Below are 144,179 nucleotides of genomic sequence, written 5' to 3'. Positions count from 1 at the left end.
TTAAGTGTCTTCAGAACATTTGCTTCTTCAAACATGCTTCATAACTCGAAAGTATCAAAAGTTAGTCAAAGTCCACTATAAAAAAATTGAAAATCCTAACTTTTTTATTTCAAAAGATGGAGCTTTACTTTATACTCCATACAAAAAATGGAGAAATTGATTTCCAGGCTACGCAGATTCTACGCAGAACAAAGGCAGAAGGCAGTTGAAAATAATTTTTGTATGAAAACACGCAAAACACATCGAACGTATGCTTGTTGTGTTCAAATATGAGCACGTGGAGACAAATGGCGCCAACACCAATTTGTTGCACTTAGTTCAAGCTTCAATGTGGTTTATTAGTTTTAAAAATCCACTTGCACGTTTTTGCAATAAAAGCTCGTGAAGTTGAGTAAAAATAAAACTTCAAGTTGCAATAAGGAACGCTGCTAGGAAACGTCGTAGAATGTTGAAATCTTGTACAAAACGTGTGATTTGAATGCCCCTACAAATGTTCAGAACATTTAATCAATGTAAATCCTCATTTAACTATACTAGGCTTGCCAGATACTTTCAGGAAAAAGCGGGACATTTCACGAAAAAAAGCGGGACACAGCGGAAAAAAAGCGGGACATTTAGGAAAATTGAAAAAAGGCTTAATTGTGTATCCAAACTTATACGTTTACCATCAGCCAAAGTTGTTCCGAAACCGGTAAAACCGGTAAAACCATCCATTTTTCAATACCGGAAATACCGGCTATTGAGACGGTAAAAACCGGTATTTCCGGTAAATTTTTCATTATTTTTTTGCATTGAAATAAAATTGACACAGCTAAATGTTTTTTTTACCAAACATGTATGATTGAAAATACTCAAATTCCGTTCAATCATCTTCAAAATCTAAGCTCAATAAACCTTACAGCAAAGGTTTATGTGAGATTTGATTATTGTTTAAACTTGTCGATGTATCTTTTTGGATAAAAGCTATAGGTCCGTTCAAAAGAGCATTGAAAAGCTGCCATCTCTCCTTGAAATATATTTTTTCATGAAACTTTACACATTTCAGTTCAGCTATCGAACTAACGCTCCACAACATTTGATAACTGTTCAATTGTACAATGACTGAAGAACAGATACAGCTACAAGAAATTTAGGATTGCTTCACAATAATCACTGTATTTTTCATTGAAAAACTGGAATTTGATCAAAAAATGCAAAAATGATTTATCTATAAACAGGACAAATTTATCAAAATCATTCAAAGCGGTGCCGGGCTTTAACAAACTTAAAATTTAAACCCAAAAATGATGAAAACTGATTAGAAACTTCCTACTTTGTTTGAAAACATTAAATTTTTCAACAGAGTAAGCAGTTAAACACACGTTCAAATGTTTGTAAGAAATTCATCTATCAATATTTTCAAGGTAATTGATGGAATTCTGTTGTTTTTATTTTTAACGCTGTGTAAGCATTTTTTTTCCAGACAAAGCAGTAACAAAGTTTTTATAAATTTGCAACAGTATTATAATAAAACATTTTTGACTGGATTTTGAATAGATTTTTATTCCTATTTGTTCGTTTTAATGTTAGAAAGGCAAACTGAATGCGATCACGACCTAAGCTACGGGGAAAACATTCGTATTTTGGACAACAAAAATCTGAAATTCTGTGAGGCAACTTTGTCAAAGAGCTTTGTGTATATCATTTTCATGAAAGACGTTTTAAAACTTTAAATAAATCTGCAAAATCTGTTCTTAAATCTGAATACTGTTTTACAGAGTACAGGACAAAAATTCGTTGAAAATTTGTGTAACTTCTATAATTTCTGCAACCTCGCAGCGAAATTATAATAACGAAATAAAGATTATAAATGTTATGATTATCATGAGGATGATGATAGATTTATGACAAAGGGATAATTTAAACACAAAAACCATATTTTTCAATCGAAAATATTGCTAAATCTATTGCGTTATAAATTCTGAGCATTTTATATTTAATGTTTATTGTTAGGAGTACAGGAGCCTGTCAGTAATAAACTATAATTCAGGTTAAGGACATAACATAAGGATTTCACTAGTTGATTGTATGCCATTACTACTGAAATTAAACGAAACTTTTTCATGAAATCGATATGTTTTGAAAAATACCGGTTTTACCGGTTTTATCGGTTTTATAAATTACGAATACCGAAATACCGGATTTGAAAAAACCGGTAAATCCGACCACCCTAGTCGGCACACTCGAAGATTCGGAACAAGGAAACACCTTAAATACGCGTTTAACCTTCCTAGGCCCTTCGGGTCAATATGACCCGAAGCGAACTTTAAAATCGTCGTAACTCTTTTGAAAAAAATCGGAAAAATATGAAATTTTTAACATATTACTAAAACCACGAGATACATAACCTGTAGAAAAAGCAACTTCCTATGACCACCGGAAATGCCACAACTGGCAGGCCGAAAAAAAAAGTTACACAAAAGCCGTTCGGGTCAATATGACCCGAGAGTTTGCGCGCGTTCCCCTGATGATATATGTTAACCGATTTTCATGATTTTACATTCATTAGTTAGGAAATTTATTTTAGTTTCTGAATGTATAAAATTTCAGTTGATGTAACTTATCCGAACGTCTGGATTCTGCTCCGAATGGAAAAAACCCCCGAAAATAATGTCTTCTCAGAATTCCCATATCTTCTAATTGCTTTGACGTATTGAAATTATTTAATAAGTTTTGAAATTGTGAAAAATAAATCTTTTTAAACATATAGAAAAATTGATGGTCGTATGGAATTTTTGGTCGCTAGCGTGGAATTTCTGAAAAAAAGCTTCTTTTTATGAACTTTTGCTTTGCAGTGTTGTATCTCATTCTTAACTGAACCGATTTCCAAAATTTGAATTTTAGTTTTATTTTGATAACATGATAATCATTTTCACTGAATACACTTAGTATCTCAAATATTACTGTTATTCGTAATACGAGAATGAAAACAAGAAAAAAATCGTGATTTTCGAACCCGTCTGTTATTGTGCGCACATTTCTCATTTTGTTATCGTGATTTCTTAAAACTTTTCATCAAACTTGCCCATTTTTTATATACCCAATGATAGATTTTAATCTCTACAATCGATTGATATGCTGTTTATGTGGTTTTTCAAATAATTGTAGCAACGTTTTCCGAATTTACTAAAAGATATCGGAATTCGTCCAGATTTTCAAAAGTTTTGTAGCAAGCAAGCACAACCCCCCGGGAGAGCGTAAATCGAACAAAATCCATGGCTCTCCCAGTCGTGCTCTCGAAATCTGCCGTCCTATGGCAGACAGAAGGAATCGCCCGCATGGTTACGTAGGGTGGTTTGTGCTGATACGTATGAATATTTTAACGTACCTAATTCATAGCTTAGTCATTGTCTTCATCATTTTGATTGTTTTTCAGCTTTTCAAAGTTACAGAGACCTAGTTCAGAATTTATTTTATCTTTAATGCATAGAGTGGTTTCAAAACGACACTTTATTTAAATTTTTTCGGAAGCGCGTGGATATTGTTATATAAAAAACAATCACAACCAATATTACAACGATTTAAATCTTTAAGTTTATAATACTATAAATATCGAGTTTTAATTTACATGTGAAATATAAGACAAAATATTCATAAAAGTAATTTAAATCATAATTTGAACTCTTCGTGGTGTTATGAGAATTAAAAGAAGCTTTGAATGAATTAGTGATTGCCATATCAATTTAAAAAAAATCGTGTTTAAAAAGGTTAAGACATTATGTTCCAGAAAATTGTCATCGACATCTTTTGTTTCAGTGATATTATTTGAAATAGACATTCTTCATTTACATAAGTGTGATTTTTATGATTTTACTCATGTTTTCTTCAAAAAGATTCATAATTTTAACTTATTATCAGGATTAAAAAAAAATTTAAAAAAAAAACTCCAAATAAATTATGAATAATTTATGATTAAAACTTCAGAAATAGTTTTATGGATTCATAATGATGTGCTTCGAATTGTGAGATCTAAACTAGTTTTTCGGATTTTATTATTTTAATTTTTGAATTTCTAAATATGAATTTTGCAATTCAAATTAACATTTTTCTAAGAGTTCAGAATTGGAATTTATAATGAACTAGCTGATCCCGTACGAACTTCGTTTCGCTTTAAATCATTGGTACGTCAAAATGAGTTTAGAAAATGAATTCGAAACATTCTTTTGAAAATTTTGGGGAAAAAATTCAACAGTGTTTAAAGTCGCTACTATTACTATTACTATTACTTGAAATTCAAATTACACAGTTGATTGGCTTTTTATTAAAATTTATGTGAGAGTGTTTTCTTCTCGATCGGTTGCAAAATCTAGACATTATGGCAGAAACATGTACTATTTGTTTATGTGTACGACTCTTTTGCTTGACCTTCACACTTAAATTGGTATCAATTAACTGCCTCCAACAAAATTATTGCACAAAACACTGAACATTCAATGAAACCCTTTTTTTATGTCCAATGACCCGAAATTCGATAATTGAAACCAATTTCACGTTCCTTAAAACTCCCTTGTGCCATTTTTTCTTTTCAAAATATATGTAAAATAACGTCAGGAACTTGAAAACAGTGAACAGTGAATATAGACGCCCCTTTCGCCGACCCTTGACACGGAACATGCTACCTGAAGTCAATTGCTCATAGTTTATAACCCTCATCTGAACATTTTCATCTAAATCTGATGCATGATCACGACAATATCGCGAAACCAGTGAGCAACTAACATGGACGGCCTTTTTTTATCACGATTCAAAACTTGACACCTAAATCTATCTTTTCTGTTAAACTCCCATGTGTCAATTTTCATTACAATTCTATGCTCAATCAAGAGAATACCGTCAAACGGGGCAACATGCAAAAGCAGGGTTAGATGCAACATTTGTATGCCACAACACTCATTCAATTTTTATTTGAATATACTGTAATAAAGTTATCATTCAATGATAACAAATTGATGATGACAGAGTTTTTAACATCGTGAAGGAGTTTTTTTCAGGTTTCGATTGTCATAAAAAATTTAAAAAATCGAGCAATAAATGTACAAATTTTTACATTTTTCGGTGTCGTAAAAAACTTTGCCTAGTATGACGGATTGGTTTAATGATATTACCTACAAACTTTATATTGCTTTCATTATCCTATACCAACACTGTTAGTGTATAAATATTTTTCGAATAATCACTAAATTTTTTTAAACAAATATTTTTATAATTCAGTTAGCTGTCTGGGGCAAAATGCAACAAAACGCAAATCAGAACTAAATCTCATAAATCGCGTTCTAGGATGTGATTGTTTTGCATTATGAGTTTGTTAACATTAAAATTTCATCCATCCTAAGAATTATTTTCATGATTTAAGCTAAAAGAATATTTTGTAGATTTTTTTACCCCTAAATGTATGCAGCAGAATAACACTTTTTTCTTTAAAAAAAATTTGACAGAAAAAAATGGAAAATTTAATTTAAACAACACCAAACATTACTGCAAATGGTGCATTATGCGTTATGGCATCACAAATGTATCAAAAACTATAAATTTTTAAACGTTTTCATTCGATTTTTCATTAATTACAGAGTTTGTTGCAACTTACCCCTTTTTCTTAGTAGGGTGAAAATCGCATGTTTTTGTAAATTTAGAAGAAAATGGTAAAAGCAATAATTTTTCTGGCTACGTCAGTTTGGTGTCCCCTCAACCTTAAAACTTTTGATGTACAAGAGGTATGATAATCTGTAAGCATTAAGATTTTAGAAGCCATTGAAGTTGAAAATTGTTGCATGTTGCCCCAGTTGACGGTATCATAAAAACAGTGAACAGATAATAACCCCTTTTGCCTACCCCTGAGTCAAGATTTGAAACCTGAAAGCAAAAGAGCGTCCCTCAAAACTCCTATGCGGCAATTTTCATCTCAATCCAATGTAGAATAACGTCAAAATCGCAAAAACATTAATGTTGGGTATGGACGACTCCTTCAGCCGACTTCTAAACCGCAATTCGAAACTTGAAATCGATTGCTCGTCCCTCAAAACACTCATGTGCTAATTTTCATCACAATACAATCTATAATAACGCCAATATCGCAAAAACATTAATCAGTGAATATGGACGACCCCTTTGGCCGATCCCTGACCCTAAATTTGATAACTGTAATCGATTGTTCGTCTTTCAAAACACTCATGTGCAAATTTTCATCAAAACCCGATGTATAACAACGCCAATATCCCAAAAACATTAATCAGTCGATATGGACGACCCCTTTGGCCGACCCCTGACCCTTAATTTGATAACTGTAATCGTTTGTTCGTCTCTTAAAACACTCATGTGCAAATTTTCAACACAATCCGATGTAAAATAAAGCCAATATCCCAAAAACATTAATCAGTCGATATGGACGACCCCTTTGGCCGACCCCTGACCCTAAATTTGAGAACTGTAATCGATTGCTCGTCTCTCAAAACACTCATGTGCAAATTTTCATCACAATCCGACGGAAAATAACGTCAATAACGCGAAAACAATATTTGTCTTGAATGGACGACCCCCTTCGGAAGGGGTCATCCAAAAATTTATAACATTTTTCATCATTCCTGGTCCTAATGAGCACCCATGCCAAATTTCAGATCTCTAGCTCTTAAGACGGCTGAGTCTATAGAGGACAAACAAACAAACAAACAAACAAACAAACAAACAAACATACAGATAATTGCTTTTTATGTATATAGATAAATTAGTAATTGAAAACTAAGACAAAAGAATTGCTTATTCTCAATTTAAAATTCATAACTCAACAAAAATCAGTACGAGTACGAGTTTTCAATCGTGAGTTTGTTTAAAAAAGAATTGAAAATTGTGGACTTTTAATTCAAAATTCACCATTGGAAGCTTAGTATTGTGAACAATTTTATAATTTCGATTTAAGAGTTTTGAATTCAGAAAAAATAAATTGTGAACATAGAAAAATGAATCATGAATATTGAATTATTTATTCTAAAATTTTATTCTTCATACGGATTTGAAGTTCAGATTTGTAATCTGAAATATAAATAGCAAATCTTATTTTAATACGTATTGTTTTGAAATAATTCAAAAATTAACATCGATATCATTCACACTTGTGTAAAAGTCTTATGTATGTATGTAAATTTTATGTTACAAATAAAAATCAAAGAAGATGCCACCGAAATTATTTTGCCAAATGAGAATTCTAAAACCAGTTCTGAACTAGGTCTCTGTAACTTTGAAAAGCTGAAAAACAATCAAAATGATGAAGACAATGACTAAGCTATGAATTAGGTACGTTAAAATATTCATACGTATCAGCACAAACCACCCTACGTAACCATGCGGGCGATTCCTTCTGTCTGCCATAGGACGGCAGATTTCGAGAGCACGACTGGGAGAGCCATGGATTTTGTTCGATTTACGCTCTCCCGGGGGGTTGTGCTTGCTTGCTACAAAACTTTTGAAAATCTGGACGAATTCCGATATCTTTTAGTAAATTCGGAAAACGTTGCTACAATTATTTGAAAAACCACATAAACAGCATATCAATCGATTGTAGAGATTAAAATCTATCATTGGGTATATAAAAAATGGGCAAGTTTGATGAAAAGTTTTAAGAAATCACGATAACAAAATGAGAAATGTGCGCACAATAACAGACGGGTTCGAAAATCACGATTTTTTTCTTGTTTTCATTCTCGTATTACGAATAACAGTAATATTTGAGATACTAAGTGTATTCAGTGAAAATGATTATCATGTTATCAAAATAAAACTAAAATTTAAATTTTGAAAATCGGTCCAACTATGAATGAGATACAGCGCTGCTAAGAAAAAATGTTACCTCTTTTGAAAAGTGAGAATTTTTTTTCCGGTAATTCCAAGATCGCGACCAAAACTCCCATGGGGCCCTAAAATTTTTATATATGTTTAAAAGGATTTATTTTTCACAATTTCAAAACATATAAAAAAAAATTATTACACCAACCTATACTGCAGATATAAGAATTTTAAAATGATGTCTTTTTTCTGTTCAAAGCGTTCTATAGGTCATCTGCTAAGTCAAATCGATTTATATTTTATATATTTAAAATCTTGAATAAATTACCTAAACAATGAATCTAAATTCATAAATATCGGTCAAGATATGTGACCAGTGGAACGAAATCAATTTAGTAGTCAAAACAAACGAAAAATAATTTGTTCAAAATTTTGCGAACGGCCTAGGAAGGTTAAGAATTCCCACCTTTATTTCCCTGTCTTGGGCTTACAATTATGGCCACTAGCACTTCCCCTAGGAATATTGGGTTGTCCTACCTTTTGATGGCGTCTTACAGGCGGCGAGCGGGAACAGCCGAGGCTTATGGGCCTCGGAATGGCTTGTCCAAGACGACGGGTGCCGGAAGGACTCTTGAATATCGGTCACAGGTAAGGTCAACGGTCTCTGCTGGCACTGCTTGTACGGCTTGTCCACCTATGGTCGTCTAGGCCGACGATCGTTGAGGGCTGCCTGGTTGCACTACTCCAATTCCGAACACCACGAGGGGGGAATTCTGGTGCAGATGGTCGGCTCCCGCCGTTAAGGTACGGGCGGTCGAAGAGCCAGTCCAAGCACAGCACGGATCCAATGACGTGCAGCAATTTTGACAGATGCTGGTAATGCGGTCAAACCGGTTAAAACCCTAGAACGGCCAGCACGGGTAGAAGGCGGCGGGATGGAATCAACCTTAAACGGCCAGCACTGGTTGGCGGACACTGGCACGGCGGCGGGATGGTTTTTAAAGCCAAATATCGGGGTCCTGCAGGAACATGATGGGAGAAAGGATTGCACCAGCGTTATATTCTTGCCTTTTCGGGGTGGAGCTGGATTGCTACCTGTATGTTCGAACGCTCTTCACAGCTGGTTAATGGCGCTCGCAGGATTGTATGGCTTCGTCGAGATCTTCCATCCAAATGAAGCGGATCTTGCATGCGGTCTTTGGCCCCGATCCAGGTCAAAGGCTTTGTGGTGCATCCATGGATTCCTCACATCATGCCCTCTTGCCATTCTTGGTAATGGTGCTACCAAGACGTACAGCACCATCTATCCGCCAAATACGCTCTCGTTGACCTAATCGCGCTGGTTGTGGTGCGCTAGGAAATGTCAGGTGGTCCTCCTTCGTTGCTCACTAAGGCGTGTCCTTGCGTAGTACGCGCTTTTATCAAAGATTCCTACTAAACTAGGCAGCACAGGTTATGCTGGTTACAGATTCTAATTCAGTTGAGTGTTATTGCAGCACGTAATGTATGAAAAAAAATGTGAAAGTTGCCTCCAGATAATTACGAATTATAGAATTATAGAGATAAACTTTTTGCTGGAATCTTAGCTAAATTTACAAATATTTTACACTACCTTTTTCGACTCAATTGTCCTATGTATATAAAGATGGAAATTTTCATGTTTTCATGCTTTAGAACTAATTACCAAACAAACTAATTTTTATAAAAATTACACAATTGTTTTTAACGCGTTATCAAATCCTCCGTTCACATGCATGACTTGAAATATTTTCTCTCAAATCACGTGTGAATTTGCAAGAACCGTGGAAAAAAAAGGTGCGTATGGCAAAAATCACTGTAAATAGAAGTCATGTAAGGAAAACTGAGCAAAATCAATCTGCGTTAAAAACTTTTTATGAACAAGTTTGGTTGATGGCAAACGTATAAGTTTGGCTACACAATTAAGCTTTTCTCAAATGTCCCGCTTTTTTCGCCTGTGTCACGCCTACTCTAAGCGTACAACTCTTGAGGATATGATGGCTAGCATCTTATGTACAAATGCTAAAACCACCAACCCACAGAAGGTGTACTACGTATGCCGTAACCGGGATTCAATCTCATGACCGTTAGTTTAGATGACCTGAAGGCTATCCTCTATGCCATGGGCTGCGGCTTTGTAAATATATTTTTCTTAATTCCTTCAAAATTTGGCTGAATATTGCGTAGATTTTGGGTTGTAAACTTTGAAATCCAATGCCCGGATTTTTCTAGATTTTAAGACAACACGCCTGAATTGCCCCGCCCGTATAAGTGTGAAAAAATATCTGGTAAGCTTAGCTTTGAGTCATATTCTGGTTCCAACTCAAAAAAAAATGTTGTTGTTGTCTTGTATCCAGTTAATTATTCTTGATTTTTAGTTCGTTTTATCATCGGGACAGGGTTTTGTGATTCGAATCTTGAGTTTGTATTTGAAACTAAAATTAGATTGTTTTTTTTCATGCTCGAAACTCATCTTTCCGGAAAATTGGTAGTGAAACTTTGCTTTTTCCCCAGGAACGGGTTCAGCCCAGAAGGGGCTGCTCAGCAACATCCAGTCCCTGGTCTAAAGCCACAGGGACTAACGGGTTTGGGCACTCAAGGCCTCTTTTGTTCCTGGGTCTCAGGGCGTTTGTTAGGCTGGGGGAGTTTTCGGATGGGTGGATTCCTAAAGATGAATACCTTGGTTTCAAATCAGATGTATTCGGCGAATTCTCGATGAAAAGTACACGGGGTCGGGATGATAACGGGACAATCGTCTCACTCGGTCGGGTCGTCTTGGTCGCACGCACTGAGCGAACGCTTGGATGGAACGGGAAGAGCGACGCGGTACCACGCACCACACTCACGGCACGGTTGATGGATTGGATAGGCAAACCACACGCGCCTATGGGACCTCTCGGCTGGACCGTCGTTGCACCGGACAGACGGGGCGGGAGCAGTGTGATACCACGCACCACACTAACGGCTGGTCGATTCGGTCTCTTTCCTCGGCTTGGGTAGACCAACCACGCGCTTTAGGCTAAGCGCGCAACTCGGGTTTCGGCGATGGGATGAAAACTAGTGCGGTACCACGCTTTCTTGGCTGGATGGTTCTGTCTCTCTCCGGTTAGACTCGACGTGCAAACCAAGCACGCGCTACTGGCTAAGCGCGTACCTCGGCTGACCAAGGCCACACACACCACTCTGCTCTCGGCTCGGTCACGCTGGCGGCGGGCACACCAAAGCTGGTCACGCGCTGTGTCTCGTTTCGTTGGACTCGTACACGCGCTTTTTCCTCGGACTAGTTGGTGCTTCGTCTTCTTCTCTCGGCGAGCACTCCACGGTGTCACTGATCGGAACGTTGGGACTTGTTTTCGATATAAGTCTCACCACTTTGCGGAGTACTGGCAAGGCACGTCTGCCTTCGATCGTTGCCGGGAGCCAAGAGAGCTGGTGGACTGTCTTTCCTCACCATGAAACCTCGGCGCTGCTCACTTGCGTTCTTCCCAAAAGCGTGCTGTCATCGGCGTTGCGTTTTAAGCTTACGCAACGCTTTGGGCCATGTGCGTTTCAAGTTTTCGCCTACTTATCCGCAGTTTATCCCGTATTCGAATTTGAATACACCGTTGATCTATTCTAACTATTTACAATAATTTAAAACCTAACTCCGACCCATCAATTTAAATTATAAAAAAAAACAAAAACAATGTTACCGAGTTGGTAACGGTAGAGAACATTTAAAATTATCATCCATTCTTAAAATTTGAAATTCTTACTCTTAATTCTTATGCAGAATTCAAAATTATAAAAAAAGTTTCATAATGGTGAGACAGAATGTCATTCAGGGCATATAGTCTTACAGGCCCTCATCTATTTTCATGTCATCCGAAGGAGACATGATACCAGAAAAAAGAAGAAGAATGTCATTCAGATTTACTAGTTGAATTACAAATAAATAATTGAAGGAAGAACTCATATAGAAAATCAAAGATTCGAATTCAAATTGGAGATTTATGGTTAAGGATTACGTTATAAATTGTTCTTTTCGGTTAATAATTTATGATTTTTGTTTTTAATTTAGATTCTTATTTTCATCAAGGCTCAAAATGCAAAAATTAGAATCAAACTGCTGATCCTGGAGAGTTACCACATTAAAACAACAAAATATGCAATATACCTTAAAAAAAAAGATTCCGAAAATATACATACATCATATGCAAACATTTTCAAATCAACTCAAAACATACGAAAAATTACCCAAAAACATAAAACTACCAACACAAAAACAAAAATCCAACCACACTCAGAAAACAATAGCACAGACTAGTTGTAACAGATCAAAGCAAAACAATAATTGAAAAGTATTGAATCTGAAAAATCGATGCTGTGGAAATTTGATCCAGAAAATAGGAGGAAGTACGGATTTTACACAGTAAGTCAGACAGCACTAGAAAACGCTAGAATCACAAATTAATCACAAAATATTGTAACAGACACAAATGACAGCTTTACTCGATCAGCCGAATCAAACCTGACAAGAAAAATGACACATTTTCGGTAAGAATCAGTTAATTTTGTGAACACTTTTTGAAATTTGGGTAACACACAATAAACATTTTAGTCCCTAATGACGATCCTATATGGATTGAAACGTTGAAACGTTAAATAAATAGTCGATGAACAGACTAAAAGCAGAAAAAATACAATTGAATTCAGAAGCCGAATCCTAATTAAAAATTGCGCAAGAAAAACACAAAACAGATGCCTGAACATTTTGTGTTGCCAAAATCGAATGTTGCCAAAATCGAACGGTTTTGTTTCTGAATTTTTTTTCTCCTATTTTAACAAAATAACTCTTTTTATTATCGTTAACGCTGTCTTAACAATTTCCGACCATTTCTAGAAATTATATAGTTTTTTTTCTCATGTTTTTGATGCATTTTGCACTATTTTTGTTTTGTTTATAATCTTTGTTTTTTTTTGTCATTTTTGCTGCTTTTGTCATTTTTCATCATTTTTAAATTGATTTTGTCATTTTTAGTCTTTTGTTTGTATTTGTTTTTGATTTTTTTTTTAAATTTTCCATCATTTTGTAGTTTTTAAGTACTTTATAATTTTTTTTAAACTTTTGTTTTTGTTGTTGTATTCTATCACCATTTCTGAACGTAAAAACGTATTTTTGGTGTTTGTCCAAATTATATTGGTCCTGTTATAGATGAGAAAACTAAAAGGTAATGTCGCTTTTAAAAACCGTTCGATTTTTACACATGTGCCAAAATCGGATGTTACCAAAAACGAACGGGGTCTGTATTTATTTTCAAGACGTTGATTGAAAAATCTTAATTTCGATAGGAATCACGATATAATTTTTTAATGATAATTAGATTTTGATAAACAAAACTTGCACTTTATTTTCAGGTTTTTGAAAATTCAGCAGAAAATATATTTTATTGGTTTGTTGTTTAACATTATTTATACTGAAGATACTTCAAAACCAAAGATCTAAACTGAAATCTGAATGAATTGAGTTTACAAAAGTTAAAAATAAATCTTAGTTGAATCCTAAACATATTTTTTTTAACTTTTATTCCTTAATATTTGACACATTTTCACCAAAGTTTTCTTTCAAATGAAGCCAGGATCTTGAACATTCATTTGTTTTTTATAGCTTCAAAACAACTGGAAACTTAGCACATAAGGGTTTAAAATAAATAACAATTAGTTTAAATGTGAATAAAAGAATAATGTGATACTCACAGTATAACTTTTTTTTTTAGTATTCTTCATGTATGCATTTTTCAAGCAAAAGTGCTGTAGGGAAAAATTTGTCATGACCTGGAGGCAGTTCTTCCTACGGCTCTGATACGTGGTATTATCTGTGGACATTAAGTTTTTAGAAGCCATTCAATTTAAAAACTGTTGCATGATGACCCAGTTGACGATTCTGAGCACCTCGGAAAAGTATGAATTTGGCTTTCTTGGGTTATTCAACATAGATGTTGGTTTTATGCGCTTTAACAACTTCGACTTTAATGGCATTGTTTATTCCCATCATCTTAAATTAATTGGTATCATTTTGAATGATATTCTAAATGCACAACACAACAATTATCTGCAATATTCGAATCAAATACAAAATAACTGAAAAAACTCAATTAAATAGAGGAGAACGGCAACGCTGACAGTACCATTAGTTGGATTCTTTTTTGCATCTGTCAAATTTATGTTGATTGATTGAATCAGTCATAAAGGCGCTTGAAACCAATAACAACAGCAAATAACAGCAATAACAGCAACAAATCACCGTCTTCCGATAGACAGCTTCTTATAACTTTTGCCCGCTAGTTTGAAGCTGCCAACTCCCTTAGGTGTTGTTCATTTTGCTGCCTGTGCGAGTTGATGATCATGATCTTCAGCCGTCCAAAGGTGCGAGGCGCTTCTCGGGTACATGATGAAGTGGAAAATTTGGTGACCCCTGGACAACTACGCGCCCTCTCGAGTCGTACTGATCAAGAACTTGTGCAGTACATAGTTTCATGTTTTCGATTAAAGCAAACACGAGAGGTGTCATATTGTTTTGCATCGTGTGAGATCCCTTTAGGCGATAATCGGCCAGCAACATGTTGGCGCTATGCGAGCGAAGAGGTGACAAGTTCAGGTGTTTTTTTAAGCTAGAGATGAACCACCTGATTCCCGCGTGCCAAATTGTCGGAGAGCTTTCGGTTGGGTTCAACAGAAACTTGTTCTCTCGGAGATTTTGAAGCTGAAACATGTAGGTAAAACAAAACATCATGTATATCGGTCCAATCGCGAGAGGGTTCGTTGTCTAAAATATACAAAGCGTTGAAGTCTTTTGTTGCACGACACGAAAATGTAACCATACCGGCTTTTTCTAACACGTGCTTGCAACAAACAAACAGAAGAACTCTGTTGATAGATAAACCGGTTGCTCTGAACATTTTAACAGCAAAGAGAATCCTATGCGAGAGCTGTAAGTGAACACACACCTTGCATGAATCTTTTTGTCGAATGAACTTAAGGATCATATTTTTTCAGCAGTTGCCATCCATCTTGCGACGTGAAATACTTTTAAACTGTTTAATAGAACTCCCAAATAATTTTTTTTTTGGATCAGTGTTTTATAGTTGAGAATGTTCTTTTCTCAATTTTGTCCTCAAAAGCTTTCCAAATAAAGAGAATTAGATTTCAACCAAAAATGTTATTCTTATTTAAATTTGTATTGTTCTTTGTTTAAAAAAAAAATAAGGAAAAATACGGATTATTATTTTGATTGAAAAACATACTTACAAATACAATAAATTGAAATGAATATTTGTGTGTCTGATATTGTTTGGCTCGTTAAGTTCTTCATCCAGTAATCGGATTTGATAATGCAATCAATAATTCATTTTATGGGAAAAATAACTAAATCGAAGAGCAAATTAACGATTCAATGGTTGTATTTGCTCAGGCATGGTAATCGAGCAGCGAGGTAGTCAGCAGGATTTCGACACGTCGTAGTAGGAAGCGGCGCTCGTGGCGCGCGAAATATTTCATCGCTATAGAAGTCTTGTTATGAAAGCCGCGAATTGTTTTAGCGGATGAAAAGGACGTTCTATTCAACAGCAGAAAAGAAGATCGGCTTGGGTTTTCCGAAACGCCATTCCAGCGATCACTTCACTTCATCTTGTTCCAGCGCGACGATTAGACGGCCAAGCCGTAAAGTGTCTCACAATAATTGTTCATAGATAAATATATGTTAAGTGTTTAGAATAACTTAGTATAGTCATTAAAAGCCATTTAAAGTCTTAAATAAAGTGTGTAGTAATTGTGCAATAAACTGTTTGAGTAGTGTAGAAAGGTGTGTCATCATTTGACCCCAGTCGAAAAAGTGAACTGAAGAACTTACCCGAAATTTGGGAAATTGTGTCCGCATCATTAATGTCCGGGAATCACCCACTGCTACCCTGAGCCCTCGACAGTATTCAATGCTTCCCGGTTTTGGTTGATATGGAACTCCATCCTTTCCTACCCTCTCCAAATGCAATTCAGAAGGATCTGAAGCAATCCTCCTCTTCCTCACTCATTGAAAGAAGGTTGGTCTCTCAAATTATCATAGAACCATCACTCGTACTCAAATACTCATTTTTCCATATGAAATTTGGATTCATTTGTTAAATAAGTACTCGGGTTTGGCAAAAAAGGGGGGACCCAATTTCCATTTTCTGTATCTTCAATGGAGTGAAACGGTTCACGAAAATCATATTGGCTTGTTTACGAAATAATTCCTCATGGGAGAAGTATACACGAATAAGACTTTCGTTTTAATGGAAACCCCGTCAAAAGGCGATAAAATAACTTATCGGTATTTAGTCAGCCGCTCAGGTTACTGATGGCGGTTTTTTCTAAGGGAAAATCGCAGGGAAGTTGACCTCAGGGGAGGATGCGAAATTAGACCTTCTTAGACATTTTAGCTTTGCTATCGAGAAGTTGGTTATTTGGAAGTATTCGAGTCGTGGCTTTTAAATTCGTGGAATTTCACAATTTTTGGCGGTTAACGGAAAACATTGTTCCGAATAGATCAGCGTGAGCTTTAAGTGGCCCCAGCGATTACGAAAAGCGGAAACGGAACCTGTAAGCGAAAGGAATTCGATTTGCTGGTAAGTCTTACCATCTTTCTGTTTTTAGGTACATTTTACCTTATTGTAAAAATTTAAAATATGTTAAAGCTCAGTAAGTAAATTCTTGTATTAAAATTTTCCAACAGATTGCTGCAAAACCTCTCATAAATTCATGAATCTAAAATTATCTCAAAATTACAAAACATAATAAAATGAAATCAAAACAGATTGACATGACAATGCTCTGGTGCTGAGGACTTTTTTAATTTTTCATTTATTAACGTGTCAATATAGAATTTTCATGACAGTTGAGAAATATTTATCAAATTCGCCAATACTGATCAAAATTTCTTAATTAAAGTATGTAGGCTTTTTTAATGATTATTTATTCTATCAATGCTTGTTTTAACACAAAACAATTAATTTACATTCTAAACGAGAAAAACAAACTTTGTGCTTCATATTTTCTAAATTTTTCAATTTAGCTTTTAGTTTCAATTTTTGATTTTATATCATATTGCTTATCTTCAAAATAATACCATAAAAGTTTTTAACTATTCTTCTAGTTTCAATTCGTTATGATGAATTTTGACCAGACTTGTAAACCATCGACATTTTCTCTGACAGTCGCACAGCCTGCTTTTATCAGTATCATTGTTCGTGCCATCAAACGAATGCGACCGAAAACTTGCCGAAAAGTCAACTACCATCGAACGAAACGACATTCATTCTTCTTTGTGTGATTGTCGAACGAAATTTCGTGTCTTGGTACACGAGAGGGATAATTTGATGGTCAAACGACCATAATTCCCGACAGTTTACGACATCGCCTATCTCTTTCACGCAGCAGAACTTACAGACTCAATAAGCAAATGCAATCTTTTCTATTCAATCCCTCCTGTTGAAAAAAAATTCGCCACTCTGCAGCGCCGGGTGATGTTTGGATGTGTTGGTCGAACAATGTGGAATGATTATCTCGATTATCTACGCAAGAGGGATGAAAGTCAAACGACTAACCACAACAAAGATCAAGATTTAATTTGACATTTTTTTGCTCTCCGATCAAACGATTGCGCTCTCCACGATTGTCACGAACGATTTGTGGTGGTTGTCTCCGGAAAAATTCAAACGATGGTGACCACTTACAAGCCTGATTTTGACCAGCAAAAATGGTTCTATGATTTGCTTTATAATCAGAAGAATATTTGAGAGATCGTAATTTAATTATGTTTTGGGAGTTTTTCCTTATTGAAAAAATAACACAGATTTTGAAATACTGATAGTTCTTCAAAATATTTAAAGGATGTTTAAATTTCCTATCGACTGGTCCGGTAATGTTGAAAAAGTTTCTCGGCGATTTCAGTCTCAAAAAATCATAAAACGATGTTTATTTACTACATCCGACGTTTCGGCATGTTTATTTTGCCTTTATCAAGGAATCTGGCGAGTTGGAAAAAGTTTACAAAAATTTTTAATTAATTATTGTATCAGCTAATCTTATTCCTAACTTCTAACTGTTTTGATGTTATGAGGACAATACAAAATAAATATTATATAATTAAATGTTGAGGACAATACAGATCAAAAGAGTAAAAAATGATATAATATAAAGCTATGTGTATGTTAAAAACTTTTAATTCTACTTACAGTAATTTTTCGTTTTAATTGTCCAGAATGTTTATCGAATCTATGAAACTGTCCTGAAGAAAAAGTCGTCTCGTTGTATGTGGTGTGAAAACACAGAAAATTGAACGAGCTTTAAAGTTGCGTGCAGGCTTCTATGGAATATTTCTACTTACTATTACGCTCAGCGTATGGAAATCTATTGCAAACTAATGATGTTTTCGTTTGGTGATACTTTTTAAAAAAACTTTTCGAAATGTTTTTAAGAAATGAGAACTTTTCGGTTTTCCTGTTCGTTCTTTCGTTAACCACTATCGATTGTTGTTGATTGTTGTGTATGAGATGTGTTTTTTTGTGTATGAGTGTGTTGGTGTTTGTTTTGCATGGAGTTGAAAATACCGGCGTAAATGATACTTAGCCCTTCCGTATCAGTCTTTTTGTTGACAGTGTTACCGTTCCTTGCGATGTGACACATTTCAAGAGTCTGAAGTCCAGAGGTGTATCTATGTCGATCGATGATTTTGGTCCTTTCCAAGTTAAATGAGTGATCTTGTTTGATGCTGTGGTGCAGAAGTGCTGTTTGTCCTTTTAATGTTGTCATTCTCGGGTCGTGTTTGTCCGCTCCTTCGCTCCGTAATTCATCCAACGCCTTCTTGTTCGACCTGTGTCCTCCAATCCGTTCCTTTAGTGCAGGGGTTTTCAGATCGTGCTCCGCGGAGCACTTGGTGCTCCGCGAGGCTTTTGGAAGTGCTCCGCGACACGTACGCCACGAATATCATAAATGAACTTTGAAAACTCTGATTTTTTTTATCGAAGCATGAGAAAAAAATATTCACAGGGCATAAGGTACAAACGAATAAATTTGGTTTACTTTGCTTTTACTGGCGGCCAAATCTCTGTAGGCAAAGAACGGTGGATTGTCGAAATGCACTGCTTTGATCGAACAATGTTGTGTTAAATGACTGAGCGTGCAAAACACTCATTGAAAAGGCTGTTCTTGCGCCGTACTTAGTAAGCTACCGATTGAAAAAGCTGGAGAATTGCATACTATTGCTGAAAACCTTATCAAACTTTGTATTCAAGAAGTAGTCCGTATCATGGTTGTTAATAAAACAGTGGAATTGGTAAATTCCATTTCCCATGATATTTGTTCGCTATCAAGGTTCAGAATGTTTCGAAGAAGATTTGTTCCTTTGCAAACCATTGCCAACTTCCACGACGGTGGCTGAAATTTTCAAGCTAATTGATGATTATGTTACGGAAAACAATATTCCATGGGGAAATTGCATTGATGTATGTAGGGGGAAGTGTTCCTAAATGCGCATGTTAGGTAATATGCGCATACAGCCGATTGACGATATGGCTAGAGATTCATCATATCTAATCAGTGCAGTTTGAGGGTAGTACGCTTTTAACACATGGCATGAAAAAATTAAATTGTTATATAAAGTCGAAAAAATTTAAAAATTCAAACAAGATTTTTGTCAGTTTTGATATAATGTATTGAATTTTGATTATCGTGCGTACAGATTCTGTGAACAAAAATTTTAATGGTTTTTCTTTCTTACTCATCTGGAAATCGGAAATTCAACAAATTGATGCTTTTGGCAAAGTTGTAGATGATAAGATATTGGAATACGAGACAGGTTCTGAATGCCCATATCAAGGCAGGTTAAATGCCTATATCAAGAAAAATAGATTATTCTTATAAATTTTTTACTTCCTATCATTTAAACATTAAATCTACGCTCAAATCACGATCTTACAGCGAAAAAAGAAGAATTTCATACTGATCCGATAAAAATACAATATGAACAAAATATTACCATGAAATATGGCCATATGGCATACTTAACTATGTTTCATGCAAAAGAACTAGTGATGTAAAAAATTTCACCAAAATTTCAGCCTTGACGTATGCCTAACATCCGTTTCTACCATTTACAATTAAATAATTTCAAAATATTGCGAGTGTAAATGAAATATTGCTTAAAACATAAATATGCGCATTTAGCCCGCCGGTTTCGGAAATCTGCTATTTTGACTTCTTTTATTATAAAATTATTTTCACAAAAACTGTAAGAGATTTTAACAGAAAAATTGCTCTTACGTATAGAAAACAGATGTCCGCTCATGTGCATATAGTTTTCAGGCTCCTATCTATCGGAATATGGGAGAAAATGAGTGTTTTCCTTAATATGCGCATATTACCCGCCTCTCCCCTACGGAACGTGCGAAAGCTATAGTTAAAAATACTGTTGCCAAGCTCAAAGAAAACATCAAAATTTACGGCAGTAGTCGATACATTCATCGACATGCACTCGCTATGAAGAAACTATCATCATCTTTTAGAAAGTCTTGGACGAAAGCGTAAAAATAATCAACTTTTATTAATGCTCGACTGAAAAATTCAAGGTTATTTAAGGCGTTTTGTGAAGAGATGGGTAGCCAATATTCCACGCTACTACTTCATACCGAAGATCGCTGGTTATCTCGTAGAAAAAAAGTTGTCTCGCCTGTTTGAATTAGGATCGGAAATCAGAACGTTTTTGAGCTACAATTATTTGGAATTTTGGCTAAGATTGAATGATGGTCAGTGGCTCGTCAGTTTGGCTTATTCGGTTGACATTTTTCTTGAAATGAATGTCTGCAGTCTTTCAATGCAAGGTAAAGGAATAACAAACTTCGATTCAAACGGCAAAATCATGATCGTCAAGCGAAAAATTGAAATTTGGGCAGAAGCGTTAAAAAGCGCAATCTGGACAGCTTTCTGAATATAAGAAGCATTCAATCAGAAATAACCTCGAAGTTATTATCCGAAAATTTCCAAGAATTATGACAATCACAACACTTTTCGTTACTTAATTTATTTTTGTATTTCTTGATGTAAACTTAAACTTACAGGCCCACGTGTCCAATGAAGTCATTTTCAATTACAATTACAATGTTTTGCCACAGGATTTGTTGAACAGCTTCCAGCAAAATTCTCCGAAGTCAACTCCGGTGTCAACTGAAAAATTAATTTCAAATTTTGTCCGATAAAGCAAAACTTTTCCTTCTGCCGTTTTCCACAACTTCTCTATTTGAGTCTTGATTTTAACATATCTCGTAACGAAGACAAAATACCGATTTCGACTACACGCGGAACCAGATGTCAGGCTACAACTGACACAAATTTAACAAAACTTGTTACAGCTTAAAAATCGAAGAAAGCGTTTTTGTTCTATTGAAATCATGATTTTTTATGACACATACTTTGTTAATAAAAACAAGACTATTCAAAGAGTAGCCATTCATTACTGATTTAATTGACTATGATGACAAGACACATCTTTTTTTAACGATAAGTACTATCAAGTTTTCAAAACTCGGGTTTTTCATTCTTTCGAAAATCAAGGTGCTCCGCCAAAATTTTTGGTTTTAAAAAGTGCTCCGCCGAGCAAATGATCTGAAAACCCCTGCTTTAGTGTATTCGTTGTCATACCAATATACTGTGAATCGCAATCATTACACGATATACTATAAACAACGTTCGACGAATCGTCCTTTGACACAACATCTTTAACTTTTGTCATGATTTGTTTTATTTTTGAAATCGATTTGGTCGCTAGTTTAGTTGTAGAGTAGTAAGATTTCAAAAATTTTCCTATCTTATCTGTTAAACCGGGAATATACGAGATCGATTTATATGTGTATTGTTGTTCGCCGGAAACATTTGTTGTTGGACGAGAATTTCTGTTGTTTATTAGGCTGTGACGTAGAGTTGTGGGATAGTTGTTCATTTTTAAATGAGAGTTCATTATTTGGAATTTACATTTCTCATTCATGTTAGGGGAAAGTTTGTCTACTCGATTGATGAAGTTCTTGGCCGGTATTTTCAACTCCATGCAAAACAAACACCAACAAACTCATACACAAAAAAACACATCTCATACACAACAATCAACAACAATCGATAGTGGTTAACGAAAGAACGAACAGGAAAACCGAAAAGTTCTCATTTCTTAAAAACATTTCGAAAAGTTTTTTTAAAAAGTATCACCAAACGAAAACATCATTAGTTTGCAATAGATTTCCATACGCTTAGCCAGTAAATAGAAATATTCCATAGAAGCTTGCACGCAACTTAAAAGCTCGTTCAATTTTCTATGTTTTCACACCACAGACAACGAGACGACTTTTTCTTCAGGACAGTTTCATAGATTCGAAAAACATTCTGGACAATTAAAACGAAAAATTACTGTAGGTAGAATTAAAAGTTTTTAACATACACTTGATTTATATTATATCATTTTTTACTCTTTTGATCTGTATTGTCCTCAACATTTAATTATATAATATTTATTTTGTATTGTCCTCATAACATCAAAACAGTTAGAAGTTAGGAAAAAGATTAGCTGATACAATAATTAATTAAAAAATTTTGTAAACTTTTTCCAACTCGCTAGATTCCTTGATAAAGGCAAAATAAACATGCCGAAACGTCGGATGTAGTAAATAAACATCGTTTTATGATTTTTTGAGACTGAAATCGCCGAGAAACTTTTTCAATATTTGAAGGATGTTTCTGAGAAAACTCAACCGAGAGATCCAATAAAATATCAATTCAGTTCGTGATCCGGGATGTTATTGGCTCAGAAGTCAAATTTGAAGAAAAAAGTTGTTCAGCTCTTTGAAATCTTTCTCCAAAGCTGGCAAAAAAGGCAGGCCAATTTGCTATATTTTGTAGTGTAAATTTAAAATTTCTATTACATAGGGTGTTAAATATGCCCAGCAAAAATATAAAAACAATTGCAAAGCAAAATGTATTCGCGATTTGAAAGTATATTCGTTTTTCAATGGAAGCTAATTTTTTGCGAAATTTTCAAAAAATATTCAAAACTTTCTCAGCTTTTCTTTGAGAACTCCTAAATGGGTAAACTTATGATTATCATTTTCATGGTTTCATGTAGTTTTAAAATGCCGGAACACGATGAAATATTTGGATTGATGATTATGAGTGGTTTGAAAATCGACTTTATGCCAGCTTTTTTAGGTGGTATAAAACCACTGTGCGGCGGTTTAAGAGATCCATTTGTGGATTATTTCATAAACATAGCCAAATCAATTCAAACTTTTTACTATCGCGATATTTCTTCTTTCTGTGTCGATTTGATTTGAATTCCTTGTTTAGTTTTGCACAAAACTTTTATTTAGAATAATTAACCTTTTTTTTTGTTTCGATTATAGTCGATTTACCATATTTATGGCATTCACGACTTTATATCAACGTTGCAGTTGGCGGACAGTTATTGAAAAACTTATTCGGTACAACTGGGTTCGATGTTTACTCTTGGGCTCGAGCTTGCGGACATCGGCTCGGAGACAACGGACTTGCCAACTGAGCTATATCACAAGCCCAGAATAATGAACCAAAAAACGCTAAACTGTTTGTTTACACAAAATTTAAGTACGTACTTAATATGAAAAGTGTGTTTTCGTTTTACATGTTTTGGCTACAGTCTCTTTGTTGAATTGTTTTTTTTTTCGAAAAGTCTAAAGCTATTTTTGTGATTGGTATTCCAGTGGAAGCAGATTTTTTCGATTAATTTTTAAAATGACCTGAAAGTGTTGAAAATAACCAGATAAAAATGGAAAAACAAAGTTATATCAAAATGAGATATTTTGATATTCATTTTTTTTTATATCAGAATGAGATATAATTATTATTCGTAGGATGTTAAAATATCTCAAATTATAACAAGAAGTCTATGCAAGAATAACTCAATTATATGACGCTTTGATAGCATTATATAAAGATTATAACTCAATCAGGTAGGATATTGATCATCAAAACCCGATCAGGAAAGCATATCAAAATAAAAACTCAAGCGTATCTCACCAAGATATATACATCTGATTCATTTATAATTAAGTACTACAAATTTTCGATTTTAAGTTTCTCCAATCTGAATTAAAACTTATTCTGATTGACAGACTTGAATGGGGTTGAGTTCATTTTCAATGATCAAGATTTTTTTTCGGATAGTCCTAAAATAAAATGATTAGGGTAAATGTACCCGACCTTGGCACCTAAGGCATGGTTTACCCTTTTTTCAACATTCCAACCTTCCTGTTGAGTGCACCATAGAACATCCTTTGAAGAAATTACTTGCTAACTTACTTAGAGTTCAACAAAAATATGTTTTCTCTATGGAACTTTCATTAATGTGAGCAAAATGCATGCAAAGTACTCACTGCGGTGCTCCAATTACTTGGCCGCCGTACCAATTGTTTGCCGTTTCGATGATCCGATTCTTGGCCACCAGCAATGTGCAATAGATCTTTACCAACAACGCTCAATTGACAGTTAACAGAATCGTTGGCTATTCTGAATAGTCACTGACAGAATGACGTCAGCTGAGCGTAAAGTTCTATACGACGATGGAGCACCGGCCTTCACTCATACAACGAAAAGGCTTTCGAAAACATTGATGAAATTTGGTTGGAAGGGAAGCACAAAAAAAGCTTTCATTTCAAAAAGTCGGAAGTCCAGAATTTTACGTTTTTCATTATTTTTAAAACTTTAAACTTTTTACTCATTTAAACAAAGTGATGATTATAAACACCTCAGGTTGTTTCAGAATATTTGTGTATGAAATAGAATCATTGGGTCATGAATGACAACCAAACCTTCAGGGGGACCAATTCAGAAACGAATTATGTCCGCGAGTGGTTTGAACTTTCTCTGTTTTATGAAAATTAAATCCCTTTGATGAAATCTAAACTAACATATTTTGTAAGCAAACTTTTTAAACTGAACACTTCAAAAAATTTCTCCAATATATATATCTACAGTAAATTACTTATGAAGGATCTGAATAAAGCCAAACAGTCTAGGAAAAGTATTTCAGATGACATGGGCTTATCTAGACTAGCCCAGGTTTTCAACGTAGAGTTTAAAAAAAGTTGGTGTGGTCCAGCTGCCAGAATATTCAGGTAAAATATTCGTATATGGCCCCGATTGATTCCAATCCTCGAAATTTTTTAAAGAGATTTCACAGTTCATCATTTTTGCAAAGTATTTTGAGACAATTTCATCAAAATAGAAATCAAATACGACTTGAACGGGAGTAATACTGAAAGGTTTGAGCCGTGTCAAATAGTCTCAGTTGGACAAATTTCTAACTTAAATGCTAACTTAACAAATTCAGGAATGTTAAGCCTAACGGCAGATTCATTTACACCATTTCTATGGTTCTGTGCATCATGCTGTGTTGTCATTTATAAATCATTGTTTAATTTAAATGATTCCTTTTGAGTTTTTATAGAACATAACTTGATAGAAAAATACTCTAGGAAAATTGCGATTGCGACACATAGAGATATTTTAACTACCAAACAACTATCTTCGTATTGTGGAGTTTGGCTTCATAAAGTAAGAAATTGAAAAATTCCTTGAATAGTATTTTAAAATTTTGCTCTTTTGAATTTGTTAGCTGAGATTATGAGCTTCTAGCAAGAGCCATATCAAATGCCCGGAGCGTTGCGCAGTGGTTTGACACGCCAAAAAGATGTTTGAATATAAACCTTGCTAAAACATTTTTTTAATTCGACTCACATCTAATATTTTAAGGAATAATTGGAAAGAAAACGATATTTTCCTGAACTTTCAACTTCTGTCTCCAAGAAAAAATTAGAACAAAAATCCAAAAAATTAAATCTAGTTCCTAAGCAATAGAAAACGATTCCAAAACTCAATTAATTATGTATTTTATATACTAAAGTCATAAATTGCCATCGATCTAAGAGTTTTTTGATAAGACAAACGTCTTAAGTCTTGTGAGTTGCTTAATTTCACTTAGTTTTTTTTTATTTCGAACTACTGTGTTCTGTAGAAGACCACGTGCTCGGCAGACTGCAATGCAAATGATGTTCGCACGCACACCAATGTACCTTCGATACATGGTTCCCAAAGCACGATTTTTTGCATTTTCAATGCTAACCCGATCAGGAGAGCATATCAAAATAATAACTCAAACGTATCTCACCAAGATATTTACATCTGATTCAGTTATAATTAAGTACTCCAAATTTCGAATTTCAGTTTCTCTAATCTGAATTATATCTTATTCTGATTGACAAACTTGAATGGGGTTGAGCTCATATTCAATGATCAAGATTTTTTTTCGGATTGTCCTAAAATAAAATGATTATATCTTATTTTGATATACGTAGGGGAGAGGCGGGTTATATGCGCATATTAAGGAAAACACTCATTTTCTCCCATATTCCGATAGATAGGAGCCTGAAAACTATATGCACATGAGCGGACATCTGTTTTCTATACCTAAGAGCAATTTTTCTGTTAAAATCTCTTACAGTTTTTGTGAAAATAATTTTATAATAAAAGAAGTCAAAATAGCCGATTTCCGAAACCGGTGGGCTAAATGCGCATATTTATGTTTTAAGCTATATTTCATTTACACTCGCAATATTTTGAAATTATTTAATTGAAAATGGTAGAAACGGATGTTAGGCATACGCCAAGGCTGAAATTTTGGTGAAATTTTTTACATCACTAGTTCTTTTGCATGAAACATATTTAAGTATGCCATATGGCCATATTTCATGGTAATATTTTGTTCATATTGTATTTTTATCGGATCAGTATGAAGTTCTTCTTTTTTCGCTGTAAGATCGTGATATGAGCGTAGATTTAATGTTTAAATGATAGGAAGTAAAAAATTTATAAGAATAATCTATTTTTCTTGATATAGGCATTTAACCTGCCTTGATATGGGCATTAAGAACCTGTCTCGTATTCCAATATCTTATCATCTACAACTTTGCCAAAAGCTTCAATTTGTTGCATTTCCGATTTCCAGATGAATAAGAAAGAAAAACCATTAAAATTTTTGTTCACAGAATCTGTACGCACGATAATTAAAATTCAATATATTATATCAAAATTGACAAAAATCTTGTTTGAATTTTTAAATTTTTTCGACTTTATATAACAATTTAATTTTTTCATGCCATGTGTTAAAAGCGTACTACCCTCAAACTGCACTGATTAGATATGATGAATCTCTACCCGATCAGGAGGGAAAAACAAAATTATATCAAGATGAGATATTTTGATACTCATTTTTTCCTATCTAAATGAGTTATTATTCAGTACTCGTAGGATGTTAAAATATCTCAAATTATATCAAAAAATCTATGCGGTCATAGCTAAATTATAACAATTTTAGATATGCTCCTTTCAAGATTATATCTCGTTCAGATAGCATAGTTTGATATTGGGCAGAACAAAACCTATCAAAATTATAACTTATCAAGATATGAGTGCTACGGGAAAATTTTCTAGTAGGATGTCAATAACCACATTATTTGCTAAAACCATGCCCCATTTTTGGATTCCATAAAATTGGATTCAATTTTATGGATCTGTTGAGCAAAACTCATTAATGTTCGGTTTGGGCCGTTGACTTCGATGTCCGTGTTTCAGAAAATGACCTCAACCCCTTTCAAGTCTGTCAATCAGAATAAGATATAATTCGGATTGGAGAAACTTATAATCGAAAATTTGGAGTACTTAATTATAACTGAAACAGATGAAAATATCTTGGTGAGATATGTTTGAGTTTTTATTTTGATATGCTCTTCTGATCGGGTAGCCATATCGTCAATCGGCTGTATGCGCATATTACCTAACATGCGCATTTAGGAACACTTCCCCCTACAACTTTTTCTGAAACACGGACATCGAAGTCAACGGCTCAAACCTTTCATTAACGAGTTTCGCTCAACAGATTCATAAAATTGAATCAAATTTTTGGGAAACCAGAAATAGGGCATGGTTTTATCAAATAATGTGGTTTATTGACCTTCCACTAGAAAATTTTCTCGAAGTACTCATATCTTGATAAGTTATAATTTTGATATAATTTGTTCTGTCCAATATCAAACTATGCTATCTGAACGAGATATAATCTTGATAGGAGCATATCTGAAACTGATATAATTCAGCTATGATCGTATGGATTTTTTGATATAATTTGAGATATTTTAACATCCTACGAGTACTGAATTATATCTCATTTAGATAGAAAAAAATAAGTATCAAAATATCTCATTTTGATATAATTTTGTTTTTCCCTCCTGATCGGGAAGATATGACTTTTAGTTAGTCGAATCACTTATGTTCTCTAACTTATTTCGAAGCTTAAGTTGATAGAAACGGTCTTATCATACAACTCAATTAGTATGAAAACATTTGTGCGTAGTTTTAAACGAATTTTTTGGGAAACCATCAGCCCAAAAATACCTCTTTAATGAACATGTATTTTTTTCAACTTCCAACACTGGTGGTGTATTTCGATTGAAGTTGCATGCCAAGAAAAGGAACAAAATTTCTTTTAAATTTTTATTCAAAACCTAAATAAAATATTCACTCTTTTAGCTTTCTAGTATTTTTTAATTTTTTGCCGAGTTTAACTGTAGGCATGAGTATTTATTGCAAATTTTTCAAATGAATGTCCGCGTTTGAAACCGCATGTGAATTTAACAGTTGCACTAGAAAGGTGAGTTCATCTGATTTTCATACGGTGATTTCCAACATAATTGCCTCGGATGCAGATCGAAAAAAATTAACTACATTAATAAAGTACAAACAACCAAAAAATTCGGTATGCACAGATTTGAAACAAATTATACTCTTCGCAATGAAAATATATTCAGAATTTTTTAGCTCAATTTTGATCTGAAAAACATGAAAAGATATGTTGGCATGCCAAGAATAGGACCATGCCAAAATAGGGCTCACTTACTCTATACCTTATTTTGATATACGTACAACTTTTTCTAAAACACGGACATCGAAGTCAACGGCCCAAACCGTACGTTTATGAGTTTCGCTCAACAGATTCATAAAATTGAATCCAAGTTTTAGGAAACCCAAAATGGAGCACAGTTATAGAAAAAAATGTGGTTTATTGACATCCCGATCAGGAGAGCATATCAAAATAATAACTCAAACGTATCTCACCAAGATATTTACATCTGATTCAGTTATAATTAAGTACTCCAAATTTCGAATTTCAGTTTCTCTAATCTGAATTATATCTTATTCTGATTGACAAACTTGAATGGGGTTGAGCTCATATTCAATGATCAAGATTTTTTTTCGGATTGTCCTAAAATAAAATGATTATATCTTATTTTGATATACGTACAACTTTTTCTGAAACACGGACATCGAAGTCAACGGCTCAAACCTTTCATTAACGAGTTTCGCTCAACAGATTCATAAAATTGAATCAAATTTTTGGGAAACCAGAAATAGGGCATGGTTTTATCAAATAATGTGGTTTATTGACCTTCCACTAGAAAATTTTCTCGAAGTACTCATATCTTGATAAGTTATAATTTTGATATAATTTGTTCTGTCCAATATCAAACTATGCTATCTGAACGAGATATAATCTTGATAGGAGCATATCTGAAACTGATATAATTCAGCTATGATCGTATGGATTTTTTGATATAATTTGAGATATTTTAACATCCTACGAGTACTGAATTATATCTCATTTAGATAGAAAAAAATAAGTATCAAAATATCTCATTTTGATATAATTTTGTTTTTCCCTCCTGATCGGGATTCCACTAGAAAATTTTCTCGAAGCCATCATATCTTGATAAGTTATAATTGTGATAGATTTTGTTCTGCCGAATATCAAACTATGCTATCTGAACAAGATATAATCTTGTAAGGAGCATATCTAAAATTGATATAATTTGGCTATGATATCATAGATTTTTAATATAATTTGAGATATTTTAACATCCTACGAGTACTGAATTATAACTCATTTAGATAGGAAAAATATTAGTATCAAAATATCTCATCTTAATATAATTTAGTTTTTCCCTCCTGATCGGGATGCTTCAATAACTTATAGAAATATATGCGACGACGATAACAGTTGGATTTAGATTTTTATTTCAATACAAAGCTGAGATATATAGAGTGGTCCACGGTTCCCCATGGCCCACGTTACCCACTCTCCCCTACACTTAAGTCTTAAGTAGAATTTAGATCTCTTCAAAGAAACATGCAGTTTCTCTGAGATCCTGTATGTATGTGTTCTTTTTTTTAAGCATTACGCATCAAATTAAGAATATTTTATTGGTTACTAAAATTTTTTTAGGCCAAATTGAAGCTAGAATCTAAAGTTAAAATTTGTTTTGAGATTAATATCGCAAGTGCCAAAAATAGAAAGTCACTATTGAGCTAGGAAACTGTTGTCTGAAAAAATATTCTATCCGTCTCGAAGTCTTGCAACTCCAGCATCCCTCGTCACCATGCGGCGATATGTTGACGAAGCTATTTGAACGAATCTCAACCGCCAACAAGCATATGTTGTTGTTGATTCTGGTCGCGACGCGCGGCGGCAAACTTCAGATGAATTCTCCGCGAGACGCGCGCTCGAATCTTTATCTTGTCCAACGTAGAACTCTGGGCTAGAGCACTACCGACTAGACTAAAGTTGTAGTTGATGGCAGATGAATCCGCGCGACTTGTTGACAAAATCTGGTCTGAAACCTAAGGGTATAAATATGCCTTCCGAATGAATGTCGCGTTTTAGTTTGGTGCTAAATTTTCCGCGACTTGGTTCGATTCCACGGGGCCACGCGCGCGTTCTTTCGTCTTTTGGTTGGTTGGGTTTTTGGTTTTCTGATTCGGGTTTTTATATTTTGAAGAGGATTCATGGGGAATCCTTAAGACATAGTTGGTTGATCTACGACTTGAGCGAGCGGAAGTGATCTGCCTTGAGGGTTTTTTTTAAAGTTATCATCAACTCTAAGTGGAAGACCTTGTCTTGTCAAAACTGCAAATACTCGATTTGCATTCGAAAAAAGTGCATAAATTTATTCTGTGTTCGAAAATATTGAAAGTGACAACTTCGGGAGATTCTTCTTCGAGTGAATGTGGAATTTTGAGGCGAGATTCCAAAACCAGTGCCTGAAAATGGTGAGTGATGGATGTGATTTATCTACATTATGCTAAGTAGAAATTTGAATGTTTGAAAAATTATGCTGATTAAAATGCCAAGCACGTTATCGGCAGGAACAGAAGAATTGTGGCCCACCAGTGTTCTAGAATGTTAATCATCAGAAGAAAATACTAGAGCTTAACCCAAAGTGCTGGGAACCGGATCTAGATTTGTGAACAGGAGCTCTAGGCCCAAGTGACAGTTTCAAGTGTGATCGGTCGATTAAATCTTAGCAGTGGGAGTTCCATCACAACTGGAGGATGCTGTGAGACTTCCTCGGTTGATTCAGAACTAGGAAAACAATCTACCAACTCTACCAACTAAATCGGATAGGGAGACAAAAATGGAGATAAACTATTGTGATTTACTGTGATGGGTCGTATATGCAAATATGGAACGGCAAACGGATTGAATTCATCATGAGTAAGTTGGCAAGAATGCCGATAATCATGACAGTGATTAGCATTGTGTCAAAACCGAGGAACGTGTGATATAATTATGTGCTTGGAACACTCCTTAGAAGGAAATATTTAGAATCATGAAATTTACAATAAAATATTTAAATTACTTTCAACAGCAGGTAAGTTTTTGAAACATTTTCCATCAATAACAGACCTTTTTATCCTATTTCTATTTGATATGAAAAAAAATCATCCGCAAATAAATCGTGTTTAAATATTTTGATTCATAATTCCGATTATTTAAAGAAAAACAATTAAAAAAAAGTTTATGTGTAAATTTTATAAAATATGACTATCAATGCAATAAAAAAAATAATGGATCGATATTTTCAATCCAATAATATCATACTCATTTCGATATTTTTCACCGCACCTACAACCATCATTTGACGAATGTTAAAGTACTTCAATAAATCAATTTTAATACAGTTTAAATCTCATGTGGATCACATTTCCAAAATTATTTTTAAATGCACTGCTCTTAAAAATTTCAACTTAACCCTTCGTTTCATGATTTTTTATTTTCTCTTAAAAATCTTTTTATCCTACACAGGTTTTTTTTCAAAAAATTTTTCGGCAATATCGGTGAAATTGTATATTCTTTGAGAAAAAAGTGTTGAGAATGAGCAATAAGCGATCAAATATATTCTTTTAAAAATTTCACCGATATAGCCAATAAAATAATTTCATTTAATAAATTAACGATTATTAACTCTTCATGCCAGATTTTTAAATTATTTGAAAAATTTAATTTAAGATGCGATTTTTACAGCAGATTTAAAATTAATGTTGAATATCTCTGTATTTATTTACATGTATTTTCTGTATTTTTTTTTATTTAAATTTCAAATCAGATTTTACTTTATTACATGTTAACTTGAGTGTTCAACAGTAAATCAGCACAAGCTCCAACATAATAAATAAAAAATTTCACTCAAACAACATTACTATGAGTCAAAATAGATCAAATTCTTTGAATTAAATCAAAAGTAAAGTCAGATAAGAATTTCTAGTTAAGAAAATTGTATGCCAATTGGCAACTTATATTTCGTTTCCATCCTTTTTTGTATTTCCTAGTATCAAAATATTGAGATTTCCGTGTTTGACATTTTGGGTTTCTGAACTTAGTATATTTGTTAAATAAGGCCCTCAGAGCCAACGGTTTAAGGTAAGTTTAAAATTTATGGATTTTGAGTTTATAATGCCAATGGATTTATTGTTTTTAAAACTATATTTGATGATTTTTTTTTCTGATTTTTAGAATTTTTTTCATACATTTACCCTCGAAACAATAAAAAAAAAACAAAAATCAACTAGGAAGGGGAGGGGGAGGGGGGGGGGAGTTGGTTTGGTGACAATTTTTCTATAAATATATTTGCTTGAACAATGCATTGGGGAGAGTGGGGTAGCGTGAGCCTCTCTCAACATCTCAGATGTGTGTTGAGACAAAAAATCTCAATCCAACTGTCATCGCCGTCGCTTTGCATAATCATATTTTTCTAAATGTTGTTGACTTAGATACGTATTATATTTACTACTTTTATTTATCATGTTCGAAAAAAATCAAAACATTAGTTACATTATTAAACAAGCACCCGCTAATTGCAGGGAACCTAAAGTTCATAAGAAAAATAAGATCATATGCTTATGAACATAGCTTTGTCATGTTCTTTCACGTGGAAAAGGAATTGTTGATAAAACATCAAGAAGTCACACGAACGCAACCAATTTGTTGATCATAGCTTGTGGGGAATCGTGGGCTATATTTTGTGGGATATCATAGGTCACCTATATTTTTATGTTTTTATACACATTCAGAGCGTAAAATACGTTTTTCCTATCTGAAATTTTTTCTTATGCCAAATAAAGAGTTATGGATTATATTTTAACCTATATTAACAACTAGCTGACCCGGTAAACTTCGTTTTACCCGCTACTTAAAAAATCGTTGGAAAATGTTTACAGTTCTTTAACTCCTTCGTGCTCGTGAATCAGTTTTCATGAAAATCGTCTTCAAGTTGTTCGAGTTTTGTTCCGTTTCTAGTTGATTTTGTATAGGAGCCTCCCTTCCATAAAAAGTAATAATCTCGAAACTATTATACAAACCACCTCTGGCCCGAAAACCTTCGGATCCCAAATTTCATTTTATTCCGACCGACCATACGTGATGGTGTTACAAAGAAAACGCCTCCATTTTTATATATTAGATTTTAATTAAACGTTCGAGAGTCAGGTTTAAGGAACTATTCGACCATACACAACTCTCTTTTTTATTTCCTAATTTGAAATTGCTGTAAAATTAATCAATGAACTATAAAATTTCAGATTTGGGTAAACTCATAAACTTCGTACGTTATCTAGTCAATTTGAATTTGGTGGCCTAAGATTCCCCACAATTTATTAAAATCCAATAAAAACTCCATTTTTTTAAAAACAGACAGAACTCGGGGAAATAAATATATTAAAAAAATAAAAAAAAATGGGTATAGATTTTTTTTTTAAATGTAGAAAACCTTTATATTTTTTTTCTTTTCATCTTTTATAATAAAGAAGTTATGAAGTTAAGAAAAAGGGACCCATGATACCCCACACTACCCTACATAACTAAAAGTAATAATTTAAAGGTTCTATATTATTATTCAGGTTTGAGTTATTTTTCATTCAAAGTTGTTATTTTTGTGTTTTGAATCCTCACTTTCGAAAATAATTTGTTAACGAAGCAACGAAATAAGCAATTTTGAAACTTTTATTTTGCGCAAACCTTTTGTATTAACCTAAACTAGCAAGTAATAAGCTTATTATTTTTATCTTCAAACATAACCGTCCTGCGGATCAATTCAGAATTAATTATTACTCTTGAAAACTCGATTAAAATCATTAATTTGAGTATGAAACTTTGATATTTCCATGAAACTAATAAAATATATTTCCAGCTTCATCAACAAAAAAATATATATATTTTAATAATTATAATTTATTTCATAATTAGAATCTTGTGAACGTTTTTATTAAAATTGGAATTGAGAGGTTCAACAAACTAAATTATCAAAATGAATCCATTTTTTTTATATTTCGGATTTTCTTTTGGGTGGGGTTTTAAACCCCACTGACTCTGATTGAATATAAAATTTGAATTTTGAATCAAACTTATGAAACTACAAACGGTGTTTCGGGATTTCTCCTTCTCACACATTAGTGTTGCTATTGGGGCACTGGCGTTGCTCGGCACTTGGCTTAGGCTGTACTCGGAAACGAGTGTAGAGCATTCCGGAAGGAAGTGTGGTGCTCTACAAATCGTAGAAGATAAAGGTGCGATTTACACAGCGCACAGTCGGATTTGAGAAGTGCGGACCAACCATGCCCTCTCATATTTGGCTTTATTGGATGATAAGTTCTTATGCTATACATCAGAATTATAAAGAACCCCTTCCTTCCTTCTCCTTTTTGCAAGGCTACAGGTTCTATAACAATCAAATTTGTTTCACTCAAATAACCATATATCTCTTTCTCGTATCACACGCTTCCATATTAAATTTGGATCCATTTGCAAGATAAGTTTTCAAGTTATGCCACAAATTCTAAAGGAGACTCTGTCCCTTTCCTATCTCCCCACTGGAAGGATGGAGTGGTACCACTGATCACACTGACATGACACTTAGAACAAAAATCTGATCATTTTCTGTTTAATTTTGCCACCAATCTCAGTATTGCGAACCTCACAAAATTTGACAAAGAAATCTCTGTAGGAAAAATGTACCTGTTTGATACGATTGTATCGTTGATTTGCCTTTTTTTCCTTGAAAATTGGATGAAACTTTCTAACTGGAGTAGCATTTCATCAAAACCGATCGATGCGCACTCTGGAATATTATCCAACATACGAAACCGAGTGTCCAGTCAGTATAGTCAGTGGTGGTACCAAATATCAAAAGAGACCGGTTTTTGTTTTCAGATACCTTTCATAAAAAATTTGGTTCCATTTGCTCTATTTGTTCTCGGGATAGGCAATAAAAATCGTATAGGAGCCTCACTTCTCCCTTTCTATCTTTCCAATTGAAGAAGGGAGGGGTCGTAAATAATCATAGAAATATTTCTCGTACTCAAAAACCATCCCATGCCAAATATTGTTCCATTTACTTAAACACTTTTCGAGTAATGTAAAAAATTATACAGGAACCCCCTCCCACATATCTCCCCACTGGAAAGAAAGAGGGGTACTTAAAATTAAGAGAAACATTTATCGTACCCTAATTCCATCCCATGCCAAGTTTGGTTCCATTTGCTCGATTTGCTCTTCAGTTAAACAATAAATTGTATAGAACTATCCCCCTCCCTCCCTTGTTTTTCCTCATTGGGATGAAGAAGGGTTCAAATAATCATAAGAACATTTCTCGTACCCAAATACCGTCCCATTTGATTCCATTTGCTTAGTTGGTTTTTGAGCTATGTAAAAAATTATAAAATAGGCCCCCTTCCTTATTTACATTTCCTTACAGGAAAGAGGGAGGGGTCCAAAATAATAAAAGATGTATTTTTCGTATCCAAATACCCTCCCATGCCGAGTTTGTTAACATTTACTTGATCGGTTCTCGAATTATGCAAAAATTTGTCTTTTGTTAGGGAAACCCCCTCCCCCTTCCAGTTAAAAAGAATGGATCTCAAAATATAATAGGAATCTTTCCTGGCCTCCAATACCCCCACCTGCCAAGTTTCGTGTAAATCAGTTCAGTAGTTTTTGAGTTTGTAGGGAACAGACAGACAGACAGAAATACACTTTTATATATATAGATGAAAGTTCCCATTAATTGAAATGGGAAGAGTCCTTCAATACAACGAATCATTTAATTTCAGCAAAACTTGTTTGCCAAATAAACAAATCAACTCATGAAAACTAAACGCTTATATGTTTATCATTTTTTATTATATTTTTCCAAAATTGTTCGAATTTATCATATTTCTAAGATAATACTTTAAATCAGTGGTTTTCAAACTTTTTTCACCCACCGCCCCCTTTTTCAAAATTTTCAAGCTCAACGCTCTCCTGGGCAAATTTTTAGAAAATCTTAAAAAAAAATATAATCTGGATTGTTGTTAACACGTTAGTCGCCATGGGACCCATAAACGAAATTTACGCAAGACAGCCGCTCAGTTTAGCCACGCGTTGTAAATCTGGAGCTCTCTTGCTTTACTTTAACGCTCCGAGATTTATTTTGGGCGTCAAACGTGCTAAACCATTCCGGTCTGGTGACCCGGATTGCATTAAAATATGCCCGGATTTTGTCCGGATTTATTCACATTTTTTTTTGGCAAATCTAACAAAAAAAATTGTGTTGAAATTGTTTTTATTTCAATTATGCCTCCAAAACGAAATAAAATTTTATAAAATAATTATGAAAGGTTTTTCGGAAACCTTGAAAACATTTTTAAAATCTGTCTTTAAATTTTGATGCGAAATTTTTTTTCCATTTTTTTTCTTGATTTTTGTTGAGTGATGACTGGGTTTTGATAAAATTTGCCCGGATATTTCCCGGATTTTGGTCTTAAATTTTAAAATCAAATACCCGGATTTTATCATGTTTTATTTAAAATTGCCCGGATTTTTTGGCCCGTATACGTGTCAAAAAATGTCTGGCAACCTTACTCCAAGGGCCTCATTTTGCTTCAAATCTCCAGTAAACACTTAACTCTATGTTAAGTTTCCTGGAAAAATACTTAAACTGATTGATTAGTTTGTTTTGATATCAAATCATATTTTTCATATCTATCTAATCAAATTTTGAATTTTGGTTAAAAAAAAATCTATATTCACCACTAATTTACATTATTGAATACAAATGAATTACTGTCATTCCGGTGAAATAACGTAAAAAATAGTAGGTATTATTTCTTGTTATCTGAATTTGAGTCCTGTTCAAAGTTTGGCAGCTAAGGCGGGTCTTAAATAAGATACTAATAACTGAATTCCGCCAATGTTAGTGATAACCGAAGAGGTTTAAAGTCTCTCCATGGCAAATGGCACAATAGATTTTTGAATCAATTGCAATAAAAATGAACAAATAACAACTTAAAATGAAAAAAAGCTCTTACCTCAAAAAATTCTTCAATATTTTTTTTCCAACAAGTCACCAGATAACAGATTACGCCTTTTTACACAGATTTTTCGAAGGATTTTTCTTTTTAGCAGATTTTTTGAGACAATTTATTTTTAAGATTATCAAGCATTGCCATCAAAAACTTATCTTTTTCAGTATAATCCAAAATCAACTTACAAAAGACCGAAACGCAAAAATATAAAATCTTTGAAAATTAAAAAAAATCTTTAGATACAATTTTAAGGGAAAAAAACTATTCAGATTCTGGGAGAAAATTTGCTTGCAGCTCTCTGAAATTATTTCATTCTTGAACCTGATGTTTAGTTCTGTAACGTAATTTCATTGTTTCGCATCGAACCTACTCGTTGTTATTTCAAATCTACGTTGTTCAGTGATTTATGAAATTGTGAATTACGACCCCATCGCCCCCTGAGCCCTTCCAACGCCACCCAAATTTTAAAATTGAGCTCACCACCCCCTGGAAGATCTCAACGCCCCAAAGGGGGCAGTAGGGACCACTTTGAAAACCACTGCTTTAAATCATTTCATGACACCAAAAACTAGATTTTGTGCAAAACTTGATCATAATCGTTCGAAAATCGTTCGATTTCTGAAACATTTTGCAATGAATTTGTACATCCCGACCCCCCTTTAACAAAGGGATTCATTAATACGAAAACTCATACAAATATAACAAAACCTGCCAAGCAACATAATGAATCATTTAATTGTATTCAAATATGTTCGTGAAGAACTTTTTATGAAAATCACTTGTAAATAAATCAAATTGTGTCATGTATTATGTTATTTTCCCATTATGTCTCCCATAAGTCGGAGCGGTTTGTAACTATTATAGAAACCATCTCCGGTCCCAAAAACCCTCAGATGCCAACTTTCACGATGATCGGTTCAGTAGTTTCCGAGTCTATAGGGAACAGACAGACAGACAAACATTCATGTTTATATATGTACATAGATATGGATAAATTCCCTGGCTATGCAAAGCAGTTTTTTGAGATTTTTCATTCCCATCCTATGGTTACACAGCTTTCAAATAAGCAGTCAATAACGCAAAAATTAAAAAAAAAATAAAATAAAAATGTCCTTTGTTCACATGAATTGAACTGAAAGAGTCAAGAAATATTTTTCATCCAAAGTTATATATATTTTTTTTGTCTTTATTAAAGAGACTTTCAGCCTTTGGCTGGTTCGTCTCTGGAAGTTATATATTCTTTTTACCTTTTAGTACAAAAAAATATATATTTAGTACAAAAAAACATTATCTACATATAATATCTCTGGCGATTTTTGAATAAAAAATTTTGTTGCTATACAAAATTAAAACTCGTTGAGCTAGTTCAGGACTAGATGGATCGCTACTAACTTTTTTTTGCTATTTCTGGCTTCAACTGTATACTTACGTTGCAATTTTAATGGCTGTCTTACAATCTCCAATCTTGCAAACAAAGAATATTAGTGCTTCGCAAACTAAAAATAAAATTATTAAAAAATAAACATTATTAAAAAATAATCATTTTTAAAAATAAACATTAACGTCACCTTTTTATTTGTTCCATAAAAAATCACAGAAACTGTTGCAAGAACTATGTATTAAAAGAAACGAAATTCAACTAAATTCTCATCATGATGATAATATTCTCGCGTTTAAGTTCTATCTTTTGTTGCCAGACGTGCTGAGATCAGAAGGCTCTGTTTTCAAGGGGGCTCAATTGAGCCTTTAAGGGTGGGGAAGTGTGGTGAGCCGCTTCAAAAAAAAAAAAAAAAAAAAATACTTCTATGTAGTAGAAATTCTTAAGTTGCTGTCAACCACCAAATGAATTTACCTGTAAACCTTCTACAATAATTTCAATAATCATGTCGACCACTCCCAGTGACGAAGCCCCTCTCGAGGACTGTTGGGATACCATCAAAACAGCCATCAACAGTGCGGCGGAGAACGTCATCGGTTATGTGGAGCGATCTCGACGGAACGACTGGTTCGACGAGGAGTGTAGGAGGGTGATGGACGAAGAAAATGCCGCGCGGGCGGCAGTAGTGCAAAGAGGCACCCGTCGAAATGTGGAAAATCACCGACAGCGGAAGAGGCAGCGAGTCCGGCTTTTCCAGGAGAAAAAGCGCCGCCTGGAGGAGGAGGAGCTCCAGGAGCTGGAGCAGCTGCATCGTTCCCAAGAAACACGAAAGTTCTATCAGAAACTCAACGCATCCCGCAAAGGCTTCGTGCCGCAAGCCGAAATGTGCCGGGATAAAGACGGGGGTATCCTGACGGACAATCGTGAGGTGATCAAAAGGTGGAAGCAGCACTTCGATAAACACCTGAACGGCGCACATGCAGGAGATCAAGACGGTGGGGGAAGGTACATCGCCGGCGTAGCCAACGACGAAGACGAGCCACTCCCAACGATGAGTGAAGTTAAGGAAGCCATTCGCCAGCTGAATAGAAACAAGTCGGCTGGGAAGGATGGCATCGCAGCTGAACTCATCAAAATGGGCCCGGACAGGTTGGCCGATTGCCTACACCGGTTGATAGTCCGGATCTGGGACATAGAACAGCTACCGGAGGAGTGGAAGGAGGGGGTAATATGCCCCATCTACAAGAAGGGCGACAAATTGGACTGTGAGAACTACCGAGCGATCACTGTCCTCAATGCCGCCTACAAAGTGTTGTCCCGAATCCTACTCCGCCGCCTAACGCCACAAGCAAACAGATTCGTGGGAAGTCATCAGGCCGGCTTCATGGAGGGACGGTCTACGACGGACCAGATATTCACATTGCGGCAAATCCTCCAAAAATGCCGTGAACACCAAGTCCCTACGCATCATCTATTCATCGACTTCAAAGCCGCATACGACACGATCGACCGTAACGAGCTATGGAAAATTATGGACGAGAACGGCTTTTCCGGGAAGCTGATCAGACTGATCAAGGCGACGATGGATGGAACGCAGTGCTGTGTGCGGATTTCGGGTGAATTGTCGAGTTCATTCGAATCGCGCAGGGGGCTTCGACAAGGTGATGGTCTATCCTGCATGATGTTCAACGTGGCGCTAGAAGGTGTTATTCGACGAGCGGTGGGCGAAATGCGGGGCACGATTTTCAACAGATCCAGTCAACTTATCTGCTTTGCCGATGACATTGATATAGTCGGCAGATCATCTGCGGCGGTGGAGGAGATCTACCGCAAACTGAAACGCGAAGCAGGAAGGATTGGGTTGATGATTAATACGTCCAAGACGAAGTACATGCTGGCCTGCGGATCCGAGACCGACCGAACCCGCTTGTCCAGTAATAACAAGGTCACGATCGACGGCGACGAGCTGGAGATAGTCGAAGACTTTGTCTATCTCGGCTCACTGGTGACCGCAGACAATGACACCAGCCGTGAGATCCGGAGGCGAATTATCAGCGGAAGTCGTGCCTACTATGGACTCCACAAGCAACTGCGGTCGAGAAGACTTAGCCCTCGCACGAAGTGTAACCTGTATATGACGCTCATTAGACCGGTTGTTCTCTACGGGCACGAGACATGGATATTGCTCGAGGAGGACCTGCGTACACTCGGAGTATTCGAGCGACGAGTGTTAAGAACCATCTTTGGCGGCGTACAGGAGAACGGAGTGTGGAGGCGAAGGATGAACCACGAGCTCGCGCGACTCTACGGCGAACCCAGTATCCAGAAGGTGGTGAAGGCTGGCCGGATACGCTGGGCGGGACATGTTGCGAGAATGCCGGACGACTGTCCTGCAAAACAGGTGTTCGCTACGAATCCGGTAGGAACAAGACGAGCGGGGGCGCAACGAGCGAGGTGGTTAGACCAAGTGGAGCGTGATCTGGCGAACGTGGGGTGCCCGAGAAATTGGAGAACGGTTGCTATGAACCGAGTGAATTTTAGGAATTATGTTCGTCAAGTTATGTCGTGAGACGGAATACTATGTAAATAAAAATAAAAATACTCCCAGTTTAAAACATCGAGCCTTTTCAATGAATCCTTCGAACTTTAACTTCTTGTCGAAGGTTGTCGACAAAATTGAAGCCACACTCCATAAACCAGATCTTCCTCCGGCGGCCGAACCTTCGAAAAGTTGAACGTGATAATAATGCTGACAATTCGAGAACGAGCCTTGACCAGCCGCGCCTCAACATATTCGAAGACCGGCGGCGCATCAAAAAAGTGATGCTTCTTTTAGTATCTTTGTTTCGGCAACGAGAGTGAAATTATCGAAAAAACAAAAAAGAAAACCAGTCCGGTCCTGCAAGGCAGATGACTTGTTCGTAACCTTATCGATGACGAGTCTGGATGAGGGGTTGAATGGTAAATTTATCTGGTTTATTTCGAAACCATCTGAAGCCGCCCTTTGAACATTGTTGCGAGTCCTCATTAATTTTTTACAATTGCCAAATGAGTTGTCTTGCAAGTAAATTAATATGGAGGCAAAAGGTCGTTCTGTATTTCGGAAAAGATATTTCTGAGTAAATTTTTTTATTTTCCAGCTAATCTGAAAGTACAAACCAGAACAGCTTTCTTATAATTTGTCCGAGAGATCATCTTCTATTGCTATTTTAAGAACATTAAATGGATTTTAAAATCCATTAGGCAAAAATTTTATCGCTTATCGGACAACATTCTCTCGTCCATAAAAGTCATTGGGCCACTCGTTCAAGATTAATTCTAACAACATTCACAAAGTAGCAATCAACGTAGTTGAAATTAACGAGCACATCGATTCATAAGCTAGTGGGTATGTATCTTTAATTCTACACGCTATGGGTCGCTTGACCTTAGTCGCTTCATCAACACGAATCAAGCGACTGACCCAAGCAAACTTCAACTTCTGACTCCTTAACACCTTACCGTATGTAACTCGTAGAAGCTGTCTTCACCTTATAGTGGCCTAACATCCTCAGACAAGCTTAGAGAGGTGGACCATGTTTAAAATCCTAACTATCATACATCATCGCCATCCAGTGTTATCAACACATGTTTTTCGTTCCTAGAACTTGACGCGAGCGTCCTTTCCTTCCCATTAGATGCGCGCGCGACTCAACGGAAGAAGAAACACTATAAATTAGTAGCGGCTAATCGCCTGCAGCAGCTGATTAATTGAAAATACGTGTCACAGAATGTCATCTGGCAAGGTACAAACGAGTTGAGCGTTCTCAAGATGGAATTATCAGCCGTTTGACAGGTGGAAAGCATTTACTCCATTCTTGTCATCGTTTTTCAATAGCCGCTAGACTGAAGAGATCGGTCAGTGGATCAGTTATCTAACTGAATCAAAACTTCATTGTCCAGTTGATATATTTAATTGTAAAACCAGCTTCTGCCATTTGAAGACCTTTTATTAGATAGACTTGTTAAGAAAAATGACGATTGATTCAAAGAAAGCATAATAAGCACAAAGCCAGACTTGTTTCATTTCGATCTATGAGGAGAAATGTTCAAAAGAATCAAGCTTACTCATAAGAACAAATCAGTCTTTTCTCTCTCTATATCGTCAGTTAAAAAATATAAATGCATTTTGTTATCTTGTCATACGAATAAAAGATGCTCCATATCGAATTTCATCACTTGTTAAACGCTGTAGATAATTATCTATTGGGTATTTTTCCTTGAAAATTAGCATGAATCAATGAAGCAATTTAATGTTGAGAAAATTTTTGAGACAACCAGCAACTATTTTTTTTTAAATTTAATGTGCAGTAGGATGAAAATGGATGCAGGGGAAACATTTCATCATCAATCATCAAATGTGAAAAACGATCCATATGCATTTCAGCTCATTCGGAATTAATTTAGGGTGTCTCGAAACTTTCAAAATCAGGATATTTTCAAACTCGCCTTAGAAGGGACCTGAGGAAATTGGAGAAATCTTTATTTTAATTTTTATACCAGAAGACTTGAAATGCATAAAACGTTGAGAACTGATGGTATCTCGAAAAAATTTTTTGGATAAAAGTCGTCTTTCTGAGAATCTTGAAATTAAAAAGAGGACATCCTTATTCATCAATTATTGGACCACCCTAAATTTGTGATTTGTTTTGATAACAACTAAACATTCGATACATATAAAGCCAAAGCCGAAAAAACTTTTCAGCCCCAAAATACCGATTTTAGTGTTCTCAATTCAATGCACATTTTACATAAAAAAAGTTGATTGGGAAGTGTAGAGCAAGATTTTTTTTTTTGAATATTTGCCAATATAACGAACGAGTTTTTTTTTCATTTTCTCTAATATCACTTGTTTAAAGCATTTTTGAACTTCGTAAACCGAAGATCACTTTTAATGTGAAACCTGGAGCTGAATCCGAATAAAAAAAAATCAGTTGAACAGTTTTTGATTGGAGCCGATCTCAAAAGAAATATTTCATTTTAAGACCACATTACGGTTGGAATTAAAACATAAAAGATAATCCGTCTATAAAACAATTTTTTTTTCAAAAAAATGCGTTTTTTATCGTTTAGTCGATCAGAAATTCACTAGTATGGGAAAAAGAGGTTTCAGATTGATGATATGCAGACCAAGATATTTGAATTAAAGTAGTAACACGTTTTTTGTTTTTCCACAATGTACTATTTGGATCATAAACTTTTTTCTGTTTTTTTCTTATTCCATTTTCGGAAAATTTTAACACCATGATTTTAGAAAAAAAAAACAACGATCCATACACAACCAGAAAAAATATCAGATCGTGCATCAATTGGTCCTCTCAATCTCCTCCTGCCCCTTTGTTGTTTTATTTAATTATTTGCATACCTCAAAAAACTTTGTTTGGATTTTTTTACTGCCAAAAATAGCTATATTTTTTTGAAAAATTCAGGACTCAACAAATTAGTTCTGAACTATTGCAACGTGTTTTGAATTGTACGTGAAATGAATATTTTCATTCAAAAATCACCAGAAATGTACTGAAAGTTCAAAAAGCCATTTTTTAAATATTTTTAGGTTTTTGCAATACATTTCATGTGAACAAAACCCAATCGTAACTAGTACTCCAGAAATGATATTCGATCCAAAGATTTAAAAATAAAAATTTAAATTTTAGTGTTTTTAATTGCTAATTTAATAGCTGTTCAGCCGTAGGATGAAAATTTAAAATCGCAATTAACCGCTTTGCATAGCCTATGAGTTTGTTGATTTATATCACCTCCGCAAAACATATCATGAAGTAATCGAAAGCTCCAGAAAGCAAAGCCTATTATTTTACAATACTTTTCAATGGATTCCGATTTTTCACTTTGAAATGGTTATAACTTTTTTCGTGAAATACTTTACTTCTTCTCAGTTGACAAAAACTGAAGCATATGAAAAGGAAAAATCAATATCTAATGAAAGACAAACTTCATTTCAAACTTATTTGAATTCCCTGGATTTTTTCATATGCAACATTCTTCTTCCATACAAATCTCCATACAAAATTGCACAAATTCATTAATAACATGCAACTGAAAAAACACTAGGATTGTCTTTTAACGTGACATGTTTTTTTTTTGCTGAATGGGGATATAAACCGTTTCTATTCATTTAAGTGTAAAAAAGCGACATGATTAGATATAAGATGAACAAATTTACCAAAAATGATCATTCATGATGAAAATTGTTGAATTATACTGTGCTTGACTTCATTTTTTGAAAAATTTTTAATTTTCAGGGGAAAAGAGGCAAAATGAGTCACTTGTCGTAGTCAAAACATAAATTAGAGTATACCAATCGATTCAGTCAACATTTTTACACAATAAAGTATGGTTTTTATGACTTTCATGTTGCAAGGTAGAGTGCTACAATAGGAATTATAACTTAACACCCAAAAAATTGGAGAAATCGGGCAAAATGAGGCATTCAGAGTCGTTTTATCAAAAAGTGGTGTAGACCATTTGATTCCTCTTGTTGTTTTACAAAAAAATGGTTGTTTTTTCAAGCGAGACGTCCTTGCCTGAATTGGGTACCGTTTTTGGCTCGAAAATTCCCACTGTGCGTTGTTTTTTAAAACCGTTGGCTTTATAAAAGAGTTGTCCTATAAAACAAAGCATAAATGTTCCAAATGACTTATTGACTATTTAAATTTTTATGAGGCATCTTATAAACAAATTTTCACTAAGGTAGACCAGTGCTTTTTTAATGGGGTAGTCCTCAAAATAAATTTAATAGAAAAATTGGAATAAATAATTGAAATTAAATTTAACTTTCAAGAGCCCCGGAAAGGTAAAAACAGAAATTTGTTTCTAGGTTACACAGATGCCGATGTTTTATGAAGTTGTATTTTGTGACTGCAAACAAGTTTTTGTCAACAAAAAACTATATTGATCTAAAATATTTGATTATTCAAATAAAATATTTAAAACCTAGTTTTTGGTTTCATAATTTTTAACCAACATCGGATAACTCGACCCATCATCTTTGTTACATTCAAGAAAATTTACACAGGCCAATTTTTCGAGACTATCTACAAAATGTATGGGTTTTGTTTTATTCGACATGACCCTTTCCGCTGCCACCCTTATATGCAGTGAAAATATTGTTTTCAATTTTTCTAAGATTTCTAATTAGGTTTAAAAAAAAAGTTCGTTAAAGCAAAAATGATGGAAACTAAATCGACTGTATTTTTCTATGATTTATTTTTTAATATTGATTTATAGTTCAAAATTAATAGGCTAATTCTTCGAATTCTTCGATTGTTTTTTTTAATTTAAATTACAAAAAGGACTAGAAATGAATGATTTCAAAACCTTTAACTGTACAAAAAAACTTAGGAGACAATGAATAGAGGTGGATGTGTTCATTATAAATGATCATGCATTTTGTAATCTTGATAATCAATTTTTAGACATGATCTAAATACAAAAAAAAATTTGAAGCAAAACTTTGTTTACGAATTTTGATTTTCAGGTTGTAACTTATGTGAATTCAGGATTTTTGAATTCATATCTATATTTGTATTGTGCTTTTGATTCATGATTTAAGAGTCTGGATAATTATTAATCCAAATTTTGAAATTAAAACTAATTTTTTATTCTCTCAATTATTAACTTGGATGTTTTTAACGTAAGCCAAGTTCATAAAAAATTGTAGATAAAAATTTTCTTTCATTTTTATTTGGTTTCGCGTTATCATTCTTCAAAAGAATAACGTAGCGGACTGAGTCGATTTTGTATATCCTTGGGCCTGCAATCTAAAAGTATTTATTTTTGCTCAAAACTCATCTATGAGTTTCTCTAAAATTCGAAATACCTCGCTAGGCCTTAATAGTGATGTCAGTTGAATTGATATTTATAAATCCCAAAAGACATAAATACCCCCATTCACCAGATTATAGCTATTTTTTTATCTTTAAGCGATACGAAGCTGAAATCTTCTACAAAGTCGTCCAGAAGGAAAATTCTTTTGAAGCATTCAAAATTTCATAATTCATAATTGGCAAGTCTGTTGCCTCCTGAGCAGATGTCCGCGAGTTCGAGCCCAAGAGTAAACATCGAACACAGTTGTACCGGATAAGTTTTCCAATAACGATCCGCCAACTGCAACGTTGATAAAGTCGCGAATGCCATAAAGATGGTAAAACGACTATAATCGAAACAAAAAAAAGATTCATAATTGACTCAAAACGATAGAAAGATCGCTTCCACAAAATAAAGAAGAATTCAAAAAAATTAAAATTACTCCAAGTCGATTTAGTCTATTAACGCAGTAGTTCATTAAAGGGTTTTTTTTTAAATTGAAATCGAAAGTAATACACCTATTTGTATTAGATTCCAATTTGAAAAAAAAAAAAGTTTTAAGTACTGTTTCACAAAAAATGGTATTCACAGAGTGGTTAAAAAAACAAAAATGAAATTTCGATTGGGAATTGAACTACATATGTGTATTTTGACAGTTCATGGTTGATCATTAAATGCAAAACTGAACAGTTTTAAATTATTTAGAAAACATGTAGGTATTCTCAATTGAATAATTTACAAAAGTTTTTATGAAGGTTATAAGTTGGCTAAGGTTAGTAGTTCTAGTAAAATCTCTTTTCTCTTCATTTAATTTGAATATTGTTACGAAATTTTTAATATTTATCAATTACAAACATCTCTCTATTCTCTTTCAATAATGTTATTATTCGCCGGAATTCAATCGAAGCTCTCAAAGCAAGAAAACGCTGTTTTTGATAGTTTCAAGCTCAAGCTACAAAAGGTTTTTTTTATTATTATGTGTAATGCAAGTGGATAACAAGATTTTACTTACAAATTAGTCTTCGAAAAATACAATATATTCCGTGAATAGATCGGAAGAAATTTTACCACCATCTGGAACTAAATAACAAATATGTAGCAAATAAACTGATTTTAATTTAAGAGAAACTTTACTTTTCGTTGGTGCAACGTGGTTTCACTTCCAAATTTAAGGGTAAATAGATTTTTGAATTATAAAGAGGATTATGTAAAACGTCAAAGATCGCTGTCAGATTGATGCGTGTTATGATTCGAATACGCGTAACATTATCCGCTACGAGGGGTCTTCTTGCACGCAACAGTTATAAAATATTTAAATTATATGCTAGTTTTAATGGCATTGCGGTGAACGTTACGACGAAAATTCTCGATAGAAGAATTACAAATTGAAAATTAAATGATGGATAGATAAGGAGAAAATTTACAGATGTTGAAAATGAGCCAAGAGCATATTTCATGGAAAGCTTCAAGGTGCGTTCTAGACCCTTTGTCCCTTATCAATTGAATGGCTGGGAGAAGTAATAGCGAGAGGCGCAATTACGTTCACCCATACCCGATGGATTGGTAAAGCAAAATAAGAAAATTGTAAAAAAGAATATTTAAATTAGTCTACACTTATAAAAGAAATTTAATGAGCAATAGTTTCCGTAATTCTTGGAATAACATCTTCAAACATGTTAAGTTAAGTTTTATGACTAATAATAATTAGAAAATTTTTCTTCATGAGCAAGCTACCCATTATGTGCAAAAGTTTATCAAATGACAGTCTCATGCTTACATAAGTTCTCACAAATAAACTCAGTTTTAGTCGTTTGAGTATTCGGAATAAATATCGTGGTATTATTCGAAAAAAAATGCGTGAAAAAAGAAATCTAAAATGAGTGGCCACGAAGAGTGCATAATTAGCCCTAAAGTTTCCATAATCCTTATTTTTACACATTTATCTTTATAAAAGATAACACAAATTTTCTTCATTTTTATTTTCAACACATTTATCTTTATAACGAATACACAGAAAAACAATTGGATTGTTAAGTTTTTTGGGACTGAAAAAAAAAATCAGAGAATTTTTTGTGTTAAAACACCATCATTGGTGGTGTTTAAACACCACCATTAATAATGAAAAAAAAAATTAGAACGTTCCGAAGACTTGAACTGAAAATAAAAAAAATTGATAAACATTTGGTAGTTTTCAAATCGAGACTCATATAAAATTTTCGAATATTTGCTTTTTTGAGGATTTAAAGTATGTGCATATAAAAATATTGAATTATTATTTAAATCAAATTTTCAATACATCTAACATTTTTGAAGATTCTTGAAGTCAATTTTAAACACAAAATCCTTATAAAAAAATGATTGAAAATATATCCCACACTTTTTACCATGTTCAAAAGTAAGTTTGGACGGTGGAAGTCACAACGAGAAACTTTTTCTGAATTAACATTAATGATGTTATAAACTTAAGCTTTATGCAGTACAAAAATGAATGAAATATTTGCACGAAAACGATGCAAATTTATACGATTGGTTTTAGATCTGTTTCAAAAAATTTAAAAATCCAATCAGAAGAGAAAAACAAAATTATATCAAAATAAGATATTTAGTTATTCATTTTTTTCATATTAAAATGAGATATTATTTATCACTCGTATGATATTAAAATATTAAAATATCTGAAATTATAACAAAAAGTCCATGCAAGAAAAACTAAATTATATCACCCTCTATTAATCAAGATTCAAACTCAATCTGTTAGAATATTGTATACATCTTTTTATACAATGTTTGCTTCGGACTTGTACAACAGGTTGCTTTTCATGTATTGTTTCAAACTTGTACAACTCTTGAAAAGTTTCGAGGAGATTCGAACCTCGACCTGCGAATTTTACGAAAATCTGTCACAAAAAGCTCGTATTGGTTCTATTTAAAAAAAAAGTATTTTCAACCGTTTTTTTGAGAAATACTTCCCTCTTTGTTGATAAAAATGTATAATTGAGTATCGATATTGTATTGTAGTACTCACCGAAAAGTGTTGGTTAAAATTTCTCTAAGTAAATCACTCAAGACTCCTCTCTCCTTCCCCACCCTCTGTTTTAGTATACTTTTTAGTGAAGAACATTATATTCAACAGTTTAAACTCATCTTAAGAGAATTTTTGATAAAATTTGCATTTTTTTAGAATTATCTCTAGTGTGACATGTATGCGAAGAAATATGAACATAGAGACTTTGATGAAAATTTCGTATAAGTTTAGAACAAAGTTAACTTGTTTGTGTTTTTATTCGAAAGTTAACACTAAACGAGACCGTTTACAACAAAAATGTGAAAATGACTCAAAAGACACATGGGATAGTATTGCTTGAAACGGCAATACAGTGTTTATTCTGAAGAGTAAAAAAAATTATTCTACAACTGTCAGAGAGAATCAGAAAATTCGATACATTAAATTAATCCAAAATCATGAATTAAAACACAAGCTTTAGAGTTCTGTTACACTGTATGATAGTCATGACGGGACACTTTATAAATCTACAAAAAAAACACCGCATTTGAGTCACAACAATGCACTGAAGAAAAAAACGATTGAATAATGTCTGGCATCTGTCGTTAAGCGAACTGATGATTATACTTCATCCTGCGGACTTATGCAAATAAACCCCCAGGACTCATCGATAATCATCTGGAATAGCAGTTATCTTCAGCTCATCATTGTGTTGGATTAGCATTCAGGAATAAAGTGTCAATCATTAGTCAAAATGCGCGAAGAAATGCGACAAACTTCTTTTCGATCAATTTTGCCGACAGGTTCTTGGAATCTGTTGAAACTTAACCGCTCGCCACTTCAAAAGACTTCAATTAAGTAAAAGCTTCAAACCTGTTTTTTGCTTATCTCTTGTTTATCTAGTGTTAAAGTTTCGGCATCCAAGAATGTTTCTGTGTCGTCTAGAAGGAAGAAAAATGATACTCATTTCGGACACATTCAATCGTTTTTGATGACAGATCAGCGACAGGTTAACGACCTCTCATCGCGTGACTTAGATCGATAGCGGTTGTCTTACAAGTTTTATGGATTTTATTTACCCTCAATATTAAAAATATCTCAATATAACCTTGAATAAAAGCTCATAAAACTTATCTAGGGATTTCGAATCTTAGAAAGAAACACGTTACAAATGATTATGTGGGCAATTCAAACTTCATTGACAGTTTAGCGCCACCTTTTTATTTTCTCGTTTTCTATGTGGTACGCCTAATTGACCAACAGTCCATAAAGCAATAAATTAAGAACTACAACTCGCCCACAATGTCACCGTTCTAGTGGTGGTTGTATTTTTTTTTGCACCAAACCGCTTCATCAGCCACGGGACAGTTGTTAGTTTTTTTTACAAGTCAACAACTAGAAGAAAAACAATCCTACCGACAAGCTTCAGCGACCCTTCTTAAGCTTGTTAACAACTGAGAGAGAAAAAACGGCTTAAGGTAGCTCGGACACAAAACACACTACATTTACAAACTTGTTGGACATCTTGTAAATTAGGGTTGTTAGTTAGACTCAGATCTGCAAAAAGCCTCAAATGAGGAACTAAAAAATAAACAAACAATCTACCATGGGAAAAAGTTCTTCAGAACAGACAGAACAGTTTTTGCGATTAGTTTGTTTTATGGACGATGTTTTCAACTTGTCTTCTGGCTGAGGAGACTGAAGGCGTCGTCGTCGTCATCGTTATTCGGTAGCGTTGCGCGATTTCGAATACATCACCTCACCAGAGAATTTGAGTGGAGCTATGAGGAAGATGTTTCGCGAATACCTACATACTTCACACATTTTATGACCTACGACCTGTGCGGATGATGGATTGGGAACTGCTTTATTCTCTGAACTCTTGGCGCTTGACGTAAGTGGGTTGTATTATTGAGCTGCCAAAAATAGCTGGACCGAATGATAAGCTTCTTTGTTTGGCCAAGTTCTTGTAAGTAAATCCAGATATCTTAAGATATACAATATTAATGAAAAATTTCATTTTCTCATATTGAATGAATATATTTATGGAGTGTATTCGAAAAAAAAATGCTACACTTTATGGTGTGAATAACTTTTGAATGCATGAATGTAAATTGATGATATTTTCAGCGAAGCTATCCGGTAATGTAATCTTTACATATGCACATTTTTGTGATGTTCTGTCTAGTGGATTTTAAGATAGCGTCCAATGCAAAAGGTTATTGACTTTAATATTAGGGCAACACGTGCTCCATCTGTAATGCATACTTTGAACCACCTTTTTTTCAAATCAAGGCTACTATTGATTACGATTGCTCAAAATATTGAATTTAGTCGAAGTTATAACAAATTTAACCGATTGTCCTCCTTCGGCACAAAAACAACATATTTGACTTTTTATCACTCCATCACCGTTTTTGCATAAAAGCGCGATTCCAGATCCAAAGTAAACAGAGTATAAAATTGTTGGGACTTATTGAAGTGCTTCGCAGGGAAAACGGTTGCTTTTGGAGGCAGTCTTTTTGTATTTTCAGCCATTCATCGAAAAGTTTCTGGTTGGAAACCTGCCAGGTGACCGCTTAAGAGTTCGTTTTACTATACATGTCAAAAATTTTCAAAATATCTCTCCACAAGCAGTTCAAATATTTTGCGCACGATTTGACTAACGTATTTTGTTTATTTTGCCGGTGGGTTTCTACCTTAAAAAATTGAAGTCAGACCTATTAATAAGTCAGCTAGACGAATCAGTCAGAAATTTTTTTTCTATTTTGATCACTTCCTCTATTAATTTTTTCGGATTGAGATTGAAAAAACCTCTTACAATCCTCTCACTTCATGTAATCAGTTACCTTTAATTTCATTTAAATTTCACTATTGGCTCACTATTGGGTCCTCTAGGTCTTCTTAAACTTTAAAGTTTATGAATTTTGGTCGAAAAATTGATTTCCAGTTGTTATTGGATGACCCACTGGGACTTTTCTGAATTTTTCTCGATCCTGCCCAAAAAATTTTGGCAATGAACTTTAGTATTGGACGCTAACTCAAAAACCATCTTACAGATTGCCACCAAATTTTGAACACGTATACATTACATTATTAGGAAGATTCACTAAAAAATACACTCCTTATTTGCAATTTATCAGTTTAACTTAAAAATTATTTTTTTCCTTTTTTTATAATAAAAAGCTTTTTTTTCTAAATTTTAGAATTTCATTGTGATATACATACATCTTGAAGCTCTTCGATTTCAGAATTAAGTTCTGTTCTTCTATTAGAAATAAGAAAACCCTTGAACCATGGGTAGATCTCAAGAATATTCAGGACCCACTTTTTTACCTTGGGTCTCAACTTATTACTATCCAAATTGCGACACTCAAAGTAGTTATTAACTGAAATTTCTGACAAAAGAATAGTTAATAATTTTCACTAGGTACGATAGCGTTTTTTATGTTCTAACTGTAATTACGCATCATCTTTTGAAACGCTATCTCATTTAGTGAAAATTGAAATTGGAAAAATAAGCCAGAAATATTCGATCGGTTCCGGTACTAGCAGTATAACTATCTTAAAATGACATTCTAGAAAAACATAGATAACACAGGATGGCCACAAAACCTTACAATCTGGGAAAGCATTGGGAGTTCATAAAAAAAACCTTAAGTTTAGGTTATTAAGGTTTCAGTCTAAAATTTTAAGCAAATTTTTCACTGTAGGTTGGCAATTTTTTGTTTGTTTCGATTATAGTCGTCTTACCATATTGATGACATTCGCTGCTTTATTTCAACATTACAGTTGGCGGTCAGTTTTTGAAACTTATCTGGTACAATTGTACTCGATGTTTACTCTTGGGCTCGAACTCGCGGACAACGGCTATGGAGGTAACTGACTTGCCAAATGAGCTATATTCTGGCGAATGTTGACAAGTATCACTTTACACTTTGATTATCGTTTATTCCAGATTATCTGGCTATATTCGGGCTTGCCCGTTAACTCAATAGAGAAAAGACCAAACTAGTCAGCTGGATTTTTCTAAAAACTTTCATGGTTCCGCACAGATCCATTCACGTTATTTGCTTTAAAAAAAACATCCCGGTCGGGTATTCTCGGGAATGGACAGTCTTCTGATGTCCTTCGATGAGAAATTTAAATGCCAAGCAATTTTCTTTCACTTTCCTCCTGTTTGTTTTGGGATAATGCCTTGATTTTGTTCAGATTTGCCCGATTTTTCAAAAACACTACTTTAATTGTCGTGCGGTCAGAAGGAAGGTAGTGCTCAATACATAATTATCATCGATACTACACTGGATTATTAATAAACGATTGTTGTGTTCGTGTAAAAAAGAAACCATTAAAAAAACTCAAAACAACCTGGCAAAAAACATCGTTTATTTCGAGTAAAGTGGCCATTTTAGACTGTAAATCTATCATTTCCAGCCAGGTAGATTAGGTTAATCCTCAAAACTATATGCTTCTTAAAAAAAAATTAAATCGACAAACACAGTGAATAATCTCAATAAAAACTTTCAAAAGGCTTATAAAACATACGTGGCCAAACATGAGCAAAATTTCTTAAAATGATGAATATAAAGCTTCCAACATTTCGAAAAATCAAACGACTCATTTTGATTTATATTTTTTGTGAACCCGAGCAAGGCCGGGAAAAATAAGCTAGTATTTTATATTCTTAAGTTGAGTATCGTTTCTTATGATATTATAAATTGCATAGTAAAATTAAATGTTTTGATATAGTTCTGCTCAGTGTTACGAAAAGTGTCAAGTAAAAACCGATAAACCTTGCAATTGGTCCTTAATGTGTTGAAATTTTATGACAAATAGCTTGTCATATTTATATTGAGAATTATGTTTCAAGTTATAAATTTAAATTCACTGAGCTCAGCATCAATTTAAAAAAACAGCAAAGTCATGTGGGGCGTTTAAAGCCAAAACGGTGTAAGTGCAAATTACAATGGATTTAACTTTAGGTATTTTTATCTTTGTTTTTTAATTTTTTAAAATGCCTCTTAATTAGTTATAAAATTAACAAATAAAAATACTAAAAAAAATCATAAAATGTTTTAAGACATTGAAATTTTGATACAGGTTCTCATAGTGATAGCTTTTATACACTGATAACCTCTTCCTAAAGTATCATAACCTTTTTAATAGCTTTGATATAACTTAATTGGTTATGAAATTACTGTTTTGTAGAAACTCCTAAACTTTGTAAGTATTTTGTCCAGTTTAGTTAAGGTGACCTCCAATTCTTCGCATTTTTTTCAAATCCAAAAATACTTTTTTTAAAAATCGAATAAAAAAACATACCCAAACAATAATTACACTAGTTTACAAAATAAAAAAAAATCGTGAACTTAATTGACCGACCGATATTTTTAATGTGAAGTCGGGCGCTGAATTCGAAAATGAAATTTTTGAATATCGCAGTAGAACAGTTTTGAGTTATGCTTCAAATATAAAATTTTGTAAACATTATAAATGATCTTGTACTCAGATTTAAACATCTCGGAATGTATTATATAAATTTTTAATCTCTTTTTTGCATATTAAAGCTAAATAAGTTTGCTATCGATCATTGGAACTTGATTTTTGCGTATGATCAACTTTATTGTTGAGATTAGTGACTTTATGATGGAAAAAAATTATAAAAAACGCATTTTTTTTTTCAAAATACATCAAAAAGTGGTCAACTTAAATTTGCCGGATTTTTCTAATCAAGCAAATAAAAATCCTGAACATCCCTCATTTTGAAGGTGTGTGATTTTGACATCGAATCTTTCTATATCAAAGTGGTGTCCAGGCAAGAAGAATTATTGAATTTGGCCAAACCAACCATCACCAAAGTAATTAAACTGTTCGGGGAACGTTTGAGGACAACTAGGAAGCCTAGATCTAGAGAAAATCGAAAGCCGGGAACACATTGACGAACAGAAGAGTGGCTAGCGCTTTCAAGCGCAACCCCATCCTCTCCGTTCGAGATGTCGCAAATAAGCTGGGAATATCGTCAGCATCCGCGCAAGATGCTTAAAAAACGATTCGGGCTATCGACATGTAAGAAGATACTGACTTCAAATCGAAACGATAAGCTAAACCTTACAGCGGAAACAAGATTTCGAATGCTGTATACGAAATTGATTACAAAATATTATTGCGTGGACTACGAAACTTACGCCAAGGCTGACTTCAGACAGAATCTTGGGCAGGAGTATTATACAGCAACCGGAAGGGGAAAGGTTGAAGATATTTTCTAGCATATGCGATTCTCAAAGTTTGCCAAGAGATATCTCATATGGCATTACCGGTGGCTTGAAAAGTGACATTTTGGTTGCAACCAGGACTGTCAACTAGGAAATTTAAGAGAAATAGTGTCTTCAAAAGCGTTTGCTGCCTTTCCTGAAGAAACATTACTTGTCTTGTCTGTGCTGTTTTGGTAAGAATTGGAATCCTGTCATTATGTAAAAAGGTTGTGCTCAAACATAAGAACCCTCCCAACATACCAGAAACTCACCCAATCGAAAATTGTTGGGCGATAGTTCAGCAGAACCTGGAGAAAAACCAAAAAACTGTAAGCAGAGAGAAGCAGTTCAAAGCAAACTGGCGTTCTGGGTGAAGAAAGAGGATAAGGTAACTGTACAAAATCTATTGGAAGGCGTCGAAGCAATGGATAATTTGGACTAGGCCGACCGAAATACTTAGTTGTTTTTTTTTTTTCTAAATAAGCAAATAATTGATTTACACGCAATCTAGTTAGAACACTTTTTATCCAAACACCCTTCATTCGGCCGGATATTCGTTTTACTGAATAGTTGAAACGATAATTATTTTTAGTTTTAATGATTTTTTCTATAATTTATGATTAATTTACAGTTTGTTATGGTTTAGCAATTAAAATCGTTAATTAAACCGTAAAGCTTAGTGAGCAGTGATTACAAGAATTTTAACGAAGGTAATTTCGCAAAACTAACGCTTAAAATTTATCTACGCCCTAGCACCGGAGCGATGTGGTTCAATGAAAGGGGTCATAACTCTAGCGCCCCCGCCAAGGTCGTTTAAGCCATCTCCTTAGCATAGATATGCATCCGTTCACTGACGACCAAAGCCTGTCTAATCCATAGAAAAGCCCAAGATAAATCTAACGAGAAACGTTCGCTTGATTAACCTGCGGCTGAAACTATGAACCCTAACTCCCCCACAATCCGAAGTTGAGAGCGTTGAATCAGAAGTTCCGCATAATGACGTATTCAAATCACCCCCGGGTTTTATTTGTAGATGTTGTTGTTGTGATTGTCACACTGACGGTTGTCGGTGGATTGCAATTTGCCAGCTGCCGCTGTTGGGAATTGGTGGGAAATTCGGCGTGGATTTTCTTTCAATTTTTCGTTCGCTGGAAGTTGTCAACGGAGTATAATAAGGTAATTAATTCCGACGCTCGGTTTTTTACTGGGTCAGTCGCCCTGACTGATAGTAATCGCAAATTTGACCGCTTCTAATCGAGCTGGAGGGCAGAAATGCAACGTCAACTGTCGAAAGTCCTTTAATTCATATATTTTTTTAAGGTCATTGACATTCTCCGAGTTAAAATTCGTTCCATTTTTTTTCTTCGAGGGCTGAACTTAAAGGGACTATCACTTCTGAAGTGCTTCCAAAGTTATTTAGGAAAGCAAACAAATCCAAATGGTTTATGTGCTTTGGATATTTTTAAGTTACTGAAGTGTTTTAGTTTAAAATATCCCATTTTCCTCAATATATCGGCGACTCCCAAAATATTTAATGGGAAATGTGGTTTACATTCTATGACATTCAAGATTTCAAGATTGCTTTGAAGGTGCGTGTCTCTTGATTTTAATCTCCAAGTATGCTAGCACAAATCAGAGGACTTAATCAAATAAAATCTTCTAGATGTAATCTACCCCCACGCATGGCTGATTGACCCGGAGACACAACATCTAAAACAAGTTCCATCAAACCAGATTAAATCACGAATCAAGATATTGGCACCTGCTGTCTTCGCGATTGCGGAAAACCCACTGATCGATGCCCATAAAATTAAAATCCTATCAGCAGAATGTTGTTTAGAAGACACTCATCAAAGCGTCACCTGCTAGCACTAATGCAGTAAATATAAGCACCATCAGGTCAAACGACGTATCCGACGTCGTTCAACCGGACCTAGAACATTATGCAAAGTCTTCCTAATACGGACATTCACACTCTCGGCTTGGTCCATCCATAATGGAGTCCAATTTGATTGGTTCTAAGGTCACCGCGAATGGACATTTTTCTTTTTCCGCTGTCTGCAGATGGTTTAAAATTTTTACCATCAGAGAATATTTTTTTGCCTCCGTCGAACAAAGAATTTTTATTTGTGCCCGCCATATCAGATTCGTTATTTTGACACTCTAATTTGCATATCTACATGATTTCGGTTGTTAATATAAACATGAGAATTGACAAATCTCATCGACTCATTAACTATCCGATCAAAGGTTTTGATTAGGTTTGATGCCCAATTTGATTGCAGTGATCAGAACTGATGCAACCTACCACCTACCCGCACGCTAATGATATTTCCTATCATCTGTGGATGCATCTGAATCGCGTCTTCCGACATATCGGGATGTTGCATATGTACGAACAACATTGGCGCAGCGCGGGGGATGACTAAGGTCAACAGGTGACTCAACATGTGATCTTAATTGACTGCTTCCTTCAAGGATGGCTGGCCCCCTACGCGTGCTTATGAAGTACAAGCGATCCTGACAGTCTTGCTGTGTTAATATGTTGCTCCGTTAATTTACGACATCTGGCATGTAATCCCATAAATCGTAGGCTTCGAATCATCTTCCCCGGAGGTCAACGGGATATTAAAGATAGTTATAAACGATGTGCAAATGCGGTCTGAGCATTATTGAAAAATTGTGATTATGTCGCCTACGACCTCTGACTTTGTAGTACAGGAACTCGTAATTTAGAAAACAGTCAGGAATAATTGATGTAATCAACTACTTTATTGAAACCGATCCTTGCACCTTACTTACTTACTTACTTAATGATCCCGCGCCGATCCACCGGTGCATAGGGCCGTTGTAAAAGACCTCCACTGTTGAGCCAGCGTCTTCACCTGGTCCCAGTGAAGATTCTCGTCGACAGTTCGGATTTCAGCGGTTAGACTTCGCCGCCACGAGTTTCTGGGTCTGCCTCTTCTTCGATGACCTTCTGGATTCCAATCTAGCGCCTCTCTGCCAATCTCGTTTTCATCTTTCCGCAGCGTGTGCCCAATCCATCTCCACTTACGTTCCCGAATCTCGATTTCCAGCGCCCTTTGATGACACCGGCGATGTAGTTCCTCATTTGAGATCCAGTTGCCAGGCCACCAAGCGCGGATGATATTCCGCAAGCAGCGATTTACAAAAACTTGCAGTTTTCGTGTCGTTACCGCATATGTGCACCAAGTTTCGCACCCGTACAGCAATACGGATTTGACGTTTGAGTTGAAGATTCGGATTTTTGTTCGTAGAGAGATCTGGCGTGGGCGCCAGATATTTCGGAGACTCGCAAACGCAAATCGGGCCTTTCTGATCCGGGTTTCGATGTCTTTCCTGGTACCACCATCAGGCGTTATCTGGCTACCAAGATACTGGAAGCACTCCACTTTCTCAACTTGTTGCCCAGCTACCATGAAACTGGAGGGAGTTGCTGTGTTGATCTCCATCGACTTGGTCTTTCCGACATTGACTTTGAGACCTGCTGCCTTGGAACTTTCGGTGAGGTCGTCGAGTTTGCTCTGCATATCCGGTTGTGTTTGGGCGAGCAAAACAATATCGTCAGCCAGGTCAAGGTCGTTCAGTTGCTCCATTGTTGTAGGATTGCACGGCAATCCTCGGTTCGGTGCACAGTCGATCGATCCAGTCAAAATCTCATCCATTACGATGAGAAAAAGTAGCGGTGATAAAATACATCCTTGTCTCACTCCAGCAGTTACCGGGATTGGTTCGGACAAGACACCGTCGTGCAAGACCTTGCACGAAAATGCCTCGTACTGTGCTTCGATGAGACGGACTAGTTTCTCTGGGACCCCTCGTCGCCTTAGAGCCGCCCAGATGTTTTCATGGTTAAGTCGGTCAAATGCTTTTTCAAAATCAACGAAAACCAGCAGAAGAGAGTCCTGGAATTCGTTGATTTGTTCCAGTATGATTCGTAGCGTTGGAATGTGGTCCACACATGATTTTCCGGATCGGAATCCAGCTTGTTGCCGTCGGAGTGTAGCGTCGATTTTCTCCTGGATCCTGTTCAGGATCACTTTGCAGAGTACTTTGAGGGTTGTACAGATCAACGTTATGCCTCGCCAGTTACCGCACTCTGTCAGGTCTCCTTTCTTCGGGACCTTTACGAGGATACCCTGCATCCAGTCGGCCGGGAATGTTGCAGTATCCCAGATGTCAGCGAAAAGACGGTGCAACATTTGTGCTGACAGGGCAGGGTCGGCTTTCAGCATTTCAGCAGGGATGCAATCGATCCCAGGTGCTTTGTTGGATTTCATGTTCTTGATTGCCGCTTCTATTTCAGCCAGCGAAGGCGCTTCCGAGTTGACGCCATTTATGCGACTTACTGTTGGCGCTTCGAGCTGCGGATTCTGTTGGCCATCGCTATTCGTGACTCGGAAGAGTTGTTCGAAGTGCTCAGTCCATCGTTTGAGCTGATCTGTTCGATCGGTCAATAACTGACCTGCTCGGTCTTTCAGCGGCATTCTTGCATTAGTCCTTGCACCACTGAAGCGGCGAGAAATGTCATAAAGTAATCGGATATCTCCATTGGAGTTTGTCCAGGCTCTCTTGTCTCGTCTACAAGCTCGTTTAACTGCCTTTTGCAGCTCCGCATATCGTAAGCGGCCAACTCTCAGTCGTATTTCGCCAAGGACGAGGTGATGGTCAGATGCAATGTCTGCGCTTCGTTTGTTGCGGACATCAAGAAGGCTCCTTCTCCATTTTCGGCTGATGCAGATGTGGTCAATTTGATCTTCTGTTCGGCCATCTCGGGATACCCAAGTGACCTTATGTGCTGGTCGATGGGGGAAGAGCGATCCACCGATTACCATGTTGTTGTTGCCACAAAATTCTACAAACAGCTCTCCGTTTTCGCTCATCTGTCCTAGACCATGGCGCCCCATGATGCGCTCAAGGTCCTGATTGTCGGAGCCAATCTTTGCGTTGAAGTCGCCCAAATGGATTTGAATGTCACCCTTCGGAATTTTCTCTACCACGCTGTTCAGTTGACTGTAAAACTGCTCTTTCTCCTGCAAGTCGGCAACGTCAGTTGGCGCATAACACTGGACCACTGTAAGGTTTCTAACTCGTGTTCTGAATCTGGCTACGATTATTCTTTCGTTTATTGGTTCCCATCTAATGAGGGCCGTGTAGGCCTGCGGGCTTAACAGGAAACCAACTCCTCGTTCCCGAGTAGCATGTTCTCCTCGTATGCCAGAGTAAAGCAGGACTTGCCCGGATTGTGTCTTGTGTTCTCCAGTAATAGGCCAACGGACTTCGCTCAGTCCCAGAATTTCAAGCTTGAGGCGGCTAGCCTCTCTAGCAAGTTGTTCCAGTGTTTGCCTTGTTGTGCAAGGGTTAAAACGTTCCATGTTCCAATTCGTGTCCGTGTTTTCGTGCTAAAAGTCGTCGCCAAAGTTCCAGGTCGGTCATTTCTTTCGGATTCCGTAACTATTTCAAGTCGGGAACAGTAGGTTGTTAGCCTAAAGTCCCTATCCCGCGATGGGGCTGCCATCTTGGCCTTAGCTGGCGGGAGCCGCATTTCATAGATTCAGCCGCTCGCTGCGAGACAGACGCTGCTTGAGCCGCCCCTGACCTGGAGAACAGACGCTCGGTTGTTGTTGCACGCCGCCCCTGACCTGGGGAACAGACGCGTGCACCAAACATTAAAATTTCATGATCAAATTTTGTAAACCGACCATAAAAATGACCATAAAAAAATTACCTGTGACAAATTTCAGCTCAATCGGACTTGATTAAGGTGTACCTCAAAGCGCTTAAAGTTTCGGTTTATGACTCTCAAAAAGTCACCTAAGGGGGGGCCAAAGGATATTCGGGAATTCGAAATTATAATTATATTGCCAAATTTACATTTTTTATGTAGGTACATGGCAATTTTTTGTTTAGCTGGAAACCTGCAAAATTTTGCAGGTTTTTGTCCCGCTGACTTTCCAGCAAAATTTTCAGCAATTTGGATTGCTGGAAAAATCAGCAAACACAATTGCTGGAAATACAGAAAAATTTAACAAGTTATTAAGAGAAACCTGTGTACATTTAAATTCATCTCCAGAGAACTCAATATAAGCATTCAAAAATAAAACAAAGCAACTTAATTCAATTTTCACAAGGTTAAAAATTTGAAATTAGAGAAATGATTATGACTCATTTGGAGGAACTGAACATAAATTTGTAATTTTTTTCAATAAGCTCTTGCTTGCAGTTTAACTTTTGCAAATAGGTAAAACTTAATTTTAATAAGAAATGATGCACTTTCTTAGCAAAAGTTTTAAACATTGAAAAAATTTAGAAAATTAAGGTTAATAAAGGGTTCATTTGGATTTTTGAAAAAAATTGAAGAAGTGTCTTTTTGTTTATTTCCCTCCGTTTTATAAAAAAAAAAAATGGGTTTTGAAAAAAAAATTCAACCAAAATGAATCTTAGATATTTTTTTAAGTATCTTTCCTATCATAGAGCGCCGATGTGGTCTAGTGGATAGACTGGCGCAAGTCTGGTTACCCAGGCGTACTGGGTTCGATTCCCGGTATCGGCAAGAAAAACTTTTGGGTTCGAATCCCATAAGTTGCCGACTGGTAAGATGTGTTTCATTGTACAAATAATTATATATTTCAGAGGGAATGCATCTGGGGTAAAACTGAAGAGACTATTGCAAGCGGAGTGGATTGCCAACCATTGTAGGTCTCTGAAGGTTGGATGCCTTCTCTCGACGAACCATCGGCCGTGGAAGCCTGAGAAGCAATTCGAAGGCCAAGCCACACAGACATAGGCTGGACCTTGCTACCGATGGGGGACCCATACATACATACATACATACATACATAAGTATCTTTCCTATCATAAGTTTAGTTTAATATGTACATTGAGGATAAAAAATAATAAAAATATTTTTTTTTGTTTTGTTGATTAGTTTGTTCGTTATCAATTTTCGAGCAAACTCGAACAACAGTCAACAAGTGAGACGTGAGTGCACTGTCATTAACATTTGCTATTTATGACGATTCAAACTTTACGGTAAATTACCTATCTGTTATAGAAATTTATTGTCACTAAATTTCATCGTAATTTGTCAGAACATGTTTCGCATTACCCAGAAATTTGTAATTTTTTTATGATTTAATAATTTTAGATTGTTTTAAAGGCACAATACATAGGTAAGTCGAGGCAAATGCAAACAAAGCTCGTTTTCTAGTAAAAACTTTCCAAAATAAATATCTTAACAAAAAACATAGTTTTCTTGTATTCCGTTTTTGTAATATGTAATAATCGGAACTTGGATTATTCAGATTATTATTGGATTATTTAAAAGTAAATTTAAAAATAAACAAATTTAAAACCTTCATTTTACATCATGTAATTTTGTTTTCTATTTAAACATTTTAAAACGAGTAATTATATGTACAAGGTGGGGCAGAGTGGACTACCTGATTTGATCGTTTAACTGTATAAAAATAATACAAGATAATTACAAAAGCTTTCTAATTCTGAAATCTACATACAATGTCATTTTTTTTTATTAAGTTTTATAAATGATATCGTCCAGATGACGACCTTGACGAGTAATGCACATATTCAGCCGTTCAATGAAGTTTTCAAAAACTCTACGCAGCTTATCTGGCGTTATTCCGCTCTCTCCGCCATTATGTTATCTGGTGTCCTCACACTCTTTGATTGTCCGACTAGTTTTCTAGGCAGTGCAGATTCGGTCGCCCATACACTTGTACATTTCCTTACATGGCCGTAGGAACGGGTTGTGTTTTGGGTGTTAAAGGTGTTGAAGAATTCCTAAATTTGACTGGATATTGTCCAGATTTTGGGTTGTAAACTTTGAATCGTGTGCCCGGGTTTTGCAAAGTTTTTAGATAAAATAGCGCAGAACTTTCCTGCCCAGATAATTGCGGAAAAATATCTGGTTTGAATAATTTCTGATGCTTTGGTACGATTTTTTTCATAAATCTAAATTTGTTGCCCTTGCCGGATTGTGGAATCTGAATCCAGTTTATAGTTCTTGATTTTCAATTTGGTTCATCATTGAGACAAAATCATGATCCAAAACTTGGTTTTGCATTCAAAACTAAATTAAGATTCGTTTGATATGTTCGAAATTCATCATTCCGAAATATTAAAAAAATATTAAAAATAACAAATCATTTTTAAAACTAGGATTTCAAATTTTTTTTTCTCTTAACTCTTATGCCGAATCAAAGCTTTCAAAATTCCATAATGGTGATCCAGAAATGAAATATGAGAGTTTCATCATTTGGAATTTTCAGTCTGGATAGGAATGAAAAATTTGTATTCAGGTTCAAAATGTACAATTCAGATTTGGAATTAAAATTCAAAATTTCTCAAAACAAAACACAAAATAATTACCACTGCTATAAAATAAGGTCTAAACTCATAAAATAAATAAATAAATTGCGTTACTTGTAAAATCTGAGATTCAATTTTTCACAGGATTTCAATAATGAATTAAATTATTAATGATAATTTAACGTTGATAAAATAACTTGTACTTCATCTTCGGGTTCAGGAAATGTATTTCATTTGTTTGTTGTTTAACATTATTTATATTGCAGATACTTAAAAAAAAATCTAAAATAAAATCTGAATGTATCGAGTTTACAAGAGTCATCAATAAATCTGTTTTGAACCCCAAACAAGTTTCTTTTTCAAATAAAGCCTTCAAGATCCTTCATTAATTTTTTTTAAATTCAAAAATACTTATCACTTTTAGGATTAATTTTCGAAAGTTATGATTTGAAATGAATAACTATATTAATATATAAGAACTTAAACCCGAATGATGAGATACTTTCAGTATTACTTTTTTCACTATTCTTTATGTATGCATCTTTCAAGCAAAAAAAAAAAAGAAAAATGTTTGTCGTCGAAACCCCACCTATGAGGCAGTTCTTCCTACGGCACTGTTTCCTTATGGTTTTAGCATCAGGAACACTATCATGACGAGTCAAACCAAACCGTATACGAAATGCACGCTGGATCGCCACCACACTATTCTTATTTTAAAAGAACGTTTCGACTACAAAACCACGATGCTCCAGTGTGCAGCCAGGTAACTACTAAGAATGGCGTCTTTCCCCCACCACATTAAACCACTCCGACTTCGCTAACTCGCGCGTGCGCTCTTCAGCGACTGATTGAAACTAGGGAGTCCACTCTGTCCCACCCTGTATAATCCACTGTTTTGAAATAAAAATGTTGTTCGTTTATTAATGGTTTGAATGATTAAAGATAGAAGAACATTGCAAACCACATGACTCCGAACATTTAAAATTTAAGGCAATATTCTTTTTTTTTTCTTCTATCTAAGCGAATATAATAGATACTGCATGGTGAATGCAATGCCGTCTGCTGTCAGCAAAAAAAATCTTCAATTGTTTGATTCTAACAAATTTGTCATTCCATTAAATAAAAAAAATCAACAATTCAGAATAATCATTCCAGAATGTTTCTCGCACGTTTCAGCGCAATTTCATTTGAAAAATCTTACAAAAGCCAAACATTTGATTCCTAATTTTAAAACTTAAACCGGCAAATTTGAGCAAAACCGGCAAATCCAAACACTTTTATACAAAAAAAAAACACAACAACAAAAAGAGGAATGGAAATCACTTGAAAGTTAAATTTATTGTTTGTTACTTTATTTATCGGCCTTATCGGTGAAATATAATAGATGGATAGAACGTTAGATGAAATGAAAGATTGTGAAAATAAGCGGGTAGAATCACATATCAAATTTTTGTTCCTTACGGGCCAACTACTATGAAGTGGTAGATACAGATAGAGTTGCATCTACCATCACACATTAGTAGGCCAAGCGTGGTTCGCCCTACAAGTGGAAAAACTTGCAGAGCGAACTACCAAAAAAATTATATGTGATCAGACTATCGACCGTACCGTTTCGCATCCAAACCCCGGATGTGACGAACGTGATGATAACAAACTGAGAAGACTATACATCGATAGAAGCGTTTCTGAGTTAAAGAAAGCTTATCTGAGCGATCACATATCATCTTTTTGTTCGTTCGCACTGCAAGTTTTCCCACTTGTGGGGCGAACCATGCTTGGCCTACTAATGTGTGGTGGTAGATGCAACTCTATCTGTATCTACCACTTCATAGTAGTTGGCCCGTGAGGAACAAAAATTTGATATGTGATGATAATGGTTCTCAATAAATTCTACCCGCTCATTTTCACCAACTTTCATTTCATCTAACGTTCTATCCGTCTATAAAATTTCATAATCTTAGATTTCCCTACTTAAAAAGACATCACTTTTCAAGGCCGATGAATTAAAGCAACAAACATAAATTATGGTGATTAATCTCTTCATAAAATGTTAAATTTATATTCAAAAACCGAAGCGTTAAATTGGTAAAAATGTAAATCTTTGAGCATTTTTTATGTTCATTTTGATTAAAATAATTGATGAAAACTAGACTTTGGTCTCAAAACTCAAAACGTTTCAAAAATTTATATGAGTTTTTCACTGAATTTGGCAATCAATATGAAAAAAAATCCGAGTGAAATCCAGGCTGTTTTTCATAAAAACCGGGAATTGTTCCAAATTCTTCATTGAATATTCGGATAAGCTTGGATAAATTCGGGTTATCTGGAATGCTCAAAAGTTTAAGGACATATAAAATTCATAACCATTTGCTCGTGTAAATTCAGATGTATGAAGCAAATATGTGACAATTTTTCCAAAAAAAAAAAAAAGTTTATTCTACATTTCATAACGTAACTCTCATCTTTTAAATGTTTAATAGATCAATGATCAGCAATTCAAACTAAACACTCAATTAACTCAACTATAGTCACTTTAGGCACATTGAGGATTGCGAAGAAATCCAGGAAACACCTTAATTTTGAAATTCATACACCGTCAACCACTAGACCAAATGGTGCCAGTTTCGTATTGATAACATTTGAGTTATTTTTTATAATTGTAGCGCGCCTTAAAGAAAAACTAGATGTCTAGTATTTGATCCTCCAAAATATATTATAGTGTTGAATCATAGCCCACGATGTCCATTCTTCTCTAGTTCGTTTAGAGTTTAGACGATCACTACTGTGTTGCTTTGAAACATTTGCTGGGAAGTTGACTCATGCTTATTACACTGAATAAGTTCGAGAAATTTAACTGATTACACCAATTTTATGGTTACTACCAATTGACAATTAATACGAATTAATTTCAAGTATACGTACCGATAATTGCCCCCCCCCCCCTACGAAACAAATGGTCCAATTACCGATATTTTTCCAGAAGCAAATACCAGACGGTCATCTGCCGTGTAACAGGTTTATCGATGAATGATCAAGAGTTCAACCCACTGGCACATTTTTCAAGTCTCCCTCTGTCCTTCCCAAGGATCCACCTCTCACCGTAGCAAACCCACCATGTTGTATAGTTAGGCCTGTGGGAGTGCGAATTTCAAGGTTAACCACAAATCCAGTTAACTCATTCCGCGCATCCCACTCCAGTGTGTAGTGTCATCACTTCCATTCACAACTTGCATTGCTCTACACTGCAATCAGCGGCGTGTTGCGTAATACCTTGTGCGTATTGCATCCTATAGCACGTTTTCAGCTCAGTTCGCGAACTTCCTGGCCTCCGGGCTTCCAGCAATCCCGTTTCACTTAAATCACCCTCCTAGAGGCACCCGTTTTATCGTTTTTTTCCGTTCTCCAAGGCTTTTTTCACACATGTACCCGGAGCAGCCCTGCTCAAGATCGGCAGCGATAATGATGATCGAATCACATTATTCAGCCATAAAGGCGCTCTTAATCCCGACTTCTCATGTCACTGTTTATGTACAAGTTATGTTGTCGTCCCTAGGTCATGTTCACGCGCGTACCCCGGGTCAAGATGAACATGCTCGTGAAAATGTCTTCACTACTAAAAGAAGACGTTTCCCATCTTTAGTCACACAGTTGTCTGCCGGGCGCGCATTAAGGTACGCATATAAAATTGAAGAACAATTTGACGAGTGGGAGATCATTACCAGAGTTGTAAATTGCTAATTAGGTGTACTTTGGGGGGAAGTCGTTAGCTTCTTCCTGGGGTCGTCTCATGAGAAAATCTATCATGCGAGCGAACGGTAAAATTTTGAATTTTATAGAAACTTTGCTAGACATTTAAAAAAAAATGTAAGATTTCAAATTAATATGAAATTAAATCAAATGAATAAAATTTCATAATATTTTACAAATCCCCTTATTCTACAAAAATAGAAAATTTGGAAAATCATGCTCTTTTCAAAACTTCTCAAACTTAATTTAGTACAGGGTCTGGCAATTGAACTGCTACATTACTTCAACAGTAATTATTTCGTTGCACACGAAACAGTATTAAGCGACCCCTTGTCGTTTTGTTTACATTAAGTCTTAGCTATTATTGGACGTAAGTGTTACTTTTGTAATCAGGTGTAGAAACAGAAACAGAAACGTAGCGCTTTGGTTGCCTTGTTCCCAGCTGGCAAACGACAGAAGGACATATTTCGTGAGCTGAGTTTTGTATACCGTACAGTTAAAAGAAACCTGGAGACCGGAAGTGCCAAAAAACGATATGGTGGGGGACGCCGACCTACTGTGGTGACACCTGCCATGGCAAAGATCATCAAGAAGCGCCTTAAGAGAAATGCTCGTTGTAGTACCACTAAATTGGCAGAGGATCTCAACATATCGGATCGAAGTCTCCGTCGGATCCTGAAAGGTAAACTCCAGACCAAGCCCTACAAGATCCAAAAGGATCAAGACCTTACGGTGAAGCAGAAACAAGAATGAGTAAAAAGAGCGAAGGCGCTGCTAGAGCGTTTACTTCCACGATGGGACGACGCGAAAATACATTTCGAATTGATTTTCCACGAGCGCCAAAGTCCCCAAGTTATGAAGAAATTCATAAATTTTTCGCACAAAAACTCGGGTGAATAACAACCTGGGATTAGCTACACATTCACAATGCACAAAACTGATGCTCTCTTTTTAAACATCAATAACGGCGCCGGCCACGTCCTAGTAGTCAATAGATAGGTTAGGAAAAATGAGAAAGGGATAAAAGAACAACTTTATGCCTAAGGACCGAGGTCACCTCTGCATCCTTGCAAAAAATTTGGTTGGGAATGTGGGGGAAAGGACATAATTAGGAAACACTTTTGACTAGTGTTATGCTGATAGCCTTTTCTCCTGAAATATACTTTTAATTTATTTGAATATTTCAGCGAAATAAGAAACAACAATTTTGAAAGGTGATAATGACTAAAACACATTCGAAGTTAATCGTATAAACTTGAATTCCATCGTCATCTGTATCTGTTACAGTTGTTGCTCACATAAGTCAAAGTTCGAAATGATATTCGAACTGATGTTCTAAATCATATTTATGTATGAATTTAAAAACGAATGGAAATTGTAAAAGTTCAAATATTTTGGAGAAAATTTGAGAAAAAGGTTGAAATAAAAAAAGTGAATTGTATTATTGGAGAAATCAAGACCAAATAGAACGTTTTTCCCTTTTTTTTTAAAGAGAAATGAAAAGAATAAAAACTCTGTTAATTTTTTCAGCAATTTTGATTTAATTATCATGTAACGACTTCTCGCATTTGATCAGAAACATCAAGATTTAACTTAAGTCCTGTTATGGTTTAATCATGACATAAATGAATAACGATCGCTTTGAAGTTTCGAACATTTGAATAAGGATAAATTGAAGAGAAATTTTGAAATTCTAAACAAGTTATTGAATAAGTCAACCCATGTTAATTTTTGAAACCAAAAAGGATTAATTTTGTAATAGAACTGATTAAATTTTTATTTTGAATTGGTGAAATAACGATTAGTTTGAAAACATTGAAAATCATTCTATCAAAATTTAGACCTAACGATGGCGATGGATCCCAATCCGGAGGTCATGCTCTATTATGGATTTAGTCAGCTGTAGGGGAACATGCCCTATTATGCGCCACCTAAGCGTATCGCTGATTTCTTATGAATTCCACGTACAAACTGTGGTAAAAATGGGTGTTATCATTGAAGAAAAGTGTTTTCTACAAATGCCTATGATTTTTTGTTACTCAAATTGCTGTAGATGCTTCAAAAACTTGATTTTTAAAAACCATATTCGAAGCCACAGAACAAAACTGTGTTGCAAATACGCGCCGCTGTGTATTCAGCAGCCGAACACACCCGAAAGCAGCCGAAGACCGAAAACATACCAATACTTACAGACTCTTTGACTGAAAAGAAAATCAAAATTAAAAAGAAAAGAAAAAAGTAGATTTTTTGGGCTGAATTAACGGTCAAAATATGGTTTTAGACTTTTTGTTCATTTTTAATGAAAATTGGCCTTTTTGAAAAATTAATGCTATTTTCAGCCTACTACGATTGGCGCGTTATAACGAGCGCATGGGCCGTGATAGAACATACCCATAAAAAGCATACCTTAGCGAGTTCAATATGATTTTTTAGCATAAAATCAAAATTAAGATTTTGCTCTATCGATGCGTCAGAAAATATTGCCTTATTCGTTTTTCTTTGCTTGATGACACCTTATTGAAATTGTTTTAAAATTTAGATCAGAATGAAGAAAAACCTAAATTGTGAAATTATCACGACACAGGGGCATTTTAAGGAAAAATTCATACTTGCCATGATCAATCACAGCATTTAAAACAAATTGGTACTATTTTGCAGGCTTAACATGTTTCAGATTCTTCAAAACAAGGGTGGCGCGTATAATCCACATGGGGCGTTATATGAACTTTTCCCCTAATTTGGCCACCGTTAACGTTAACACGATCACAAACCCGACTAAAATCAACGCACTTCACACCTTCATCCGCTCGAACCATCTGGATATCTTTTTCTCTAGAGGTGGAGAACGAACGAATCTCCAATGGAGATTCTCCATACCTGGATTCAACGTAATCGCTAATGTAGACCACCTCCACTTCTCTCATGTAGAGAAAAGCTAGGACGGCAGGTTAATTGCTCTTCGTATTGGTACCACAACTTTCTGCAATATATACGCACCCTCCGGAACAAATATGAGAGCTGAACGTGAGAGATTCTACTCCAATGCACTGCCCTATTATCTACGTCATCACACAGATCACGTTGTGTTGGGAGGTGATTTCTATTCTGTTATCAGACAGAGTTACTCTACCGGAATCAACAATATGTCACCTGCTCTGAAATCGCTGATCCAGCAAACCCAAATGGTAGATGTGTGGGCAACTCTAAGACCTCGAGATGGCGGATTAACTTACATCGCACACAACTCAGCATCTCGACTAGACCGATTCTATATTAATACCAATCATCGTAACCACATCCGAACAGCTGATTTGCATGTCCTCTGCTTTTCAAATCACAAGGCCCTTGTTTCACGGATATGCTTACAAATGCAAAGCCGTCCACCAGGTCGTGGCTTCTGGTCCCTTCGACCCCAACTGTTAACACCTGAAAACCTCGAGGAATTTCAAACATCATGGCAGTACTGGACCCGACTTTGACGAAACTACAATAGTTGGATGCAGTGGTGGATCTGTTTTGCAAAACCGAAAATAAAGTCGTTTTATCGCTGGAAATCAAAACTAGCGAATGACGAATTTCACCAGAAGCAACAAAACTTGCACATGCAACTTCGGAGAGCCTACGATGAATACTTGCAAGACTCGAGAATGCTTCCAACGATAAACCGAATAAAAGCTGCAATGCTCACACACCAGCGTCGCTTCTCCCGAAACTTCTTTCGAGTGAACGATACCTACGTAGCTGGTGAACAAATCTTAACGTTCCATGTTAGATAATGAAAACAAGATGATTGTAGGAACCGAAGCAATACAGACTCATCTTCTCAACCATTTCACACAACTATACGCCCGTGATCATGTAGGTGTAGATGAAGGAGGAAATAACAACGACCGATATCTTAGCAGCAATCCGAACTAGTGCTTCCCGAAAATCCCTTGGACCGGACGGTATACCAAAAGAGTTCTACGCCAGAACTTTCGAGGTAATACATCGTGAAGTGAATCTTATTCTGAATGAAGCAAAATCTGGTAATACACCCAGTGAGTTTGTGGCCGGTGTTATAGTACTGGTGAAGAAAAGTGGCTCCGGAAACAATGCACTATCACATCGACCTATTTCGCTCCTTAATTATGACTACAAGCTTCTATCCCGTATAATGAAGAAAGGTCTTGACAGCATAACGAAAGTACACCATCTACTTAGCGATGCACAGAAATGTTCTAATTCCGACAAATACATCTTTCAAGCAACACTTGCACTCAAAGACAGAATCGCACACATCAAATCATGCCAAGGGAGAGGTAAGCTCATTTCTTTTGACTTAAGCCTAGTCCACACTAGGCAACATGAACTGCGATATTTGTTATGAGACGAACTTTGTTGTCTGTTGTTGTTGTTGGAAACCTGAGACGGTCTCAGTGTCTCCCGAAGAAAAGGGGAGACGCTGAGACCGTCTCGAGACGAGCCGTCTCCTAGTGTGGACTAGACTTTAGAGAATGCCTTCGATCGTGTTGACTACAGCTATCTTTACCAATCCATGATATCTCTGGGTATAAACAGAGAGTTTATCAACCTGCTCTCTCGCATATCAGATCTCACCTCGTCTCGCCTATTGGTTAATGTACACCTCTCTCCAAATTTTCCCATACAACGATCAGTTCGCGAGGAGATCCAATTGGCATGCATCTGTTTGTGTTGTACATAGAACCATTTATAAAGAAACTTCAAAATATTTGTGGTACAGATCTCATAGTAGCCTACACAGATGACATTAGTGTGGTGCCTACTAGTACGCACAAGATAGACAGAATGAGAGAAGTGTATGTGAGTTTTCAAAGAACATCCGGAGCAAAACTAAATCTAGAAAAATCAAAGTGCATTGAGGTTGGTGATACTCGGCGATCTTCTATGAACGTACCCTGGTTGAACAACGATAACACTATCAAAATTCTGGTAATTATCTACTCAAGCTCGATACGACTGATGCAAAAATTGAATTGGAATGAATTGGTTTCGAAACTCCGTCTATGGATGCACTCCATGCGACCACACACCTTGAAACAAAAAACTGCACATCTAAACACCTACATGCTGTCCAAAATATGGTATGTCTCGTCAATTCTTTTCCAATCAAACAGACATATAGCTTACCCAACATCTGCGATGGGCAGTTATTTGAATCGAGGTGTTCCTGCTAGAGTCCCGATACAACAGCTGGCAAGAGACAACTCAAGGAGGTCTCAATCTTCAGCAGCCGGTATTGAAATGCAAAGCACGCTTCGTAAACCGACATCTTCGAGAAGCCGACTGCATGCCGTACTACCAACGTTTCGTAGACAGTCAACCAACAGACATTCTTCCAACTGATGTACCCTGTTTGAAGACTATGATGCAAATCCGCTCGCAACTCCCAACTTTAGTATTGGAGAATACCTCGTTAGCAAAAATACACAACCACTTTGTGAGTCAAGCAGATAGACTGTTTGAGTGACAAAATCTAACATTAAACCAGTGTTCCGAACATCACTCGGAAGAAACGCTCATGATAGGTTTCTAGTTGGAAACATTCAAAGCCGATTGCTGCTGCATGTTGTTCATTAGAGAATCGGCAGAGCGATAATGCGAAGTCAATATAAACAAGATTCAAAAGCGAGAGCGGATTCGCATCTAAGTTGATCTCTCAAGTTCACTACCTGGTGTATCAGAAGTGATTGAGACACTTACTGATACAAGATCCAATTCTAAAATCCACTCACTCACTCACTCAAACTCAATCAATGCGGCCTTGCATCGGTCACTGCCTGTGTACTTTCTGGCAAAGAGGCAGATACATATGTTTATACAAACTGCCTGCGTGTTTGAATGGCTATTTTGGTCCTCCCCAACAACAGCAACAACAAAGCAAGATGTATCAGGCAGACAACATTCGATCATCGATCAGTAAACGAGTGAGTGAGTGAGTGATTGAGCAAGAAAAGTTATTGACTGAAAGAAGAAACTGAAAATCAGGTAACTCCTCACTCAGTTGAGAATTCCAACTGGAGAAGAAACATCTCTCTTTCAAATTTTATTTCTTTGATTCTCGGAGCAGCGCTGTCGAACACAATCTTTGCCCAGCTGGGACATAAACCAACCGACAATTTAGGTTTTGCTTTCGCTATTGAAAAAGTTTCAGTGTCTCTCATGAGAATTGAGTGATTTTCGGAACACTGCATTAAACTGGTAGCGTGTATGGAAAAACGTAGCAGATCGAAAATTGTCTCCTGAACAACGCCATCAGCTGTTTTTTTTATGGTGAACGAGAAACAACCACACCGTAAACTTCTTTTCCATATTCGCAATGCAGATACAGAGAACTGTCAGCACTGTAACACACCGGTAGAGACGCTGAAGCATCGATACAGCACGTGTCCACGTGTAGCAGCTGGATGGAAACTACTTCAACGAAGATTTGGGCCGACACTAAATAATCGAACTTTGACGGTAGAAGAACTGCTAACACCAGAGTTGAAAAACATTATACAAAGAACACGAGTGTACATCCTTGAAAGTTCTGTTAATTATATTAGGTTTATTTATTATTTATTATTAATAATTCATCGAACAATTGTGTTTAAATGAATAACTTCACGATCACAAAGAATGAAACGATCTTGATTGGTGTAACCGACGAACAAAACGACTTGATGGTTCTTCGAACTGATGTAAGTGCTCAACATCCTGGAATATGCGCATCATTGCGCTGATTGGTTCATTGTAACCGTATGATGTCCCATGAGTTCGACTCGACAGCAGCGAATGAGATCGTGACATTCTCGACGGAGCCCTAAAGCTGATCATCCTAAGCAGGTTTGGTGATTGTACTTCTCCGTTCAAAATTTTAGCGACAAATGTGGCCTGTTGAGTTTTTCGACGACATTCGAGAGAATCTAGTCCTAAAAGCTTGCACCGATGAGGATAAGGGGGTAGATCTTCGGGATGGTTCCACGGCAGATGACGTAAGGCGGATCTAATAAACCGCTTTTGCACTCGTTCGATTCATAAGATCCAGCTTAGCTGGTATGGGGCCCATACGATTGAAGCGTGCTCAAGAATAGATCAGACAAGTGCACAGTACAGTGACTTCAAGCAATACGGATCTATGAATTTTCACGCTATTTTCAAGATAAAGCCTAGTTGTTTATTGGCTTTATTGATGACCGCAGTACGTTGATTGTTGAAGGTAAGCTGATCATCCAGGATAACACCAAGATCATTAACTTCGAATACTCTATTTATGTGCTCATTGCCGATGTAGTAGTTATGTAGAACAGGTGATTTTTTCCGGTGAAAAGTTATGACCGAACACTTTAAGACACTAACAGATAATTTGTTACGTCTACACCATTCATCAAAGTTGTCTAACAAAGATTGAAGGTATTCACAATCCGCAGCGCATTCTATTGGAACGAATATTTTAAGATCGTCTGCATATCCATTTTTTGTTCCATTATCTAAGCTAGCAATCAAATCGTTGAAAAACAAAGCAAACAACAAAGGTCCCAAATTGCTGCCTTGAGGGACGCCGGATCGGTTTGTAAACGGAAAAGAGATCAATCTTAATCCTTATGCACCTGTCAGTTAAAAATGACTTCAGCCAATGAATCATATTGTTGTGGACACCGAGCTTGACAAGCTTTGCAAGTAGAATTCGATGATCAATCGCGTCAAATGCGGCTTTAATGTCGGTATAAACAGCATCAACTTGCTTCTTATTCTCTAGTTGATTCAAACAGAAAGACGTGTATTCTAAAAGGTTCGTACATAGCGATCTTCCAGACATAAACCCATGTTGTTCCGATGAAATGTATTGCGAAGAAGCTACTAGTAAGGTTTGGCTAACTACAATTTCGAACAGTTTTGATCCAGCAGACAAGCTTGTTATTCCACGATATTGTTTCACGTTACGACGTTCGCCAGTTTAAAAAATCGGAAACATAAACGAAGTTTTCCACGGCTCTGGAAATTTCCGTTGTTGGAAGGATCGGTTGAAAATCCGAGCCAGAGGAGATGATACTGCTTCGATACATCGACAATAAATAACTGAAGGGATTCCGTCAGGTCCTGGGGCAAAGGAGCTTTTTAGTTTTTTAGCAGCAACTTCGACGACATCTTGATTGACTTCAAAGGTGTTAAAGTCTATGGCATCCATAGGAACATGGCGAATGGCATCGAAACACTCGCGTTCTGAGGAGGTCTTGGCCCTTATTCTGCGCCGCGCGTGACGTGATGATTGTCACCTCACCTCGGAGTCACCGTGAGATTTGTCACCTTATTCCCGGAGTCGATGTGGGTAAAGTGACAGGAGCTCATTCTCTGGTGAGTGACTGAATGAATCCATGTGTCAAGTTTGCTCGGTTTGCTTTTATTTTGTTCGCGTTTTCGAAATTTAATATTTTAAATTTAATAAACTAGTGCGAATTCCGGTTCGCAAAAGGCATCCGTCGAATTAACCGGTGTAAAACCAAAGCGGATGTGAAAAAAAAGGAAAAACGATACGGAAAGATACGGTACCTTAGCTCAGTTGGATTTAAAGCCGAAAAATTGACAAATCCGGAAGTCTACGGCAGCGGTCTAGGCCAGTCAGCGCAAAAGTGGATTCAACTTGGAACATCGGTGCCAACATTTGAAGCTTTTCAGGTTAGTAAAGAAGCATTAATGTTTTGATTGCAGATGGCAAAAATATCTTACTGCATTTGCATTGGTTTTGTTTCAGCACTATATTTGGTGGTTCTAACAAGAGGAAAAGCGTCACGCTGCTGGGAGGAACCAATTATTTCTCCAGTCTGCTGGGTCAACATTGCCGCTCTTCCAACAACAGATTCCAACTGGAAGCGCATCAACCGTACCAACATCGGCATTTGTCATTCCGGAAAGACATGAAGAAATATTTCAATACAGAACACATAAATTCAGAATTTGTATGTTGTTTTTTTAATTGAAATTTAGATTTAGTTGGACAGTTCTTTAACAAAAAAATTGTTTTAATAGGAGAAAATAAATTTAAAATTAAAATATTGGGTTCATAGGAAAAGATTAAATTTCAATTGCCACCAGAATGAAAGATTAAAATACAAAATTCTGGTTACATGGGAAAATTTGACGTCTTTTCCACATTTTTTTTTATAGAAATGCCATGTATTAGAATTTGAAGTGAATCATACATGTAATTGGGTTCACATTCAAATGTATCGTATTTAATGCATATTTGAAGCCATTTTTCGACTAATTTTCTGACTCGTCGCTACCTGAAAAGGTACCGACAATTTTTAATTCAGATTAAAATTAAAGATTTTCGACTAGATATGCGAATTTTTTTTCTGATTTTTAGAAGAAAAAAAAGAGGCTTTAAATTAGAGATGTACCGAATAGTGGTATTCGGCGAACGGCCGAATACCGAATATTGACCTTTTCAACTATTCGGCCAAACGAATATTCGGCCGAATATTCGGCCGAATATTCGGTCGAATATTCTATTGAGTTTTAATGAAAAAAAACTTAAGGGATTATTTCAATGCTTTCAATTTCTTTCATATGACGGCCCCTCATGTTCTTTAGTCGATTATTTTCAACTGGATGATAATATCGGATGATGAATTACAAGACATTTTTAAGTAGAGGTCTTTCTGATTTTTAAAATGTCACCAATTACTGAAAGGACATCAGATGACTAGTCGCTTCTAGAGCGTTTATCCTCAAAGAGATTGCATTCCTATAGAAACTGGGATAAAAATGTCGAAACAGGTGCCGCCAAGCTATTTTAATTTGCTTCTTTGATATTGAATTAGATGAAGGCCGTATGGGGTGGAGGAAGGACCCAAATGGGCCTAAGGGACCATCACAAAAAAAAGGCCAAATTTGAGCAAGATATCTTCAAAATAGTTGTTGAAAAGATAGATGATCTTTAACCTTAAGCAAACTATACTTTTAATCATACGTATCTACATGGTCAGGCATTCGAGACGATTTTGGAAAAAAAATATTAAAAAGGGCAAAATTTATGTTTATTTTGAAATTTTTGAAAAATCATTATAGAACACAAAAACTAAAAGTTTGGAGAAATTTGAGTTTTTTATTTGATTTAGCAAATAATCTGCCAAATTCGGGATGTTTTAAAAACATCTGGACATCCCGGACAGATTTGATTTATCTGGAATCTTCGCTGGATTTATGGGCAAGCCTGAATATATCCAGATAATGAGAAATACACTAAAATCAAAGGATAAAGTGATACTTGTCTGCATTCTCCTGGACGATCTACAGTGAAAGATAAGAGGATACCCCTTAGATGTTTTGCTGAAACCATAAGTTTTTAATGATTGTGTTGTAAACTTTTCAATATTTTATAAATTATTCGAAGTCATTTGAAAAATTTTACATGTCTGTAGTAGATATTCGGCCTATTCGGCCGAATACTTAGCTCAACTATTCGGTGAGCCGAATATTCGGCGTAACGGTTTTTTGGCGGTATTCGGCGCCGAATATTTGGCCGACCGAATATTCGGTACATCTCTACTTTAAATGGAGGAAAAACAATTTTAACAGACTATTTCTGTTTATTTATATCTATTGTGTTACAATTTATTGTTAAAATGCCGCTTTGCTCACGATTTTGCTTAGATTTGTTTTTCGTCGTCACCTGAAAAGGTACCGACAATTGTCACCTAAAATCGTCACCCAAATGCGACGATTCTCACCCACGGTGACTACGAAAATGGGGTAAGAACTCACAAAGTTCATCCGAAGTGACGTTCCTCACCTAAACCGACTACCGGAATAGAGTGACTTGGGTGACTCGACTATCATCACGTAACTCGCGGCGCAGAATAAGGGCCCTTGTCTGAGAATACTGACCGAAAATAAAATTATTAATGCGAGTGATCCAAATCTTGATGTAAGTGCTTTGAATTTTTATCTAGAAACCATAATGTAAATTGTTGATAACAAACTTTTGACTAATAAATAAGTTTAAAAAAAAGCCCTCATTCCAATGCACCAGACATGGTTCTGCGGAAGCGAGCGCGCCTCTCAAATGTTAGAATCACCTGGCGGTATTCAAACTTCAAGGATTGTGCATGTTTTAAACAATACATGAAAGTTTAACTACAACGCAAACTTGCATACAAGAACTTGATTCCAAAGCAATTATTGAATTTTAACTTGTATGCCAGGCTTAATTTTATCTTTATTGGTGGACAATATCCTATCTGATGGAGTTATTTATTATCTTGATAAAATGATGTTAAGAGGTGATTCAATTTAGTTATGGTTGCATGGACATTTTTATATAATTCGAGATGTTTTTACATCCTACGAGTGCTTAATTATATCTCATTTTGATAGGAAAAAATTTAATACCAAAAATATCATCTTGATATAATTTGTTTTCTCTCCTGATCAGACTTGTAAACCATCGACATTTTCTCTGACAGTCGCACAGCCTGCTTTTATCAGTTTCATTGTTCGTGCCATCAAACGAATGCGACCGAAAAGTTGCCGAACAGTCGACTACCATCAAACGAAACGACATTCATTCTTCTTTGTGTGATTGTCGAACGAAATTTCGTGTCTTGGTACACGAGAGGGATAATATGATGGTCAAACGCAGCGTTGCCACATCTAAATCTGTACCGCTCATCGAAAAAATCTTTTTCATCTGTACCGAAAACTCAAAAATCTGTACCAAAATCTGTACCGAAGAAAACAAAGTTCTGCATTCAATGTGTTGATATGTGAAGATTTTGCTTCCTTATTTTTAATCCTAAAAAGAAAGATACTTCATTGCACATTGTACAGTTTTTTAGTTAAACACTTTTTGTGAAGCTCATTTAATCATTTTTATTTTCTCTCTTTAAAAACCTGACATTAAAAATATTTTTCATAACAATCACTTGCTAATGTTCATGATGTTTATACAAAGTTTTGTTAAAACGATTTTTGAGCGTCACATTTAATAAGACATTTTTCGATCCACCGTTTTATCTTAAATAACTTTTCTTTCTAAGGATAGCGTCCAATGTATCAACACTCAGATGATTACAAACTTTGGTTTTATTGGCATTTACTTGCTAGAAAATGCGCTTAACCACTGCTGCCCCACTCGTCAGCTATTTAATTATTGGTAGCAAATTTGGAAATCTAATTGTTCCATCGTGTAATTCCCAGTAAGGAACTCCTACCGTCAGAGTAATAAAGGATAACTTTTGATTTATTTTCAATAAAGTTTTCAATAAACTCAATAAAAACAAAATGTGAATTTTTTTTTTAATTTTTAAAAGTCAAAAATCTGTACAAATCTGTACCAAATTTTGAAAATCTGTCATCTGTACGTACAGATTCTGTCCCAAAAATGAGCTAAAAAATCTGTACCGGTCTAGATAAATCTGTACATGTGGCAACCATGGTCAAACGACCATAATTCCCGACAGTTTGCAACATCGCCTATCTCTTTCACGCAGCAGAACTAACAGACTCAATAAGCAAATGCAATCTTTTCTATTCACTCCCTCCTGTTGAAAAAAAATTCGCCACTCTGCAGCGCCCGGTGATGTTTGGATGTGTTGGTCGAACAATGTGGAACGATTATCTCGATTATCTACGCAAGAGGGATGAAAGTCAAACGACTAACCATAAAAAAGATCAAAATTTCATTTGACATTTTTTTGCTCTCCGATCAAACGATTGCGCTCTCCAGGATTGTCACGAACGATGTGTGATGGTAGTCTCCGGAAAAATTCAAACGATGGTGACCACTTACAAGCCTGCTCCTGATCGGGATATTAGCAAACTCGATATTTAAACTACTCGATTATTAAACTCGATATCAAATCGATTATGAATTGTTCTTAAAAATAAGACCAACATATCCTAAGAATGAGTTTAAAAATTATTTTTTGTTTTGAATTTTAGTCTACAAAGTTGTGTTTATTTTGGTAAGGTTAATAATAATTTTTAAAACGCTCGAACAAATTATGTATAAAAGGCACACTCATGTAAATGTTTAAAACTATTCTAGTTTTCAACTACAGATCGGACTCGATTATCCATACATTTTTCTAGTGATTCCTTTAAAGTAAACAAATGGATAACAAATTGGTTGGGCTCTTGGGTGTGATGAGCATTATGTAAAAAGTATAAGAGCAATTTGTGACGATCGCCATCGTTTTTCTAATCTTAAAAAAGCAATCATATTGTAAATATTTTAAGTTTAAATACTAATAGGTCATTATTATCCATTCCAAAACTTACTTTCTCATAACATTCTAGAGCCTGAAAGTTTCTAAGATATTGCTGCCCTTGATATTTGAGATAACAATCAACTTTCACAAGAATATGTATTTTGTGTTACAGATTGTACCGATCGTAATGCAAGCGAAGCTGTTTGAACTCTTGCATTGACACGAATCAAACTCCTTAACACAATTGAACAGTGTAAAAAAGCTTGTTTATCAATACTGTATATACTGGGAAACAACGTTCAAATGGTTATTTTCCTTTCAATGTGTAACAGGTGTCATTAGCAACAACAATGTTGATGCCCCCTGTACGATTATGAATTCATTAGAGTCCTATTCAAACGAATTCATGAAGTCACGTTCGATCTTCATTCACAAGTGCCTCTAGCAGGATAAAATGTAACTCGCTCCAGCAGTAGCTTCTAGCAGCAGCTTCACAGAACTTTTGCCCCCCACTAGTATAGAGCATTATTGTTTCGCATTCTTTCAGAACTGGATCTCGGTCAATAACATCACGCAGCCAGGCGCCTCAATTCGAACGTCCTCGTCCGCTCCGTGCTCTATCTGACTTAAGGTCGTTCCGTGATATATGTCACGAAACGTTTCAAAATATCACGTGGCGATTAGAGCTAGCATCTTCAAACTTCTAATCACAGCTGGGCAATTTTGCGTAAGCTAAGATAGCACACGAGATCGTATAAATCCATAAAACGAAATATCACGCCAAAGTCGAACTGGAATTCCTTCTAAGAAGCAAAAAAAGCGGAAAGACAGACGAGCTCAATGTTGCGTGTTTTCAGCACTCGAGAGATAGTGTTAAGGTTGCCGATCGGTCCTCCAAATGACTCTAATTAATTTGTCATTATGCAGCAGGTCCAGTGTCATACGGCGATCAACAATTTATTGATAAAATTGAAGAATTTTTGTGCTAAGAGAAGCGCTCTATCAATCGTGATTGACTTCCGGCACGCGAGATTTTTTACCCCCTTCAAATTATTATATTAGCTACCGTGCTAACTCCTTGATCACGACCCGAGCACATTATTGGTTTGGCGCTAAACTGATTGTTCTTCAGCGCTTCTTCTTGTTTTTTTTTCTTCTCTCGTTTCAATGGTGCATGCTCACCAAACGCCATTCATCTGCTTACAAACTAAATAGGCTCTGACAGTCGAGACAATCGAAATGATTTGATCGATTGTATGGCTGAGCTGATGAGATGAATTATGAATCAAACACTGCTTGGTTTATGAATAATCAATCAGCTGTCTACGGGAGGAAATTTATTCCTTTTACTTTTTTTAAAGAACGATTTAATTGAATCTAATCTTGAAGAGAAATTGATGGAGTTCATATAAACGACTTTTTATGATATGCTTCTGATTCAGAATGTCAAGCTTACTTGAGTTTAAGTGTTTTTTTTTACAATTCTTATAGATAATTAAGGATATATTTATTTTTTTGTAAGACTAGAACCATAACTCTAGGACAAGCAACATTTTAACTTATTCTAATCATACTTTCATTTTTCTCATTTCAGAAACATACTCTCATCCTTCTGGCCATAGTTGCAACATGCTCAGCCGATATTTCAACAATCCTAAAGGGTGGATACTCCCGGAATGATATCGACTTCGAGGGCTACCAGTACGACAAGCCCAAAGTACCGTTTGAAACGCCAACCAGACCTCCGCCTCCGGTTCCGCCTACGACGACGGAGAAAAAATGTCCCCCGTCGGCACAGAATCCGGATGGAAGTTGCGGCTACGATTATCCGAAACCATCGCAAGCCTTCCCGTTGCCCAGTGAATATCTGCCCCCGTCGACGACGGTTAGGACCACTACTACTACGACGAGACCAACTACAACGGTAAGATATTTGTTAATTTGTTTTATTACAATGAGAGCCTATAATAATGAATTTCATTTTTCAGACTACAAGACGCACTACTACAACAACTCGTCCGACGACGACGGTAAGTTTAAGTTTAAAAATTTATAAGAAGTTTTATATGCCCGATCAGAAGAGAAAAACAAAATTATATCAAGATGAGATATTTTGAAATTCAAATTTTTCCTATCAAAATGAGATATATTTTGGAATTTAGAATGTTAAAATATCTCAAATTATAACAAAAAGTCCTTGCAAGCATAACTCAATTATTTCACCCCTTGATAGCATTATATCAAGATTATATCTCAATCAAATAGGATTTAGACTACCAAAAATGCAAAAATATGAGTCTTATACATACAAGTTTGTATGCAATTTTTGACTCACACACATACTTGTGTGCAATGTTGGACTACTTCCCTACTTGTAACTCAAACTTTTATGGATTGTTTCCAACTTGAACAAATCTTGATAAGTTCGAGGAGATTCGTACCTCGACCTGCAAGTTGAGAGGCGCGCATGCTACCACAGAACCATGCCTGGTGCATTGGAATGAGACCTTCAAACTTCCAATAAAATCCGATCAGGAGGGAAAAACTAAATTATATCAAGATGAGATATTTTGATAGCTATTTTTTCCTATCTAAATGAGTTATTATTCAGTACTCGTAGGATGTTAAAATATCTCAAAATATATCAAAAAATCTATGCGATCATAGCTTAATTATATCAATTTAAGTACAATCTGAATAAAATCTTCAAGTCTGTCAATCAGAATAAGATATAATTCGGATTGGAGGAACTTAAAATCGAAAATTTAAAGTACCTAATTATAACTGAATCAGATGTAAATATCTTGGTGAGATACGTTTGAGTTTTTATTTTGATATGCTCTCCTGATCGGGAAGAAATTTTTCTCGAAGCTTTTGTATCTTGATGAGTTATGATTTTGATAGGTTTTGTTCTGTCCAATATCGAAAGTGGGTTCGATCCTATTCAAGAATGCCAATCAAAATAAGATATAACCAAGATTCAAGAAACTAAGAGTCGAAAATAATGAGAACAATATTCTTACTGAAAAAGATATAAATATCTCGTTGAGGTATGTTTAAGTTCTTATTTTGATATGCTCTTCTGATCGGGAAATGTACATTTTTTTATATTACTCGAAAACTGATCAAGCAAATGTATGTATGTATGTAGATAATCCACCATGGGTGCACGGATTCACCGCAGTTTCGCCAACGTATGCGCTAACTTGCATCCTTTAGATTTTTAGTTCGGCCTATCTTCGATGCAAATCATCACATACCCGACACCATGGCTTCGTGTGAACTGACATGAAATGAAAATGTTTCGTGTAGGTGTATGTCTTATTTGTAGAACGAGCAAACTGTTTCGCAGCCGTATAAAATTCATAACATATTTAGAGTTAAGAATCTACGACAGGTATTCCGCATCCGTGTAGATACCTGCCCAGCTGGCAACTTTTTGTACGTTCTTATATTATATATTCAATCAATGAAATAGTTGTATGGTAAAATAATCTTACCTTTTTACCTATCTTACCTCTAGACACTCTCAGCTTACCTGAAGATGGAACCCTCGTTGTTCAATTTCATAACCTATTCAATTTCCATCCGATCTAAAACAAATAATTTTAATGTTATTACAAATCATCCTCCCTCTGTTCAATAAAACCAAAAACTGCTAGTAAAATATTGGATTATAATTTGAACGTGTGTTTCTATATGTGTGTGTTTTGAACTTGTTAAGAAATCGATAAATTGTTTTCAAATTTTCAATTTTTCGATCCTTTTAATGTATGAAATGGAATCAATAACGGCACAAACAATGATGGCCATCCTTCTTCGGCCTTCTTAACTTTTTTTTTCTTACCTTGTTATACCCTGGGGGAGGAAGACTGAATAAAAAAAGAAAAAAATCTTTAAAACGTCAAATTTCTCTCATCAATCTACCGATCAGTGCGAAGGTTCAAAATTTCGCTTTCTTATTTAGTGATTTTAATAAAACTTGTTTGATGCAGAAAAGCACCTGTTTTGCATAAAACAATGATTTAATTAGGTTTTGTTTTGCTCTGGCAAATTCTTGCATGATCAGGCATATTGAGTCACTCAAATTTCGTCAAAGCTTTGAAGCTGATGAATACAAATGGTTTGATTAATGGTTGTTCAAAAAATATAGCTAAATCTAAATTTAGCACCTAAACAACTGAGTTACAAGACTCGCTATACGAAACTGATCATCTAAAGTTAAAATTTGAACGATTACAGATCTTTTCAACAATTGCTGGCTTTTTGCCGAACAGTAAAAAAACGATACAGAAAACGATACAGCAAATTTCAGTCTTCCTCCCCCAGGTTATACCTACCTGATCATGATAGAGAAAATTCATTCTCTCCTGCATCAGTAATCGTTGCATGGTTTTTTTTATGGTTTTTTTTTATTGTGTGTGTGTGTGTTTTTTTTTTTTTTTTTTTTTTTTTTTTTTTTTTTTTTTTTTTTTTTTTTTTTTTTTTTTGGTTACTCAGGTGGTAAATTCGAAGAAGGAATTTTACGAATTGTTCCCAATGCACGTCGAGTGCCGTGTCTACATGGGAACAATGGGTCAACTCGTTATATACTCATTCGTATATACATATGCCCTAAACTCCACCTGGGGCGTCAGGCTAATTCCCAAACCGGTACCTGCCCTAAGGCAATACTTCGGTAAGGGGGTGTCTAATTCACGCATAGCGCTACTTTCGCAACACTCGCCAAGAAGTTCATATTTTAATTAAATATCATCCTGACCGCCCAACATCATCTTCACGTCCCATCGGCTACGCTGATTGTTTTGCGTAGTTCATTTCATAGCTTCGGACTCTTTAAGCTTAGTAAAGTTAACCTACGTTATCCTGCGTCAATTGCAATTTGCGATTGTGTGTGTGTGTGTGTGTGTGTGTGTGTGTGTGTGTGTGTGTGTGTGTGTGTGTGTGTGTGTGTGTGTGTGTGTGTGTGTGTGTGTGTGTGTGTGTGTGTGTGGGGGGGGGGGGGGGTGTGTGGGTGTGTGTGTGTGTGTGTTTTTTTTGTGTGTACAGTTTATGGTTTGTGTATGTACTGTAGAATTTTTATGATTGAACTAGAGGAGCGTTTTTGCTTCGTCCCCGGTAGCCCACCAGTCAGGCAGTCAAGCACTTATTACTGTCAAAGCTTTTTTTATAATATAAAGATGAGAGCAGTTAGCGCACAACTGGCCGTACACCAGACTAAAATCACGAGAAAAAATATATTTGTGGACTGAAATTTCGATGGTACCTATTAACAAAATTAATGGTTATTTGATAGTCAGTAGCAATAACAAATTACTAAAAAAAAGTACATAAATGCGGACTCTGGCATATAACAATTAGATAAGGAGATTAAACATGTATAATGGTTAGAAAAATACACCATCATCACTTTAAAGTTGATAGAAAACTGTTAAAAAGTACGAAGTTTCATGAATAATGAATAACTGGAATGATAATACATAACCATTTCATCAAACGATCAAGAGTTTATTATAATAATCATTAAAAGAGAGTAGATGCACACCTCTCTGTTATACCAAAATGAAAGCATAAAAAAGGAGAAAATGCAGAAATGTTACCTGTGAAGCAGTTGTATTAAGTGTTCTTAAATAGCTACAGTACTTTGATAATTCATGTTTTTTGTTCAAATGGGCATCGAATTTTGACAAAAGTGTTTGCTAAAAATGTCTACATGGTGCTTAAATAAAACGGAATGATTGGAGACCTGCATTTTCAAACGTTAAATGGATATCCTTTTTTTTCTGGGAGCTTGTGAGGTATAGACCCTTCAAAACAGTGATTTTAAGCATTTGCCCTTGTCTAAACTCAACACCAAAATATTTTGAACGAAAAAAAATTAACCATCATAAATGAACAAATGTAATAGGTACAATATCTATCTGTAACTATCGAAAACACCAAATCCATTCAATGATAACTACAATTATGTACCCCCATACGATGGATAACGATAGATTGAACTGAAAATAAAGCCAGTAATTAAAATAATACATGTATGACAATGCGCCTAAGCGAAAAAGAACCAGTTAGAATAAAAAGAAAAATCGTACGTAATACATCTGCCCCAAACTAAACTCTCTTATCTTCCCTCTATGCCCCCTCGGTCACTTGAAATGAATGACTGTTCATTCAATTTAAAATGAATGACGGTTCATTCAATTCAAAATGAATTACGATTCGTTCAATTTGAAATGGATTACACTTCAGCTTCAGCATCTCCGTCGTTGGTACATGATTTCTATACACACATTTTTAAATGATATACAATTCGTTCTTATAACTTCACAACCAAATTAATTAAAAAACAATAATGAAAAGAAAAGAAAATTAAACTTAGCTGATACGTTCGGTTTGTTGGCATCTCTCCGGCCGGTCTGCTGAAAAACTTCGTCAGAGGAGTACAGTGCCTAGCCGATGACTCTTCTTGCACTCCATCCCAGTGATTTTTAAGTTCATGTTCCGCTTCGCAGCGAAATAAATTCGAGGCGGGCCGCTTCGGATTTATTTCGCTGCGAAGCGGAAAATGAACGGTAATGAATATTTTTCTTGCTGGGATGTAACCCAAAACGAAAATCGAAGCATGCTATGCTTTTCGTTTAGAAAATGATAGGCACACACACGCGGATCGGAAACGATATTTTTTCAGCCTGTCCCGTTCTCTTCCTGTTGCATGGCTCCATAACGTTGCAACAAAGGTAAAAAATCAAACTTAAGTAGCATTTTTTCTTATTGAACCCATTTCCGATCCTGGGTTCAAATTAATTGGGAGTCCACCATTCTATGTATGCTGCACTTTTTATCACATGCCCCGGCGCAAAAAACACGATTCAATGGCAACTAAACTAGCGCTTCCACCGACGGAGCTCTTCTGATGAAAATATTTTTCTGTAACATGACTCGATACAATATTTATCTTATTTTAAGGAAACACTTCTATATCATCACGATAACAATAATCGCGTCGATGCCCCTTCGCTGGTTGGCAATACGAATTTTCTTTTTTGCACTGAATTAATTTTGCAATTTCACTCCAGCTCAAACACTTTTTTTTTTAAGCACCACCGACCCAAACAACAATTTTCCGAAACTTAAACATGCATGCATAATTTGCCCCACGACGAACAGCGAAAATCGCACCCGGCCGGAGACATCGAAATAAATGAACCCGTTTTGTTCGTCTGTTCATCGACCGCCATATTTTTCTTTTACGAAATCGCCACAAATGCCACCTTCTTCCAATTAAATAAGGCACTTGTGGATATTCTTTCCAATTCCCGTTTTACAATTTGTCACCGAAATCCGTTTTCGGGATATTCAATCATTTTTCCACTTTCACAAATAACTTCTATTAATTGGTCAATCGCGTATAGACAGCTGCACGCAAACGCAAGTAAAAAAAAAAATCGAACCGAGAGAGCATGGAGAATACAACCGCACACCACGAACACCAAACACGAACTGATTCATCTAACCTTCTATCCATCTATATAAAAAATTCATAATCTTTAGGTGTCCCTACTAAAAAGGACATCACTTTTCACCGCTAAGGCCGACAAATTAAAGTAACATATTAACATTACGGTGGTTTTTTATTTATTTATTCGATCCTAGGCTTCAGCCTTTAATTTTTACTAGTTTTAACTAAATATTTAAGAATACGCTAACTTAAATCTATTATTGATTTATTCTCTGGACATTTCTAGCTTTATCACATTAGCATGTACTCGAAAACTGATCAAGCAAATGATACAAAATTTCGCATGGGATGGTATTATCATACGAGAAATGTTTCAATGAATATTTTGAACCCATCCCTACAGCTGATGTGTATTTTTTCACATAATTTGAAAACTATTCTATCAATTGGAATACGAGAAATATTCCTTCCTTCTTCCATTGAAAAGATATGATGATAGGAGGTGTGAGGCTCCCATACAATTTTTATAGCATATTTTAAAAAGAATTCGAGCAAATGGAACCAAATATGGATGGAAGAGTATTTGAGAGCAAACAAATTTTCGCTCAACATTTGCGACTACTCCCTCTTTCTAGTGAGGACTTAAGTAAGCAACTCCCTTACAAGTTTTTGCATAACTTGAGAATTTATTAAGAAAATTGAATCAGATTTGGCATATGAGAGCATATAATACCAGAAATGGTTTTATGAATTTGAAACCCCTTCGATTCTGACGGGATTCCATCACCGGGACGCACCGAAAATGGCACTTCGGAGACCCTTGAGACCTTCGACTCAGTCGCGCTGATTCCTGCCAGCGTCATCAGTCGTCCCGGCCCTGAGTTCGATTGTGGCAACGGGGTGCTCCAGCCTGTTCTCTCAGGCAAGTATCCATATCGAGTTGACCTTCCTTCTTGTGATGGATCTTCCCGTTCCAGTGTGAAACGACACGATCTGCCTGCTGGGAAAAGCGATCATCTCATCCTTTACTACCAAAACGTTGGTGGTATCAACTCCTGCGTTAACGATTATCTGCTAGCCTCATCATGCTCCTGCTACGATATTATCGCTTTAACAGAAACCTGGCTGAACGGTAGAACCCTGTCTAGTCAAGTCTTCAGCTCTGACTACACTGTGTTCCGTTGTGACAGAGGTCCCAACAACAGCACGAAATCCACAGGTGGTGGAGTTCTGATTGCTATCCGATCCACTCTTTCAGCCATCCCCATCTACGATGAATCATGGAACGATCAAGAATTCGTATGGACCCGTATCGATCTTGGCACGAAAAAACTCTACGTTGGGGTTGTGTATCTGCCTCCTGATCGTACTAGAAATGCATCTTTTGCTGATTCCTTTTCCAGCGGCCTTTCTAAATTGTGTTCTCTCACACTTCCTGAAGACGACATCGTTATCATCGGGGACTTCAACCTACCAGGACTTAAGTGGATTCCCTCGCAAGGCAATTTTTTGTTTGCCGATCCAACCAGATCTTCGTTTACGGTGCCTTCCAACACGATTCTCGACTCTCAAAGCACGGCAACTCTCCGCGAGGTCAACAGCATAGAGAATGAAAATGGTCGCATGCTCGATCTCTGCTTCATCAGCGACGGACCCCAATTGGCTACGATTGAAGAGGCTCCTACGTCCTTGGTCAAGGTTGTTCCTCATCACCCTGCTCTGCTGCTTTCACTTGATATTCCTAGAGCTTTTGCCCACATCGAAAAACCTGGTCAATTCTTTCTCGACTTTAAGAACGCTGATTTCGTCGCTGTTTCACAAACGCTCGATGCTATCGACTGGGAATCTGAACTGGAATCTTCCGATCCGAACGCTGCAGCTATGAAATTTTCCCATATAATCAATTACATCATCGATCGTCACGTATCGAAACGCTCATCAGTTTCTAACCTACGAGCTCCTTGGGTAACGAAAGAACTGCGGCAAATGAAAACGCTCAAGAATAAAGCTCTCCGTTATTACACTAGGCACAAAACTCTCCGCGCTAAAAATGAGTATTGCAAACTCAACTCAGCTTACAAAAAACTATGCTCACGCTGCTACCAGAGCTACTTAATTCGGATACAGCGAGGTTTCAAAACAAAACCCAAATCATTTTGGCAGTACGTCAAGGGCCAGCGGAAAGAATCCGGCCTACCGCCCTCCATGTTTCTGGATGATAATTTAGCGACTTCGGAACCTGAAATCTGTGGCCTCTTCGCTGACAAATTCCGTAGTGTATTTGACTCAAACTCAATATCCTCGGACCAAGTTACCAGCGCGGCTTGTAACGTCCCTCATTTGAACACATGGCTGAATCAAATTGTTGTAGACGACGATGTTATTTTGAAAGCGACCGCTAAGCTGAAACACAGCCTTTCCGCAGGACCAGATGGCATACCAGCTACCTTCTTGAAGCGATATATATCACATATGCTGATACCTCTAAAAATAATCTTCCAAGTTTCACTCGATCAGTCTACGTTCCCATCCTTATGAAAAGAGGCCTATATGTTTCTGGTGCACAAAAAAGGGGACAGACGAAATGTGAACAACTATCGTGGCATTTCTGCCTTATGTGCGATAGCCAAATTGTTCGAGCTGGTTGTTTTGGAACCCATTTTTTCGTATTGCAAACCTTATTTCTCAAATGAACAACATGGATTTATGCCCAAGCGCTCTACGACTACAAACCTGTTGACTTTCACGTCTACTGTGCAAGACAGTTTTGCCATGGGATCTCAAACCGATGTCATCTACACTGATCTGTCAGCTGCTTTCGACAAGGTGAACCATTCCATAGCCATCGCCAAACTCGATCGTATTGGTATCTGCGGGTCTCTACTGGAATGGTTCCGCAGCTACCTGGTAGGACGAAAACACATTGTTCGAATAGGTGAATCATTTTCCAGTCAGTTCTCCGCCAAATCCGGAGTGCCTCAAGGGAGTCATCTAGGACCAATAATATTCCTGATATACTTCAACGACGTGCTGTTGCTCCTTGATGGACCAAAACTAGCGTATGCTGATGACCTGAAACTGTATCGCCGCATCAACGGTCCCGAGGATGTAAACTTTCTACAGAGTCAGTTCAACCTCTTCGTCTCTTGGTGTGATGTAAATTGCCTTTCCTTGAATCGCAGTAAATGTGCAGTAATTTCGTTTTCCCGCAAGCGGCTCCCATTATCAGCCATTTATCATCTTGGAAACGAGGCTATCGCTCGCGTCGAACAAATGAAAGATCTTGGCGTGATTCTTGACATACAGTTGAATTTCAAGACTCACACTAACTACATCGTCGACAAAGCCTCCAGATGCCTGGGTCTTCTTTTCCGCATGACGAAAGACTTCAAGGATGTCTACTGCTTGAAGAGTCTTTATTGTAGTTTGGTTCGATCGACCCTTGAATATGCCTCGGCTGTTTGGTGCCCATATTACCAAAACGGCTCAGAGCGTATTGAGACCATCCAACGGCGTTTTTTGCGATACGCTCTCCGACAACTCAACTGGCACGACCCGTTCCGACTTCCCAGCTACGAGAGCCGCTGTCGTCTAATCGACATCGACACGCTGCAAGCCCGCCGGACCGCCACACGAGCCACGGTTGTTGCGGATCTGCTCTCATCGAGAATAGACTGCCCCGCATTGTTAGAGGAACTTCGACTCAACGTACGGCCACGAGTTCTGAGGAATCGTGATCTGCAGCTTTTTGTCCCTCTCCGGCTGAACAATTAGGGGGCCAACACAGCTCTAATCGGTGTTTTAAAAACATTTAACCGCTACTCCGGGTACTTCGACTTTGACGTTTCGCGTGATGTATTCCGAAAAAAAATTCTTAGAGTTTTAAGTTTAACGTAGATTACAGCTTGTATGTAGGGGAACATGCCCTATTATGCGCCACCTAAGCGAATTGCTGATTTTCTATGTATTCCACGTACAAATTGTATTAAAAATGGGTGCAATCGTTGAAGAAAAGTGTTTTCTACAAATGCCTATGATTTTTTATTACTCAAATAGCTATAGTTGCTTCAAAAACTTGATTTTTAAAAACCATATTCGAAGCCACAGAACAAAACTGTGTTGCAAATACGCGCCGCTGTGTATTCAATACGCGCCTAGCAGCCGAACACACCCGAAAGCAGCCGAAGGCTGAAAACACACCAATACTTACAGACACTTTGACTGAAAAGAAAATCAAAATGGACTAATCAAAATTTGAAAAAAATTTTAAGTAGATTTTTTGGGCTGAATTAACGCTCAAAATATGGTTTTAAACTTTTTGTTCATTTTCAATGAACATTGGCCTCTTTGTAAAATTAATGCTATTTTCAGCCTACTACGATTGGCGCGTTATAACGAGCGCATGGGCCTTGATAGAACATACTCATAAAAAGCATACCTTAGCGAGTTCAGTATGATTTTTAGCATAAAATCATAGTTTAGATTCTCCTCTATCGATGTGTCAGAAAATATTGTCTTATTCGTTTTTCTTTGCTTGGTGGCACCTTATTGAAAGTGTTTTAAAATTTAGATCGAAATGCAGAAAAATCTAAATTGTCAAATTATCACGACACAGGGGCATTTTAAGGAAAAATTCATACATGCCTTGACCAATCACAGCATTTAAAACAAATTGGTAATATTTTGCAGGCTTAAAATGTTTCAGATTCTTCAAAACGAAAGTGGCGCGTATTAGCCACATGGGGCGTTATATGAACTTTTTCCCTACATTGTCCTAAACTATAGTTTTTCATTTGGATCAATATGTGATCCGTTGATTTATAATAAATAAATAAATAAATAAATAAATTCGTTCTTTGGGGATATAGGAAGGGAGTACTGCCCCTACTCGCATAACAGTCCCATATGAATTTTCGTCGTTTTTCATCTAACCTGACAGTTCGTCATTTTGAACATAAGGCTTCAATATAAAACAATAAAAAAAGGGATTTTGTTCTAGAAATTTTGAAAAAAATATCAACTCGTGGCTGTCCCATATGAAATATACCCGCATAACAGTCCCATATGTGAAATATCACGGATTTGGTTACTTTTCAATGCTTCTTTCGGCGAAATAGTCTTTGATTTATTGCTTCGAATCATTTAAAAAAGATTTAAACTCACTTGATGTCGAATTATGCACACTAGTTCTCGAAGGCAGGTCAGTAAGAAGGAAGGAATGTCTTCCTGAGCAAAAAAGATGCAGATGCAATCAAAATCGTAAAAGGATTCAACTTACAATGTAGAATTCACGATATTTTTCCAAAAGTGTGTTTCTTTTTTCTGATAACTGCATTTAGAAGTTCAAAAATGATCAAATTTAAGTTTTAGAAAGTAACTTGGTTAGCAAAACATATTCTGGATGGGACTGTTATGCGAGTAGATTTTAAAAAGGTCTCAAATATGCTCGCATAACAGTCCCATAACGAATAAAATGGTGCTCGCGACGTTACCGATGGCCCAATTTCTAAAATTTCAGGTCGTACGATTTATTTTGATAACCTAGAACACATTCCATCAAACGATTTTCGTTTATGCTGAATGTAATGGTCATAGTTAAACAATATATTCCAAAACAGAAAAAGCTGATTTTCTCGCTTGCTTGTTTTTGCATATGGGACTGTTATGAAAGTAGGGGCAGAGTAGGGAGGCTCCCATTTTTGTTTTGCACAACTCGAAAATTTATCTAAGAAATTCAACCAAACTTCATATAATTTTGTTGTATCGCTTAACACGTTCGTCGTCATGGGACCAATATTCGTGTGACTGCTGTATTTCGTTGGATGTCCCGTCACATCAAAAACATGTGACGCTCTCTTACTCATGTTTAGAAACGCTTACTTTCATCAAGTTGTGGGAGGTGGGAAAGGTGTGAGGACCACATACAGCTTTTTTTTGGCAAAAATCGAGCACTTATCAATCGAAAGATGCCATCTTTTATAAGAGAGGAGGATTGCGTATAATTAATTGGAGAACCTCCCTTTCTTCAAGGCGGAGTAGGAAAAGAGACAAGATTTTTTTTCATATTTTACTTGGCATAACTTGAAAACTTATCAAATAATATGAACCATGGCATATGGCATGACGATATTTAGATACAAACAATGTTTTTATGAAAGCTCATGCGTTCTCTCCACTTTGTAAGAGGGAGAGGGTGGAGAATCCATACGAATAAAACATACATTTTGACATAATTTAAAACTCATAACACTTACAAAAACATTAGAACATTTAAGTTCTTGGTAAACAAATGTTAAGATAAAGTTTCACTAAATAAGATGAAAACATCTCTGATTTTAAATTACACCTATATATTTTTTTAAAATCTCATTTAGCATTTAGCAAAGCATATCGGGTCAGCCAGTATTTAAACAGGAATTATATAAGAGCTGTAGTATACAAATGTTGCATCTTACTCTGCTGTTGCATGATGCCCCGTTTGACGGTACAACTTGAGTATCAGCTTCGAGATTTTAGAGATCATCCCAAGTTTCAAGTGACAGAAAAGCCCGAGTCCACAAATATGCAATATTATTACGAAAACATTACCAAAGCCAAAACTTTGCAATATAAAGCTCAGAGATTAAGCTTACGCTTGTTTCTAATCTGCTCTCAACTTTTCTTTAATAAATTTTGTATATTTTTTACTAAGGCCAGAACAAATATGAATTCTTTCATTTGTTACTTGGAGTGGCGACATCACGAATTATTGATAAAAGACAAGCAGATTTTTATATTTGTGTCGAGCTCATTTTGAACTGTTTCCACACCCCTGTTTTCATTCCTTCCAAGCTATCCTCTCAACTCGCTTTACAAAATTTGTATGAGATTTATTTTGAACTTTTCTGTTGCCTTCATTTACTTTAATTTCAAGAAGTTTCCTCAACTCTCGTCAACGAGTTTTTCGTCTTTTCTTTAACTGTCAGCTCAACTCTCTGAAGTTCTCATTTTCTACATTTTCAACCTATTTTACTGTATTTTTTAATTGAATTTTTATTGAAAAACATTTTCATTAGTAATGATTTCTATTCGAATGTGAAATTAAACAACATTTATTTGAATGAAAAACAACTGTCCGTATCACATATCTAAACGATGCAGCGAATTATATGAATATGTTTTAAATAATCAGAGCATGCAGGCTATTATTTTCATAGTCAACATAGACGGGGCTGTCATTAATTTACTTTTTTGTAACAATGATGGATTTTGCTTTCGTTTAGAAGTTAGAAACAACTGTTTTTAATCTACTAAGCAGTACATGAATATATATTTCAGATGTTTTAAATTCACCTTGTAAATTCATTAGCAAAGAAGGCTTATCTTCATGCATTTAGGGACGCCCCGTAGTGAATTCAAGATAGTTAAAAAAAATTCATCAATTCAGAAAATTTATAATTAGCTTGAAACAAGCAAATACTGATTTTAGTAACGCACCTAGCATCACTGGTGAGGCCGCCAGCACATCAAAGTTAGAGGTTATGGCTGAGGCCAATTTTTCGCCAATACTATCGTCCGTATATACACTTATAGGCACCTTAAAAAAGACAACTTTTCAGCCATACTAAACAGCTTAAATATGTGAGTTTCATTAGAGAGACGTAATCAGACACTGGAGAATTTTTTTTTTCTTATCTGGATTGAAATTTTAAATTATTGAAATATGCCCTTTTAAACCGTGTATCAAAAGTTGCAAACCAGTCGTGGCACAATGGGATGGCTCCATACAAAGGCTAACCAAGCAAAAAGTTTAAAAAAATGCAAAAAAATATATACTTTACATAATGTTGGTATGCTGAACACGAATATGGTATCCCTTTTTCAAATATTGGGTCACCCATAAAACATGAACCCGATTTTGAAAATTTCATTGTGTCCTTTAACCTGTTCAATTTTTTTTTTAAATAGTTTATTGACGCTTTAACCTCCGAGGTCTTTCGCGTCTCTTTTTTAAAATAATATGTAAAATCTACAACTCTTACATAACTAATTTCTTAAGTCTACTTCACAAAAGTTTGAATAAATTTGTGTCTTTCAAAAAACTAATCACTAATTTTTCTTTACGATCCTCATTCGTTAATATGTCTTCTATCGAGTTTCCCAAATTAAGCTTTTTAATTTTACTGAGTAGCATGGAACATTCAAGGAAAATATGGTGGATAGCCAAACGAGTTTTACAAGTACCACAAAGAGGGGGATCAGAATAGGGAGTGAAAAGGAATTCATGGGTTAAACGACTATGTCCGATTCTCAGCCTAGTTAACACTTTCTGTTCATATGGGCATTTACGATCATTAGGTTTAGAGACATTATTCTTCACTTTGAGGAGATCAGGACAAGGATTTAAGGAGGTCCATTCAAGCTGCCATGCCTGCCAAATTTTTCTCTTGATTTCTGCTTTTGCATCGTCCCCAGAAAGCTCATCGAAAATTCTCCATTCGGATTCACTAGCTTTAGCTAAGAAATCGGCATTCTCATTTCCCGAGATTCCAGCATGTCCGGGTATCCAAACCAGTTCAATATTTTTATTTTCCAAAGCAGCCTCACATAATTGAATCCACGAATGTTTGGACTTAGCAGATTCTAAAGCCCTGAGGCAGCTTGCGCTATCAGTGAGGATCACACATTTCTTATTTTTAGGAGCATATTTTACCGCGAACCTAATTCTCATGATCTCCGCACCGAAAACGGAACAACTTTTATTCAATTTCCTACTGTACGAAAATTCCGCTGAATATATTCCAAAGCCGGTATTGGTATCTGTTTTAGAGCCATCAGTGAATATAAGAGTGTGGTTTGGGTATTTTTCCGCTATCAATTTATTATAAACAGGTTGAACTTTTGCTGGGCTATCTCCAAACCTGTTCAATTTTGTTTAAACATTTTTTAAATTAAATTAAATTATTTTTGTGCCCATGGAGTTTTTCTGTTAAAAAATATTACGAAGTCTATGCATGACCCCTTGGTTGAACTGATTTCGCTTTTTATTGCTTTTACCAGACAATTTTTGAATGATTTGTGAATGGAAATGATATTGTTCTGATGAACCGTCCAAAATTCTATAAATATCTTATTATTCTGTCAAACCCTAAACCATTATACTTCACGTAACGTTTCATCCAATCGATAAAATTTCCAGAAACTAAAGTTATGCTTGCTTTCAATTTCAACAATCACTCTGCAGAGTTTCAGTAATAGGCGTTGCGTAGTTTCTGAGACATTGCAGTTTGAATGGCCAAAGTTCAAAAAGTCTGATTTTAGTAGAATTACTGTATCTCAGTAGACTGAGTCGATTTGGGGTCATTTTTTAACTTACCGAATACTGGGGTTTATAGAGCTTCGTTTTGGTTCAAAACCCATCCATGATTTTTTTTTTGCAGAATTTTTAAGTAACGTTTACATAAATAAATTTGAGCTATTAGGTTTGTATGGGAAAATTTAATATTTTGTACTAAAAAACCATCATCATTTTTACAAAACACGGACAATTTGAAGTTTTGAATTGCACAAAAAAAGTAAATGCAAATTGGGAGGACTATTCTCAAAGTAATACATCTTTATATTTCGCAGACCACACGCCGAACTACGACCACACTGAAACCTACCCAACCGGTGATATACACCACACCAAAACCAAGTTGCCCACCGTCAGCTCAGAATCCTGACGGAACCTGTGGTTACTTCTACGAGAAGCCCGAGCAATCGTTCACCCTACCGCAGCGTGTTCCAACCACCACTCCCGTGAGAACTACAACCACAACAACCCGGAGAACCACTCCTCCGCAGGAGTACTTGCCACCAAGTACAACTACCACTAGGGTAAGTGATTGGTTGTTTCTGAATCTGAAAGTGAAATTTGACAGTTTCTTGTTTTAATGATTTTTTCATCAGCGAACAACAACTACTACTAGGCCTACAACCACCACCACAAGACGAACAACTACTACAACGAGAGTAATATTAAATTTAAAAAACCCACATACCATTTTTAATACCAATAATCATTTTTGCTTTGCAGCCGACTACAACAACGACACGTTACACCACTACCACTACCCGCCCTCCAACGACGACAAGATGTCCCATCGGGCTGCAGAACCCCGACGGTTCATGTGGATACAATTACCAGAAGCCGGAACAATCTTTCACCGTACCACAACGTCAAACAACGACTCGTCCAACTACAACAACAACTAGGCCTACAACTACAACAACCCGTCGAACAACTCCTCCACAGGAATATTTGCCTCCATCTACTACTACAAGAACGACAACAAGGCCAACAACAACAACTACTACAAGAGTTAGTTTCTTTGTTTCTTTTCTTTTCTCCTTGGATCATTGAACAACATTTTACCAACTGATTTCAGCCAACAACAACCACAACTCGTCGAACCACAACAACTCAAAGATACGTTCCAACTACTACCAAGTGTCCCCCATCAGCGCAAAACCCGGACGGTAGCTGTGGATACGTTTATGAAAAACCCCAGCAAAGCTTTACGATCCCGCAGCGGGTCACAACGACAACCACTCGTCCAACGACAACAACTCGAAGGATAATTCAAACAACCAAGTGTCCACCCTCCCAGCAAAATCCAGATGGTTCTTGCGGCTATTTCTATCCTACTCCTCCACCCACAACTACAACCCGCAGAACGACACCACCTCAGGAGTATCTTCCACCGTCAACTACCACAACTACTAGACGAACTACAACCACTACCAGGGTAAGTGGATAACGCTTTACTTTTTTCTTCGCACTCCATTACCTACTTGTTTCACTTACTTCAGCCTACAACAACAACGCGTCGAACTACCACCACAACACGTCCAACGACTACAACTACGCGTTACACGACTCAACGAACGGCTCCAACGACCACAAGGTGTCCACCTTCGCAGCAGAATCCTGATGGAACGTGTGGATATTTCTACGAAAAACCAGAAAACAGCTTCACCCTACCGCAAAGAGTAACCACCACAACAACACGCTATACCACCCCTTCAACAACGCGTCCTACGACTACCACAACCAGGAGAACTACTCCACCCCAAGAATATCTGCCGCCATCGACGACAGCTAGAACAACTCGGCCGACAACAACCACCACGACTACTAGGGTAAGTTTTCGTCGCAGTAGAGTTTTCGAGTTTAGAGTACTAAATTGTGTTTCCTTACAGCGCACCACTACAACAACTCGACCGACAACAACTACCACACGTTACACCACTCAGCGAACAGTTCCCACAATTCGGTGTCCAGCAGCGCAGCAAAACTCTGACGGAAGTTGCGGATACTCTTATGTAAAACCTGAGCAAAGCTTCACGGTACCACAACGAGTAACGACGACAACTCGTCCAACAACTACAACCCAACGGATTATTCCAACAACCAAGTGTCCACCATCTCAGCAGAATCCGGATGGGTCTTGCGGTTACTTTTACGAAAAACCTCAGCAAAGTTTCACGATACCTCAAAGGTTAACGACTACAACTACAGCTCGCCCAACGACTACAACCCGGAGAATTATCCAGACTACCAAGTGTCCGCTATCGCAACAGAACTCGGACGGAAGTTGCGGATACTCGTACGTGAAGCCTGAGCAAAGCTTCACGGTACCTCAAAGGGTAACGACGACAACAACTCGTCCAACAACTACAACTCGGCCAACAACCACTACTCGTCGTACTACAACAACCCAAAGAATCATCCCAACAACTAGCAAGTGCCCTCCATCGGCCCAGAACCCGGACGGAAGCTGTGGATACGTTTATGAAAAGCCTCAGCAAAGCTTCACGATCCCGCAACGAGTAACAACTACTACAACTCGTTCCCCGACTACAACTCAACGGATAATCCAAACAACCAAGTGTCCCCCATCGCAACAAAACCCGGATGGATCTTGCGGATATTTCTATCCAACTCCTCCACCCACTACAACAACCCGCAGAACGACGCCTCCTCAGGAATATTTGCCACCATCTACAACGACCAGAACCACAACGAGGCCAACAACAACCACTACTACTAGAAGGACGACCACCACTACAAGGGTATGTTTATTTTATTTATTCACATGGTGCTCCGTTCTCCAATTTCTCGGGCATCCCACATACTCCGGATCACGCTCCACTTGGTCTAACCAGTTCGCTCATTGCGCCCCTGCTCGTCTCGTTCCTACCGGATTGTCAGCGAATACCTGTTTGCGGAACAGTCGTCCGGCATTCTCGCAGCATGTCGTGCCCAGCGTATTCGGTCGGTCTTCGTCAATCTTCTGGATACTGGGTTTGCCGTAAAGTCGCGCGAGCTCGTGGTTCATCCTTAGCCTCCACGCTCCGTTCCCCAGCACGTCGCCAAAGATGGTTCTTAACACTCGTCATTCGAATACTGCGAGTGTTCGAAGGTCCTCCTCGAGTAATATCCATGTCTCGTCTCCGTAGAGAACAAACGTTCTAATGAGCATTGTGTACAGGTTACACTTTGAGCAGGGCTAAGTCTTTTCGACCGCAGTTGATTGTGGAGTCCATAAATATTAGGCACGGCTTCCGCTGATCATTGTCTGCGGTCACCAGTGAGCCGAGGTAGACAAAGTCTTCGACTATCTCCTTGTTGCCGTCGATCGTGACCTTGATATTACTGGACTAGCATACACTGCGTCTTGGTCGTAATATTCATTAACCCAATCCTTCCTGCTTCGCGTTTCAGTTTGCGGAAGATCTTCTCCACCGCCGCTGATGATCTGCCGACTTTATCAATGTCGAATTTGCAGGCTTCACATGTTCTCTGAAATACGATTTGGTAAGGGCTATAAAAGTTTCATGAGGCCTTGCTTGGGGCGATTTGGTGGATTCATCTACGGTAAGATCTAGACTTTGTTAAATTTGTACCAAGCTATCGTGTCTTTTGAGAAGTTAACTGCCTTTTTATCGAATTTTGCGGTAAAACGGATGTCTCCGTCTCGTCAATACTTTGACCATCCCTAACAGTGTAATGCTGATCACCCGGAAGCGCTTTGTAGTCAAACTTGCAATTAGTTTTTCGTCGATGATAACACACACCGCTTTTCCACACAGCAGTTTATCATATAACTCACAAGGTCTTAGTTTGGCAGAAAAGCTTATTTCACGTCTTTAGACAAAATATTACCTTGACAAGATGAATAGTGCTGATAGAGGATCCACGAATTGGCCACATCTTGAACTGAAGTAGTTTTCTTACTGGCGTAAGCAAGCATGACTTTCCGGTCTAAAGTTTTGTCCACCAGACCCGGTTTCCGCCCAGATTTTTTTCTCCACGAAGTTTATTTCCTCTGCAAACTTCAGAATCGAATGTCAGACCGCTCCAATGCTTTCTCCTTCAATTTTAGCAAATTTGTCCACCGAAATGTTGGGGATTGTACAATACCCAGAAAACATGAAATCGTATCAGAAATGATAACTTAAGTCGTTTACAATAGTGTTGTGAACCGCAATTCCAACTGAATAGTGAAAAGATCGTATAAAATGTCGCCTAAAGTCAGTTTAAATCTGATATGATAGCGTCCGCCATGATTGTAAATTTTGAAATCATTTTTCTTCCGCGCGGGCTTCAAGTGGGAAAATCATCGTCATGTCTGCAACCAGCAATGCATCCAGATGGCGAAGATCGGAATTGAGTTATATTTACCAATGAGAATACTGGAATCATCTAAGAACCAAATTGAAAGTTCACGATGATTCAGGGATCAGATTTACGTATTATCCCAATGAAAAAAAAATGATAACAACACGATTTAGATTACATTTTTGTAAAAAAACTTAAACTGCCATGTAACAAACCGCGAATTAGAACGCCAACACAAATGGACAGAACGCACCATATGGAAAGGGTGGTGAGAAAAGAACAATGATTATACGAAATGTATTAATTGAAACATCAAATGTTTAATTACATGTTCATCGTATTTTTGTAAACCAACCATATTTTAGCAAAAAAATGTTTTTTATTGCTTCACTTATCGAAAATTTCGCTTTTAAACACCCTTTTCGATATTCTTATAGTTAAAACGCCTTCGGGTGGGCAACGAAATTTAATTAATTTTTTTACTGATATCGCAGCAAACATGGCGGCGGTTATCTTTTTCGAGTCGAATTGTGTACCTTTTTAACTCGAACAAAGGCGAAATTTGTTTGAATTATGCATTGTTATCGTAATTTGGGAGTCAGCAAATAAAAAGAATGGCATTTTGTTTTGATATTCGGGTTTTCTCAAAAGTTAACACCATTCAAAACTTGAACGGAAAACACGTGATCTTGTGGGCATTCTGCACCAATTTTGATATTATTGATTATAGTTAAAATTTGTGAGAAGTTAGTAAAATACAACAAAATATCTATAGTCTCCCGAAAGTGCATACGATTGGAAAAACGATAAGCTGTAGTTTCATCAGATTGCGCCGGCTGGTTTGCCATAAAAGCTTATATTTACCCATGAAAAATAACAAGTTTCATGTTGATTTCATTAATCCCTCTGTTTTTAAGAACTAAATTCGTTTAAATTAACTTTTAATGTAAAAAAATATGAAAAACCTTGTTTGCCACAATAAATATGAAGAAAAACATCATTAGAAGCCATAGGTTCGTATTATTTTTATTTATGGGCCATCTTACCCCGCTGGTGCGTCTAGTACAGATTTCCCCTATTGTCTCTGGCAACGTTTTAAAGGCTATAAGAGTTTTAAAGGCTATCTTGCACTCTCTTGCATTCTTCCGATAGGTAGGGGAAAACTGAACAAAACGCACCAGCAGCGGGGTAAGATGGCTCATGCCATTTTTTCTGAAAAAAACACTAACCCATAGCTTCGAATGATGTTTTTCTTCATTTTTATTGTGACAAGCTTATTCATCATTGATTAGATGACAAGTTCACAAAAACGACTTTGGATCTTAGAAAAGAAGGATTAATGGAATCAGCGTCAAACTTGCTATTTTTCATGGGTAATATATTAGGTTTTATGGTAAACCAGCATGCACAATTTGATGAAACTACCGCTTAACGTATATCCACTCGCGTATACTTTCGTAAGACTATAAATCTTTTGTTGAATCTTACAAACTTCCCAGTTCCCACAAATCGAGAAATTGAATTTCGTTGCCTACCTGAAAGCGTTTTACCAATAAGGGTATAAAGTTTAAAAAAAATCGTTGGAGGATTGTTTCTAGATTTGAAAAAAGCCTTCGATACTTTAGATCACGAAATCCTCCTCAAAAACTTGATCGGTATGGTATAAGAGGTGTTGCTAATACCATCATTAAAAGCTACCTTACAGGTCGGAAACAATTAATTTCTATCGACAAACAGAAAGCTCTTTGGAACCTCTTGATGTGGGTGTACCACAAGGCAGTAATATTGGGCCATTGTTATTCTTACTATACATCACTGATACTGCTTTGTTTTATCCTGAAAGTTACCCAAAGATAATATTTAAACAAATGGAAAAAGATTTAGAAAATCTTTACAAATACTTCAATAGTAACCTTCTAACTCTAAACTTATCGAAAACCAAGTACATGATCTTGTAGAGAATAATGATAAGGTAATAACAGGTATGAAATAGGTATGAAATCAGGAAACGATAAAATAAAACGGGTATAAAAATGTGCTTGATATTAAATATGAATCATTCTAACAGCTAAGATTTGCCAACGGTGAGAGAGCTTTGAGCTCAGAAGTAAGAGATTGTTCTACAGACAATGTGAGAGAAGAGTAATGGTTTTTGAAAAAGAGAATCATCTTCCGAGCGAATGAAAAAAAGCTGCTTAATTGATCAGCGATGATTTGTCAGTTGATAAAGAGTTGTTAGGAAAGACAGTTTGTCGCGTTCTCGTTACAGGAAAAATGTGATCATTTTGTTCAAAATGGCGATTGGAAGTCGAAAGTGAAAGAAAGCCATTCGGCAATTTGTGATGTTCGCATTTCAGTCGCGTGTATCTAGCTGTATTTGGAAGCAATAAAATCCATCGGTTACGACAGATCTTTCGCTCGCCCAGAAGAGTTATCACCAGCAGTAATCACCTTTTTTTTCACAAATTCTGCTATTGAAAAAGTTGATAACTTTAAATACTTGGGGTTGACACTGGATGAAACACTTTCCTGGAGTCTTCATATAAACAACATAATCAAAAAAACATCGCCCTTGAGTGGCATTCTTTGGAGAGTCAGGAATTTTGTACCGTGTCATGTACTTTATTCAAGTACATCTCATAATGTCTTGCCTTTAGCTAACTAAACTATGCAGCTTGCAAACATTAATGTACGTGTTCGATTATTTAAACTCCACAGATAATAACCGTAATTTATTGTTTAGCTCAGGTACTGGCTCTCGAATTACTCGTCAGTCAAATCATTTGCTTCAAAGTTGCTGTTCAACATCTTTCGGTCAACGCAGAATCTCCTACATTGGACCATTATCTTACAACAGTTTTCCAGAGGTCTTTAAAAGCACTAACAACCGTAGCTCTTTCAAAACCCAACTCATTCGTCACCTCAAAGGATTACTTTAGTCAATAACCAAATCATCTTGCCAGTTTTTTTTTGCGTATTAGTCAATAATTTTATTTTAATTTTTTTATTTAATTTTTTATTTTTTTAATCTGTTGACTTTAATTTAGTAGAAAAACATTTTTTTTTAATTTTCCTTTTGTAAAGCATTAGTTTAATAGATTTTAGTTTAATTTTTGTTGTTTTTGTTCAATAAAATGAATCTCTTAAATACAAATCTTTTTCCACTGAGATTCATGTCTAAATTTAGTATCGTGTCGTACCATTTCCCCGCATAATGTAAATATTTTTTTAAGTTCTCAGCATGAGTAAATTTTGCTCGCGTTAAGTTATTGTTGATAATTGGTTTTTGCTGCCAGGCATGCTGAAAACAGAAAGAGTCCATTACCAGGGGGCTCAAACGAGCCTCTTAGTGTGGGGGAGTGTGGTGGGCCGCTTTACAAAATAAAATAAAATATAAAGTATAAAGTTTATTTTGATAAGTGATTTTTCGGTATGTATGGCAAAAATAAATTATTTATTACAAAGTATGGTTAGTTAACATAAATATGATGAACATGTTGCTTAAAAATTTATGTGTTAATTAATGAACTCCGTATAGTACTGGTTTTGGCATTTTACCCCACGGTTTGTTTCTGGCTGTTTTAGTTTTTACAAAAACATAATCAAACTCGTGTTTTTATCATATTCTTTGTTTTGATATTACGTAAATCTGATCCCTTCTTTCCTGTTGGGGAGAGAGTCCACTGCGACCATTAAGTTGATCTATTGTGACATTACTATGCTACTTGACACCCCTGCACTATTGGTTGAAGTTGCAGTTGTTTACCAGTAGCACTACGAGCACACACACATATCTAGGTAGGATCTCCAAGTGCAATCTAAGTGTCCTTGAAGAGATCCATCCACATCCATGTGCGGCATCATTGAGGCGTACAATTTCAAGGTATATCCGGCTAGCATTTCACTCATACTATGTGTGCCAGGTTATGTCATGACCGGGATTCGATCTCATGAACGTTGGCGTTGAAGACGAGGATGCTGGCACTTTGGTTCACGATACACAGAATTTTAAGTTTAATTGTAATCAACAACACCCAGCAGAAATCAGCTGTTTAAGAGTCATCCGGAATGAGCAGGGTTGTATCAAAATCGTGCTTAGAGCATCGGCAGCGGTAAGTGCTATCCCAGGTGTAAAGCAGGGACACTTTCTATGTCTTATTTTAGCTTTAGCTGCTCATTTGCGCACCGGTAGAGGAGATGGGGGCAAAATGGCCACCTTAAGGAAAACGCTTATTTAACCATAGAGAACAGCTGTAATATGTGAATTATATCATTGTTTCGTGTTCAGACACTCAAATAGTCTATTGCCTAATTGGATGAAACTTAAAAAAGTAGATAAAAACGTTTAAAAATGCATTTTAAAAATTTTTGCCGAAAGCTGAAAACCAGTCACTGTAGAGGCATAATGAGAAACCCCCCGAGGCAGTATGAGCACCATTAATGAAGGCATAATGAGCGTTTTCTGCCGGGAATTCTAGCAGCAAATTCGACTCGTTGACGTCAACTGAGTAATAAAGCTACAGCTTGACTTGTATCGTCTGACGATTTGGCCTATTGGTAAGATGTCGGAGAGGTAATCAGTAGGCTCGAGTTCGATTCCCGGTCGAGGTATTTTTTTTTCATTTATCATTCATGATCATGATTGTACTAAACGGTGAGGCGTAGATTCATCAAACAAAGCAATAACAAAATAATCTAGGTCTGTTTGTAGAATTCAAAGAATGAACACATGCTCATACATTATGTTTCTGGTTTTTTTGTTTGACGGATGATGCTTTGATGCTATTAGGCGTATAATGTAACAATAAAAAAAATCAATCTTGAATGGTATGTGCAAAAAAAATCCCCTCGAACAGGAATCGAACTCGAGTCTACTGATTACCTCTCCGACACCTTACCAATAGGCCAAATCGACAGACGAAACAAGCCAAGCTGTAGCTCTATTATTCAGTGGACTTCATCGAGTTGAATTCTCTGCTAGATTCCCCGGCAGAAAATGCTCATTATGCCTCCATTGAAAGTGCTCTGTTCGCCTCTAGTGAACAAATTAAAGTAAAAAAGCGTTTTAAAATTGATTGAAGTGAAAAATCAAAAATTTTATGATGTTGAAAATTGAGAAACAATGTGTAGATCATGATGCAGTGCGTACATTTCAGATCAAAATGATTTAAAGGTCATAAAAGCTTATTTGGTGGTGCTCAAAAATTATAATATTTTCGTCACTTGAAATTTGTTTAAGAAAATACGTACTTATGTAGAAAAAAGGAGTGCTCATTATGCCCTGCGTGCTCGTTATGCCCTCATCTCCCCTAAGTGCTAAAATTGTTTCCATTTTTGCCACTGGTGACTCACCGATAGGTGTTGTTGTTTGTTGCTATTTTCTTTTTTCAATTTTCCCTAGACACTTTAGCACCTGTCAAATCAGGAGATGGTGGGTACCCAAATTTGAATTCCGGCTCGCTTTTTTTAACAACCAGGAGCATGATAACACCTAGTTTGAAACCTTGCGGTGCGCCGTCGAAGTGTCAGAAGGAAGTGTTATTATAGCTTTGACACATGACCGCTGCTGATACTCTTAGACATAATGTGACACCCTATATGACGTAACGAAATTTAGAAGGTTTTTTAGTTTTACAACACACTCTATTGATATATTGTTATAAAAATTTAAAAACTCTCAAAACTTTAACAAAATTAAAATCGGTTGAGAAATAAAGGAGTTATATTGGTATTAGATAATGCCTGATCCCTAATGCATCAAATTTTTCTCTTACAATAAGTTACACTCAGTCAAACTTTAACAAAGGCTTTTAAGTAGACTTTATTTATGCTTGTATACTTCTATGAATTTACTTATTGTATAACAAAGTTAACACTATGACAATAATGGCTACTGAGGCCTTTGACTTGCTCACTTTAGGTCTCTGATACAGGTCACAAGGGCTGCTTACACGAAGTTCCTTACTCTCGGATGACTGGGTGGGAAAAGAGATCATACCAAGGACCAACTTTGGCTCGACCCCGGGTAGGATTATTTTCGGTACAGATGATATCCTATGTTTATTGGCGCGCATAATTGCCGTTAAAGCCAACAGCATGGTGATGCTTCTACAGGGGCTTTCAAGAGCTTATGGTGGTTCAAATTGATCTGTTTGTTCCAGAACAATCGGAGTAAATGACATGACCGTGAAGCAACAAAAACTGCGATCTGGAACAAATTGTTTGTTCGTTTCACGTATTCGTATTTTTACTGCGTCTTTCAGGTGCACATTTTCATGTTACACACATAGCATTCTTTTGATGAGAATTTTAGACAATTTTTAAACTTTAATCGACGTGCACTTTCGGGTAAAATATTTGTCCTGAAAAAAACTCACGTTCGAAACAAATCAATCACTATGACACTGATTATACTGAAACCCTTTTCGTTATTTTTTGTAAACAGCCTACGACTACAACGACACGACCGACTACAACAACTACTCGCTACACTACTCAGCGGACGGCTCCAACGACCACAAGGTGTCCACCTTCGCAGCAGAATCCTGATGGAACGTGTGGATATTTCTACGAGAAACCAGAAAACAGCTTCACCCTACCACAAAGAGTAACCACCACAACAACACGCTATACCACCCCTTCAACAACGCGTCCTACGACTGCCACAACCAGAAGAACTACTCCACCCCAAGAATATCTGCCACCTTCAACCACAACAAGGACGACTACTCGACCTACCACTACTACCACTAGGGTATAATTATTCATTCGTTTTTGAGAGCTTTTGAACTCATAATGACATATTTTACTTGTAGCGTACAACAACAACGACTCGGCCGACGACAACTACAACACGCTACACAACCCAACGCACGGTTCCACCAACAACCGGTTGCTCGCCGTCTCAACGGAATCCGGATGGCTCTTGTGGGTACTCGTACCCCAAACCAGATACCAGCTTCACAATTCCTCAGCGTGTAACAACAACCACAACACGAAGAACAACTCCACCCCAGGAATATCTTCCACCTTCGACAACGACCACCAGAAGAACGACCACAACTACGAGACCTACCACAACAACCACGAGACCCACAACTACAACCAGGGTGAGAACACTATAAAATTCGTAGAAGTGAGTCTAAGATGTTCAATGATAAATTAACTTCGATTTCTCATTTTTAAGCGCACAACTACAACAACTCGACCCACCACAACAACAACTCGCTTCACAACTCAGCGAACGGTTCCTCCGACGACGGGTTGCTCGCCAGCTGAACGAAATCCGGACGGAACCTGTGGCTACTCCTATCAAAGGCCGGACAACAGTTTCACCATTCCGCAACGGGTGACGACCACAACAACAACCCGAAGGACGACTCCACCCCAAGAATATCTTCCACCATCGACAACCACAACCACTAGAAGAACAACGACCACCACGAGGCCAACAACTACCACCACCAGAGTGAGATCTCTAAATTTTTTTAAGCCTGGTCTATAAACTAACTGATTTTGATCTCTATCGTTTCCAGCGTACCACAACTACAACGACCACTCCGAGAACAACAACCACAACGACGCCTCGTCCAACTAGGCCGACTTTCTCCACAACTACTCAAAGCAAGTGTCCAGCTTCGCAACAGAATCCAGATGGAAGCTGCGGTTACGATTATCCGAAACCTCCGCGTCCATTTACCCTGCCAACCACTGCCGCTCCAGAGTATCTGCCACCGGAACAAAGTACCGGCTACTCCTACCCGAAACCAGCTATTCCGTTCAACTACTAAAAGATCAGAGTGGTCGATCAGTTTAACTGTAAATAGTTATGGCTAGGTTTCAACATCTTTGGACTTACGAAACTACGCTTTCAAATACCATTAGGAGTTTTTATCTAAATTCTTGTTTTCCCAACCAAAGTTCATTCAGAGATTTTTCATACATTAAAAAACAATTTTACTAACAAATTCTTTTAGGTATAGAAAAAACGAACTTATTTCAAAAGTAATTAAATAGGTTACGGTAGCAAGAACAAAACCTCGGGACAGGTTGATATTCATCGGTCAGTATAAAGTAAGAAAGTAGATCAAACAGTCGTTACAGTAGGAGCTCCAGTTGTTGTTGTCGTTGTCAAAAACAATTGGAAAACAGAAGGAAAAACTCAGATTCAACGTGAAATGGTTAAAATACTCATCTAAGTTAAACTGCCACTCAATTTCATTCCAACACGTATCGACTTGTGATTTGTGTAAGTGTGATGTCTATTGTGATGATGAGCGAAATCAAGTGAAGATTACTGTCGTTAGCAAATAATGTTTATTAAAGTCGATTGGTATGGATGTGTACACTAAAGTAGTGGAATTATGTAAATAAAAAAATGTGTGTAAGAATACTCGAACATTAGTTTATTAAAGTGAAACTCCTTTTCCAAACATAAAGCTGAAAATACGATACGAATACGATACGAATACGATACGAATACGATACGAATACGATACGAATACGATACGAATACGATACGAATACGATACGAATACGATACGAATACGATACGAATACGATACGAATACGATACGAATACGATACGAATACGATACGAATACGATACGAATACGATACGAATACGATACGAATACGATACGAATACGATACGAATACGATACGAATACGATACGAATACGATACGAATACGATACGAATACGATACGAATACGATACGAATACGATACGAATACGATACGAATACGATACGAATACGATACGAATACGATACGAATACGATACGAATACGATACGAATACGATACGAATACGATACGAATACGATACGAATACGATACGAATACGATACGAATACGATACGAATACGATACGAATACGATACGAATACGATACGAATACGATACGAATACGATACGAATACGATACGAATACGATACGAATACGATACGAATACGATACGAATACGATACGAATACGATACGAATACGATACGAATACGATACGAATACGATACGAATACGATACGAATACGATACGAATACGATACGAATACGATACGAATACGATACGAATACGATACGAATACGATACGAATACGATACGAATACGATACGAATACGATACGAATACGATACGAATACGATACGAATACGATACGAGTACGATACGAATACAATTGTGATGTCGCTCTGACGTATGTTTATTATCAGTTTCTACCTTTTTATACAGAATTTTATGAAAATATGTCCAGTTGAACGAAAATGTTGCTCAAATCATTAATAGTGGTATTAACCTGCCCATTCTATAAAGTCGTCTTTATCGACTACTTTTAACATAAAAGTGTTTTTTCAAAAACTGTAAGCCGAAATCCATTAAAAATGACCCATTGAATAGAAAACAAATATCTGCTTATTCATGAGCTTATTATTTTCTTACACAAATCAAAATATTCGAGAAAGTAACCGTTATCTTTAGTAGGTGCATTTATGGCCCGTCTCTCCCCTTCTATTTTGAGTGTTGAAATCATTTTGAAAAGACACTAACTGAACTAACTTTCAATACAAATACGATAACAATAATGATTAAAAAATGATACCAAAACACCTTCAACATAATGTAAAATTTCTTTCAAAAAATTTTACAACTAGACATTTGTAATCAATTTTTATCCAATTTTTTTTTATTCTGATTCATAAATAAAGCACTTACACCGCATCATTTGGTCCAAAACTAATCAGATCGGCATCCGGCGGACGGAATCCAGCTTCCTGGGACCGCTCTTCGCTATCAAGTCGTTCCAAGCGCCGCTGCTTGTCGTTGACCTCGATTCGTTGATCTCGCCGTTCAATAGTTTTGTACGGTGGATACCGCGATCCGATTCCCGCGTGACCATTTGTAACTATTGGAAAACTTGTTGTCGTGACTAATCGCTCCTGATCTTGATGGCGGTTGATTCGGTGGGTTGTTCCGGCTAGCGGAGTCGTTTGGGTTGTCGACGAAGTACTTGGTGTTGTAGTGAAGTAACGCTCCAGGAAGTTCCTCTCGGGAACGGTTGCTGGATTGAATTTATCAGCTTCAGGATCCGGAAGTATTTCCCCTGTGTTTAGTTTTAGGTGATTGATGTCCAGAGCTGTCTTTTCCAGTTCGAATCTCCGCGATGCATCCGATGGCTTGGGATACAGGTTAAAGTGAACCATGAGCTTCCCAGGTTGCAGATTTGAAGGCAGATTTTGAAACGGGTTGTAGTACGGCATCGATCTTCGAAAGTACGAATCGTCTGGCTGCTCGCTTATGGCGTTGTGTTTGACTTGTGCGAAGTTTTGGTTATTAAAATAAGATGGAAAACTCACATACGAGTAGTTCGGAAATGGTTTCCTATACACTTGGACCCTAGGTTTTTCAGCTTGTACAGGAGCAATATCTAGCATAACAGAAAACGGCATACCTTTAGGAAGATTCCCTGATTTTGACTCTTTTTCGGGTGCAAACCTGAACTGTTCTGTTGCCAATAGATTTACATCGCTTGGATTGGATGGCTTAAAATTATACAACAAATCTGGCATAAAACTGCCAGGAACAGTTAGTTGACTATTGATATTCTGAGGCTTAGCTACGTGTAGCTCATGTTGTTTTGATGAATCAGCAAACAGAGTTGTTATTTCACCATTTTTTCTCGGATGTCTGTAAATACCAGTAAACTTGAGTCTATGATTCTGATGCAACGGATTATTGAACTCCGCAGGTTGCTGCATGTACTGAGAAAAGTGATTCTGTCTAGAAGTGCGGGAGCTAGACAACTGTCTCAAAACGTTCTGAATACTACTGATCGTCCCGGGTGATACCCGGAACTCAGGTATCTCGTAACCATTATTAGTATAAGATTTGTTAATCTTTTTGAACCCAACTGGAATCGGTAGCCCATCATCGATCCTGAATGGCCTAGGCTGTTCAAACTCTTTCGAATCGAAATCGTCCGAGAACCTTCTCATGCTTCCCAATCGAGGAGGTTTCAAGTAGGCACTAGGGTAAACAACCAAATCATCGCTCGATTCCAGCACAGAACCTTCTTCACCCAATCGACGAATTCGTCGTTGTTTCTGTGCCTCAGCGATTTCTTCCTTGCCTTTGTTCAACACCGTAAATGTTCCATTCGCTGGATTGTTGTTTGCTGATAGAGGAGTCGTTAACACCGTGTGACCCATGCTGGATTCGATGCTTGTTTCGTTGGAAAATCCTTCTGGAAGTTGATTGGTATCGACTTCTAGTCTATCTAGGCCAGTCGTTTGATTGACTATGACAAAAACGATGAAAAACAGGATGAATGCCATCGCCAGGATACCGTACAGTGCAATTTTCCGGTGTTGGTTATTGGGCTTCTCGGGTGGTTCCATGGGGCTTTCATATCTAGAATGAAAAACGTGTTTTGTGCTAGTGAGCTTTAGAACGGCATTAAATGTTTTATAAAGTGTAAAAAGGATGTATATTTGAAATGCAAACAATAATGTATTGTTGATGTTGTGTGAAATTCACACAAAGCATGAGAGGTTCTTGAATAAGAGGATTTGAGATACATTTTAAAGTTTCAAATTAATGAACTGATGAAATACAGTCCCCCCCCCCCCCCCCCCAATCATCAGTCACTTAACGTATCGATTCACAACAAAATGCTTGTTTATTTGGGTTTTAGTTGACCAAATATCAAGCTTTGCATTAATTTCAGTCATTAAATGCTTCCTCTTTAAGTTCAAATGAGCTTTTATTGTCAGTTCTGTTTAAAAATAACAGCATTTACCGAAACAATCAGCGTTTTTCAAAACCACGATTATGGGTCAAAATTGTAGCCCGTTACAATTACCTATTAGTCAAATTGCTCACAATTATTAGTCACATAGAAGTCCATGGCAACACCCAAATATCAACATGGAAATCATCGCATTTCAGGAAAACATTCAGGGGCATTCTTTGATTGTATAAATTCAAGGGGCATTTGGGACGAGCTATAGCAACCAAGAAATGTTTTGCTTTGCTTACAAAAAAGTGACCCATGATTGTGGGAAATATGGTAGATGTTGTAACAAATATGGGTCAATTTTATTCTGCAAATGATTTTGAAATTTCGCATTTTTTTCGCTCAGTTTCATTTGGAAAACGTAAACTCGTCCTTTTTGCCTTTCTTACAGAAAGGTATAGTTATCGGTCGATTTGGGAGATCATTAATTATGGGTCTTAGATATACCTTTATAGGTACCTATCTAATCAGCTCGACGAGTTCTGATGATGTCTGTGTATTTGTGTGTATTTGTGTGAATTTTTGTAAACTTTGTTCTCGACGTTTTTGTGAAACTGAGCAGTACAATAAAAATGATTTTTATCTTGAAAAATTTGATTTTTTTTCTTCTTCAACCTATAAAAGAAAGAAAAAAAATACAAAATAGCTGGAAAAAAATTTTTTCATAGTAAATATCAAAAATCATCTCTCCAAAAAACGTGTCAATTTGGCTTGCTAGCCACAACCAGCAATCACTAAAATCAAGATTATCGTATATATGACGTCAAATTATACGTGACGTCATAGATACGCGCTTGCTATCTAAAAGTATGGATCTGTCGATGTGTGGAAGGGAGAACAGACAGGCTTCACTCCCACTCGGGTTCGATGTCATTATGACAGAAACCGTGTGGGAGGAAGACGACAACTAAAATTTTCCCGGCCAATCGTTAATTTTTTTCATATTAATGGTTCACTTTGCAACCGAACCATTCCAAAAATTTCGGAACCGAAGCTCCGAATTATTAAACTTAAAAATGATTTTCACTAAGGGGTACGACCCCGAAATTAATGAAGTCGTTGATGAGTACGGCATGCCCACACTGCATGGTACGAAAGCGATAGTAACTTCGCTCAACATTATATTAAAGCACAGATTGCTCTGAGCAGGGGAAAACAACACGGGTACGCGGACGATGTATGCACATCCTCTCATCTTCTCACGTGCCGTTCGTGCTTACGAAGCTTTTTCTTAAGCAGCAACGACAGGAGAGTATTTCGCCCGTGGAAGCAAATTAAATCCAATTAGACAAATGCTACTGAATCCTCTCGAGCTTTTAGCTCTCGGGCTTGTTTTTTTGTTCCCTTTTCTCTTCCTCTCTTCAGATCTAACGTTGCGTTGTTGTTGTTGGGGTTGGTGTCTAGAGAAAAACGATGACGGCTTGGAGGTCAATCTGAACTTTCACTTGCTGAAGCCAATGGAAGATGACAACCAAACAGTAGCGCCACCAAGCCCTCCATAGTAGAGTTTGAAGCATTTGGGATTTTTTTTGGAACATGCATATAATGCTAAAAAGCTTATAATCATTATTGACAAAGTTGAAGAAACAGGAAAGAACTCCGAATAAACCATTTTCGCCAGGTTGACCAAATACAAAAATGACAAAATTGACAAAATTGAAAAAAATTGACTAAATAGACCAATTTCACTATATTGACGAAATTGACAAACTTGACATAATTCATTGATTTGACAAAATCAACTTATTTGAAAAAATCATAAAATTGATAAAATTTATAAAATTGACAAAATCGAGAAAATTGGCAGAATTGACCAAATTGACGATGACAAAATGGACAAAATTCACTGAATTGACAAGATTGATAAAACTGACAAATTTAACAAAATTGAAAAAATTGACAAAATTGACAAAAATAACAATATTGACAAAAGAGATGACAAAATCGACAAAATTCATTAAATTGACAAAATTGACAAGATTGATAAAATTGACAAAATCGACAAAACTGAAAAAATGACTTAATTAACGATGACAAAATCGACAAAATTCACTAAATTGACAAAATTGACAAGATTGATAGATAAAACTGACAAAAATCGACAATATTGACAAAATTGACCAAATTGAAAAACTTGGCTTAATTCATTGATTTGACAAAATTCACATAGCTGAAAAAATCATAAAAATTGATAATATTTTTAAAATCGACCAAATCGAGAAAATTGACAGAATTGACAAAATTGACTATGACAAAATCGACAAAATTCACTGAATTGACAAAATTGACAAGATTGATAAAACTGACAAAAATCGACAAAAGTGACAAAATTTATCAAACTGACCAAAATGACCAAATTGTCAAAATTCACAAAATTGACAAAGACAAAATCGACAAAATTCACTATATTTACAAAATTGACAAAATTGAAAAGATTGACAAAATTGACTGGCGAAATTTACAAAATTGACCCAATTGACTAAATTTTGACCAAATTTACAATATTGACAAATTGACAAAATTGACAAACTTGACAGAATCGAAGGAAATTGAAAAAAATTAAAAAATTGGCCAAATTGACAATGACAAAATCGACGAAATACACTTAATTGACAAAATTGGCAAAGCTGTCAAAATTGACAACATTGACAAGATTGACAAAATTGACTAATTTGATAAAACTGACAAAATTGACAAAATTAACAAAACTGACCAAATTGACAAATTTGACAAAATTGACAAATTTGACAAAATTGACAGAATTTTCAAATTTGAAAAAGTTGACAAAATCATGAAAATTGTTAAAATCGACAAATAAACAAAATCTAGAAAATTGGTTAAATTTACAAAATTTACTGAACTAACAATGCTGACAAAATCATGAAAATTGATAAAATTGACATTATTGACAAAATTTAAAAAATGACCAAATAAACAAAATTAACGAAATAGACAAAATCAACAAAACAGAATAAAAATCTCAAAATAACAAAATTAAAAATACTACGCTTTCAAAATTTTCAATATTTTTAATTTTCAAAATTTATTATTATACCGATTTTATACATTTTGGTATCGTATTTTACTCTAGCATTTGAAATTTTATCCAATAATTTTATCTATGTATTTGTTTCATATACTTGAGAGGTTGAATTATTTGAAATACATGGTCATTCATCTTTTTTCAAATTGTATTCTTAATTTTTATACCCCTTCCATTTTGAAGATATCATATGCTGTAACTCCAAAAGGAGTAAATTGAGTTAGATTATAATGTCATAGAAACGGAATCATACATGATATTCCAGAATCTAGTCATTCAAAAAGGTTAATTCATATAAAAATTATGATTATATAAAAATACTTTTATCCTAATAAAAACTTTGAATCTTTATTTCCTAAATTCATTTTGGATTTATTGCGTATGAAAATCATTAATCATAATTCATAGTTCATTTTGTTTTATTTGTTCCCAAGTATATTTTACAGGCTGTAAGAAAGGCTACAATCCACTGTAAAGTGTATTAAATCGGGTTTTGATTATATGATACCTATTCATTTTGTTGGAATTCTTCAAATAACTGCATAAGGGGCTTAACAGTTTAAGATGTCAACCTTATAACATTGGAAATTTTTGCGACAGTTCAACAGACAATTATTAACGTATGATAAAACCCGATTTAATACACTTTACAGTGGATTGTAGCCTTTCTTACAGCCTGTAAAATATACTTGGGTACATATAAAACAAAATGAACTATGAATTATGATTAATGATTTTCATACGCAATAAATCCAAAATGAATTTAGGAAATAAAGATTCAAAGTTTTTATTAGGATAAAAGTATTTTTATATAATCATAATTTTTATATGAATTAACCTTTTTGAATGACTAGATTCTGGAATATCTTGTAAAATTTCGTTTCTATGACATTATAATCTAACTCAATTTACTCCTTTTGGAGTTACAGCATATGATATCTTCAAAATGGAAGGGGTATAAAAATTAAGAATACAATTTGAAAAAAGATGAATGACCATGTATTTCAAATAATTCAACCTCTCAAGTATATGAAACAAATACATAGATAAAATTATTGGATAAAATTTCAAATGCTAGAGTAAAATACGATACCAAAATGTATAAAATCGGTATAATAATAAATTTTGAAAATTAAAAATATTGAAAATTTTGAAAGCGTAGTATTTTTAATTTTGTTATTTTGAGATTTTTATTCTGTTTTGTTGATTTTGTCTATTTCGTTAATTTTGTTTATTTGGTCATTTTTTAAATTTTGTCAATAATGTCAATTTTATCAATTTTCATGATTTTGTCAGCATTGTTAGTTCAGTAAATTTTGTAAATTTAACCAATTTTCTAGATTTTGTTTATTTGTCGATTTTAACAATTTTCATGATTTTGTCAACTTTTTCAAATTTGAAAATTCTGTCAATTTTGTCAAATTTGTCAATTTTGTCAAATTTGTCAATTTGGTCAGTTTTGTTAATTTTGTCAATTTTGTCAGTTTTATCAAATTAGTCAATTTTGTCAATCTTGTCAATGTTGTCAATTTTGACAGCTTTGCCAATTTTGTCAATTAAGTGTATTTCGTCGATTTTGTCATTGTCAATTTGGCCAATTTTTTAATTTTTTTCAATTTCCTTCGATTCTGTCAAGTTTGTCAATTTTGTCAATTTGTCAATATTGTAAATTTGGTCAAAATTTAGTCAATTGGGTCAATTTTGTAAATTTCGCCAGTCAATTTTGTCAATCTTTTCAATTTTGTCAATTTTGTAAATATAGTGAATTTTGTCGATTTTGTCTTTGTCAATTTTGTGAATTTTGACAATTTGGTCATTTTGGTCAGTTTGATAAATTTTGTCACTTTTGTCGATTTTTGTCAGTTTTATCAATCTTGTCAATTTTGTCAATTCAGTGAATTTTGTCGATTTTGTCATAGTCAATTTTGTCAATTCTGTCAATTTTCTCGATTTGGTCGATTTTAAAAATATTATCAATTTTTATGATTTTTTCAGCTATGTGAATTTTGTCAAATCAATGAATTAAGCCAAGTTTTTCAATTTGGTCAATTTTGTCAATATTGTCGATTTTTGTCAGTTTTATCTATCAATCTTGTCAATTTTGTCAATTTAGTGAATTTTGTCGATTTTGTCATCGTTAATTAAGTCATTTTTTCAGTTTTGTCGATTTTGTCAATTTTATCAATCTTGTCAATTTTGTCAATTTAATGAATTTTGTCGATTTTGTCATCTCTTTTGTCAATATTGTTATTTTTGTCAATTTTGTCAATTTTTTCAATTTTGTTAAATTTGTCAGTTTTATCAATCTTGTCAATTCAGTGAATTTTGTCCATTTTGTCATCGTCAATTTGGTCAATTCTGCCAATTTTCTCGATTTTGTCAATTTTATAAATTTTATCAATTTTATGATTTTTTCAAATAAGTTGATTTTGTCAAATCAATGAATTATGTCAAGTTTGTCAATTTCGTCAATATAGTGAAATTGGTCTATTTAGTCAATTTTTTTCAATTTTGTCAATTTTGTCATTTTTGTATTTGGTCAACCTGGCGAAAATGGTTTATTCGGAGTTCTTTCCTGTTTCTTCAACTTTGTCAATAATGATTATAAGCTTTTTAGCATTATATGCATGTTCCAAAAAAAATCCCAAATGCTTCAAACTCTACTATGGAGGGCTTGGTGGCGCTACTGTTTGGTTGTCATCTTCCATTGGCTTCAGCAAGTGAAAGTTCAGATTGACCTCCAAGCCGTCATCGTTTTTCTCTAGACACCAACCCCAACAACAACAACGCAACGTTAGATCTGAAGAGAGGAAGAGAAAAGGGAACAAAAAAACAAGCCCGAGAGCTAAAAGCTCGAGAGGATTCAGTAGCATTTGTCTAATTGGATTTAATTTGCTTCCACGGGCGAAATACTCTCCTGTCGTTGCTGCTTAAGAAAAAGCTTCGTAAGCACGAACGGCACGTGAGAAGATGAGAGGATGTGCATACATCGTCCGCGTACCCGTGTTGTTTTCCCCTGCTCAGAGCAATCTGTGCTTTAATATAATGTTGAGCGAAGTTACTATCGCTTTCGTACCATGCAGTGTGGGCATGCCGTACTCATCAACGACTTCATTAATTTCGGGGTCGTACCCCTTAGTGAAAATCATTTTTAAGTTTAATAATTCGGAGCTTCGGTTCCGAAATTTTTGGAATGGTTCGGTTGCAAAGTGAACCATTAATATGAAAAAAATTAACGATTGGCCGGGAAAATTTTAGTTGTCGTCTTCCTCCCACACGGTTTCTGTCATAATGACATCGAACCCGAGTGGGAGTGAAGCCTGTCTGTTCTCCCTTCCACACATCGACAGATCCATACTTTTAGATAGCAAGCGCGTATCTATGACGTCACGTATAATTTGACGTCATATATACGATAATCTTGATTTTAGTGATTGCTGGTTGTGGCTAGCAAGCCAAATTGACACGTTTTTTGGAGAGATGATTTTTGATATTTACTATGAAAAAATTTTTTTCCAGCTATTTTGTATTTTTTTTCTTTCTTTTATAGGTTGAAGAAGAAAAAAAATCAAATTTTTCAAGATAAAAATCATTTTTATTGTACTGCTCAGTTTCACAAAAACGTCGAGAACAAAGTTTACAAAAATTCACACAAATACACACAAATACACAGACATCATCAGAACTCGTCGAGCTGATTAGATAGGTACCTATAAAGGTATATCTAAGACCCATAATTAATGATCTCCCAAATCGACCGATAACTATACCTTTGGCTTTCTGTAAGAAAGGCAAAAACTATTCTAACAGCAATTTCACTAGTATCAAGCGCACACATAATATTTGTAATGCATTTTTATGATATTATTGATAAACTAAAAATAGTACTATGAAAAAATTTCATTTAGTTCAGTAGATATCAGCAGTTCAAATGGCCGGTGACTAATATTTGTGTGTGACCCATGATTGTGGGGTGACTGTACAAAGGATTTTTGTGGAGATTTCTCATCTTAAAGTCTGCTTCATTTAATATTGGAACAAATTCTTTTGCTCATTGTGGCGCTCCTAGTGGACGGATTTGGAAACTTTTTTCACCCACGTGTCGGGAAATTCATTACCTTTCACCACACTGAACCTTGAAAATACCCAAACTTGAGAACTTTCCCCGCCAACCCGAATGAAACTCCCTCCCTACAGGTTTGGCTATTGGTGGCATAGCTCAAAGTTAAGCTCTTAAAGGAGAACTCATCCCCCAAAATCTGATACAACAATAAAATGGAAATCAGAATAAAAAAAATATCGCCAGGTACAGAAATCACACCCATACCTATATGTGAGACTTTCTGCGAATGAAGCGGGAATAAAAGTTATCCCCCAAAAAAACAGTTCTTCGCTTTGAACTTACCCCCCAAACCTAAATCTGCCACGATGGAGGTAACAGAATCAGATGCGCTTACAACAAAACCCCCCCAAAAAAACAGTTCTTCGCTCGAAGGACAAGTTTGGCTTATTGGCAAGCTGTGATTTTTTCACAAACTTAAGTTGTCAATCTTGAACTTAGGTTTGGCGGGTGGCAGTTCTCAAGTTTGGGTATTTTCGATTTTCAGTGCATGTATTTATGTCATAACACCAAACGATAGCATTTTGTAAACAACCGCCATGGAAGCCGAACGGAGAGATCAAATTGTGCACAGTTTTCTTGAAAATCCATTGTTGTCGGCATCGAAGCTAGCTAAACAGCTTAAAATGCCTAGAAATACCGTATGGCGTGTTATCAAGCAGTACAAGGAAACATTGACGACGGCTCGGAAGCCGCATTCGAAGCGTCGGAGTGGAACTGTCGACCGGAAACTGCGTGGGAAAGTCAATCAAGGCCGTCAAGAGGAATCCCAATCTTTCAGACCGCGATTTGGCCAATAAGTTCCAGGCCGCTAACAGTACGGTGCGACGAATTCGTCTCAGGGAAGGAATAAGGTCATTCCGAGCCAGCAAACAGCCAAATCGGACGCTGAAGCAGAACAATGTGGCCAGAATCCGTGCTCGAAAGCTGTACGACCAAGTGCTGACCAAGTTCGACGGATGTATTCTGATGGACGATGAGACCTACGTGAAGGCGGACTTTGGGCAAATCCCAGGTCAAAAATTTTATTTGGCGACGGCTCGGGGGGATGTACCTGCAAAATTTAAGTTCGTGTTTGCGGATAAATTCGCCCGCAAGTACATGATTTGGCAGGGGATATGCAGTTGTGGACAGAAAACCAAAGTTTTTCTCACTGACAAGACAATGACATTAGAAGTCTACAAAAAAGAGTGCCTACAGAAACGGATTCTGCCGTTTATTCGTGCCCACGACCGTCCAGTAATGTTTTGGCCGGACCTCGCAAGCTGCCATTACAGCAAAACGGTTATGGAATGGTACGCAACGAACGGGGTCAGCGTAATACCAAGGACCTCAACCCCCCAAACTGCCCCCAGTTCCGGCCGACAGAGAAATACTGGGCAATCACGAAGCGGAGGCTTAAGGCGAAGGGAAAACTTGTCAGGAACATGACTCAAATGAAGAACAAATGGGGAATCAAATCGCCAAAACGGTGGACGAAAAGTGTGTGCGCCGCCTAATGTGCCGTATTACGGGAAAAGTACGAGAATTTCTTCGAAACAGCAATGAATAATTTTTTTAATTTTTTTTTATGAAAGAGTAAAGAAAATGCTACATTTGTATGAAAAACAAATTATGAATTCGTTAATAAATGACTGAACTACACGCAATTGTTTGTGTTCCAATATTAAATGAAGCAGACTTTAGGCAAAAATATGTACTATTACCAACAATAGTTTGTTCCATAATTATGTGGCTTGAACAGAAAATCACAGTTTTAAAGATTGACATACTTTTTATTATCCAGCATAATTTTTCAAATTTTTATGAAATTTGAGATTGAAATTCAATAGATAGTCTATTTCCCGGCCTTTTAACCGGCTTTTTTCCGGGAATTCCGAAATTGGAATGGACACAGTAATATCACCCCAAAATTGGCTTAAGATTATGTATTTAGTGGACCATGACAAAAATCTATAGAAGAATCAAAATATAGAAGAAAAGATTTCTAACTATCAATTTTCAAACAGCTATTTTTGTTCACTCATGAGTGGGGTAAATAGGGAGAGTGGCTTATTTATTAAGAAACTCGTATGCTTAAAAACTGCAAACAACAAAAAACGTTCAGCTTCCATTGTATAGTACTTGAATTAAAGCATTGTTTTCACTTGGTAGATGGGATGAATTAAACGTGAAATATCATCCGTTCAATTGTTTTTCAAGGTTCATGAAGAATCTTAGGCACTGTTACGTACATGGAGTATTCTTATAAGTAATTTCTACCAAACTTCCAGATATGGCACATCACTATTTGCAGCATTTCCTAACAACACTTTTCATTTATTTATTTAATTTAAAATCATCTGAAATATGTAACTGTCTTAATGATCTACTTAATATTATTTTTACATTAAATCCCTCAGAAATTTTTCAACCTATTTTGTCAAAACTCTGCTGGGTTGTTTTTTCAACATCCGTTTTACTTAACATCAAACAGAATTATCATTAATAATTTCAAACTGTTCTGAAATAAAAAATATGAACCAAAATGAAAGAATATCATAGTTAGTCATAGTCTTAAAACATGTTCATAAGCGGTGATATACTACTCTAATAGTAATTTTTGGGTAAATTAAAAAAAATGTAGTAAAGTTAACGGCTTTTTTTCTGACCTCTTTTGATATTGCAAAGCAACAGAAGGCAACTTCGCTGGGAGTTCGCAAGATCTCTGAAAATTTGCATTTATTTAAAAGTATTTTTTGAAATTAGCTCAAGATAATTATAGGATGAAATGTTAAAAGACATGTTCCACTCATTATACTTTGAGCACTGATGCATAAACTGGGTGATTTAAATACAATAAACTAAACTAAAGAAACAAACAAGAAAAAATAAAAAAAGCTATAAATTTAAACTATGAATACTCAAAGAAATAATACTCATACAATTTATCTTTTATAAATGTATGTATTTATTTTCATAAGTGTTGGATCTTGACGTTGAGCCTACAAGAATTTATTCAAATAAAAAAAGTCTTTACATATCACTAGTATTAAACCAAGCATTGTAACAATTGAATGACTATTTAAAAATTTAATATTAACCGTTTCCTTCCCATGGTAGCACAGGTGATCCACAACTTTGCACAGCTCGCATTTGAACTGGGTGCTTTGGATCAGTACCATTTTCTCACCGAATGTGTAGATATGAGTGAAGAAACATTGCACAAAATTTGAAGAAAATCGATTCGCTAGACTTTGCTTGGCAGATCAAAAGCTGCAAAAAAGTCGGATTTTTTTCGAATTTAAATCAAGTCTTCATTTGTTTTTCAATAACTTGACAAGTTTTTATAATTTCCCTCAAATGAAAATACTGACGTGCAGAAGGTTGCTTATGCAAGCAGAATCAAATGATGGTTTACTTAGGTTTCAACTAAAACATGTAAATTTTCAAGTAAGGAAGTGGATCACTGGTGATTCACTGGGAACAAATCGTACTTTTCTTCTTGTGAAGCATTTTATCAATACTCATGAAAATAATTCCGTCAAAAAATTTTTTCGCTTCAGAATAGTTATTTCATCTGCTGAAATGACCATATGCCTCGATATTCTTGTAAAAGTTCGTGATTTTTTGAAAAACGGCATGTTTTGTTTTCCTGGCGCAATGTGTCATGGCGGCCATTGTTCAAGGCAAAAATGAAAATTTAAAATTTTTTAATAAATAGACTCTCTAGGATGGGTATATCAGTGAAGTTTTTTACCAAAAAGGATCATTTTAGTTTGTGATCAATGAGAGTATGAAATTCCATGTTTTTTTGCAATTATTTTTGATTTATCATTTACACCCTATGTGTTGTTATCTTAAGGTTGCCAGATTGCCCGGTTTTATCCGGGTTTGCCCGGATATTTGATACAAAATTTTAGAACAGTCCGGCCCGGTCCGTTTGCCCGGATTTAATTGAAAATGTCCGGATTTTGCCCGGATTTTTTCACTTTATTTGGCAAATAAAACAAAAAAAATAATAAATTTAGTCGTAATTTTTTTTTATTTAGCTACCAAACCAACAAATTTTGGCATAAGACATTTGAATGTTCAGAAACTGCACAGAAACAAATGTAATCTTGCTTTAATGAATTTAACATTTTCACATCATCGTAAGAAGTATATGAAAAAAATATAGCATCTTTGCATTTACAAGAAAAAATACATGCAATTGCTTGCAACAGCTCCAAGCATTCCGTGGAAGTGCTCAATGCTTTAGAATATTTACATGAAACAGCAAGAACTTTCAGCTGTCAACGTCGTTGGTCAGCTTGTATTTGAAGTTGGGCCGCTAGCCCAATTTAATTTTGGAATTTATATTAAGCTCGTTGCTCGCAGAATACCCAACAGAGGTAAGTTTCGATTAAAAATATGACAAACAAAAGATATAACGTCGATGGCAAAAAGTTCTAATAATTTGTCAGAATCGATCTTTGCTGCAAGAGTGGCAGGAACGACAAAAAAAATTCTTTTCTTATAATCTACTGACCATTACCCTGCGAACTTCACATAATACTATAAAAATGCGAAATTTGAATAAAAATCTGCTACTGAAGAATAAATTCCAAGCGTAATTTTTGTTTTCATTATGTGTTAATTCATTTAATTTCGAATACCCTAAAGTAATAGGAATTATGGTATGAGGTAGAAAATGTAAATAAACAACACGGTTGAATACCACCGAAATTTTACATGAAATAATCTGTGTCTGTATCATTACATGTAAAAAGCCGATTCCTTTCTACCCATGCAGTTACATGTAATGTTACCTGGATTTTTCTTAGTGTGTAGTGCAGCATTACACAATGATTCAGCAGCCTACTCGAAGAAAAATTCTTAAAAATTGTATTTGAAATTAGACATCAAATCACTTTTACTCAAGGTGAATATATATTCAGGAGGTGTTACCGAATATCGAATTCCCGATTCAGCTATTTTGGCTATGTAGGCTATGCAACTATGCGGAACTCATGAAGTTTGTTTACCAACAAACCACAGAAAAGCTGAGCAAAAAATATACAAACTCATTGAGAGCCCCGCTTACTCTTCGCCTACTTACTGTGAAAGTCGGAGAACCTCGTGTATCTAAGAACCTTGCTTTTACTCAAAGTGATTTAAAACGCATACACAAATAATATTGCTAGGACATTATCATTATCATGTTTCTATGATTCAATCTGATAAGATCTGAAACTATTAACACCTGGTTTGCAGTAATGAATTGTGATTCCTGAAATTTGAGAGACTAAAAAAATCCTAAAATAACACTTACAGTAGAAAATCTAAGTTTTTTTTTTCGAAATCATAGATATGAAGATTTGATAAGACTGTTTCTAGTAAATTTTCAAACAATCAATACAGTTTGTTTTCATCGTTTAAGTCATTTTTGGCATTGTTTGCACAAAACCCTACATTTTATCATACTTTCTGTAGTTTCAAGTTGAGAACATTTTTACTTTCTTCTATATATCGTCAAACAGGCTATTATGTAACAGGAGTGTTAAATGCAACATTTGTATACCACAGCACTTTTATTTGAAATTAATGCAATAAAGTTATTATTTACCGATAACAAAATGATGATGGCATAGTTTCTCACATCGCGAGATAGTATCATAAAGTTATTGATTCTCATAGAACATTTAAAATATCGAGCAATACATCTTTCAATGCTGTAAAAAACGTGAAAACGGATTGGCTCAATGTATAAACTACAAACTTTATATTGCTTTTATTATCCTATACCAACACTGTTGGTGTAAAAATGTTGTTCGAGCAATCACCAATTGTTTTTTTTAATATTTTTGTTTATAATTTAGTTACCAGTCTGGGCTAAAATGCAACAAAATGCAAATCAAAGATGTACCTTGTAAATCTCGTTTCCCTATGCTGGAATATGATTGTTTTGCATCACACGTTTGTCAACATAAAAATTTCATCCATCCAAATATTTATCTTTATGAGTTTAGCTTGTAACATTTTTATTAGCATTTTTACCCCTAAATGTATACAGTACCCTTATACTTTTTCTCTAAAAACATTTTTGACAGAAAATTGTAAAATTAAATTCGAACAAAATAGAATTTTTTTGCAATTGGTGTTATATCAATGATGACATCACAAATATGTCAAAAACAATGAATTTTCAAACGTTTTCAATTGATTTTTTATCAAAAAAACAAAAATTGGTGCAATTCACACCTTTTGCTTAGTAGGGTGAAAACGTATTTTTTTTGTTATATTAAAAATAACTGGTGATACCAATAATTGTTTTAACTACGTCAATTCGATGTCCAATAAACCTTTAAACTTTTGATGCACAAGCGGTATGATTATAAATGGACATTAAGTTTTAAGAAGCTATCGAAGTTGAAAAGTTTTAAATGATGCCCCAATTAACGGTATCGATTATTTTTACCCTCAATGATCATAGTAAAATGAATTCTAAATCAGATCCTTATTTTTTATTTAAATTTGAAATCTGACTTCATTCATACATTTTAAATTTTAACCTTTTTCTAAAACTCTCAGATAGGAATAGCACAAGACACTCACTTATAAATTCCGAACTGTGACAGCCAGTTGTTTGTGTAAGCTTTAACAAATCCTCCACCGGTATTCATGATTGTAATTTAGTTTAACAATTTTTTCACATTTATATCACAGTTCAATTTCTCACTGATATCCAATCGAATCCTGTGACAGTTTATTAAAGTTTAAAGCTGACACACACAACACTTCATTTTCTTTCAATCACTCAAAGCCCACTGAGATTAAAATTCGCGTACGCGGTTTGATCGGAAGTAAGTCGGTGACTAAATCGAGGATCATCCATCGGTAGGACCTTTGCAGTGTTACTTTGGATCCAAGCGTGATTTTACGCATCCACGATTGCCAGCGACTAAAAACAAACCAAGTAGTGGAAGTTACGCCGTTTTGTTGCGATTAATTTCCATTTCACCCAGAAAACAAGCAACTAGCACATGTGTGGTACTTTCAAATTTATCACGCCAAGTACCTACCGAGTACCTATGTTCGTTTCTTGTCTGTCACACTTTTCTGTTTTTATTTTCCGCTGCTCGCGATGATTGCAAAGTGTCATCTTCCTCTTCTGTGGAAGCAACATTTCGAACAGGTGCCATGCGCCACCAAGTGTGAATAATAATAGGAATCAGGGGGCTTTTAAATCGTAAAAATACAAGGTGAGTATATTCAACGCAAAATAATAAACAATAAATAACTATAGACGCAAACATGCATTTTTAGACTTGAAAACTAACAAATATAATATATATAAAATTTCTAATAATTTCTAATTCCGAATCTCCATTCCACTTCATCGGTTATTCAATATTCAATCTTTTAAATTAATGTTATTTACATTGACTCGCCCCCCGTCATTTTTTTAAATGGCTGAGACAATTGCATTTTGAAAACACTACATGATTCGTTTCTTTTAATCGCACTCGAAACTTCGCCAGACAGTGATTCTCTAGCTTGGGACTTAAACGATGTCTTTCAATTGCTCTCAATTTAATGTCAACCAAGCGTTGACATTTAATGACAGCACACTGGCACTAAATGTTCTAAATTTATTTGAAAAATTGAAAAAGCAGTTTTGAGACAGTAATGAATATCAATAAAATAAGAATGACAAATTACAAAAGAATGAAACATCATCTTTTGACAATATAAAATTGGAACTAAAAAAATAATTACCTTTTTCCCACTGTTCCAAACATGATTTCATTATGTCAGCAATTGGTACTGGTGATTTATGGTGAGAATTATTACGAGCTATAGTTCAAAGCTTAAGATATTTGAAACGAACTACACAATCTGAATAAACATATTTGATTTTATTGTTGTCTGCTTCCTGTTACTTTAGGAAACATTTTGGATTAATTTTTTCTCGGTTATGTCGAATCATGCCAAGCGACAAGAGGAAGATTTTTTGCATGGATGCGCCAAGTTATTTTAGTTTGATGTCACCCGGAACATGTGCCTGGAATTTCAACGATCTACGCCGCAGATAAACAAATACATATGAGGCAATTTCATCAGCAACTGTTTAAGATTCCGATCAAACCTGCAACAATTGTGCAATACCAGTCAATCAGTTAATCGGGAAGTCGGTCATTTGGAAACGTTTTTGTCATCATTATGCTTGTTCCTTGTAACTAAATATGTTTTATAGAACTTAATGCCACGTAATATAAGTACAATTGCATCCGTGGGAGACCTAAATTACATAGCAAAAATATGCACATACGCTTATGATCTTAGTTTTGTCATGTTCTTTCAGGTGGAAAAGGAATTTTTGATGAAACATCAATAAATCACACAAACGTGGGCCACATTTTGTGGGGTATCTTGGGTTATCTTTATTTTTGTTTTCATACACATTCAGAACTTGAAAAACGTTATAGCTATATGTAGAATTTTCTTATGCCAAATTAAGGGTTATGAAAAATGTTTTGTCCATCTTTTCTAATGCAATAGAGACGAACATAAATCCCATATATGTAATTTTGCAAAACGTTCGCGAGCCAGGTTTTAGGAACTATTCGATCATACACAACTCTCTTTTTTATTTCCTTATCTGAAATTGCTTTAAAATAACGAAATGAATTTTGAAATTTCAGTTTTGGATCATTTCATAAACTTTGCAAGTTATCTAGTCAATTTGGATTTGGTGGCCCACAGTTTTTCGAAATAAAAATCCCGATTTAATACACTTGACAGTGGATTGTAGCCGTTCTTACAGCCTGTAAATTATATTCGCCAATTTTGTCAGTTAAGTCAATTTGTCATTTTTCTCAATTCTGTCAGTTATGTAAATTTTGTCTATTTCGTCATTTTCGTAAATTTTGACGATTTTTTCATTTTTGTCAATTTTGTCAAGTTTAATCAATTTTGTCATTAATTTAAATTTTGTCAATTTTGCCAATTTTGTCATTTTTTCAATTTTATTACATTTGTCAAATTTGTCGGTTTCGATTATTTTGTCAATTTGGTCCATTTTGTCAGTTTTAGAAATGTTGGAGGTTTTGTCAATTTTGTTAATTTTGTCAATTTTGACAATTTTGTCAATTTGGTCCACATTGACAGTTTTTTCACTTTTTTTTCAATTATTTCAATTATGTCAATTTGGGTCAATTTGGTCAATTTGTCAATTTTGTCAATCTTGTCAATCTTGTCAATTATATTAGTTTTATCAATCTTGTAAATGACGTTCATTTCAATCTTGTCAAATTTGTCAATTTGGTCAATTTTGTCAGTTTTATCATGTCAATTTTTCCAATTTGATCATTTTTTTCAGTTTTAAATTTTTTTTTCAATCTTGTCAATTCTGTCAATTTTGACAATTCTGTCAATTTTGTCAATTTATCAATTTTTACGAACTTGACAACATTTTCAGTTTTGTCCATTTCGTCGGTTTTGTCTACCTTGTCAATTTTCTCAATTTCATCAATTTTGTCAATTTTGTCGATCTTGTCAATTTTGTGAATCTTATTAATTTTGTCAGTTCTGTCAATTTGGTCAATTTTGTCAGTTTTATCAATCTTGTCAATTTTGTCAACCTTGTCAATTTTGTCAATCATGTCAATCATGTCAATCTTGTCAATTTTGTCAATTTTGCTAATTTAGTTAATTTTGTCGATTTTGTTTTTGTCACTTTTTTCAATTTTGTCAGTACTATAAATCTTGTCGATCTTGTCAATTTTGTCAATTTTGTCAGTTTTGTAAATTTTGTCAATTTTGTCAGTTTTGTCAATTTTGTCAATTTTTTCAATTTTGTCAATTTTATTAATCTTGTCAATTTTGTCAATCTTGTCAATTTTGTCAATTTAGTCTGTTTTGTCAATTTTGTCAATTTTGTCAAATTTGTCGATTTTGTCATTGTCAATTTTGTCAGTTTTGCCAATTATCTTGATTTTGCAAATTTTAGGAATTTTGTCAATTTTCATGACTTTGTCGATTTTGTCAATTTTGTCACTTTTATCAATTTAGTTAATTATGTCATTTTTGTCGATTTCGTCAATTTTTGCAATTTGATCTATTTTGTCAATTTTTTTTCAATTTTGTCGATTTTGTCATTTTTGTATTTGGTCAACTAAATGGTTAATTTGGGCAGTTTTTTCTGTTTCTTCAACTTTGTCAATTATAATTATTAGCTTTTTAGCTTTATATGCATGTTCAAAAACAAAATCCGAAATGCTTTAAACTCTACTATGGAGGGCTTGGTGGCACTACTGTTTGGTTGTTGCCTTCCATTGGCTTCAGCAAGTAAAGCGGACCATAGACTACACAAATGGCCTGTACAAATTCGATGATTCCACGACGATTGTTTGATCTATGCTTGCCCACACACTACAAACATTTTTCACGCGAACACAAACGATTGCTGGCGAAAACAGCAACAAAAAAAAACCATCTCCACCCCGGCTGGGAGGATGGTTTGTACAAAATATTTCGATCCCGACCGATTTTTCTCCAACCGTTTGAGCGCTCATTCAAGCAGTGCCATACACTATGCAAATCGTGTTTACAGCGACAAAATTTCATCGAATTTCATCGCATTTGTACAAATGTTGTGTACACGCTGGAAATCATTAAACCATTTACGATTCAAAAATAACCATTTTTTACCTTTTCCCGGGCAATGTCATTTTATGAGTTCTCCTTGAGAAGTCATAAAATGACTTCTAGGGGAGAAGTTCGAATATGGTTATTTTTCAATCGTAAATTGTAGCAAGTAAGAAAATGGTTATTTTTTAACCGAAATATAAAGAGCAATATTGTGGGATTGAACGTTATCATAGACTTATCGACAAAATTAAGCAAAAACACGGTTTACAAATATGTTTGTTGTTTATTTCATTCCTTGTATTTCTGTGCGTATGTACTATTTGCCATAGAAATGATGGCCAATGATGATATTTGAAAAAAGATATGGACGGAAGCAGGGAACGATAAGGACTGGTGCCTAGCGCTATATAGGCGAACCCCAACAGCAGCCGAAACACCCGGTAACATTTGAAGCAGCAAAATTGATTCCCCCCACGATTACCACCGGGTTCAAATGAGAAAACTAACCTAATGTCGGTTCCGAACAACGCCGGAAGTGGTGATTCCATATGCCTCGGTGACATTTTGTAGATCCGTATAGCTTCAGCAAATGGCCAAAATATCAGTATCACAACACCATTGCTGTTCGTTCACGGAGGTTTGAATGATTCCTTTATGACCGGCGGATGATGTATTTCATGCGGTCCAGCCAGTTCTAGCTCTTCCCGGATGGTGAAAAAACTGGTCGTTAGAATATCTCGCATTTCGCAACGATTGATAGAAAACCTAAAACAAGAATGCTTTATTCAGTAATCAATCTTATTTATCCTTTGAAGTCTATATTAAAAATTATTCGAGGCAAAATATAAACTTACCGGGGAATTGTACGAAGTCCGCTTCCAGGTAGTACGAGGACTATGCTGTATCAGCTCGTTTGTTGTTGCTGATTACGATGAACCGGTATAGCCAGCGGATCAATTTAAAGCGGAGCCTTCTAATCCGTGTCCTGAAATATTTTTTTAAGTTAGAATTTTTATTCGAAGATAATTTATATTAAATTGTTTACCTTTTATCATTGTCAACAGATTTGATGTTCGAGAATTACAAAGGACCGATTTGAATGAGAACTCGATTCAGTTACGCGGTATTATTATTTAAAAAAAGACGCGTTCGTCTGCACATCGATTATTTTCAAAATGGCTACGATGAAAAAAATAACATTTTATGGTTAATGCCCTAGAACTACAAAAATGATTAAAATTTATGAATGAACAATTCTTGAAAAATAACCATATTGGCAGTTTTCGGGCCAAAGCCATAAAATGGTTATTTTTGAACCAAAAATGGTTAAACAAAAACGAGCGTGTAGGTAGTTTGTGGCCCGCTTAAAAGTTCCGGTTGACTTCCAAGCCGTCAGCGTTTTTGCTAGACATCATCCCCAACAACAACAACGCAACAATTGCACAGGGTTTTCAATGCGAACGAAAAGCTTTCATCGCACAACGTTAGATCTTAAGAGAGGAAGAGAAGAGGGAACAAAAAAACTAGCCCGAGAACTTAAAGCTCGAGAGGATTTAAAAGCATTTGTCTTATTGGATTCAATTTTCTTCCACGGGCGAAATTCTCTCCTGTCGTTCGTGCTTACGAAAAAGCGTCCTGAGCACGAACGGTACGTGAGAAGATGGGATGGTGTGCATGCAAAGTCCGCGTCCCCGTCATCCCCGTGTCGTTTTCCCCTTCTCCGAGAAGTGGTTGAGAATCTATCGTTGGGCGAAGGATGGGACTTACAATCACTATAGAAATAGGCGATGTGAGAGTCTAGTCCCTAAATTTCGGGGTTGTATCCCTTGGTGGACACACCATTTTAACAATCTAGGAAATGTAGCTTAAACTTCATATTTTTTTGGAACTGGTTCGGTCGGGAACTGAACCGGTTTAACACATATAACTGTATAAAGATAAACTCTTCTCAATCTAGGTTCTTCCTCCTACACAGTTTTCCGTCATGTGTTAGAATCCGAAAGATCCCACTTCCCTGCGCTAGCTCAACAGGGGAATAAACTGGATGGTTCTCGAGGAGGAATCACAACAACAGAAACATTTAGGTTTATGGGCGGACTTCTAACCAAAAACAATACGACATGATATTTACAAAAACGATTAAATTTAATGTTTGATTTACGGAATGCACTCAATTAACGTCACTACAATTTGGATGTTAGGGACCATACAATAATTGGGGGTGGATTGATAATTTAGCACTTTGTGCTTTCAAAAAGTGATTATAATCGTAATTAAATTTAAGTAATTTATTTTTATATGGGGTTTTGTACTTGCGCTTTTTTTTTTTACTGTTCTGGATCTCGTTGCGGCCGTTACTGCGATGGTCGACTCGTTGGGGGACACCTTTTGGGAACCACGGAACGGGATTCGGGAACAGGACTGCCGTAGCTGGTATTGGAAAGAATATTCCGGCGACAACTCGGCCTTTTGGGCGTAGGCCTTGTTTCTTAGTAGGTCCGGGGAGTGGTAATGGTGCACTCTAAGTTCCACGCGAGTGACTCACCAATCGAGAGGGCACTAACGAAAGCGGTCGGCGAATGGACTCCCAGGCGTGCCTCCACCAGGCCTCACCACTGCCACCGTGCCTCAAGGGGGTTGTAGCGTAAAGGGCACTTTAACACAGCACGACCTTTTGCACTCGCGGAACACCGGTGACTTTTTCTGATGTGACTTTGGTGATATCGGCACTGGGAAGAACAAATGTCCTGGGAATCACTACACTCGGCCACACTCGACCGACCAGCTAGGAATTAACTGCGTGTAGTCGTCTAGCTGGTCGTTGTTTTTTTTTACAAATTAACGGAAGGGGGTCTGTGCCACCCAATTTCGTCGGAAACGTCGCTGTCGCTATTCTCACTCCACCCGGACCGGAACTATCATTTGATAGAATAAGCCACGAGCTGCGGGCGCAGCGCTTATTTATAATTTTTTTCTGTATGTCTCCCTTTCCTTGTTACTTCCCGTGGATGGTGTTGTTGTCCCCTTCGTTGAACATCAGGCACACGAACGCTTCACAACTATTTACAAAACATGGCTGGTGTCGGACTTACAAACGGTTATAGGTACATCTATATATATCTTGTGCATTCCAAACAAATTTCCTAACAAGTTTTAATGTACAGCAAAATTACAACAACAAAAAACTAAGTAAATGTAATAAAAAATATTTAACGAAAATGTACAAAAAAAACAAAATAAATAAATAAATAAATAAATAAATAAATAAATAAATTAATAATTGCTAAACAAAACAAACGCGAATTGACACCAGCCTTATGCTGCTAAAAACAGGAAAAGATATCACTCAAACATAAAATCACAGAGTCTGACATCTTGTCCTATTTTTAGACATTTAATAACAATAAAAGAAGTACAATATTTACAGAATAACATCCAAATTGGCCCAAAAACCAAGATGTTATTGTAACCCATCAAATGGATGGTTACAATCTTCCCGGAGGCGGGGTGAAAAAAACCCGAGGACCAATGCGCGACTAAATGCAAGCACTTCGCCTGCCGTGGTTCCCTTAGCCTTAAAATCGCAAAATATTCTAGGGTAATTGAGTCATCCAACCAGAGGAATCTTCCCATGTCGTCGATTCTTATGCCGGGTCACCATACACACCATGTGTAATCGCCTTAGCAAACGCGGCTCCCTTAGCAAAAGAATCGCAACATATTCTAGGGTAATTGGGTCATCATTGAAGAGGAATCTTCCCATCTCGTCGATTTTAAGGCCGGGTCACTGAACACGGCTGCAAAGGTCCTATCTCGAACGAGGGTTTTTTTCCTTGGGTGCTCCGCTGATTCACTTCCCAGAAATGTAACGAAACATCCTGCCAGCCATTGTGAAGTGAAAGTGCAAGCACTTCACTTACCGTGGCTCCCTTAGTCTTAAAATCGCAAAATATTCTAGGGTAATTGAGTCATCCAACCAGAGGAATCTTCCCATGTCGCCGATTCTAATGCCGGGTCACCATACACGGCATGTGTGAGCGTCGCACATATCGTGGCTCCCATAGCATTAGCATCGCTACATATTCTAGGGTAATTGGGTCATCATTGCAGAGGAATCTTCCCATTTCGCCGATTTTAAGACCGGGTCACAAAACACGGTAACAATGACTGAAGGATTTTTCCTAAAGACGCCAATTTCTATTCGTTCCTCAACGGAGACTTCCCGAAGAGTCAAAACCAAAATACAGTTCTCCATCTGCCCAAAACGCAAGTCCATTAAAGAAGTTTCCTAGCATAAATAGCAGTTTTTTTTTTTCAGAAATTATTTTATCCTTCTTTCAATCCTCTTATCCATCGAGTTCTCCCGCTCCAAAAATGTTCACTTTTCATTCACTGTTTTATTTGCACCCCAAGACTCTTAGAAAATGATGAGACCAAAATTAACTATACACCTCTTGCTGCATTTTATTTTATTATTATTATATATATATATATATTTTTTTTTTTTATTTTATCTTTCTAACATTTTCACTAATTCCTTAGATTTTCACACATTTCCTAACCTAAAACATAAGCCCCTTGATTTCGTTTCAATTGAAACTAAAAGGGTAATTTATTCAAGAATAAGCATCTCGTACGGAGTTTCTTCTATCGCTCAATTTGAGAGTAAAACTGTGAAACTACGCAGAATTGGCGGATCTTGATAACAAAACACTAACAAAATACCTCACAATATCCAAGAGTGGATAACTTTATTGTCGATATCCCAGAATAAAGGTGATTGAAAACAACTGATGTTTCTGTAGCTATCTCTCCACATATTAGAAACGTCCCCTATAAGAAATCAGGCTGGTTTGATGTGTTTTGCTGGCCACACTCCTAGATTTTTACCTTGAAAGTCTTCTAATTCGTAGGATGAAGAGCCCAATACCGCTTTTATACGACAGGGAAGGAATTGAGAACCGTATTTTGCGTTGTAATTTTCTACGGCGTTCGAAAGTTTCATGTTTTTCCGGTAAACTAACTCTCCGATTTTAAAAGGCTTAGTCGGGCGATGACGCAGATTATAAGTTTGCTGAGATTTTGAATACGCTTTGGCTAGATTCTTCTTAACCAAATCATAAATTTTCAAGTACATCTGTTTCCGTAATTCTTCACGTTGGTCCGGAGTAATATTATCTCCGGCTCTTGCCAAACGATAATCAGTCCCTTTTTCAGAATATTCATGACCGTGAACAACGAAATATGGGGTGAAACCGGTCGGTGAGTGTACACTAGTATTGAGGATCATCTCTATTTCTGAAATTTTCGTATCCCATTGTTTTTGGTCCTCCTTAACGTACGTTCGGATCGCTGCATTAATCGTACGATTAACCCTCTCGACTGGATTCGCCTGTGAATGGTATCTTGAGTTCAACCAGTGTGAAATCTTGAAATAGTCCAGAAGTGTTTTGAATTCCTTGGAGAGAAAACTAGCTCCGTTATCGGTAATAATAATCTCTGGAACAGAGTGTTTCAAAAACCACTGATCCTTCAAGATAGCACACATGGATGAACTCGAGATTTTCTTCACAGGCTGAATCATAACCCATTTTGAAAAATAATCCGAAACAACTAGCAAATATTGATTTCCTTTACGGCTACGAGGGACAGGGCCCACAAAATCCACAGAAATCATTTGCCAGGGTCTATCAGCCAACTTTTGTTTGCCCATTTCTGGTACCGTTGCAACGTGCGAAGGTTTAACTTCTTTGCAGGTGGTACATCGTCGAACGAATGATCGTATTTCAGTAGCCATACGAGGCCAATAGTACCGTTGTCGAATTCGCGCAAGAGTCCTTTCGTATCCTGGATGGAAGGCAGTATCATGTGATTCCTGGATTATTCTTGGTATGTCTGATGCTCTAGGAACTAGTTTCCATTCAAAATTTACATCATGCGGAAAGTCAGGAATCGAGATGAACTTAAAGAGCTGATCATTCTCCACTCTGAAATCAACATACTTGTCAGGTTCACTCTCTACTTTGTGCAGCATGGAATCGTACCACGTTGCAGGTTGAGTTCCAATTGCAGCAACGCTACGAGAAAGTGCATCCGGAACGACGTTTTCTTTGCCTTTCCGGTGCACTATTTTCATGTCATATTGTTGCAAATTGAGTGCCCAACGACTGCAACGTGATCCGACCTTCCATTTTGCATTAAGTATATGAGTTAATGCTGACGAGTCTGTGACCAAAGTGAAGTGATAGCCTTCAATATATCCCCTGAAAGCATCTATTGCCAAAATGGCAGCTAGAGCTTCCTTTTCGGCTGCGTGATAGTTTTTTTGAGGGGTCGTTAGTTTATGCGAATAATACGCAATAACCCGCTCACCATCGTCTAGATGCTGAGTTAGGACCCCTGCTACTGCGACATCACTGGCATCAGTTTGAATCGTAAAGGGGCGGTCGAAATCTGGACTCGCTAGAATGGGTGAAGATACCAGAAGCTCCTTCAAACGCACAAAAGCTGCTTCGGCATCATCATTCCAGCGGATCAGTTTCGATTTTGTCTGAAGAAGGTCCGTGAGAGCGGCGGTTGTTCCGCTAAAGTCCGATATGAAGCGCCGGTAGTAGTTGGCCATCCCTAGGAAACGGCGGAGTTTGGTGACCGTAGTCGGACGCTCGTACTCAAGGATTGGTCTGACTTTTTCCGGATTCGTGCGTAGTCCATCCGTTCCTAGTAGATAGCCCAAAAATGGTACTTCCGATACCCCAAATTGAGACTTCTCACGATTGATGCTAAGATTGGCTTCGCGCAAACGACGGGCGATTTCCGAAAGAAGCTTCACGTGATGCTCGAATGTTTCTGTTACCACAACTATATCGTCTAAGTAAACAAAAACATTCGGTTCCAGTATACCGTGACCAAGAACGGTATCCATTAGTTTGGCTAAAGAAGCGGGGCTGTTTACTAATCCGAAGCACATACGAGTATACTGGAACAATCCTTTACCCTGCACACTGAAAGCAGTAAATCGTCGGGACCCAACGTCTAACGGAACTTGCAAAAAAGCTTCCGAAAGATCGATGGTTGACAAATACTTTGCTTTGGGCAACTGGCCCAAAATTCTCCCAGGGTGAGGTAGAGGATAAGCATCACGCACAGTTCTTTCATTAATCTTCCGAGCATCTAGACAAAGCCGAACCTTATTCGGTTTGATAACCGGAACACAGTTGAGGGACCAATCTGAATTACTTCGTTCAATGATGCCAGCCTCCAGTAAACGATTCAATTCCACTGCGACCAATGCCTGCGTTTTAGGCGACATCACATATGGAAATTGGCGCACTGGAGGTTTGTGTTTCCATTCTTCACTCAGCACTATTCGATGGCAGGCAAGGGGGGTTGTGGTAAGCTTACCCGGTTCTGCTGCGAGAAATTCGAATTTTATTTTCTCCAGAGTGGCTTCTTCAGCCGAAGATAAAGCTAATTGTGAACTGGGAACATCGATAACAGATGCACTAACATTCGGCTCGACGAACATAGTCGGCTTAATTTTAAACTTTTCCCAAAAATCCATCCCGCAGATAAAATCAATTGAAAGATTGACTACTACTAGAGTGGTAATGATCATTTTATGCCCGTCAAAGCAAACAGGAAGATCAGCTTTACCCCGTATCTCTAGTGTATTGCCGCTAGCTGAGCGAAGCTCCAAACGTCTGTTTAATGGATTCACCCGGTCATGTCGCAATTGCCGAAATAATTTTTCACTTATTAGTGAATAATTGCTACCACTATCCAGTAAAGCTCGTATAGAAAAGTCGTGTATATGAATGTTCGCAAATGGGCGGTTGTCGTTGGGAAAAGGGTAAGAAATATGGCAAATTTCGGTTTCATAATCGCGATCAAGTGCTGTTTCCCAAAACCAACAATCATTATTTGGTTTGGACGAATCTGTTAAATATTGACTTACGCCTGGCGTCCCTGCGAATCGCGGTTTTGATTCGCAGTAGCGTAGTTTTTTATGCAGTAGGGGCAGTATTCTGTAGGGAACCCTCGAAGTCCACATTTGAAACATACTACCGTTCGTGGTTGCCTGCACATGGCCGCATGATGCCCATCACGATCACAATTGTAGCATCGACTTGCTGGTGGAGGTTTGTGATTACTCACCACCATATCCAGCGTCAAGTGTGGATTAGAAGAAGCGCCCGATGGGCCTGCAACCGGCAGAGATTTTGTTGATGGTGATGTATTTTGTGAGAGGCTTGCTTGTGACTTTGGGTAATTCCCTTTTTCGACAGATGAACTATTGCGGTTGGAGGAATTTTGTTGGTTACGCTGATTTATCGCTGCTGATAATTCAGTGAGTGGTGACAACTGCTGTTGTTTGGGTTTTTTTTTACTTTGCTCCTGAGATTGTTCTTCGATCGCATGAACTGTTTTTTCTGGCCCATACACTTTATTATAGGCCGAGAAGTTCAACGCGTCAAGTTTTTGAGCGGCTGTTACTAGTGACTCCAAGTTGAGGATTGGAACAAAAGCCATCTGCTTTTTGTAGTCCATCCGCATATTCTGCTGGAGGATTTGTATTTTTTCATATTCGGGGATAGAAACACTCATGGTACGAATCAGTTTTTCAACTTCGGTATAAAATTCAAAAAAAGATTCATGTTGTTTTTGGCGCCTCTGATAAATTTTCATTTTTATCAGGGCATCCAGATCTGGGTGCATGTAAGTTCTTTTGAGTTCAAAAACCAAGTGAGCCCAATTGAGTAGCCGGCCCATAGATCGCTGGGTCATGTACCATTTCAAGGCTGACCCCGTGAACAGATGCACAGCTGATTCGAAAAGTTCTTGCTCCGATACACGTTCAGAAAACGATAAAGCATGAATCAATTCGAGAAATTCATTCAACTGTAGCCCTTGATCTTCACCATCATACTTTCTAATGTTCCATTTGGAAACAGGCAAAGAGTGTCGAGGTTGTATTTGTTGAAATGGATACATAAGGGGATAACCGGGGTATGGATTCGAGTTGTATTGCAACGGTTGTGAGGATCTATTATAATTGAGATGTGGTTTTGAACTGGAATTAGGGTTACCAAACGGTTGTTGTAGGTTTACTTCTGGAAAGGGATAATTGTGTTGCGAATGTAAAGAGGGTTGCTGAAAGGAAAGTTGATGAATGGAATTATGAGGTTGAGAATGAATTGAAAAATTTTGTGCTTTATTTTGAAATTCAAATTGGTTCGGGAGGGTTTGAACTACTCGATTTTGATTATTGCCTGTGAAGCTATTCGCTTCCGTATTAAAAGGGGGAACTAGGGGCTGTGGAGGTAAGAACGAATTGTTAGCATTGATAATTGGAAAGTTTGGGTGTGCATAATTATGAATGACTCTTTCAGTATTTGAAAAATTACTTGTAAGATTTTGAGAGCTTGATTGTGTGGGCAGTGGATTAGAATGATGAGAAACCATTTCCTCCAGATTTGACACATTCAACTCATCTAAACCTGTCTGTGTTCCCGCATCTTTCCCCTCCCTACGTCTAGTCAACTCTGCTTCTAGGCCAAGAATCCTCGTCTGAAGACTGTGAATCCATTCCAAATCATCTTGATTTAAGTTTGACGAACTTCGGTTCGGAACAGAATTCGATGTATCATTTGGAATGTAATTTGACATACGGTTGGTGTTGGTGGGGTTTGCCGAGTCTACAGTTTCTGGGGTATCGTTATTTTCTGCTGGCTGGATCGACAACGTTTGTTGTTCTTGATCCGTTGGCTCTGAGAAGAGTTCCAACAAATGAACAATTTCTACCAATCTATTTTGCAGGTTTGTATGGAGATTGGGAGAACCACGGGATGAACATAACAGGGCCGCAATCCTTGTACCAATGTGGGTAAGACGGGTTAGGTAGATTTTTTTTTCGGTTGCTTCCAGAGTGTGAGATAAACGGTTTTTTATTTCAACAAACTTACTATCACAAATTCCGCGTTCAATTTCCGGATCACTCTTCCCATTTAAACTAGAAAATTGTATTCCTGATTCTTTTTCTATTTTTATTGCATCGCGTAAGCATTTTCGTTTGCGGTTTAGATCTAAGCCGAACAAGATTACGTCCCTGGATTTCAGTTCGTGATCCAGTTCATCATCCAAAAGGAGATCAACTCTCATTGCCTGGTATCGTTTTATTAAACAAGCTACTGCTTGGTTGAAACTAAGTTCCGTCATGATTGATCTAAACTGCCAATATTCTGGATATATCGTGGACAAAATTTGAGATTTGACAAAATAAATAACGAGAGTGCACAATTAAACAAGCAACAATTTTTTTCCAGCAAAAGAGATGTATTGAGCCAATAAGTTCTTAAAATTTTGCTTTGGTTCAGTGAGTGAAAAGTGGCAAATTTAGTTCGGTGAACTGCTTGGGAAGACAGTAAAGCATTGGTTGTAGTTGATCATCATTTACCTCAATCTATACTATTTCACTTCTATAATTTTCTTTTGAATTGGACATCCGTTGAACTTTCTTTTAGTGACAACGCGATTTTAATTTGTTAAAATAACGAATTCCTCCACGAGACCAATAAAAAAAGGGATTTGCTTTTGGTCTGGAAAGCAGATCACTTTTTTTCTATTAACAAGATATTTTACATTGGGCGCCAATTGTTAGAATCCGAAAGATCCCACTTCCCTGCGCTAGCTCAACAGGGGAATAAACTGGATGGTTCTCGAGGAGGAATCACAACAACAGAAACATTTAGGTTTATGGGCGGACTTCTAACCAAAAACAATACGACATGATATTTACAAAAACGATTAAATTTAATGTTTGATTTACGGAATGCACTCAATTAACGTCACTACAATTTGGATGTTAGGGACCATACAATAATTGGGGGTGGATTGATAATTTAGCACTTTGTGCTTTCAAAAAGTGATTATAATCGTAATTAAATTTAAGTAATTTATTTTTATATGGGGTTTTGTACTTGCGCTTTTTTTTTTTACTGTTCTGGATCTCGTTGCGGCCGTTACTGCGATGGTCGACTCGTTGGGGGACACCTTTTGGGAACCACGGAACGGGATTCGGGAACAGGACTGCCGTAGCTGGTATTGGAAAGAATATTCCGGCGACAACTCGGCCTTTTGGGCGTAGGCCTTGTTTCTTAGTAGGTCCGGGGAGTGGTAATGGTGCACTCTAAGTTCCACGCGAGTGACTCACCAATCGAGAGGGCACTAACGAAAGCGGTCGGCGAATGGACTCCCAGGCGTGCCTCCACCAGGCCTCACCACTGCCACCGTGCCTCAAGGGGGTTGTAGCGTAAAGGGCACTTTAACACAGCACGACCTTTTGCACTCGCGGAACACCGGTGACTTTTTCTGATGTGACTTTGGTGATATCGGCACTGGGAAGAACAAATGTCCTGGGAATCACTACACTCGGCCACACTCGACCGACCAGCTAGGAATTAACTGCGTGTAGTCGTCTAGCTGGTCGTTGTTTTTTTTTACAAATTAACGGAAGGGGGTCTGTGCCACCCAATTTCGTCGGAAACGTCGCTGTCGCTATTCTCACTCCACCCGGACCGGAACTATCATTTGATAGAATAAGCCACGAGCTGCGGGCGCAGCGCTTATTTATAATTTTTTTCTGTATGTCTCCCTTTCCTTGTTACTTCCCGTGGATGGTGTTGTTGTCCCCTTCGTTGAACATCAGGCACACGAACGCTTCACAACTATTTACAAAACATGGCTGGTGTCGGACTTACAAACGGTTATAGGTACATCTATATATATCTTGTGCATTCCAAACAAATTTCCTAACAAGTTTTAATGTACAGCAAAATTACAACAACAAAAAACTAAGTAAATGTAATAAAAAATATTTAACGAAAATGTACAAAAAAAAACAAAATAAATAAATAAATAAATAAATAAATAAATAAATAAATTAATAATTGCTAAACAAAACAAACGCGAATTGACACCAGCCTTATGCTGCTAAAAACAGGAAAAGATATCACTCAAACATAAAATCACAGAGTCTGACATCTTGTCCTATTTT

At 36.2% G+C, this 144,179-nt stretch overlaps 2 protein-coding genes across 3 annotated transcripts; one reads left to right on the top strand and one right to left on the bottom strand.

Annotated features, from left to right (window-relative positions):
• Positions 1-30,701: 30,701 nt before the first annotated feature.
• Positions 30,702-110,952, top strand: LOC129756626 (mucin-2-like). Of its 2 annotated transcripts, none has more exons than XM_055753536.1 (13): positions 30,702-31,074; positions 83,051-83,380; positions 83,445-83,486; positions 98,525-98,773; positions 98,846-98,908; positions 98,973-99,257; positions 99,325-99,684; positions 99,749-100,078; positions 100,139-101,011; positions 109,006-109,314; positions 109,376-109,669; positions 109,747-110,028; positions 110,096-110,952. In XM_055753536.1, the coding sequence occupies exons 1-13, from the start codon at positions 31,030-31,032 to the stop codon at positions 110,348-110,350; spliced, it is 3,717 nt and encodes a 1,238-aa protein (XP_055609511.1). In that variant the 5' UTR covers positions 30,702-31,029; the 3' UTR covers positions 110,351-110,952. The 2 variants fall into 2 exon arrangements, with proteins under 2 accessions (XP_055609511.1, XP_055609512.1); XM_055753537.1 differs by lacking the exon at positions 30,702-31,074 and adding an exon at positions 31,411-31,676.
• Positions 110,953-112,266: 1,314 nt separating this feature from the next.
• On the bottom strand, positions 112,267-128,388 carry LOC129752676 (uncharacterized). Its single transcript, XM_055748443.1, has 2 exons — positions 128,090-128,388; positions 112,267-113,965 (listed from the first exon to the last, which is right to left on the bottom strand). The coding sequence occupies exons 1-2, from the start codon at positions 128,155-128,157 to the stop codon at positions 112,267-112,269; spliced, it is 1,767 nt and encodes a 588-aa protein (XP_055604418.1). The 5' UTR covers positions 128,158-128,388.
• Between the last annotated feature and the right edge of the window lie 15,791 nt (positions 128,389-144,179).

The sequence above is a fragment of the Uranotaenia lowii genome, chromosome 3 (genome assembly GCF_029784155.1).
Source record: "Uranotaenia lowii strain MFRU-FL chromosome 3, ASM2978415v1, whole genome shotgun sequence".
Taxonomy (NCBI): Eukaryota; Metazoa; Arthropoda; class Insecta; order Diptera; family Culicidae; genus Uranotaenia; species Uranotaenia lowii.
The sequence above is the reverse complement of the archived record's forward strand: the minus strand, read 5'-3'. Positions and strand labels throughout refer to the sequence as shown.

Bases quoted from the DNA above. Each gene is read 5' to 3' on its own strand.
- LOC129756626 (XM_055753536.1), top strand. From the start codon at position 31,030: ATGTGGAATTTTGAGGCGAGATTCCAAAACCAGTGCCTGAAAATG. The intron at 98,774-98,845 runs GTAAGTGATTGG...TTTTTTCATCAG, and splicing joins CAAGTACAACTACCACTAGG to CGAACAACAACTACTACTAG. The intron at 99,258-99,324 runs GTTAGTTTCTTT...AACTGATTTCAG, and splicing joins CAACAACAACTACTACAAGA to CCAACAACAACCACAACTCG.
- LOC129752676 (XM_055748443.1), bottom strand. From the start codon at position 128,157: ATGAATACCGGTGGAGGATTTGTTAAAGCTTACACAAACAACTGGCTG. The intron at 113,966-128,089 runs GTGAGTGTCTTG...TTTTCATTCTAG, and splicing joins TCACAGTTCGGAATTTATAA to ATATGAAAGCCCCATGGAAC.